Source organism: Mytilus trossulus, unplaced genomic scaffold, assembly GCF_036588685.1.
Source record: "Mytilus trossulus isolate FHL-02 unplaced genomic scaffold, PNRI_Mtr1.1.1.hap1 h1tg000158l__unscaffolded, whole genome shotgun sequence".
Taxonomy (NCBI): domain Eukaryota; kingdom Metazoa; phylum Mollusca; class Bivalvia; order Mytilida; family Mytilidae; genus Mytilus; species Mytilus trossulus.
This window is the reverse complement of record NW_026963304.1, coordinates 1,683,279-1,827,457: the sequence shown is the minus strand read 5'-3', so window position 1 is coordinate 1,827,457 and position 144,179 is coordinate 1,683,279. Positions and strand designations below refer to the sequence as shown.

Sequence of the window (144,179 nt, the reverse complement as noted above, 5' to 3'; positions counted from 1 at the left end):
GTTTGAATGGTTTTACACTAGTAATTTTGGGGCCCTTTATAGCTTGTTGTTCGGTGTGAGCCAAGGCTCCGTGTTGAAGGCCGTACTTTAACCTATAATGGTTTAATTTTTAAATTGTTATTCTGATGGAGAGTTGTCTCATTGGCACTCACACCACATCTTCCTATATCTAGTAGTATTGAAGACAACAATAAGCAACAGTGGATGACAAATAACAACAATTAACAATATTGAAGATACATGTAATAATAATCAAAAGAATTCACGATGACACTTATTAACAATATTCACCATAATAATACTTAAATATTTTTTACGATAACACTAATTAACAGTACTTACGATAACATAAATAACATCATTGATAATAACACTAATTAACACTTATAACGATAACAATAACTAACCGTTTTGACGGTAACACCATGGAACAGTATTGACGATAACACTCATTAACAGTGATCATGATAACCATAATTAACAGTTCTGACGATAACATTCATTAACAGTGATCACGATAACAATAATTCACAGTATTGACGATAACCATTATTTACAGTTCTGACGATAACATTTATTGATAGTGATCACGATAATAATAATTCACAGTATTGACGTTTACACTCACCAACAGTGATAACGATAACACTTATTAACAGTTCTGACGATAACACTCATAAAGATACAATAATTCACAGTATTGGCGACTACACTCATTGACAGTGATCATGATAACCATAATTCACAGTATTTCCGATAACTATAATTAACAGTATTGACGATAACACTCATCAACAGTGATAATGATAACACTTATTATCAGTATTGACGATAACACAAATATCAGTATTGACGATAACACAAATAACAGTATTGACGATTACACTCATCAACAGTGATAAAGATAACAATAATTCACAGTTTTGAGGATAACCATAATCAACAGTATTGAGGTAGCAATTGCAATTTTTATTTTAATTTAAATAACAAACCAAATAATGAAGTTAAATCGTTCTAACCCGCACTAAAAGATAAAACAACTACATAAGTTAACATTTTAACCATAATAATAATATTCAGAATCAACATAGCACCAACAAAATATCAATTAATAAGAAAAAAGAAATCACGTTTAAGAACATGATCATCGTGAAAAAAGAGGATGGTTTGCGTTTTTGTCTGTTAACTATCTTTAATGTTGCCAATCGTTCGATATGCATGGCGTCCCAAACTTTTGTTTGCATGTCTACATTATCTTTACATTTTTACTGAGGTTTTTCTATAGACATAGGTTTTCGGCATCTTTACATGTAATGTGTACTTGACTATGACTTCTTAGTTAAGCAAAACAAGCAGAATATTATACTATCAAAACTACTGATTGGTGAGTGTTACATGTATTTGCTTTAAGTACAGTGGTAGATAGTTCATTTATGTTTATGACGATGAATACTGCAGAATGGTATTGATCAATAGTTAACTAATGAACTAAATATATGATTTCGTATCTTGGGTCACTAAACTATTATGATCGTGTTGATTGCATGGTCTACGTTGCTTCTACATGTATGGTTATTGATTGGGGTAATTTAATGCTGTATTCTTTAATTTTTATGCCGTTTTCTCTGTATTCTTTATATATTTCGCCAATTATTTCTCATTCTTTACAAATTGGGTTTCCATTATTCCTTATTTTCTTGTGTTTTTTCTCCATTCCATATTGCTTTGACCTATTTTCTGTAGTAAAATCACATTATTCTCTTTTCTTTTAAACCTGACCGGATTTTTCTCTAGTGTTGCTATTTCTGATAGTGGTCGAAAAGCCTACCCATGGGATTGGGGTTGAAAGACAGTAGTCACCCAACTTCCGGCCGGTTTATATTAGGAACGTCTTTACAGTGCCTTTGACGTACGTTCTACATATTGGACACTTCCTCATGGCTGGTGCACAGTCGGAACAACATACTAGATGTCCACAGGGGAGAAAAGCTATGGAGGCCTCCAACTCTAGACAAATCTTACATAGGCGTTGATCTCGTAGCTGTCGGTTCTCTTCAACTAATAATTCTGCGTCTGTAATACAAGGTTAATCGGAAGTGAAATAGTTTAAAATTCTTGAAACCCTCTCTGCTTACAGAAAAAAAATCTCATACATGACGGTTACCACATAAGATGTGTTGGCTTAAATCTACTACAGATACATGTATGTTTAAGTTCTGACTATATTTTTCCTACATTTAACATTTTATTATAGGATGCATTGCTAGATCCGAAATAGCTGTGACGATGCTCTTTGCTAACGTATCATTGAGGATGTTACCATTGTTTTAGAGTTTGGTTGCATTGAAATGTGATGACTTAAATGAACATGCGTACGGTGACCTATAGTTGTCATTTTTGGTCTTTTGTGGATAGTTGTCTCCTTGGCAATCATACCACATCTTCTTTTTTATATGATAAAAACGGAAAAGGGGTTTCAATTTTGAAACCATTCAAATTACATTTGTAGATTATACGTAAGGATGCTCGCCCTCTTGTTTTTGAATTTTTGTCAGATATTCGGAATACTCTAGTTTTACCCATATAGTACCCATTAAAATTTTGCCCACTTAGATAGTTTTAAATTTAAAGTAGTATTTGAAATTCTAATAAAATCTTATTAATTTTTCAGAAGTTTTGATAGAAAAATGCTTCCAAAAATATTTGTACGAAAAGTCTAGAGAGAGCCATTTCCCGCTGTAATTTGTGTACTATCAATTCATAAAAGTCTTTTAAAAAGCTTGTTATTTTGAAACAAAGTATACATCGTTAAATGAAGGTTAACATGCACTCGATAACTAAGTTAAAGTTATGTTAAGATATTTGTTTATGTAGTTTGGGTGTAACCTGTTGGTTATCCTAAACACTGTTTCCTTGCGTCTTAAAATTTCAAACTGTTGGTTGAAACTTGTGTTCATCATACGGACATCGTATTGACATGTTTATACTATACAAACATTTTACCACACGTTCATAATATAAGAACAAATTTTAAGTTTTTTTTATAAAACAAACGTGTTTTGGGGTTATTGGGGTTTGTTCTTTTTTTTTTTTTTGGGGGGGGGGGGGGGGGGGGTGGGGGTGTGACAATCAAAAGACTGTTCTTATTTTACATTTTTTTTAAAGGTAACTCACCATCTAGATTTGATTCATTTAAACTATTGACAAGAAGTTCGTGTGCTCCATTTTCATGTGTATTTGTATTTGATGGCACTGCATTTGTAGATGTCCCGGATGTTGATCCGGTAGAACCATTTGTTTGATTTTCATCCTTCTCCAATAAAACAGTCATGATATCAAGAGCTGTGAATGTTCCTCCTACAAATAGAAAGTATTACATATTATACATCTATTTAAGAAGATGTGGTATGAGTGCCAATGATACAGCTCTCCATCAAAGTCATAATTTGTAAAAGAGAGACCATTATATATATATAGGTCAAAGTACGGTTTTCAACATGAAGCCTTGGCTCACACCGAACAGCAAGATATAAAGGACCCAAACTATTATTAGTGTAAAACCATTCAAACGGGAAAAACAACAGTCTTATTAATAATGAAAAAAACGAGAAAAGAGAAACACTTAAGAACCACATTAACAAACCAGATTATAAAAATTAAATAATTATTGTCTTTTTTTTTAATACATTGGTGGTTGAGTTGCGCGCTTGCATTGGGTATGGGAAATCATGGGTTTAATCACCAGTCGCGTCATACCAAAGACTTTTACCTTGAGGATTTTTTTTTTGCTTTATCAATTTCTGCACGATGCCATTCCATATGAAATATTTGATTTTTTGGGGGCATTTTTTTGTCTTTCATGTTCTTTTATCTCAATTATTTTAATATTTTACATTAAATTTAAAGATTCGTATTTAAAAAATCCTTTTTTATTTTAAATTACTTGTCTTCGTGTCCCACTATCACCTCAACTTTATTCGCTTGCCATTAGTTTTTTTTTCAATTATGTTAGTCTTGTACTTCGTCATCTTGATTTATCATGTGTCCCAAATCATATAATAGTAAGTTAATTGATATACCAATAAAGTTTTAATTGGATTTATAAGCTTGCCTAATGATACTGGTTAGAAATAAATACCTGGTTTATCCCGTAACAATTGCTGGATAACTCGAAGCACCTGTTCTCGTGTGTATCCCATCTCTAAGACACTCCTGGTTGCTGCTGTATCAATATAGCTGGTACTGTTACTTTGTTGTGGATTGCTGTGTGAAAGTAAATTGGAACCGTTTTGAGTTGTATCTTTCGATTGTATTGATGTTATTTGGTCATGTTTGTCCTTTAATTAAATAATACGAAAAATAGAAAATGAAACATATGTCGCTAAAATATTTAGACTAAAATCTTATGGTTATACTTATTAAAAAAGGACGAAAGAAACCAGTGGAACAGTCACACTCATAAATCGAAAACAAACTGACAACGCCTGGCTAAAAATGAAAAAGACAACATATCTTTATAACATATCTTGACTGTTTGACTCATTTACTTACCATTTGCTCATGTTTATCTTGAACGGCTTTGATAAATGCATCTCCCTTGTTCTGACGTAGATATGTGCACTTCGGAAACCATCTAGCATGTTCCACCCATGGATCATCACCAGCTTCCCAATTTCGGAGTCCACCACCACAAAAGAAACACCGTGTGTAGTCATGGTAACCAGCAAACAGGAAACCAGCTATCGCCATCTGTCTTGGTGTCTGATCTAAGTACGATGGCCATCCCTGAAAAGAGCTGATTCTAACTTGTAAAGCAGCGTAATTCTGATAACGAGGCTTCTCAAGATCTATCCCCAATGAGGAAATGTCGTTATTAGTTAATTGTCTCGAACTTGAAGATTCAGAACATCCACACGCTCCATTTTGATTAGCTTTCATCGATTCTGAGCATGCGCCATTGGTATTAATATCATGTTCCAAATTAGTGCTTTCTCTAGAAGAATTAGCCGTTGGTTGAAAATCATTGCTTGTTAATTGATTACGGATATTATTACTAGTTTCACCATTTAAAAGACTGGATGGCTCTGAAGTTGTTGAACTAGAAAGTTTGTTTTGGTCGTTGGAGGCAGCACCATATTGCAAGCCTTGTTTATTTGGTGTCAAAGAAGATTCAGAATGTACTGATGATCTGTTATTACTAGAATCCATGTGCTGGTGTTCAGCTAGACCTGCACCATCAAACAATCTAGAACTGTGAAGATGAGTACACGATGGAGAAATTCTACAATGAATTTCTTCTGGATTATCACCCCGTGTCCAGTTCTGATGAGTAATGCCACATGCATAACATCGCACTGTATCAGTACTTCCGGTATAATAGAAACCAGCCTTTGACAATGCACTAACAAAAACGTTCACATGACGAGGAAAATTACTGTACGAAGACAAACGTAGAAGGTGGTTTGACATAGATTCGTCCATAGACATGGTACTACCCGAAGATAAACTATCAAAATAAGTATTCAAACTAACTGGTAAAGCCTGGAAACATTGATTTGGAACAAAACGTAACATGAACAAGTATTGAAGCCAGTCAAATGTATCTTTTGATTTTAGGTTTCCGGTTTCCGGTTTTAATTTCGTAATTGACATTTGCTTTTGTAAGTTAATTTGAAGTTGTTCCTTAGTTTTTGATTGTATATCAAGATCCATTTCGATGTCGTTAAGACCTTTCTTTATTTCTGTGACAGTTTTTAAACTATTCCGTTCAAATGTATCAAAACCACGTGCTTTATCTGATTCACTTCTTGTACTATCGATCGTTTGAGCCTTTGTATGCTTCATCTTAAGTTTGATTCGTAGTACTGAAAAATGTATTTCAGACAGGTCAACGCTAAGTTTTCTATTTTTGTTGTTATTTACTTCTGTTTTGCTGGACGGATAACTGTTTAATCTCCGTCGTTTATGTTTCGAATGCGACATTTTATCAGTCGGAAAGAAGCTTTGATGCATTGCCTGTCTTTCTGGTTCTCGTATTGCAGTTTCGTTATCTTGTATTAACATCTTTAGCTTAATTGACTGAAATAAAATGCAAAGTCATAATTACTATCATGGTTAAGGTAATTGATAAATTGATGACGTGATGTCAAAACCTTTAAAAATCTATTGGGTCCCGGTTAAAAACAAAACATCGATTCGCTGTTGTAATTACAGTGAATCATTTGAGACCAAAATTCTAGATTTGCAACCATGCAGGCAATCGAAGTTTTTAATTAATTTTATTAATGTAAAATTAGAGTGCCAATTATTTCAATTTTGTAATCATTTTTTAAAAGACTGATTCATCATTTGAAAGTTTATAGTAATATAGTAATATAGTTCATATAGTAAATACCTGAACAAGGAATTCCCATGTATAACTTCATTCATAAAATGACGACAAAATGGGATTGGCCATTATATATATATATACTGTATTACAGGTGGGTGCTTTGACGTCATACATATCAATTATAATACTTGAAATGCAACGTCATGCCATTCAAACTATTTATGACGCATAAATACCATAAATATTATGAATGTTACTGAGTGCTAAACAAAACTTCGACACAAATAAGGACACATTCTTAGACACGGAAGTGTGATATTTATTTGTTTAACGTTATCACGGGAATTTCAATGGATTACATTAAAAACAGAGGTAATCTTATCGTTTATTATTATTATTTATTAAATCACCATCGCTATATTTTAATTGTTATAACTCTATGGTCATTTCAATCGAAGACAAAAACGACGAAAGGTATCCATAAACAATCACTTAATGTAATTTAAATGTGTAACTGTTATATTTTTGGAGTTTTGGCTTCAGACGACATTTGCAAGGACCACCATATTTATATAATTTTTATGTAAGAAATTGACCTTAACATTAGAATTAAACCGGAAAATGAGTTGACATGTATCATTCCTCGAAAGATCTTTCAAGATTGTTGAAAGCAAACAGATCTTACAGCAGAACAAAGCGTTTAGTCTATATCTTAATATTACATCGTAAATTAAAGGTAAGTATGATTATAAGTCCACTTTAAAGGGATAAATTAAGGGCTCGTCCTTCTATTCCTTTGTCTAGTTAATTAAAATTATCTAGTGAATGAACCTCTAGTCAATCTATTTAATATATATATATATATCTTTATTCTGTCAAACCTTTGCAATAACAATGGTATACAGACATTACATGACATCAATACTTCAAGAAGTGGAGGAACTGCCTCCCTGACTCACTGCAACAACGTATGATCTATTAACTTATCAGAAAATTATATACTTTCATGCATGTTATTCAATCAATCTTGTATGGGAAAGGATTTGTATAGGCACTGCCTTTTGTCCAATCCCTTTGTTTAAATGTACATTTGATATTTGAACAATTAAATATTTTGAATTAAAAAAAAACATGACATCAATGATACAGACAGAAATACATGAATACACAGAGAAAAATATGTACACTATTTACAATTATACTGATAGTATTAAGCCAGAAGGGCACACATGGGAATTTATAAATCTAATGAAAGTACACAGCTTTTTCAATTTAGATTTTATATTTAAATTCATAATTTTCTTAAACATTATTATATTTGGACGATTTACATATTTTTTATCAATACATTCGTTTCTTTTTACTGACATCTCTGTGCACATCATAATATAATGATACTCATCTCCAAGATCTTTAGAGTTACATAATTTACAATTTCGTCTATCTCTTTGAATATTTGTCCATGGACATTTAATGGACCTTTGATAGGACAATTGAACTTGATAAAAGTTAGAAGATGTTGTTTGATTGCTGATGAGACAACTCTTCACCAAATAATAACGTCTTTTGATATTTAGTTAAAAGAAAAATGCAGACATGTTCAGCTGACTATATATTGTAAACTAATATATATTTATCATTTACTTTGTTGATTTATTTATCTGCAAACAAAAATATTTTTAAATAATATATACCTTAATAAATATTAATCAAGTGTAATTCCACTCACGGTCTAACATAAGTGAATTTTGCCAAAACCAATAAATACATTTATTTGTCCAGCTTAAATAAGTTTTAACAAAACTTTACATGGGAAAAAGCCTTGTTTTTTTTTTATGGTACCGCATAATTCACTAAGTACAAGAAATGTAGTTTTTCATGGAATTCAAAATCCATTCAATCAAATAGCATTAAAATTAAACGGAAACGTGTGACCATTGTGATATTTATTACTCTTGAATACATGGAAGTAATGTTTTATGTATATATAGATTAATTGATTGTTTTACTATGGTTAAATCAACGTCAGATCTGTGTTTTGATATGGTTGGTTAAGGTTTAGAAGTACCTCCGTGAAGGAATAACCTAACATATGAACACCAAGGCTGTATAAATACCTGGTCTAAATTACCATACGTACATGTGTACGTGAGTAAATACGGTGTATATGATCAAAATGAACCAAAAAGGATACCAATAAAAGTATTTCTGAGTGAGTTGAAACCATAGTTTCGTTATAACTTCTTTATTTATAACAATTTTCGTCTTAAAATTTGTAACAATTTTATATATAAAGACGATTTTTTTAGAGTAATTATTGTCTTTGAAAGTCGAACGAAGACTGTGTAACATATATTTGCTTGGCTGTTTCGAAACGGGGAACACTGAAGTATAGTTCTACATTTTCCAACACCTATGTCTCTCGAACTAATAAAATGTCAATGAAATTAGGTGAATTCAACATTCTGTCTTTACCTATACCCAATTCAAAACTTAAAAGTGCTCCGTCGAAAGTCGTCCGAATATCTGGCATTAGCGGTTAATTTTATAAGACAAACAATGGATACTTTTAAATTAGATATAAATCAAGCTTGGTAGATTAGTATCGAGGAGAGAAAATTAATGACGATTTTGACGAATTTTCTCTTTTTTGTTATATAAGTATAAAATATAGATTGCAACTGTGTTCATAGGTCTAAGGAGTTAACAAGAATAGACAGAAATGAGCAGAAAATAAAGAATAGAGAAAAAAGTAATGGGGGGTAGTTGACATAGAGAATTGTTTCTTTAATAGATTGTTGAATTATGGAATTATCGAGAGAAGTTGTTTCAGAAGTGAGGTGAAAATAAATAAATATAAGACATTGAGGTGAACAAAAATGTTGTCTTGTTTCTATATAGTATCAAATAGTTTGTGTTTAATTAAGAGAAATCGGTGCCTTTGGTGGATTAATTAAGGAATAAACACAACGCCATTTTGTCTTGAGTATGGTATTGAGGAAACAATGGTAGTCCGTCGGAAGGGGACGATAAATGGCTGACACGTGTTAAGAGAGAGCCATATCTCTTGCACGTTAAAAAGACCCTTTTAGATTTCGAAAAAAAGCCGGATAATGCCGCTACAAGGCAGCACTCGCATCCGAAAAGTGGAAAGGGATTAATATTAGTTGCAAAACTTGTTTCCCAATCCAGTATAAATGCATATGTTTAAAATAACGTAAATTTGCAATCTTTGTCTGTTTAATTGCTTACCTTTGAACGTGCTTTACATAAGTTTGGCAATTGTGCGTTTGAAGTTTCTTTTTTAAACTCGCGCCGAAAATCCACTTGAACAAGAAATAAATTTAGGTTGAACGACCGAAGGTCAATTCTTTCTTTCGGTTTCAACAAACATGTTCGATAATCTTAATTTTCAGAAAATCGTTGTTTGTTTATGTTATAGTTAGGTTTCACTCGTCATAAGTTAACTAGGACAGTTTGTTAATTGAGCATATACATCTGTTGCTTTAAGAGCACAAACTTTCGCTTTAATCGCTATGAATATAATGAATGAAGCTATCTTAAATTACTGTTATTTGTTTATTGCAGTATTCAAGTTACCTTCACACTAAAAACATGAAAAAGTTATGTGTATGAAAATCAACATACTTAGAATAGATGCATGATTTTTTTATTAGTTGTTAATTGCTTTGAACCAGCAGTCAGATAACTGCGAATACTCTCAGATCTGTTCCTAGTGTTCTTTTTTTGTCGGGATGTACAAGTACCCGGCCACATTCACTTGTATTTTTTGTCCATCTGATGAGTTAAGACTTTTTCAACTGATTTTTATAGTTCGTTCTTATGTTGTACTGTTATACCACTGTCCCAGGTTAGGGGGATCCCGCTAACATGTTGAACCCCGCCACATTATTTATGCATGTGCCTGTCCCAAGTCAGGAGCCTGTAATTCACTGATTGTCGTTTGTTTATGTGTTACATATTTGTTTTTCGTTCATTTTTTTTATATAAATAAGGCCGTAAGTTTTCTCGTTTGAATTGTTTTACATTGTCTTTTCGGGACCTTTTATAGCTGACTATGAGGTATGGGCTTTGCTCATTGTTGAAGGCCGTACGGTGACCTATAGTTGTTAATGTCTGTGTTATTTTGGTCTCTTGTGGACAGTTTCATTGGCAATCATACCACATCTTCTTTTTTTATATATATAATAACCGAGATATCTTTTTTCTCAGGAATATTATTTACAGTTGTTTTCAAACCGTTCTGTTGTTTGAAAGAATCGATCGTTTGATTTAGTAGAGTTGAATTTATCTTCGGGTAAGGTATTTTTAGTAATAAAATCTACTTTTTTTTCACATGTGATATTTTCAAAAAAAAACATTGAAGAAAAATCATGATTTCATACGTGCAAACACGTACTCTTCTATTTATATTCATCATTAATTAGTACAAACGATTTCATTTTCAAAAAACGTCTGCAAACGTCTAATATAAGAATATATTTTCATTTTCGTTTCTTAGTATTTTAAATTTTGTTTACTTTCCTTTTAGCAGATTATTCCAGATTTTCGGAAAATTCTTCAATGAAAATAAGACATCATGAATTTCTAGACTAGTTCCCTGTCCTCTGTCTGTTTGATACCAGTATGTTGTCAGGGAGTGTACCAGCCAAATAATTTCGTACCTATTCATATATATACTCATAGTCACTTCTCTGGATTTTCCCTCATTGGGAACGTTCAAACTCAAACATTTTAACCCGGGAAGAAAAGTTAGAAGCTATATGACCAGCAGTAACTATATAATTTTTATTCACACTGTTGAGGTCAACTGTACAATGTGTTATAAATCATGTCATTGCCGAAGCACTTGGTACACTCGGAGACTATCCATATACTAGCAGTGATAATCAATCCACACAACAAATATAGTTGATATTTTGCTTACAGCTATATAACGTATACAAGAAACAGATTCAACCATGAAAACTTAAATTTACCAAAGAACCATGAAAATGACGTCAAATTCAAATGATACATGTATGCCAGACAGCCATGTACATCTTACAATAATTCCTTGCACCAAATATTATTAAACAATTATGCGCAAAGTATCTAAGAAACAAACTTCACTAGGAAAACTTAACATTGACTAATGAACAACGAAAAGGAGTTCAAGGTCAGATGATACATGTAAGACAGACATGTACATCTAACAATCATCCCGTGCATTTCATATAATTGACCTATTGCGTTTAATATACGAGAAACAAACCAAAACACAAAACCTTAATAGTTATCAAAGGTACCAGGAATTAATAAATAAATACGCCAGACGCGCGTTTCGTCTACATAAGACCCACCAGTGACGCTCAGATCAAAATAGTTGTAAAGCCAAACAAGTACACAGTCGAAGTGCATTGAGGACCCAAAATTTCATAAAGCTGGTAATACCCTCGGGGTGGAAACGTTCAACAGCAGTGGCATCGACCCAGTGATGTAAATAGTTATTAAAGGTACCAGGATTATAATTTAATACGCCAGACGTGCGTTCCGTCTACATAAGACTCATCAGTGACGCTCAGATCAAATTAGTTATAAGACCAAACAAGTACAAAGTTGAAGAGCACGGAGGACCCAAAATTCCAAAAAGATTTACAAAACACGGGTAAGGTTTAAATTTTTCTTGAAATCGACCAATGAACCATGAAAATGAGGTCACGGTCATATGATACATACCAGACGGACATATTCACCTTACATTCATTATATACACCCAAAAAAGGTGATCTAATAGTATCCGACAAACCGACTTAAACATAAAACTTAACACCGACCACGAATTATGAAAATAAGGTCAGGGTCAGATGAAAAAAAGAGGGACGAAAGATACCAGAGGGACAGTCAAACTCATAAATCGACAATAAACTGACAACGCAATGGCTAAAAATGACAAAAACAGACAAACAATAGTACGCATGACACAACATAGACAACTTAAGAATAAGCTACACGAACCCCACCAAAAACTAGGGGTGATCTCAGGTGCTCCGGAAGGGTAAGCAGATCCTGCTCCACATATGACACCCGTCGTGTTGCTTATGTGATATCAAATCCGGTAAATAGTCTAATTCGGTAGGTCACAGTCATGAAAGGGACGGGGATAGTAGTTATGACGTAAGGAACATATCCGATATAATTTGTGAAACGGTTATTTCATAACGGTCACCAACTCGTGATGGCGTCCGTAAAATTTACGAAGGGGTGATTTCAACTTCACCATTTGGAACTCTTAGTTTAATAGCTTCCTTGTGAGCAGCAACCCTCTATCAAGAAAATCATGATAGATAATGCAAACACGGGAATATCGTATTAATTGGGAGATATATAAACCTACCAGCAGTCTGACATACACACCTTAGAATTATTCTATACTCCAAAGACAGTTTGCATACTGCTTATAGTATCTGATAATAAAAGTAACTAATCGCCTAGCTTAAACCTTGATCACTGTCAGATCCATAAAATGAGATTGATGTAAGTTGAACCTTGGCTGACGTACATATGTCACATATATATGCCCCCTTTCAAGAATTCCATAGATCAAATATGTGTATCCCATTTCTAGTAATAAGTTGAAATTAACTTGATAAAAAATATACAGTTACTGAACAATAGAAAGCCGGCCAGAAGGAATCTTGGTAAAATAAGGGATAACTACACAAGGTATGAATCATTTAGAGCTTCATCTTTCTGAAATACAACGCTTTACACCGCGGCTGTATGGTATCCTTACGTGTAACGATAACTCTGAGACATATTGCAAGACAACATTCCGCCGTTCATTTTACAGTGGCAGTTCAAATTCATGGGAAAATGACTTAGAATGAATAAAAACATTTAGTGTAGTTTTACGTCTATGTACAAATATACAAAAGATGATGTGGTATTATTGCCAATGAGACAACTCTCCACAAGAAATCAAATGACACAGAATTTAACAACTATAGGTCACCGTACGGCCTTCAACAATGAGCAAAGCCCATATACCTTGCTTCAATCTTAAGAATACAATGGATAAATTCTTGTGGTAAGCATACTCTCTCCACCAAGAGAGATATGGAAACATATATATTAGAAGCCTTATAAAAACACATGGGTATGCCATTATAGACAAAACGTGATAATTTAAAGTTTTATACCTTGGACATGTACACGAATTTTGTAGTTTAAATGTTGGTTATCACTGCGCATGTGAAATAAACGTGTAGGCGTCTCGAATTTAGTTTTTTTGCATTACACAATGTCAATTTTGTTTTAAATTTAACTGCATCATTTTACTTTTTAAATAACTTACTTTGAATTTATTCCTGCAAGAAGATATTTTATTTAAAACAAATTAAAAACTGAAAAATGTTTATATACACCTGCATAAACAAGATTGACGCAAGTTTATATACGTAAATGCTAATCTGTTTATACATCGAGGAAAATTTCAATCAAATAATCTCCTTCAAAAGTTCATGGTCATATTTAACATAACTTCCGTAAACACATGATAACTAGTTTGTGTTATAGTTTTACGTTCATATCCCTTCTGCTAGTGAATTAAACCGATATATAGTGTCTACGCCAACTATATAGCAACACAATGACACTCCATGCACAAACAATGAGACGAGTCGAGAAAGTTATAGGAACATCCATCGGCATTACGCATTCGACATTCTACCTTTTCATCTCGATCGGTGAAACTAGAAAGACACAGATGTATTAAAATAACGCAATCAGTGGATTGAGTTTGCAGAAATGAAAAGAATTGGCGAAAAATAAGAGTAGACAAGAACAAAAAATATAGAACATACTGAGGTACTAAAATATAAAGAATAAAGAATAATGGGCGACCAAGTGAAGTATAGAGAAAAAAATGGCATTAGAATTTAGGAACAGAAAATTGAAGATCCGGACCCTCATTTGGACCCTTCACAAGCATTGAAATACTCAGTTACAACGAGACTTCAAAATTTCGAAATAAACGGATAAAAAAGCTTAAAAAATCTTAACTTAATAATATGCTTACCATGCAATCCCTTATTTCAAAATATACGGCATAAAAATAAAGGGACATGATATGTATGTCAATACGATAGCTATCAACTAGAGACCAAATGACGTGGTTGTAAGCAACCATATTTAACCAATACGGCCTTCATCAGTTAGCAAAATCATGGTTCGATTCCCGTCTGGGATGAAAATTTCAGGAACTGAATTTTCGGCTCTCCCTTGACACCATTTGCGAGTATGGTCTCGAGGAAACGATGATAGTCCGTCGAAAGGGGACGATAACTGGCTGACCCGTGTTAAGAGAGAGCCATATCTCTTGCACGTTAAAGACACCCTTGTAGATTTCGAAAAAGAGCAGGCTAATGCTGCTACAAGGCAGCACTCGCAATGGCAAAGTGGAAAGGGATTAATATAAGTTGCAAAACTTGTTTCCCAATCCACTATAAATAAATATGTTTAAACTAGCAAAATCTATTCCATACTGTTACCAGTAGTAGTATACCGCTGTTTGAAAGTCATAAATCGATTGAGAGAAAACAAATCCGGGTTACAAACTAAAACTGAGACTAAACTGAGGTAAACACATCAACTATAAGAGGAAGCAACGAAACAATAGAAATAATGAAGTGCAACAAAAAACAAAACGATAATGCAACACACACTGAAACGAACTATAAGATAACAACAGCCATTTTCCTCACTTGGTATAGGACATATTAAGAAAAAATGAGCTGAACCTTGTTTCGGGGCTAGACAAAGAGGAACCACTGACTTACTATTAATAGCCTTATAGAGTACTAAAACACACCAGCGATGTATCGCGTTCATGACTAAATTGGTATTTGCGCCAGACGCACGTTTCGTCTACAAAAGACTCAAGGTTTTATGCGTGCAAGTTAAAACAATCTCACTTGTATAATCACAGTGTTCAAATAATCTCTCTCACATATACAGAAAACTTTCTATAATTACTTAGTCGAGACTTTTGACGATTTATAGATTGCATAATTAAAGACAATTGTTGATGTATAAGTCTGCGTGGTGTCCTCTATAAGACCTCTAGGTGTGTTTTTTTTAGTAGTTTGTGTTGTAGGAGTGCTATTTCATTGGCGTGTTTCCTCATATCTACGTATAATACTATATGAATGAATAAATACGGAATAAGATACCCTCTAACATATCAAGCACACACTTCCGTAAACAAACACAACTGTCGTCAGCTGATATTAAACAAGATGGTCTCAACACGCATATCTAATTTGTTTTAACTGAACTAGGTAAACTAGGCATACGACTGTAAGTTGTTTCTACTAACAAGGTGATCTCAACACGCATTTCTTATTTGTTTCAATTGAACTAGGTGACCTCAGCAGACATGTATACGATTGTGGTTAGTTTCTAATGATCCAGACTATCTAATCCTTCAATGTCCATGTGCTTCTATTGACCAAAGGATCTGGATTTTGTAATTTTTCTCGATGTTAGACATGTTAAATATATTTTGAAATTTCCAATTTAAAAAAAAAATGGAAATTTAACAATTACTTCATGTTTATAATCAGTCCTCTTCGAAAACATTTTTATGTACACAATTTCAAAGATTTAACACTTCCATGAAAACAATTTGATATACTTCAGATGAATGAAAAAAAAAGTTTTTAATAGCTACACATTTCTCCTGATTGAAATAATCAAAAACGAAAAAAAAACAAAAAAAAAACAACAATTGCACACACACACACACACACACACACACACACAATGAATGCATAAAAGTAAGAAGGTATAATAAAAAATAGAAGAATTGATAATAGAATATAAAAAAGAAGATGTGGTATGATTGCCAATGAGACAACTGTCCACAAGAGACCAAAATGACACAAACATTAACAACTATAGGTCACCGTACTGCCTACAACAATGAGCAAAGCCGATACCGCATAGTCAGCTATAAAAGGCCCCGATATGACATGTTCAACAATTCAAACGAGAAAACTAACGGCCTTATTTATATACCAAAAATGAACGAAAAAACAAATATGTAACACATAAACAAACGACAACCACTGAATTACAGGCTACTGACTTGGGACAGGCACATACATAAATAATGTGGCGGGGTTCAACATGTTAGCGGGATCGCAACCCTCCGCTAACCTGGGATAGTGGTATAACAGTACAACATAAGAACGAACTATAACAATCAATTGAAAAAGTCTTAACTCATCAGATGGACAAGTGGACGTGGCCGGGTACTTGTACATCCCGACAACAAAAAGACACTAGGAACAGATCTGAGAGTACTTGCAGTTATCTGACAGCTAGTTCAAACTTACTAACAACTTATAAGAAATATCTTACATCTAAGACTAAACTATCAATCCGTACACATCCAACATACAATGGATTTAGTAAAGAGATTGTAGAAGCCAACATTTGCATCCCGATCACAAAATTAACCTGCCAAAAGATTTGTAAAATGTTCCTCCTTTTCATATTCATATTTATCTCGATATACCTTCTATATCATAAACCCAAGCTATATTCATTTTATCGTTTAAATATTCCTGTTTGAAAATTTTGAACAGTTCGATCCGTTTGAAGTTACAAGCAGAGCAGTTATTGTACATCTCCTGTACATTCATTAAGAATATCTCAGAGTAAGTGTCCTACCTCAACATTTATACTTTATCTCTTGGAAAAAGTAAAGTGAAATGATTGTTGAGTAAATTTATACCGGTGTAAATTACAAAATAAATAGTGATATTTCCCAATGTAAATGTTTTGAGGTCAAGTTTGACGTAAATTAAAGATACGTACAACTTTGCAAATCATCATATTTCGTTTTAAAATTTAAATTAATGGCATCTAAATCTTAGCCTCTGACGTAATTAATATAAAACATACTATATGTCTTACATTACTATGGACATTTAAATGAATGTTCTAGTATGTGTTCACACAAAAGTATCAACAAAAATAGCGAATACATATAGGTTAATGCAAAAAGGTGGAAAATCCTTTACACCTTATTAATGTTAACGCTCTCGACAATATCAACCCAATTAAACAATTAAAAACCCCAAATGACAAACATTTTAAAAGAAAATCGTTGGTTGGACACGGATGTATAGTTACGTGAAGCCATACTTCCCACTTGTGCGACAGTTGTATCAAAAAAAGTACCAAGTTCTGGAGGCAAAAATCCACTGGAAACATTTTGAAATTCAACAAATCAAATGCAAAATTTGTAATTAATTCATTTGACTCAAGCCAAGGATGTATTTTTCTCTCTGTTTTTCTTTTTGTATTTTAACCAATTGAACACATATTAAGAATGTATGAGTGAATGTTTTAACTTAGTTATATTTAACAAGCCTTTCGGGTCCTCAATGTGCTTCTTCTTTGCATTTTATTTGATTTTCTTTTACTTTTTTATTTTAGCGTATCGGATGTGTCTTTTGTAGACGAAGCGCACGTTTGACGTACACAATTTTAATCTTGCTATCTATGATGAGTTTACTTACAACCACTTTACCGATGCATTTGCTGGTTGAGGTGTCCTCTACACAAGTATTTCAAACCCATTTATCAGCACTTTTCTGTGTACGATGTCAATATAATGGAATTTGATGCGAATGTCATACAAGTAAGAGGTTTAGCTAGCTATCAAGATTCATTTTACATAAGAAAATGCCTGTACCAAGTCAGAAATATGACAGTTGTTATCTATTTGTTTGATGTGTTTGAGTTTTTTTATTTGGCCATTTGATTAGGCACTTTCCGATTTGAATTTTCCTTGGAGTTCAATATTTTTGTGATTTTACCTTTTATACATTAATTGTTGACAATATTACAATTTGTCGCAATTCTAAGGATATCTACACCGGTATCAGAATTACCTTGGCTGTATTTGGAATTCCGTCCGATATTCGAGACCCTCGATGTCCCTTAACTTCGTACTCTAATTGATATATTCCATTTATTTGATTCAAGAGTATTTTGTAAACGGAACACGCTTCTGACGTACATTTTTTACGCGTGGTATCTATGGTGAGTTTATTTGATAATGATGACACCGCTGTACGTTCGAAATTCATAAATCGACAGAGAAAAAACAAATCCGGGCTACAAACTAAAATTGAGGGAAACGCATCTGTTTCTGGTTTTGTGGCATGCCAAACATACCAGTTTAATGGCAATGTTAATTATAACATTAAAATGACAACATTACATGACAGGACTACAATACAAATAAATGGGAGAAAATATAGGACAAGATACAAACGAATAATAGCCAACAAAAGGCACTGAGGACCAAAAAGTTGTGACTAATACGACCGGGGTTATATTGTCCGCCGTGGACAAGAACATCCTCATTATTTAGAATGATTCATACTTTTTCAAACAGTAAAAACGATGAATTAAAAAAAAAATAGATGCGATATGTATCGGCAAAAGAAATATAAGCATCAAGTAATCATAAATAGCGGTTTGTAGTTGAATAGAACTGTACTATCCGTTTTGAAAATAGTACAATATTGTTAGTTTAACTACTTTTTATGGCGTTGTTGTTAGAAATCTTCTTCAAAGCACATCCACCGAAATTGAAGTGTAAGAATGGCAGGATCTCATACCAGCCAGTGTAAGTATTTTGCTTATTCGATTTGATTTGTAGAATACATGAAACAGGTATCACGAGATTTATAATTGCATTTTGGGTTATGCTACATATTTTTACTTACTCATTTTGTTTATATCTGAAACCAAATCTTCAGTTTGCTCTTTTTGTCCACTAATATCGCGTTAAAACAGTCCTGTCTTATTAATTCAATATCAATCATTGGCAAAACGTATTTTAAATAAATTTCAGAACAAAATACATTAATTTTGATTTTTAAAAAATATTAAGGGCTATTAATCCTAATTAAAGGTTAAAAAAGCGAAAATACACTTTTCCTTCGGTAGTTAAATCAATTTCATTCAAATATCAATCTCATTACACTCTATATACTGTCTAGTAATTATAGTTTTCTTTAGGTGTTTTATGAATGAAGTTATTTTTAGGTGTTTTATGAATGAGTTATTCACCTTTTATCTCATGATTGATCTGACGTACAAGGATGTATTATCTGTCAATGCTCGAAATAAATATTTGAGTTAAATTATATATACGATTTCAGTCCTATATTTCTGTCAACAAACGAAATGGTATGAATATCTATTACTTTATAATACCGGTAGCGATGACAAGTTATATATTTAAAGTATATACAGCCTTTCTTAGGTAATTTATAATTGAAAGTTCTGTTCTTAGTAGAAACCTTATGTACAGGAATTTGAGTAAACAATAGCTGCAAGCACATCAAAAACAAACAAATGAGTAACAAATGTTAAAAGTTTTATAACGAAAACGTTTGAAATAAAAGTCTTTGGCTTTTCGGTGTAAATCTAAGCTTTATTTGCACGAAATCGACATGTTCTATTAAATGCAATGGTATTGCTGTGAAAGACGTTTAAGTTTGGTAAATGTACAAACAGTTAGATCATAAAAATACTGAACAGTGAATTAAATCCAAATGGCAAAATTTAAACTTAAATCTAATCAAACGGGAAAAAATGGCACATTGCTCTAATTCAGAGTATTTGATATTTTGATGTTATTGCATTTGTTTGTAATACACAGACTTATAGAAGAGGACATCCATTTTAAAATTCGAATATTGTTTATTAAGGCAACAGTAGTATGCAGCTGTTCAATAGTCAGAAATCGATTAAGGTAAAGCAAATACGAGTAACAATACCAAACCGAGGAAACCACATCAACTAAAAAAAAACAGAACAACAGAAACAATGAATTGCAACAAAACCAAACGCCAACACACATGATACGTACTATTTGATAGAAAATGCCGTAGTCCTGACTTGGTACAGTCCCTTTAAAAAGTGTATTAATCAAACGTTCTTAAAGAACGGAACAACTAAATCAATAACTGTATTATTCCTGACTTGATACAGACATTTCCAAACAAAATAGTGTGATCTCGTCAGATATTATGTTGTTCCTCTTGATTCAAAGGTTGCATTCTTTCCAGTTGCAATTTTAAGCTTTATTTAATAGTTTCTGTTGTTTAAAACGATAAAGAGATCATAGTGATCTTAATTTTGTGTGGTATCTATTTTGTTTAGAAAAGACCATGTATTATGAATGTTATTTTAACTGATCGGGCGGAGCTTAATTACGTTTTAATTTGCATAAGGACAGTCTATTTAAAGATGTGTGTGATACGGATGATTGCCGTTATAATTATAACTGATTTCTAATCACCCATCAGTGTCTTCAAAGGAATTTACAAAACAATGACTGGACACTTCATTGATGAGTTTATTCTAAAACACCTATCTATGAATGGACTGGTTTATTATGAGCAAACCGGTAAACTCCGCCCAGTCAAGTGAAATAAATTGAGTAATAACTGATAAAAAATCATTAATATTATGACAACTATATTGGTTCGCCTTTCGGATTTAATAACGCCTCCTTTTACACTGGTAATCGTCTAGCATTTATAAAATTTTGTTTGTTATCCATAAGTTTGTGCTTTTTATTTTGCCATTTGATTAAATAATTCCCGTTTTGAATTTTCCTCGGTGTCTGGTATTTTTGTGTTTTTACATTTTAAAAGATACACTTAACTAGCGTTAATACGTTTTTTGATTGAGTTAAGTCTGCTAATTGATATTTTATCGTATGTTTTTATATGTTGTGATGTTATGCTATTGTTTCAGAAAAAGGGAGAAGGTTTGGGCCCATTAAAACGTTTAATCCCGCTGCAAATGTTTGCACCTGTCCTAAGTCAGGAATCTGATGTACAGTAGTTGTCGTTTGTTTATGTAATATATACGTGTTTCTCGTTTCTCGTTTTGTTTATATAGATTAGACCGTTGGTTTTCCCGTTTGAATGGTTTTACACTAGTAATTTTGGGGCCCTTTATAGCTTGTTGTTCGGTGTGAGCCAAGGCTCCGTGTTGAAGGCCGTACTTTAACCTATAATGGTTTAATTTTTAAATTGTTATTTGGATGGAGAGTTGTCTCATTGGCACTCACACCACATCTTCCTATATCTATTAGAAATACACTATTGGAACAATCCAACAACATTCAAACAATATAAGATACTTTAAGCGTATAAAGATGTAATTGCTTACAATTTTTCTACATGATGAGAAATAAAATTAAGAATGGAAACGGGGAATAAGTCAAAAAGACAACAACTCAACTACATAGCAGAAAACAGTCCAAGACCATAAAATTTTATTCAGCCTACATCCAGGTTCTTATTATAACTTATTATAAATGTAAACACTAAAGCGTCATACTATGGTTTTAAGAGACATCTAATATTAGCCCTATTGGTTTTATTGAATAGGATTGAAATGTGTTACCAAATTCTTGTGGTATTTTCTTTTTACTCTTTAGAGTACAAGGTGGGTCACATGACATTAGATTTCAATCATTTCATGGAATTAACAATTTTCGTTTACCACATCCACCTTCCAAAAAATCTATCTACATAATTTTAATGGTGTCATCTAGCAATTGAAATTTGATTATAAATTTAACAAATAATCGTTGTGGCCAATTACCCGTTTTGTCTCGGGTTATTTTTTTACTTTAAAATAAAATTACACGCACACAACCAAAATAGTAAGAGGACATTCTCATGACACAGTTTAGTTTATTTTTTAAGATGACCTGTATGTATATATATCTTGACAAATCCTTATATAGTTATAGTTATAAATATGTTCCTGGTTGAAAAGTGGGACATGTTTACCTGTTGATAATGGGTATCGTGGACACAACAGTAGGTCAACATAAAATGTCTTACCTCAACAGCAGTACATTGTGTACGGAAAGCACACTCAAGTATAATACAAATAAAATAAAGTCTACTGTAACATATATATTACCGTAACGCATTTTGTAATTTGGTTCAATATTTCATAATGATTTTTTAAGGTAAAAAAGTTGCCTTATGAAATAGAACAAACCATGATGTGACCTATTCTGTCTTTTTTAGTTTCCCATTGCAAATTTTAAAGGGTCTAGATGTTAGTAGACCTCATTTCTTTAGTCTTTAATATTTTAGTCTATTTCTCTCTTCTTTATTTTGGGCCTATTTTTGTCTCTTTTCCTTATATTATATCACCCCCTTTTTTTTCTACATTTTTTGTCCTTCTCTATTCTGCAATTGAGATTGGTAACACTTTACGTCAATGTAACATTTTACCATCAAGATCTATGCACTTTAAATCCAATTAACACAAGAAAGGTTAGACAGTCATTTGTTTTGAATTAAATTGTTTATTTATATAATGCATGAAAAAATAGCCTATTTCCGTTGAAAACTCGGGAAAAAATAAATTCAACATTGAGTTACGAAAATCTTTTCTTGTTCATGTAAGTGATTGGAAAATAAGTTTATTTTTATAAAGTCAAAAAGTTTCAGTTATCCCGGGGAAAAACGATGGCCCACTACAAAATACGTGTCGACAATACCTCATGTCTTTTTACTTTTTGAGTGAAGTATAATGGGGTGGAATTATTGAAAACTTTACATTATTGTTGGTAATGGTGAAAGTGAGATAAATTGGATTATCATATACTTAGACTAAATAACATATGATTTTTACCGTCTGATAATAGCATTAAATTAAAGTATTTTCCATATTTTTTCGAATTAATGCTTAGCGGGCTGATATGAAAAGTTTATCACATGCTTCGATTGTTATCACATGCCTTTCCGTAACGTTATCACATGGCATTCCGGTGATACTCGGCAAATTCCGGAAAATACACCTCAATGCTATGTTTTCAGTGAAAAACATTACAACATAGTGTACAAAGCAATTATTTGAATACTGGAAAGTATATTGTGTAAAATAATAAAATTAAATTCAAAAAAAAATTCAAAAAAATAATTATTAAATAAATTCTTTTTTTAAGTTTTTCTGAAACATAATTTAGAAAGTTACATTAAATAAGTTGACTTTTCCAAACAATGTTCATTACGTGTATTGTTGAATTTTTTTTTGTCGATATGTCCATATTAAAATGTGTTTTTTCTCTCCGTTGAGGCATATGACAGAAATATTTCATATTGAATGTATCAAATTTTTGGACCGACGTCCGTGAACTTTTTACTCTTTCAACTTCTTTTCTGGAACCACGTAAAATGATCAATATATGAATCTGTTATTTTCCTCTACTGTTGAAGCATATGATAAAAAGATCATAACATGTCATTTTTCATATTGCATGTATTATCGGTCCTCGGTCAATATCAGCCCTCGAGCCATGCGGCTCTTGGGCTGATATTGAACCTAGGGCTGATAATACATGCGATATGAACAATGCCATGTAATAATCTGATAATATTAAAAACTTTCCAACTTGTCATTCTAGTATAAGATTGAACAACTTATTTGTTATCACATAAGCAACACGACGGGTGCCACATGTGGAGCAGGATCTGCTTACCCTTCCGGAGCACCTGAGATCACACCTAGTTTTTGGTGGGGTTCGTGTTGTTTATTCTTTAGTTATCTATGTTGTGTCATGTGTACTATTGTTTGTCTGTTTGTCTTTTTCATTTTTAGCCATGGCGTTGTCAGTTTATTTTAGATTTATGAGTTTGTTTATCCCTTGGGATACATTCGTCCCTCTTTTACTTGATACTTTTGAGAAAGAAAAAGTCCTAAGTACACCAACAAAAGCTTCCTTTTCTTTAATGTTTTAATGACTAGAACAAATCATTATGGTATCTTTAACATTCACTTTAGACGGGTATTTTTGAAATAGAAATACAAAATTGAAATCTCTAAATCCTCCGTAGCAAAAAAAGATTAAGAATAAAATAACTGAGACCACCAATAAACGCTTACATTCATACTATCTTTACACCAATCTGACAGCAACCCGGCGTTACTAGGAGACAAAGTTATCTGATATAGCCTTGTAAATGCTTTAGTATAAACGATAATTTTTTGTTGTAATATCAACGTCAAGATTTGTTTACTTATCTAAGAACAAAATTTGCATTATTTAACTTATAAGTTCAAAGTCTTTGACCCGAGTCTGAACTTGTTTGTCATATTGGAGTCCTCATTAATAAGTATTAGAACTGGAGGGGGGGTGAGGGGGGTCTACACTCCTCTGGAAGACATGTTCGTGATATCCAGTCCTGAAGCAAATATCACAATGAATTTGTGTATTTATTTAAGTGTTCATTTTATGTTGTTTTTACACGTACGCATTTCAATTGTTATTGCTTTACCCTATGGGTGTAATTTACCAATAGAACTATGAGAATGTTAGCATGCGTCTTTATCGGGTACGTTAAGTGACGTGTTTTTGTTGGTTTTATCACCGTTTTTGTGGTAATATCTTTTGAAATTTTAATTTTATTTTATTCGGCAATCATACTTAATCTCTATTCTACTTATTCATTCACCTTGTTATACTATTCCCTTTTGAATTATATTGTATTTAGAGTAAGTTTTTGATGTGTTTTGTCAGTTGATTTTGCCATGATTAGGGACTTTCCGATTTGTCTTTCCTCTGAGTTCAGTTTTTTTTTTATTTTACTTTTTTTTTTCGATATGTTTAATATCGTATTTATATTTGTAAATAAACAACAAACACTTATACAATTTGTCCACTTGACTTACGATCATTTACGTAAATCATTATCAGATTTACATGTAACATACACTGTATAAAACAATAACATCCGTATATTATTGAATTAAATAGCTCACATTTACATAGCCTTAACCTAAATCGATTTCCGTAAACAAACCATTTTCATATGATTAAACGAACAAGTATACAGTATAGTGTATTCAGATTGCAATTAAGAAATGAGTGATGCAAGCTGTACTTTATTGTAGTTTTAACATGGGTAGGCATATTATATTCGTGATATTTTAACCCTGACTGTTGCTCGAGCAAAAATAACCACAAATATTTAATGCCTACCCATGTTAAAACTACAGTAAAGTATAGCATATTAAATTTGTGTTATTTTAACCCTTACTATCGCTCGGGCAAAAATAATCACGAATATAATGCCTACCCATTTTAAAACTACAATAAAGTATAGCTTGCATCAGTTATTTCGATTCTGATTAGGAAAATTAAGGTTATTTCAATGTAGTCCAGTCAAACTAAGATTTAACCTCAAACTAATTGCAACAGAAAATGTGTTAGTTTTAATCTATAGCATTATGCCCTTTATATACACAGAAAAAAGTCCCATAAAATCTAACTTGAGGAAAACTCAAAATCAGCACTTTTAATTTCCTATGGAAATTAACATTGGAAGGGGAGATAACTCTTACAAAAATGAGTTTTTTTTGGTCAGTTTTTGGTTGTTTTTCTTGAAATGTATGTACAGTATGATTCTTTGATGGGGTTATAAGTTTGTATTTGAATGAAATATATAATCTTCTGCTCATGAAATGTACAAAACCAAAATGGTATGGGTAGTTTTATTTTTTTCATGCATTTTTCATTAAAGAATTTGCAAATTTGAAGCTTTGTAACCATTTTGAAAAAATAATGTGAAAATTTGGTAATGTTTATATCTGTATATTCTATCATTTCAGAAACTTGCTTATCTAAAGAAACTTTAAACCACAAAAAGAAGAATACATGCTTAATTATTTTTATTAAATTTGAGATTCTTTACCTTGACATGTTGAAAAATTCAATAAATGGTCAACTAATGAATTACGAAATCTAGATTATAGCTTGATAAAATATATGAAAACACCTTAAGAGTTGTTTATTATACTGTAAAGACCGCTAAAAAATCCAGAATCAATACATTCTGATGAATAGAAGCGGTAAAGTTATAATTTTGTATCAATTTTTATTGATATTTCTACCTTTTTTGCAAGAGTTATCTCCCTTTTCAATACAAATCTCCATAGGAATTTTAAATGGTGATTTTTTTAGTCTTCCTCAAGTTAGATTTTATGGGACTTTTTTCTGTGTATATTTGGGGTATAATGCTAAAGATTAAAACTTTAAAATCTTCTGTTGCAATTACTTTTAGGTTAGGGTCAAATTTATGCTAGATTGACTGGACTAACTTAAGAGCGTGTGTGAAGGATCTTCCATGAACCTCCCTGTTTTATTTGTAAACAAGCAAACGACTGGCAGTGTGATTTTTCAGAGGAAGGAGTTTTGAACAGCTACTATGAACGGATGTCGTATCTAGGGCAAATGTGTCATTTTAAAATTGCAACATATTACAGTCATGATAAATGAATTAGTAACAACATCCGCAGTATTTAAGAGTTTAGAAATGTTTTAAGTTAATGGAATATATTAAATTCATGCAAATTTGATAAAAATCATTATTATGCAGTTGTCAATATACGCATGTGCAAACAAATTTTATTGGATTTAGAGCATGGGTTTATTCACAAAGCGAAAGAAGCACGTCATATTAGAATAAACAATTAATTTCTCCATATGCATGGACTACAGGACAAAACACATTCACATATATATTCAGAATCCTATAGACTTATAAAGATATTGTGGTTAAGCATCCGCCATTACCTCTTTTTATCTCGATCAATGGAACAGAAGATGCAATTAGGTCGTCTGATGGATAGCTGTCTCATTGGCAAATCTTCCACATCTCCTTATTTTACATGTTTTATTTACAATTAGAATAAAAAAAAGCAGTGAGGATTTCAATTTACATAATAAAAGAGCCTTGACATATACAATCATGCGAATTATACAAATCTTCATTATAAATATAACGAGATATAGTATGATTGCCAAGGTCTGAGTTATGACAATATATATATAACGCAAAACAAATATGGTAGACAGCTACACACCAACTACATGATCTTGTATTTGGACACATAAAGAATACTAAACTTCACTCAATAAACTTTTCTTACATCACCATTATCAAGAGTAATAGAAGATCCGATCATCCTGTCCAATACTACACGTCAGGTAAATGTGAACAGATAATAAACGGTGCATTCTATATGAATAAAGACAGATAAAATTATTTCTCTAGTTCTTTGACAATTTAACCTTTCTTCGCCCATTGTAAATTTAAAATCAACGTGTGGTTGCCGATAATCTCAAAACATGATTAGATGAGTTTAAGGGGCATAGCCTTTATTAGCTTACTAGGTGAGTCGAAATGTGCTAAAAATATTGAACGCAGCCCTGGTGTTAGAGAAATATACAACTTCGTTGATTGTAGAAGGCACTCTCAGGGGATTTTCGTTTATGAAATAAGAAAAAAAAATTCTAAACATTAAAGAAACATATTCTGTAGACCAAAATAGAACTGCTGTCAGTTTTGCTATTTCGCTAATGATCAAGTCTTTTATAAATATATTCAAATTGCGTTAAATTTTACATACCCACTTCAATAGTTTAAGATCCAGTTGAGGAATTTTTACAGGATGGGAAATAATATTCACATCAACTTTTAAAAGTTTCAAGGAACTAATATTCAAGTTTAGAATTTCAGGTGTGCCATCCGCGAGTAATTCCATGAAAAGACCTTTGATTGATTTTGGGAAGAATACAGTGTGATATCATTTTTACATATTGTTTCCAATTAACTCTTTCATAGCCTTAAGGAGATAGATAAGAAATAAAAATGTTACTGTCGTTTGGAGAAATATCGTATTGCAGGAGAGATGGAATCTGTTTCAGACAATATGTACAGCAACTTCAGTCACTGTGTATCTTTCTATGTCAATGATCTGGAAAAAGTGGCTTCTTTTTATGTCGCCATTATGGATGACGTCACAACAGGAATTCCAAGAAAAGCAAGGACATTTGACGTCATAAAATAATGGTGAACAATATAGAACGTTCTTTCTTTGTCAATGTGTTCTTTCGTTCGTCACACTTTTCTTTTCCTATCATTCCGCTCGGCATGACATTGATGAAATTTTACGGTCAAAAGAAGTCCTTAAAGGAGCAGATCAATTTCTCCGAAATTATAGCATACTTTAATATTTTTTTTAGAAAGTCAGTACTAAGACACTGCCAATACAAAATTTGTAAAGTGAGGAGAATTCCACGAAAAGTTCCAGTATTATATATAAACACTTAATGATTACATCTGATTTAATGTTGGGTTTTTTTTAAATACCAAGCATTTTATAAGTTAAATCTTTTAGTAAGAAATATCTTCTCTAAGTTACTTGAACATTATTTGTAAAATCAGTAGATAAGATATATCTATTAAAAAGTACTAGTGTATTACATTTGTTAGATCTTTAGGTAAAACATATCTTTTCAAAACTACCAGTATCTTACCTGTAAAATTGTTTGCTAAGATATGTATTTTTTTTTTAGAAATCTAGTATCTTTACTGTACAATCCTTAGCTAAGATATATCTTTTTGTATTCAGAAGTTTTGTTGTTGTATCCTCGTTTGATTTAATCTGTTCTCCTTTCTTCATACACAGAAAAATGTTACTCACATGAATATCATGTCAATTTAAACTCATGTGAATCTCACGTGAAATTAACCTCAAACGAGCTTATATGTGAAACTCAAGTAAATCAGTTCCTGGGAGTTTCACGTGAATCTCATGTGAAACTCATATGAAGTTATGTGAAAATCACAGGATTTTTTTCACGTGAATTTTAAAAATAAAAGTTATGCAAATGACATCTAAATTTTCAAATTTAATTAAAATCATGAAAGTACCAATTAATTTGTTTGTACAGAATAAACATGAACTATGTGAAATTCACAAGATTATAACACAATGTTGACAAAACGGAGTTGGGACTTCAGCTTTGTAAATTAATCCGATCCAATACTGATGCACTGCATATATAGACGTCATTAAAAAAAGAAATATGAATAATGCATTTGGAGGTCATTGCACCCTCTTAGAGTTTAAGTACCCACTTCCGCAAACATACATAATACTGACATCATTTTACATTTGCACATTCATTACGTATAATGATCAAAAGATGTTACAGGTAACGAAACGTTCCCCTTTTTTAATCATTCAAAACATTTTTAAAACATGACTTCTATGGAATATGGTACATGTCTCGGAACGTATACTTTTTATACGATTTCAAAACAAAATTGTGCACCCGGGGATGGGGTCCTTCTATGGCTAGCTGATGCCCTGTTACAACAGAGCGTAAGGGGAGACAAAGTTTTTTTTCAAAGTAAACATAAGCTTTAGACAATTTATTTCTTTGTCGATTTTTTCTCACGTGTTAATAATAAAATCCTACAGGCTTTACATAGTTAAAGTAGTCCTCGCGGTCGTTTACGAAAAATGTGTGAAAAATTAAGTTTTATCTTCAAGAGCCATCAATGGAACTGGTCCAGAACATAGGAAGTACTTAAAAATAGGGTCAAACTCAGTTTTATTAAGGATTATGTACCTTTATTTTATGTCAACGCTAAACATCTGAATATTTTATAAAAATTCCACAGCTTGTACTCTTATATTTGAAAACTCTGTACTTAATATATACCTTTTTATTGAAAGTTTGTCTAGGACTTTTTGTAAACAATAATCGCTAGTATCACATGGACAAACAAGTGAGTATAAGTAATGTTTGAAAGAGTTACAACGAAAACGTCTGTAAAACAATGTCTGTGGATTTTCTGTGTAAATCGTATCTTAATTTGCCCAAAATCCCCGTTTTCTATTTTATGCAATATTATTGATCTGAATGACGTTTCCCTTTGGTATATGTACGTAATGGCATGTCTCTTTACTTCAGATTTTTTGCTGTTTGATATCATTACCCTTTTTGTAATAAACATGCATTCAGAAGGGAACATCAAACTTAAAATTCGATTATAGTAAAAGAGAGACGAAAGATACCAGAGGGGCAGTCAAACTCATATATCGAAAATAAACTGACAACGCCATGGCTAAAAATGAAAAGGACAAACAGACAAACAATAGTTCACATGACACAACATAGAAAACTAAAGAATAAACAACAAGAACCCCACCAAAAACTAGGGGTGATCTCAGGTGCTCCGGAAGGGTAAGCAGATCCTGCTCCACATGTGGCACCCGTCGTGTTGTTTATGAGATAATAAATCCGGTAAATAGTCTAATTCGATAAACAATGATGTTAAATGACACTTGGAAAAGTTGTGTCTGAAACAAAACATTTGATATCCCGCCAAAAAGTTAAAGGTAATTAGTGAAATTTGCACAAGAAATCAAATTTCTCTCATTTTTACTTTAGTACTAACACCCTGTTTGACATACACGTTCTATCACGAAAATTGTATAGAAGGAGTGAGCCGCACAACCATGTACCCCACATGCCTAATTCGATAAAAAAAAACCGACTAGTTTAACAGCTTGTTATGGAAAAATTAGAGAAAATCAAAATCTTGATCATTTGCACACCTTAAGTAAAGTTATTGTATAACCCCTTATATAATGTCGAAGATGTAGCTTGAACACTGTAGCAGTATTTGTCTAATAAACCATGTACTCGATGTCAGACTGATAGGGGTAAACAAATGGTTCCTTGACATTTCATCGCGGATGTGGAGCGTTTAAAAATCAAAGGACCATTTTGTTAACAATTTTAAGGATCGTTTTATCAGCAATAAGTCAATTATTATTGATGTTGGCGTTCTAACGCAACTTTTTAGCGCGACTTTTGGTCTTTTTCGTGGTGGCCATTTTTTATGGGTGGAGGAAGCCGGAGTGTCCGAAGAAAAACATCGACTATCGATAGGGAGACAACCCAAGTCAATTAAGATTGGAGTTCGAACTCAGAACCTGAGTATTGACTGGCTAGTGGTTACAGTAGTTACTATTTAGAGCAATTGGCTACCGAGGCACTTCTCTGACAAATTAATGTAACGGTGATATATTGGGATGTTCATCTTGATTAAAATGTTGCATTCTTTCCAGTTGAAAAATTAGGTTTGATTTGACAATTTCTTTTTTTTTACACGATTGAGAGGTCAAAATGATTTTTATTGTGTTGGGTATCTAGTTTTGTTTATGTAAGACCATATATCTTGCAAATAAATAATGATCATTACAACTATTGGTTCGCCTTTCGGGTTTAATTACTCCTCCAATTACACTGTTGATCGATCATCTTACATCAATAAAACTCGATTTGAAAGATACACCAAGCTTGACGTTAGTGATACACTATTGATACAGCAATCTAACAACATCAAAACAATATGGCATCTTAAGCGTATGAAGGTTTATTTGTTTAAATTGTTATTTACATGATGAGAAATAAAATTGAGAACGGAAACGAGAATGAATCAAAGAGCCAAAAACTCGACCAAAATGCAGAAAACACGTCAAGGACAACAATGGGTCCTCAAAGAAGCAAGACAATTCAACACCCGGAGGTTCCTATACACTTTAACATTAACATCAAACCTGGACTTAAGAAATATTTGAATATTAGCCCTATTGCTTTTGATGAATTGGATAAAAAATGTGTTACCAATCTTTTGGGGATTTTTTAATTCCCGTTCGGGACGAAGATGGGCCACAACCACAACACATTAGATGTCAATCATTTCTTGAAACTCATAATTTTCGATTCTTTTAAAAAATAAAACTACACCTTCCAAAAATATTTCGTACCAAATTCCAATTTTGCATCTGGCTTCTATACTGTATTGATTATAAAGTAAATGAAAAAAGTCGTTTTGACTCATGTCTCATTTTTTTTTTTTTTTTTTTTGCGTTAAACAAATCACAAATACACAAACACATCGATTAGAGGACAATCACTTGACAAAGTTGAGAATCTTTTTAAATGATATGAATGTTTATTTACATTATTATTCCTTTGACATACCAATGTCATTTACGCATCCTTATATAGTTATAGTTATAATTATGTTCCTGGTTGAAAAATTTGAACTTTTGAACAGTTTAATGGGTATTGTAACTTTTCCTGTAAAAAAAAACCAGCTCGTTCACAGTAGGCCAACACAATTATCCGACCTCAACAGCCGTACATCGACTTTTTGTATGTCAAAATTACACATTCAATTACAAATGAAATAAAGTTTACTTTGATTTAAAGCGTACAGCATTTTGTAATACGGGGAAATATTTCATTAGGTTTTTTAAGGAAAAATAGTTGCATTATGAAATAGTGCAACCATTTCGTGACCTTCTCTAGATTTTTAATTTGAGAGGGTCTAGATTTTAGTAGACTTCATTTCGTTATTCTTAAATATTTTAATCCATTGATTTTGCCATTTGATTATGGACTTTTCAATTGAATTTTCCTCTGATTTTAGTATTTTTGTGACTTTACGTTTTACTTAAAAGCAAAAGGTCATCTTCACGAACACAGTATTATTTAAAACATTTTAAACAATCAAGGGTGATAACTATTGAACGTTTAAGGGAAAATTTAAAAAAAAAAAAAACATCACCTGTATGGGGTAAATGGTTCTCCGTTACAACACCAACTCTTTTCCACGATACATCATAGATGAATATTTAGTTTTATGAACATTAATTTAAAAAAACAATTTCATGAATGAACTGACGTCAATGACGACATGCGAGTATTATTAAACATTTAAATACAATATATTCAACATTATTATGTACTAAATCCTGCTTATATATCGTTTTTCTCTATAAAAATATACATATATAATTAATAGTTATATAATATCACGATGAATAGGTATATCCAAAATTTCAATCCTGGTATATATGATAAGTGTATATACAAAGAGCTAAATTAAACGTTCAAGTGTATTTACACTGTATGTTACATGAGAGAGTCACGACCCCGTTATATTTGGTCCACAAATATTACACCTAAATCTTTTGATTATTGAGCAAGATATTCTTATTTTACTTCATAGATGTTTGATGGTACAAAAACAGGAGATTCTGATCTGAACAAAAGGGCAAATGTGCCCTCCTATTAAATATTATATACTCATAATCATTCAAAAGAAACTCGCAACTAATTTTCTACAGTGATTCTAAGTCTTTGCTTTCATTTGATACCAACATGTTTTCATCTATCGACGAAGAAACACCTATGCGTATTAACTATTTTGTTTGAACTAATTTCTGGTATGTTCTTTACGACCGGGCCTGAATTAGTGGTCATTTCTTCTTATGTAAATTTTTACCGTTTCCTATAAAAAAAAAAATTAAAAAAACTACTTATGTACCTTAACATAGGTAAACAAAAAGTTCGAAAGACTAGTTTAATCCCCGTAAAAAGGTCATGTAAGTCGGAGTTCATTTCGCTTTTTTATTTTTGACGCTGCTTCATGGCAAAGATCCAAGATCATTATGTTATTATATTAACACTCGTTCTATCATTTAGAACACTCAAACATACTACAGCCTTTGTTACGTCACAATCATGAACAAATTTCATTCTTAAGATATTATGAATAGGTATTATTTATGAATGAGTTTACTCAAGTCATTGTAATTATATAACAACGTGACATATATCATACTCCACCCTCGCAACCACAATAATAAGGATAAATATTTCAAATAAGTTTTCAATGTTCTGACCTTATTAACATGAAAACATACAAGGTCAATCATCTATACTGAACGACTTTAGAAACGCAACACTAGATGATTTTTGTGTTATTTTTGAATGAATGTGTCAACGTCAAAAGCGATGACTGCCTGTTACTAACGCCAAAATGATTGTCAGAAATGTCAACAAATTCTGTCGGATATTTTTTGGGTTCTGTTTTACACCTTCTAGTTTTGCATTTGTTCAATCCATTAATTAGTTTTGACAATTATGCGGTTGGAACTTGAGGGCTTTACAGGTTTTCCTTCAGTCAATTCTTTGGCAATGCAGTTCATGGGAAACATTTATGGCATGAATCTGTACTCAATGGCACTCGGCAATTTGGTTAGCAGTTGACATTGCGGCCGTAAACATGATTGGCAAATGAAGTTGCATAATCAAATTCTGTTGATGTTTTATTGTCACTACACGTTGATCTGTTCATTGATGGCCAGCAACAAATCTTGTCTACCTGTATCGTTGTCGGAAGAACAGTAGAACGAGTTTCTGAAGTCATACGGTATGGTTGCAACACATTTATGTTTTCATGTTTGCAGTATTCTTAAGGGCTAATTCACTTCTTTTTTTTTTTTTATTTCTCAGACTTGCAAAAATGGAGATGCAACATTTAAAAAAAAAGTAAGTAAGGCAAAGGATTGAAAGAACTGTTTCACAAAGCAAAAAAACTGAAACAATCTTTCATGGGACCAAAATTTCGCGTTAAGAAATTCGTGCGACTTCAAAAATTCGGTACGTTCAATAACCACAGGTAAGTCAGATTTTGATTTTTTGTAAGGAGAAAGAAGCATGATAAGCATGAAAAGTAGTTGTAAGAGAATCAAGATTTGGTAAAAAAAAAAAAAAAAAAAAATGAGTGTTGCGTTTCTAAAGTCGTTCAGTATATATATTTTAAATTTGAATATAGAAAACAACACGATTATTAATGTCATTAAGAAGAACTGTAGTAAATTTGTTTTAAATGAAATGTCTTGGCTATTTGTATGTCACAGTCCATTAAACCCATTTGATTTCTTGTTAGAAACCAAAATATGTGTTTAATTTTCGCTTTTGTTATCATGTAAAAATTTTAAAAGTACTTAGAAAATAGTCCGTTGAAAAAATGTTTTATTTCTTAGTATTGTGTTGAACTCAGTTCATTATATTTGCACTCACTACCCTTTATTTGTGCTCGAAAACATAAGTGCGTATACTATTATCGACTTTTTGGAGGTTATTTATGAATGAATTAGTACGAAACCTATCTGAGAAAGCAACTGACGTACAAGGATGTATTATCTTTCAGAATTCGAGACTGATATTTAAATTTAATTATTCACGATTAAAGTCCTCCTTTTCTGTACACAAAAGAAATGATGTGACCATCAAATTACTTAATAATACCGGTAACAATGACACGTTATATATACAAAGAACTGAAATCAACAGTTTTATTTTCGTGATTATCATTCAAGCCTTGTTATATTTGGTCCAGCAATAATAATAAACAACTTAAGATCGTGCAAACTGTCATTATGTGACTTTTAAAGCGTTTGTTACTTGATTAACTTACATTAAGAAACGCGTTCCTTGCTAACTGCCAAAGTAAGAAAATATACTTCCAACTGTCCATGATTACTGAAGCTGGGTTGATGTCTCATTGATTTGTACCAATGATCTCGATTTGGTCATACCATATACTTGGATAGATGGTATTAAAAAGTGAAAAGAAGATACAAAGGGTTCAATAAAAAAAAGTCAAAGAAAAACAGACAATACCATTACCAAATGAAAAGTGTAAAAAGATACAAATGGTCGAAAAAACAAGAAACTGAAAACTAAAGATTGAACACTTTAGTAGGCTATATCATCTCCACTAGTGCACTCGTCGCGTGATGTACTCATGATATGTTAACAAATCGCTGATAAGTCAAACTAGGTAATAAGTTACACCTTTAATTATACATCACTGTTTTTACTCGTGGTTGAAGGTCTTACGGTGACCTATAGTTGGTCTATTGTGAAGATTTGTCTCATTGGATATCTTACCACATCTTCTTTTTTTTCTTCTTTGAAATATAAACATATTTGTACTTATTGTTAAAGATCCATTAATTTAGATATTTAATTCATCGATTTAGAATCATACAACCTGGGTAATATTTTCAAAAGCGTACATTGACACTTTTAAAAGAGGGACTAAAGATACCAGAGGGACAGCCAAACTCATAAATCGAAAATAAAACAACGCTATGGCTAAAAATAAAAAAGACATAACACAACATAGAAAACTAAAGAATAAACAACACGAACCCCACCAAAAACTAGGGGTGATCTCAGGTGCTCCGTAAGGGTAAGTAGATCCTGATCCAAATTTGGCACCTGTAGTGTTGTTTATGTGATAACAAATCCAGTAACCGGTCTAATTGGGTAGGTCACATTCATGAAATGGAAGGGGGTTGTAGTTAAAACGTAAGGAACATATCCGATATCATCTCGTGATTGCGTCCGTAAAATTTACGAAGTGATGATTTCAACTTCACCATTTCAAACTCTTGGTTTTAAAGCTTTCTTGTGAGTAGCAACCCTCTATCAAGAAAATCGTGTTAGGAAATGCAAGCACGAGAATATCGTATCAATTTCGAGATAAATACACTGTATGCAGGTGCTTCTGGAATGTTGCTACTCAGAAATGGAAAGTTCACAATTGGAAAGCTGAAATCATCTCTTTTGTCGTAAAGTTATATTTTCAACCGACCTTCATTGTCAATTTCTAGATGTAAGTCCAGATATGAGGCCGACTTAACTGTTTTTGTAGTATCCTTTATCTCTAATTCAATGGGATAAATTCGTTCAACATAGTCACCAAATTTTAAATTATTTAGTGAAAGAACATCATCTATATAGCGGAAAGTAGAGTTAAAGAATATTGCTTACTTCTTATCTTTCTTCCTAAGGAGTTTCTGTATGAATTCAGCCTCGTAATAATAAAGAAACAAGTCGGCAAGAAGAGGGGCACAATTGGTTTCCATTGGAATGCCGACAGTCTGTTGAAAAATACGTCCTCCGAAGTGTAAGTTCGCAATCATGATTCTAAATTCCAAAATTCAACAAATCGCGCTAAGATATTTCCCTTTCGGTTTGCGATACAATTAGTATGATGTCTTATTCTTTATGGGGATAGACATTCAATATGTACCTTTATATATAACATGAATAATATCAAAATGCTTTCTCAACTGCAACTTGTAACCCAAAACCTCTATGATTATATTGAAACACCATGTTGATTCTGGTTCTGTGAAAGTACTAGGGAAATTGGTCTGACTTCACAATTTTGAAAACATTAAGTACTTCTGATCGGAATGCACTTTATGAAGGATGATTTTCAAATCATAAACGACATAAGGTAAATTGATACAGAATTCGTGATCATCTGAGGTTTCTTCAAATAAAAGATATCATTCTATTTTGCAATATTTAATGGTTAATTATTTTACTATATCACGAAAATATGATAAATTGTGAGTACTCTATATCTATGACGGAAGTATATTTAATATCAGACGTTATGTACCTAGGAATACGTGGACGATATACGTACTGAATAACGACTGAATGCCGGACGCAGAAAGTCTTTTGGTTCGTTTTTTTTTTTTTTTTTAAATAATAAAATTGAGAAAGGAAACACTGTTATCCATAATCACCACGAGAGTGTTATAATAAACACGATATTAATATTAAAACACATGGAAGACCCGGTTCAAGCCAAAGGTCATTGTTTTGTTAAATTTGATCGAAATAAAAGTAATCACTCAAGCCATGGCGTTGTCAGTTTATTTTCGATTTATGAGTTTGACTGTCCGTCTGGTATCTTTCGTCCCTCTTTTACGATATTGTAAATATCAATTTATTTATAATTTTGTCTACAAACATTATCAATAGACAAACAATACCAGAAAGTGAAGCTCTCTTTATACTTGATCCTATGTAATCTAATCAAATGTTTATATCTTTTGTTTTGTGCTGAGGAACTATTATTTTATTGTTATAGATGGTTAGGAGACAAAAAAAATCAGGATATCAGTAAATGTATAGTTTAATGATGCTGAGTAACTTCTGTTCATACTGAAAACCAGTTAAGTAAAAATTGGTTGAGCAAATAGCTAGTTTTTATCACTGTTTCTGAATTATTTTTTTACCCTCTTTTTTTGAAGTTTAAAAGTCGATCGTTAGCACATGACTTCAGCTGTCGAAAGAATAAACCCGGACGAATTAGACATGTGTGATCACTTATGTTCACATTGTCATGTGCGTTATCTAGTAATTTTACTATGCTAATATTATATAAATAATGTTAACAACTATTCTAATCTAGATCTTCTAACGAAACCTGCTAAATCAATTACGTCAGGTCTACTGCAAAATCATGAAAAATTATTAAAACCGAAATTATAAAAAGCAACCCAAACACAGGATGCAATTGTCATAGGTCTTTCATATTATAAATTTTAGTTCATGGTCATGTTTCTTTCTTTAAAATATGATTTTTTCGTCTTCCATGTGTTTGTTTGTGTTTATTTTTCATGTTTACATCTATTTCAAAATATTTCCTTGTATCAAACAAAATACCATGGCAAGAATAAAACATTGATAGAAAACTGTTTCCATGAATGATATAACTAAGGCAACAGTAGTATACCGATGTTCAAAACTCATAAATCGATAGAAAAAAACAAATCCGGCCGGCCACAAACCAAAACCGATGGGCACGCATTAAATACAAGAGGAGAACGACGACACAACATCAAAATGTAACACACTCAGAAACAAACTAAGCATTAGACAAAATCCGATGAGAATAACAAATATAACATATAAAGAGTGTATGACAATCGTCCAGTTTTACAGAAGCAGAAGTTTGCGCTTTTAGTTTAAATGGACATATAAACATTATATAATAAAGTCGAGACAACTGTAACATACTAACAATCAAAGATAATTTAACTGAGAATACTCTCATGTGAAAGTTTTAGTTACTTCTGTCCTTTTTAGTATATGTCATAAAAAAAATGTGCTTGATTTTACGCTGTTGTTGTTAATCTTGTTCTGGTCTTTAATAATTTAATTATTCTGACTATTTTCAAGAATATTCCTGGTTATTCCTGGTTTCATTTTGAATGCCATATTTCACTCAACTCAGTATTGGAGTTTTGCTCCTCAGACCAAGTTGACCAAGAATTGGCTGCTCTGCTAAACTTTTCAGACAAAAATTTACTTCAGCATTAATTTGGCTTTTCTATTAGCTCAATTCGCATCTGATGAACTTATTTGTATAGATTTATATTTTCAAACATGCGAGGGTTTTGAAGACCTTTTGTTTTTCAGCAGTCTACCCATGTACTGCTGAAAAACAAAATATCTTCAACCTATCCAGGAAAACTTCATTTTCTTATTGCAGTCAAAATTTTCCGCTTTCATTATCCTTCTAAGTATAGTGTCCGGCTAGGATCGTGGATTTTTCGAGTAGTTTAATCCGGCTTTTAGAGTGTGAGCACTTTTTTACGAGTGAATATGATCAATAATGTAAACAAACAGACTTCCTTTCTTGTAAAACGTCAAAAGAATATGCTAAAACCTTATATACAAGATCATAGAAGGTAAATTAGTATTTTGATAATATGATATCATCATCAACCATAATTGATTCTGTTCTAAAAACGTTGATTATAGCCTTACAATGCTTTATTCTTAAATGTAGATGTAAGCCATTTTTATACACATATCAATGCAAATGTCAACAGAAATGTGTATATGGAATCTATGTTTACTTGAATATACAGAAAATTTACGAACATTCTTGTTTCTGCATCGAACGGACCTTTTTGGAGTGTAAATTTATTTTCATATGTCATGTTTTATAGATAGTAGTCTGTTAAAATGTAATATGTCAGTGACTTTACATAAAACTAGTTTGACAATATTGTACTGTCAAGTATCGTACATTTCATAAAAAGTCATCCTTTATTTGCATTCAGAAATCGTCATGTTAGTGTACCAATATGAATTTCATACACATGACACAGTTTATATCGAGTTAATGTAAATAATCCTTATGTGAGCTCAGATATGCTAGACTGGGGTGTTCGTACACATAGTTTGAAAAGCGAGTGGACTAGGATGGGGATGTTGTTTACACCCGGGTAATAGACCAATCAGATTGCAAAATTCTTACTATATAAGAATAACGTGTTATCGTTCCAGAAATGAAAATCAAGATCAATGTTCAATTACTCCAACTGTGAATAGTAGAGGAGTCTGGTCAAGCGTATGCTATGCTTGGTCACACAGTAATAAAACAGTCTAGCTAAAGGATTGACAAGGTATATATATTTCTGAGGTTAACTCATATTATATTCACATTTTTTTTTTTATTATCATATTAAAAGGAACGTATTGAAGCTTATATATCATGTAATTCGTTGTTTATTAAATACATTGAACAATTTTATCCTCGGCTCAGTGGACAGTACTTCTGTTTTGACATGTTTCATGACAAACCTTTCAAAAATTATTTGCTTCCAAGAAGAACAAGGAAAGAGAAATACGATCACTTAAGTCCTCTTACCACCCAACTTTGTTGTACGTCCGTTTGGCCGTGTGGGGTATTCAGGAACGCAACCAAGTCCGGTCATAATGAAGCGTGTTGAGACTATGTGACAGGACCAAACTTTTTGGATTTATCGTTAATTTGTTATCGACCTGAACATGCACAACACATTTCCCCTGGAAGTTACGCGTCCTGCAATTATAATATCCGTTTATAAATTAAAGAATTCAAGGTGTCGACTTCATCAGCCAAAGCTGACATTATATGATTTTGCTATTCTTTTAATGTACTTTTGGTGATATTCATATAATTGTAAAGTGTTGTTTTCCTTTTTAATTAGATATATTATACAATTCAAATGTTATTGTAATTTATTAATTTGTATACGATTTTGAGGGGGGGCTCTTTTAGTTCAATATTTTGGTTTATATTGAATTTCTCTTATTGTTTACTCCTTTTCCTTTGTTTTCTATGACTGTATAAATAAAGGTAGGATGCACTGACATTTAAAAAAAATGTTACTGTACTGGGTTATTGGGACACATTGATTTTATATATATTGTAATACTGGCTATAGAAAAATGTTTTCAGGACAGAAAGATTGAAATTTATCAACATTGCAAAATAGTGTTTTTTTGTGAATTATTGGGAATATATGATATTGTCCTTCACGATATTACAGTTATGAAGTAGAAAAAAGTAAAATCACAAAAATTCTGAACTCCGAGGTAAAAGTCAGTTTGCAAGATCAGGTTTAAAACATTTTATATTCACATTTTATTAAAAACAGGGACAATGCAAAACACTGCATTTTAGATTAAATGCAACGGAATTGTGCGTATTTTGGGCTCAAATCATGTAAAGTAGTCAAAATAAGATGGACAGTCATGAATAAAACTATTATAATCATTGATAATTGCGGGGCAAAACAATCTACACTCGAAAAAAAGTTAACTGTTTCATCTTAAAAAAAAATCTCAGCCGAACACTTTTTCCACCGTAGGTATTGCCTAATCAAATGGCAAAATCATTTCCTTATTTGGATAACCAAACTGAATCATGTGATACAACAAACTCTTATAATATATCCTTACAAGATCAAAGAGAAGAATCAACCGTCGCTGAAAAAAAATTAAATGTGCAGATTTTTTTTTTCTTGAGTATAGCGGTCAGTATAACAATAAGTGTGAAATTTTACTGAATTATGAAGAAACTTGATTACATTGACATCCCACATAGCGGCAAAAGGGAAATAACTTTTAATCTCAATGTGTAAACATCGTAACTCATGAACATTGTGTTGACTTCATGATCAACTGAAATTGAGGATATTACTATTGATTGAATGTTACATATATTTTCTTGTCATGCAAGATATGTTTTAACAGTTCCTTTTATGTATTTGCGACATATTGGACAATTTCTCATAGCAGGTGCGCAGTCTTTACAACACACTATATGTCCACATGGTAGAAAGGCGATAGAGACGTCTAAATCTAGACACACTTTACATAATCTTTGTTCTTTTAATTGTTGGTTTTCTTCTAATATTTTTTCTGCTTCTGAAAAAAAAATCACAGTCGAGACATTTGCTCATGAATTTTATGGTAATAAAGAGAATATAATTATGTTTTCAACTTCTGTGTTCAAATTTGTCTTAAACAGTTCAAATTACGTTGAACCAGATGCGCATTTCGACAATCAGTGTCTGTTCAGTGATTCTCTAGGCCAAACGATTAAAAAGTCAAAACTTTTTTTTATTGATTTTCAAATCCTTTAAGAAGACTGTAAACATTCTGTAAAAAATTTCAAATGCAAAAAGTAAAATGACTCCGAGGGAAATTCAAACCATAATCAAATGGCAAAATCAAAAGCTCAAACATCTCAAACGAATGGATAAGAACTGTCATATCCCCAACTTGGCACATGCAAGACAGTCTTGATTGTATGGCCTACTTTAGTTCAACTTGAAGTGCCATACACAATTATATTAGAAACATCCATTGCACTACGAATAATTTATATTGTTATGTTTTGCCTACTTCAGAGGTGTATAAAATGTATGCAAGTACATTATTTATTACTAATTATTTGTCAATAAGGTACAAAGTTTGAAACTGATTTATTTTTATTTCCCTTAATCTTGTCATTAAAAAATAACTCACCATCTCGTAAGTTTGGGGTACTTGGCGATAAAGTACTAGGCGTTGCTACACTCTCAGTGGCTTGTGTAGATGGAGATGTATTGAATCTGATCGCATCCTCGCCATCAAGTAAAATTTGCACGATATTATGAGCGGTTAATTCTGAAAATAAAATACAAAAACGTGATAGCAATTTCATGAATGATTGATGATGTCAATTTTACCTCGTAGCTTTGCATTACGTTATGTTGTTTCTATAGATTACTGGGGATTCATTATTATTCATTGGATACTAATTTTCGTGGATTTCGTGGTTACAATGGAACCACGAAATCAAATGTTCAACGAATATCATCTTTTCAATAGGCTTTGTATACAGAGATTGACAAAACCACGAAATCCAATACCCTTCAATATGCAAGTTTTCAGCAATCCACGAAAATTGATACCCACGAAAATAAATGAATCCACAGTATACAAACTTTACAGATAGACTTTTTCATCTTTACGTGTCATTGAAAACTTATTTTGGCTAATGTTTACAAAAAATAGTTGTGTTTTTTAAGGGAAATTGCTTAAAATTCAACCTTTTACGAAATCATAATTTTGTTTCAAACAAACTTGGTCGCAAACTTAACAGGTAAGATAAAAGTAATTTCACCTCAAAATTCAACTTCCAAGGTGTTTCTCTATATACGGAAAAATCATGAATAATCACTTCTTGTATCCTTCTTTTTATTTTTAAATCCGGCTTTTTTGACGATTTTTTTTTGTTCTTTATAGCAATTGTATCAATCACGGTTACGCTTTCGGTTTTATCACTGAAAAGGCCGAAAGTTTCAAGGTAGACAATGTTCATCTGTAAACGAACAGAGGTTGAAAAATATGTACAATTCTCCAATATGCTCATAAATGGTTGATTCGACTTAAGAATTGGCATTGTTTGCAAATCTTTGGGGGCATGTATAATCTAATTGTAATAGCTGTAATCATGTTACGGCAATATGGCCACTATGCAAATTACGTAAAAGTTTGCTATAATATTGTATTGGATTGAGATAAACCAAAATTACCCAAAGAGAATAACAGTCCTTCGTCAGGAAAACAAACTGTCTATCATCGTAAATTAAATTAGGAGTCGAACGCACCTGCCAACAGTATGGTTATAACTCAAAACCTCCTGCTATGGTGGTGAATTTAAGTGAAATAGTTAGACTTAGGCCCCAATATCAAATATAATACAGATCGAGCAATATTAAATCAAATAAGATATACCTGTATACATGTATTGCATTAATTTGAACATTTATCTGAAACAATAAAGGGGCAATAAACACCATAATGTAAAAAAAGACGGATAACACCAATCCCAAAGAAAAAGACGAACAGATAAACCACCAATATAATAATACAAAAAGGATGATTTAGCAACACGCATCGCACAATAACCGGGGCTAATTTATATGAATTTTTCGAAAAACTAAGGATTTTCTTGTCCCAGGCATAGATTACCTTAGCTGTATTTGGCACAACTTTTTAGAATTTTGGATCCTCAATGCTCTTCAACTTTGTACTTGTTTGGCTTTATAAATATTTTGAGTGAGCGTCACTGGTGAGTCTTATGTAGACGAAACGCGCGTCTCGCGTACTAATTTATAATCCTGGTTCTTTTGATAACTATTATATGCTAGTTTCGCATCCGGTTGATATGTTGACAAGGAATACTTTGGAATAGGATATCAAATACACAACAAAAATGAAATGCTTAGAGAGATCGTTTTCTAAAACAAAACATCGGAAGATACCTAGAACTTGTTGATAAATATTCCTTATAAACTTCACAAAAAATACACGATGGTCTTTAAGTATTGATTTTAGGTACTGGCGTTTTTCAACATCTTAAAAAACGTGTTATTTGTCTTTGTAAATTATTACTCTTACTGTTTAGTCTATTTTTGGTAATATCTATTTGACGTGACTCGGTAGTTATACATCCCGTCATGATGTAATTTTTTATGATAAATTTTTGTATTCTTGTCTTTCGATTTTTTCGGTGTTTTTTTCTTTGTTGACATTTTTGTTTGTTTTTATAGTGATAATATTATAACTCAATGTTGACTGCTGTACCCCTATTTTAGACATTTTCACCTATTATGTCTGTTTGTTTTGCTGTCAATATAATTGAATTTTACGCGACTGTCATACAATTGAGAGGTTCAGCTAGATAAAACTAGCTTGTTGTTCGGTGTGAGCCAAGGCTCGGTGTTGAAGGCCGTACATATTGATTTATAATGGTTTACTTTTATAAACTGTTATTGAATGGAGAGTTGTCTCATTGGCACTCACACCACATCGTCCTTTATCTATAGAACCAGGTTTGATTAACCATTTTCTACATAAGAAAATGCCGGTACCAAGTCAGGAATATGACAGTCGTTATCCATTCGTTTGATATGTATGAGCTTTTGTTTTTGCCATCTGATTATGAACTTTCCTTTTAGGATTTTCCTCGGAGTTCGGGATTTTACTTTTACTATGCCTGTGCTTTATGTTTTGATAATATATAAAACATCGGAATAGATTTAAATGAGGGTACTTAGTAAATGATGACCAAACAGCCGTAATGGATCTTAATCAGCTGTATTGGCACCATGCTACGCGTCGAGCCTAACAGCTAACTTCGATCTAATCCGACTGTTCTTTGAAATTATACAGGATCAATACGAAAACATCCATTTAAAAAAACTATAAAATTAATGATTAAATAGGAACCAAAATCAATCAATTCCATGCTAGAAACGTTAGTTACCTTGTCCCGAGTCCTTGATTATCTGTAATGGTTTTACAACTTGTTCTTTAGTATATCCCATCTCACAAACACTTTTCACAGCGACACTATCTAGTAATGGATGTGTATCAATGTCTGCCGAAGTCTGTGTACTTCTACTACCGCTAACTTCAGCTAACAATGACTGTAAATAAAGGCAACAGTAGTATACCGCTGTTCAAAACTCATAAATCCATGGACAAAAAACAAAATCGGGGTAACAAACTAAAACCGAGGGAAACGCATTAAATATAAGAGGAGAACAACGACACAACATCGAAACGCAACACACACAGAAACGGACCAAGCATCAGACAAAATACCACGAGAATAACAAATATAACATCAAAACCAAATACATGAATTTGGGATAGACAAGTACCGTGCCACGTCTTATCTCAATAGCTCAAAAATAAGAGAAAACACAAACGACTCAACGTTAAAATGCAACACACACAGAAACGAACAATAATATAACAATGGCCATCTTCCTGACTTGGTACAGGACATTTTAAAAGGGGAATAAAAATGGTGGGTTGAACCTGGTTTTGTGGCATGCCAAACCTTGCACTTTAATGGCAAAGTTATATATAACATTGAAATGACAACATAATATTACAGGACTACAATACAAATAAATAGGAGAACATATTAGACAAAGAAACACATGATTAATAGATAACAAAAAACATCAGGTTTAAAATTCAATACGCCAAAAACGCGCCTCGTCCACACAAGACTCACCAGTGACGCCCAGATATAAAAGATCGAAAGTGAAAAGTTGTACAGCACTTAAGATAAAAAGTTGAAAAAGGTTGTGCCAAATACGGCGTTGTTTATATGCTTGGGATAAGAACATCCTTATTATTTAGAACAATTCATGTAAGTTGTTCTGCTGAGTAGTATTTTTCTTCAATGAAACATTTTCAGATCAAATAAATGAAAATATGAATAAATAAATTATGAGACATTCGTATGATGCCCTGTCTTTGAAAAATGTCTGGGTATTTCATAAAAACAAAGCAAACAAAAGCCAAAAAATACTAAAACAACATTTCTGCAGTAGCGTTCACCCCATATATTTGTTTTGTTCATACTAAATGCATCCACACCATACTTATCGTGTACATCCATCTTATTAAGTTTAGCCAACACATTTGATAATTTCTCATTATATTATTACGTGGATCAGAAACTGCTTAACCGTTCGGAACACCTGACTTTTTTTTTTTTTGGTTGGGTTTAAATTGTCTTTCAGTCTTTAGTTTTCAATGCGACGTGTTCTTTCTTATGTTTAGCCATGATAATGTCTGTTTTCATTGGATTTAATATTTTTGAATTCCGATCCTCTCTTAGTATCTGGAGGTTCAGATAGCTATCGAACCAGGTTTAACCCGCTATTTTTCGTCGGAAAATGTCTGGACCGAGTCCGGAATATGACAATTGTTTACCACTCCGTTTACTGATCATGCTGATAACGCCTGAATTTGTTAGATTTCGTGGAATTATTTTTCAGATTTTACCTTAACGTTCCGTATTTTTTATACTATTTTTCCCAAATTCCCTTCTTTTGTAATTCACCTTGTTTTATGCCATTAAAGTCCATAAATATACTTAGTTGACTATGCGGTATGGGCTTTGTTCATTGTTGAAGGCCGTACGGTGACTTATAGTTTTTAATTTTTGTGTCATTTTGGTCTCTTGTAGACGGTTGTCTCATTGGCAATCATACCACATCTTTTTTTTTTATATTGGGAATAATTACCAATTGTTGTTTCCGTCTCTGAATGTCATTAACAAATACATCGCCTTTGTTTTGTTTCAAAAAAGAACATTGTGGAAACCAACGCGCATGCTCTACCCAAGGATCGTCACCAAGCTCCCAGTTTCGTAGTCCACCTCCACAGAAGAAACACCTCGTATAGTCATGATAACCTGCAAAAAAGAATCCGGATACAGCCATCTCGCGTGGTGTTTGGTCAAGATACGATGGCCATCCTTGATAGGAGCTAATTCGAACGTGGAGAGCAGCATAATCTGGATACTTCGGCTTGTCAATGTTAATACCAAGCGATGCATAATCGTGTTGACAGTCGTTCGTCCTTGAATTATTTTTAATATCGTCACCAGTTTCTCCTGTTATGTCACTGTTTGGGATATTTCTAGCCGCATTTTCGGTTGAAGCATGAGAAATTGGAACACTTATTGCATTCACTGTCGTTATCTTGTGACCAGTGTACGCATCTCTTGGTGAAGATGCTGTACCTTGACTTTGTTGAAGATTTTTGTCATGAACACCGACGTTCATAGATGTAGAGGCATCTTTTGGAGATGTTCTTACTAAGTAACTATCGCCTTCAAGCGGAGGTATTTCACAGCCAAAACTGTTCACAAGTATACAAGATGGTGATATACTTTTGTGAATTGCTGAAGGATCATCTCCCGATTTCCATTGGTCGTAAGTTGTACCACATGAATAACATTTTGTTGCACAGCCCTCTCCAGTAAAGAAAAAACCAGCTCTTGCTAAACGTGTCATGCTGATATCTATATCACGTGGGAATGTACTTAATGATGAAATTCTCATCATTTCATTAGACATAGATCTTGATAAAGGATAAAGATAATGTGTATGATATTGAGGTACACGGAGTCTCAATAAATCGCCTAACTCTTTTCTTGGTATTCCTTCTGCATTAACCATTTTCATATAATTTTCTTTTCCATGTAGATATTTTCTCTCTGGATCATGCATTCGGATAAAACTTTCATCGTCGGTATTCACATTTCCTTTCTTTTCAAGTATTTCATAAGTCGCTTTTAATTTATTTTGATGTTTCACAATATTCGTGGCGCTATCCAAATTGTCTGGTATGTTCAAATGGATTTGCATCAATAATAATTTGCATTCTAATATACCCTCTGAGAGGCATTGTTTTTCTGACGATTCTAAACTTAACGAGTCATCTCGCTTAAGTCTTTCCTTAAATGCAATCTCTTTAATTAATGACATGAATTGTGTCTGCTTCTTTCCTTTGATCGACTCGTGGAGTGAAAACGTTTCCATCGAAAGAGTTTCGTTGAATTCTCGTGCTGATGCAAAAGTTTTTGCCTTCATATTGAAGATATCCTACAAAATTTATCTAATTTATTAAATCATTATATTATGTTGCTGATTTGTTTTAGAACAATATCTATCCGGGGGTATGACCTGTCCGATGAAATTGACATGGTGATACATGTTGAAGTAGATCTACATATTTTAATGTTCCTCCTTTTTTTGGTTTTCAACAAGGAGATCAGACCTTCTTTAAATGATTTTTTTATTATTAGAAAAGTAAAGATAGACCCTGTCGTATAAATCTAATGCAAAAAAAAAAGAAACACATACACACACAAAGAAATGCCCAAACCACAAGAAATTGCTGATAATGAGTGTGTATCTTTCTCAAAGAAAACTTAAATATTGAAAACGACAGGAACTTTTACAAATATAATGTTAAAATATCGTAAATACATTTTTTTAAACATATACAAGTAATAAATAAAAACTGAGTGAACTGCATAAACTCTAAAGTGTATTTGTCAAACATGTTCTACAAGATGTTTTAAATGATATTCCCCATCAATTCAAAAATTTCTGACAACATTAATTTATTTTAAGGAATATATTTACATCAATTAGAAATTGTCTTAGATAGGTAGTAAATCAATAAATCTGTAATAAAAGAAAGAAGTAGGTATACATCCTCTTATACTTTATGCACCCTCTGGTCCAGAGTATGAATTTGTTTTAAAACCTTTTGATATATTGGAAAAAAGTGTCTACATGGTAATCACACAAAAAAGGATCTTTTACCAAAACCGTTCTGTTCTATTTGAAACACAATTCATAGCTTTACTATCCACAGATTTTGGGTTTTGGTGACGATGTCCTTCTTATACAATTCGTTTGAGTAAATACTCCAAATGTGCCGGAATATTTTAAAATTGCCGTTTCGAGCCACCTTTTCGCATTTTTATTTGGTCTTATGTACAGAAATGCACCAAAAAGATGTTAATACCTTTCATTATACATTTGAATCTGTGAATCAGTTAATTTTAGAAAAGATTGACGGACTATTACAAATTGCCACTGGTTTTAAATAATTAAGATGAAATTGGTCCTACCACTTACTTTTTTGCAATTATTTATAAATTTATTCCTCATAAAACTAGAAATGATTATTGAATGTAATTGTACCTTAATATAATCGATGTCCTCGGCAGAATAACTAAAAATAATATTCGGAATTGTTTAAATAAAGACCTGTATGACATTAATGATAATCGTGATCTAATAATCACCTGCCAAATAGATAATGACATAACGATGTACCCTTTTATTATTTCTTATTAGCAATGGTTAGTTTCCACTACACATCATCGTTCTATTATTAGCAAAGGTCAAAAGGGAAACGAAGTCAAATATGGAAATATTTTGAAAGATCATAATAAAGATAAAGAATTACAAAAAGTTTACTCTTCGAATTTACAAAAAAGTAATACAATTTGAAACACTTATTACTAACAAGATTGCCTTCTATATAACGCCAGTCTTTATTTTTTTAATTTGAAGTTTCTTTCATTCATAACTTTAACTTAAAATATACGTTGTTACACATCCTGGTGACCAAATATAGATATAATAAAACAATAGGGTATGTTCTGGCCTAGAGGAAAGACCTTAACAATACATCATAAATAAACATAAGCAAAGATCAATGGAAATTACCTTCAAAAGTATCTTCAACTTATCAGTTTGACTTTGTAAGGGTTATACGTTTTATTTATGATAAAGAATAAAAGAAAGAAATGATTTGCCTCGTCATGAGAATGTTCATATCTATATATATATCGATGTGTAATAGACGAACTGTTATAGAATGGCTAAATATAAATAAATCTCGGCATTTGTCCAAGTCCATGAGTGTATTTCATATTTTCTTACATCAAAGTTAATTTCGTGATTAATTGTTTATTCACACTATTGATAAAAGTCAAATAATAACAATACAAACTCAAAGTAAAATTCAAAACGGAAAGTTCCTTATCAAATGGCAAAATCAAAAGCTCAAACACATCAAACGAATGGAAAACTGGCATATTTCTGACTTGGTAAATGAAGAGACCTGTTTCTATAGCTGGCTAAACCACTCATTTGTATGACAGTCGCATAAAAATCCCTTATATTGACAACAATGTGTGAACAAAACAGACATAATACGTAAAAATATCCAAAATTGGGGTATAGCAGTCAACATCGTGTATAATCTTAATCACTATAAAAAAAAACAAAGAAAAACAAAATGGCATATAGACAAAGATAATACGAAAAAATGAAATAAAATTACCAGAGAACAATAGAAGATGGACGCAAGATACCAGAGGGACAGTCAAACTCATAATAACACATTGGCGGGATGTATAAGTATCAAGCCACGCCAAAGGATATTACAAAACATTGACGAAACAGAAAAGGTTAATAATTTCCAAAGACATATAAAAGAAATACAATACCACATATTCTTCTTTTAATTTGGAGAACAAATGCTTTTATAAAAAAAATCATAAAATATAACAATACAAACAAAAAAATAAAATAAAGATTACCTTGTACTTCAACATTGTAGTATCTTTCCTGTATGAAATTGTTAGTATTATGTTTAAGGAAACAGTTAGTACTGGAAAATCATCTGAAAATTTTGACCTGTTAAGACAATACCTATAAAATGTAAAATACAGATGACGAAATGGTCATAAATAAATTGGATACGACAAAAGAGATCATTTCAGCTTCCTATTTGTGATCTTTCTATTTCTATGTAGCAACATTCCAGCAGCGCCTGCAAACAGAGTATATATCTATATATATATGTCTCCCAATTGAAACGATATTCCCGGGCTTTTATTTCCTATCCTGATTTCCTTGATAAATGGTTGCTGCTCACAAGGAAGCTATTAAAGCAAGAGTTACAAATGGTGAAGTTGAAATCATCCCATTGTAAATTTTACGGATGCCATCACGAATTGGCTGACCGTTATGGAATGACCGTTTCACAGATGATATCGAATATGTTCCTGATGTCGTGTTTACAATACCCTTCCCTTTACACGAATGTGACTTACCGAAACAGACTATTTACCGGGTCTGTTATAACATAAGAAACACGATGGGAACACGACGGATGTCACATGTGAAGGAGGATCTGCTTACCCTTATGTGGCACCTGAGATCACCCCCAGTTGTTGGTGGGGTTCGTGTTGCTAAGTTTTCTATGTTTTGTCATGATTACTTTTATTTGTGTGTTTGTCTGTTTGGTTTTTTTTTTTAATTTTTTACCATGGCGTTGTCAGTTTATTTTCGATCTATGAGTTGTACTGTCAGGGTATCTTTCGTCTCTCTTTTAGGAACTTCTTGTTTTTCTAAAGATCTCAATTTTGTTAAAATGACTGATAAAAAAAAATAGCAGATTAAATAGCTTTCAATTGTTATAACTATTTTAGAAACAGTTGTTATCCATTCGTTTGATGTGTTTGGACTTTTGATTTTGCCTTTTGATTTTTGATTTTCCCTTTTGAATTTTCCTCGGAGTTCATTATTTTTGTGTTTTTACTTCTTTCTATTTTAGAATTATCCACTTACGATCCATTTGTTTTCATTTAAGAATTGAATGCTTCTTTTTGTAAATTTATTGGGGTGTAAAAGCGTTGACCGAAGTACATTTTGTATGAAGCGCGGAAGCGCTTCATTCTAAAAATGTACGCACGGTCAACGCTTTTACAACCCTATAAAGTTACAAAAAGAAGCATTCAAAACTTATAATTACATTTTTTAGCTATGATCATGAAAACGCGAATTTTATATATTTTATTATTTAATTCACCTGTGCACTTTATTGTTGGAACACGTGCTATCATGAATGAAAAGTTGTATTGAGCATTGCAACTGCTTACGGAATAACACGTGATGTGCAGTTAGCCAATCAGAATAAAATATTATAATGAAACATACATCTAATGTAATTATTAGAAGACTTTAAGATTATGCCTTGCTGTTTCTAGACACATGTTGTTCCTTTATAAGATATATTTAGTAGGTTGTGATTCATCCGGAAAGGTCATGAAATGCCATCTCATTAAAGAAACTTGATAATAGTGGGATCTAAACTTAATTTGTTTAAAATTTTATAAACGTCCAACACTGTTTGCAAGCGATTTATGATATCAAAATTCTCTTGTTTCATAGAATACATTGTGCAAAGACTGATGCTACCCTTTCCATACAATTTCTATTTAAACTCGTAAATTCAGGCGAACATAGTTTACCCGTTTCCAAATCTCGTAAAACTGTAACGAGATTAGTATCAAGATTGACATTGTAAAAAGTATTTATAGAAATTAAAAATAAAAATATCCGAAATCATCTCTTGTAATTTTTGCTTCGAATCACGGTGCGGAGAAATAAGTTTCATACGTATCACTTAAAGATTCTGATTAGTTGTTTTATAATGCGAATGAGATACAGCTACAGCTATTGGTTTAAGGGGGTAGGCCTTGGTAACACCAAAATGTTCCTCTCGTTTAATTTTTCTTATATTTACATCATTGAAAAGGTAGGGGTCCATGCATCATCTGCCAAAGTCTTTAGGAAATTCACCCTTTCATTTTATGTTTAGGGTATATTGAATATGACCAGTTCTGGGGTACCCTTAAAAAACGGTCAAAAGCACTAGCAGGTAAAAATCATTAAGTGTGTTTGCACATGTTGCCATTAGAAATACCCCTGACTGTGAAATTGCATAGAAGAAACATATTTTAAAGTAAATCTGAAACATAGTAGTAAAACAAATAGCCTGAATGTAAAAAAAAACCCACAGTTTTTGATAATTGGTACGGCGAAAAGTCTGGCTAGCTCAGATAACACATTTTTTTTCAAATTTAGCCAGAAAAAAAATTTGTCGTTTAATTTCTGCAAAAAAATTGTTCAAACATTTTTCAGTTATTAATCTTTAAAATCACAAAATTTTATCCAATTTCACCGTTTGAAATTTTCAAAATTTTCCAATAAGTTGGCTGACAAGGCACACGAAAAAATTTGGGACAAAATCTGTTTTTCCCTTACAAAACCTCATACAGACTGTCTTTACATTCTTTTTATGTGAAATAGTGTAAGGAGTACTGTCCCAATAATAATTGTAATGAATTTTATAAGGAAAAACAGTAATGTTCAGTATGGGACTAGTATCCTTGGGACGATTTGACATAATTTTTTAATCACACCAAATATTGGTTTCTCTACCCAGACTACAAAATGTCCCTATCATCAATAGCAGACGCTATTAGAATTAATTGTTTTAACAGTCTGTCACTATCTAAGTACTATCTTTGTGTTAATGTAGATTATCTATCAGCATAAGCTTGTACTAAGATTGATGTTCAGATCATATCTTTTAGAAAAGTGCCTTTCATATTGAAAAAAAAACCAACACAAACAATAAGTACAAATTGTGTATGATGAATGACTTAGCACTAAAACCATATTACTCATTATTTAATCGAATTTCCCAAAACTTCCCATTTGTGTTTTGTTAAGCATATCATGTTTGAATGGTAATTTTCTACCTTATCATCCACATCCACATCATTAAAAAAAGATGTTTTTTTAGTTTAATGTTTTGGTGATTTCAAACATGTACACTCAGTTTTGGATTATAGCTCTTCATCTTTTATATAAGCTTTGGATTTCAAATATTTTGGCCACGAGCATCACTGAGGACATGTATTGTCGAAATGCGCATGCATCTGGTGCAAAAAAATTGGTCCCGTTAATTTTATTACTGGATCTGTCTGCATCATTCTCACAGCCAAATTATTTTCAGTTTATTGTCTTAATTGTGTATGCCATGACCATTTAATGTAAATGTGTTTGTGCTAATAAATATTGTCTAAATATTGTAAACAACATACATGCTTGATCACTGTTAATTTAATGCTATGTTAAAACGCACTAATGACTTTCAATACATGTGTAAGAGTTGTCTCCCATATCCCAGGTCTACACAGGCAAATTTAACTCACATCAATTTCACGTGAATTTAAATTCATGTGAATCACACGTGAATTTAAATTCATGTGAATCTCACGTGAATTTAAATTCATGTGAATCTCACGTAAAATTCACATGAATTTCACCTCAAACGAGCTTACACAGCAACTTTTGCACAGGTACTATTTCTGTACTAAAAAATGCAGTACTGGAAATTTACTTTTAACATTTAGTACTATTTCTTTACTTAAAACTATTGTAATATTGAGGTACTAAATATTTTGGTACAGAAATAATACAATATTCCATGTTTGAAAATCATAAATTTAAGAGATTTGAAATAGAAAAACTTTCAAAATGCTGAAAATGTAACTGTAGTAACCAAAACTCTGTAGTACCTAAATTTCAAGTACAAATAAAGTACTGTAAAATACAAGTACCTAAATATTACAATAATTTAGAGTAACAAAATAGTACTGAATATTAAAAGTAGATTTCCAGTACTACTAATTTTTAGTACAGAAATAGTACCTATGCAAAAGTAGCTGTGTATACGTGAAACTCACGTGAAATCAGTTTTTGTGAGTTTCATGTGAATCTAATGTGAAACTCATGTGAATTTCATATGAAAATTACATAAAAAAATTTCAGGTGAAATTCACATGAATTTTTAAAATAAGAGTATTTCAAACAACATCTTAATTTTCAAATTTAATTAAAATCATGAAAAATATTAAAAAAAATTGTTGTAAATTTCACGTGAAATTCATGTGAAAAATTTCACATTAGATTTATGTGAATCTCAATTCACGTGAACTTCACATTGAAATTTTCACGTGAGTTTCATGTATAAGCTCGATTGATGTGAATCTCACGTGAAATTTTGCATGTGAATTTCATGTGAGATTTATGTGAAATTCATGTGAGCAAATTTTGCCTGTGTACCCCCTTCAATGAGATAAAGAATTTCAGACTTTTCTCGTCTCAAAACAAGAGGTCAAATCCCGGAAAATTAACTGTGTGTATGTCAGCTCTGATCAACTGTCATTCAGTTGTGTAAGTTTTATTATGCATATATTGCTCACTGAAATTAAATATTGAAATATCAATTATTAATACGTGTTTATGTGCTTTGTTAATCTGCAATATAATTACACGAATTGTTTTGATAATACTGTGCAATGTTTACAAAAATGCATTATGCAAATGCATGTATTGTAATACTCCTGCGGCCAATCTAGGCACACCTCATTAGTTGTGTCTATTTGTAAACGTTTTAATTTTCATCAAGTAAAGTGAGAAAAAAAATTAACGCATGGGTGTATAACGCACACTCTTAACGTAAATCCATTTTATATGAATCAATATCTAAACATAACACATTTCCAATACCAAATCAAAAAACACTTGCACACATATTACTTAAATAAGGATAGAGCGAGGCAGTTCGTAGCTTTTTAGGAAGCTCAAACCTGGTAGCATTTATCTATGCACGTTTACACAATAAAGGAATATTTGTGCAAAATGACTTTAAAAGTGTTCGTATTCATATTCACCAAAGATAGACATATTGACTTACGTTACATTGTTACTAACAAATAAATGCTATTCACATTTTATATAAATGAATTTTCCACAAATTTGTCTGAATTTTTCAATGATAGAACTAGAAGCATTTTTTTATATATACATGTACTATGGATTCATTTATGTTCGTGGGTTCCAATTTTCGTGGATGAAGGAAAACTTGTTTGTTCGTGGACATTTAATTTCGTGGTTTTGCTAGTGGTTCACCTATACCCACAAAATCAACGAAAATTGGTATCCAACGAATAATAATGAATCCACAGTATTTGAAGACGATAGAAAATGAAAACAACACGTTTCTACATTTACCTCTATCAGGAACGCTCCAGGCCGGATATTTGTAACCCAGTGATGTGTAAGGGCTAAAAGACCAAAAGAGTCCGCAACAAAAAGCAATCCATCTAAAGGTCAACTCTGCCTGAGGGAGTTGAAACCTTAGTTTAGTTTAATTTCAAAATTGATAAACGGCCAATTTTATAAAGGTTAGTAATGAATTATGTCAGTACCAAAGTACATTTGAGCTGATGGTACTCTCGGGGTTGATAAAGTCAAGAAGTTGGTTTGTCATCTTTTATGGACCTTTTTTATTTACTTATATTTCGGTGTTTTAATTTTTACTTTTGCAGACAATTTTCTTTTTGGTTTTATTAGGATTTTAAGGTTGTTTTTTGTAAAATATTTAAGAAGCATGGGGTGACCTTTTTATGTTAATCAATATAAATGGGAGAGAAGTGACATTATCTTGTTGACCACAAGCGGATTTGGGAGGCAAATGTGATGGTATGAATAAAGGCAACAGTAGTATACCACTGTTCAAAACTCATAAATCCATGGACAAAAAACAAAATCGGGGTAACAAACTAAAACTGAGGGAAACGCATTAAATATAAGAGGAGAACAACGACACAACATTAAAATGTAACACACACAGAAACGGACTAAGCATTAGACAAAATCATATGAGAATAACAAATATAACATCAAAACCAAACACATGAATTTGGGATAGATAAGTACCGTGACACGTCTTATAGTAATGTGAATTCACACTCAAAAATAAGAGAAAACAAACGACACAACGGAAACACAACGTTAAAATGTAACACATACAGAAACGAACTATAATATAACAATGGCCATATTCCTGACTTGGTACAGGACATTTTTAAAGGAAAAGAAGGGGGGTTGAACCTGGTTTTGTGGCATGCCAAACCTCCCTCTTTTATGGCCATGTGAAATATAACATTAAAATCACAACACAACATTACAGGACTACAATATAAATAAATAGGAGGACACACTATGAATCTTTGTTAGGTTTTGTCAGCTATTTTCATTAAATACATTTTGAGATATAAAAAAGAAGATGAGGTATGATTGCAAATGAGACCAAATGACACAGAAATAAACAACTATAGGTCAACGTACGGCTTCGACAATGAACAAAGCCCATACCGCATAGTCAGCTTTAAAAGGCCCTGAAATAACAAATGTAAAACAACTCAATATAGTATTTCTTTTCCACGTGATTACTTTAAAACATTGATAAAAAGTAATCATTACAGAAACATTGGGAATTTAAAGATTGAAATCGAGATTTATACCCTGCTGCTCTGTATTTGGTTTTTTTTTATTGTGTTTTGTATACTGTTGTTGTTTTAGGGCATTTTTCCATTTCTTAATGGCATTGTCATTTTGTTTTCGACTTGTGAGTTTGATTACAGCTTTGTTATTATTTTGGGGGCCTCTCTTTTTTTCATGTTATTTTATCAAAGGTATCAGGATTATAATTTAATACGCCAGACGCGCGTTTCGTCTACATCTGACTTATCAGTGGCGCTCAGATCAAAATATTTATAAAGCCAAACAAATACAAAGTTGAAAAGCATTGAGAACCCAAAATTCCAAAACGTTGTGCCAAATACGGCTAAGGTATCTATGCCTGTGATAAGAACATCCTTAGTTTTTCGGAAAATTCAAAGTTTTGTAACAGGAAGTTTATAAAAAAAAAAGACCATATAATTGATATCTATGTCAACACTAAAGAACTGACTGCTGGGCTAGAGATACTCTCGGGGACGAAACGTCCACCAGCGGTGGCATCGACCCAGTGGTGTAAATAGTTGTCAAAGGTACCAGGATTATAATTAAATACGCCAGACGCGCGTTTCGTCTACATATGACTCATCAGTGACGCTCAGATTAAAACAGTCTGTTTGTTTTGTTCACACATTGTTGTCAATATAAAGGAATTATTCATGCGACTTTCATATAAGTGTGATGTTTAGCTAGCTTTAGCATGTTTAAAACCAAGTTTGATCCACCATTTTCTACTTCAGAAAAGGCATTTCCTTGTGTAGAAAATGGTGGATTAGACTTGCTTATTTAGCTAGCTTAAGGATGTTTTCTGCTCAGTATGAAAATAAATAACTTTTCATAAAACTAGTATGTATTGATAGGGAATAAATTGAGGAATCAAAAAAGCAAAACAATATAGGGGTCAATGTGCTTGTTTTGGAGATATAAGCAATTGGAAGTTTTGCGGGAAAATTATCTCTCTTGATTTTTCATAGCTTTATCATTGACCAGTTAAAGTTCTCAAATACTATCAAAAAATAAATAAGATTTTATAAGACTTTTACATAGCACAATTATACAATAGAGGGATGTATAAGTACCGCGACATGTCATGAGTATAATAAAAAATAAATAAACTAAACAGTAAATGTTTTAAAAAAAATCATAATTTCAGTACTTTCAACAAAGAAAAGTGATGTGTGTGATGGATAAACGGATTTTCGTTGATCTCATTCTTTGCTTTTTATAAACAATAATTTTATCGATTTTGAATGGTGATAACAAGTTCCAGAAAAATTAATGTGAAGTAGTCAATCATTGTGAGATCTCATAAATTTAATATGATGAAATTTTCTATTGTTTTATGAAGTGCTTTTTAAATATAAACTTGAAACAAAAGGAAGCTTTCCCTGTTGTGTTTATCTTGAAAGATACAGTAGGTGGGTGTTGAGTGGATTGTGAAGTGCTATTTTTCACAATATGATAAATTAAGTCAACAGTGGTTGATAGCAGCTAAATTCTGATAATTCAGGTACTATATATATATAACATGACGATAACAATTAAATTTATCTGTTGTTGTTCATACATTTTATCATTCTTGTAAATAGTAGATATCATAGGTAATGAATATGTGTGATTTAGAAATGCAGTAGTTCATTTTTTATAAATGTCTTATTGTATGTATCTATACACATGGAAAAAGTATTGCAACACCAAATTGAAATTGGAATTAAAACAACACTCTTTATTTTGTTGTGATATAATTTGTTAAAATCGAACTAGTTAAACATTATTTAAATATCACCTGAGTTTAATCAATAACTATCGACTCGATAAGTTCTTATCTGAACATGCAGCTACTGTACCCGTAAACAGCAAAACAGATGTTTTTATCTTCATTGTTTTCAACACTTTAAATAACCAAGTTTATAAAGTTATGTGATTGACACCTTTAAATTGGTCCTCCACAACTCTTAACTGCAGCAAGATTGCAGATTATCAGCATGAGAGAAGCAGGAATGTCGCTGTGACAACTGCACGTATTGTTGGTCATCACCATTCCACTATAAGTCGTTTTGAGAATAAAAATCAGGCAATAAACGATGTTGAAGACCTTCTATACCATCTGCTGGGGAAAATCAAGCATGATGAAGGTTGATCAGTAGGAAACCAATTGCATACAATACAATCCTGAAAAGAGAGTGGTGGGCATACATGAGCCTTTTAACAAGAACTGTTCGAGATCGACTCATCCCTACTGTTTATCGTGCGATAAGACCATTCCGGGGACCTTTGCAATCCGTATCCAATGTAGTGCAGAGCTCGCCAAAATTTGAAATTAGCATCGTGGAAGAAATACATTTTTCCAATGGAATTCGGTTTATCTTTCTTTGCCCGATCGGACACTATTGGCCGTAAAGTGCGCGAAAGGACACCCAAGTACACCCAAGTTCAAACGCGTGATAAAATAAACAATGCCCATACCTGCCAACTGTCACTATTTGCGGGGGATTTCCCTCATGGACGCTCCCAAATTGAAATTTTTAAAGAGCAATTATTATGTCCCTACTTTTAATAAAACAATTAAATTTACAATAGAAGTCTGAAGAAGCCAAAAAAAGAACATTACATTGTATTTGAAGGCCCCTTGAAGGTTTTTTAGGAGTATGGCAGCCATCTTGCATGCAAAACCCCCATGGGCATTTTGAAAACTTGGCAGGTATGAATGCCCTTCATCAGAAATGATTGCTGCTACCTAAGCAACAAATTAGTCGATTTATGGCAGGAATCAGAAGACGTTAAGAGGTGGTTATCCGTTTGAATGGAGGCTGCGCACAAAGTACTAATTCTTTGGCTTATAATGATCAACAATTATTTTTTTGTACAAAAAACACTTCATTTTGTTGTTAAAATTGTGGTTAGATAAATCTTTTTTTTTCAAACATAATTGTTCGTTTAAATGCCAATGTTATCATAAACTATGTTTCAATATTATTTTACAAATATTTTATCATATTCCATCCCAAATAAGAGGCTGATTTTTCAAGTTTCAACAAATCAAGGTGTTGCAATACTTTTTTCCATGTGTATATATGTGACGTAAAATTGAGAATGGAAATGGGGAATGTGTCAAAGAGACAACAACCCGACCAAATAAAAAACAACAGCAGAAGGTCACCAGCAGGTTCAATGTAGCGAGAAATTCCCGCACCCGGAGGCGTGTTATTGTATGTGTGTATATATATATGTTATTGTGTGTTCAAAATGTGTACATCTGTTTAACGCTCAATTTGATTTCATACAATCATCACTTGAAGAATGGTAAGGTAAAAATAAGGTAAAAAAAGGATTTATCAACCACCAAAATTTGTGTTTAAAGGGGTTTATTTGTAATGATATCATGCATATATTGAAGATGATTTCTGAATAGTATTATACATATAGGCTAAAGGATTGTAATTAAAGGGAATTATTTGTAATAGGAGATAATGATAATTGAGCAGAATTCTTTATCCATCAGCCTATAAGTAACGATTTCTTCAAATGAGTAAAATTGTTATCTCAAATGTCTGTTTTTGGTTGTAAAATTTTTTAAATGATTTGCCCTTAAATTATCTAAAAACATATCTATTAAAATGATAAGGATTCATTATCAAAATTATGTTATATACAAACCGGGAACAGAACCTAAATACACGTTGCGCATATATAAGTGAGACCACTAAAAAGTCATAAAAAGAATTCATGACCGCAAATACGACCTATGAAATGCGCACAAGGTATATTAGTGAAGAGAGTAGACTTTTGATATTACTGCAAAGTTTGTTATTGAAGATTTTTGAGTATATCTTTAATTTCTTAAGATTTCGGTAAGGAAATGTTTATAAGTAATTGCCACAGCAACCCAAAGACAAATATTAACAATTACCATCATAAAATAGGTTTATTAATATAGAATGTCAAAATAATATAAAACTCACCGCTTAAATGCTTATGTTTAATCCTTATTGCATCAAGAATATAGTTATTCAGTTGTTTGGTATAGGAAGAAAATTCATTGCCTTTTGATTATTGTGTAGCTATAAACACATGCAGAGTGCGGAAATTTTCATAGGCGTTGGCAAATATGCAAAACGCCATCACTTTTATCTTAATTTATTATTGCACGTTGTTTCATTGTACTTTTTTTCTATTTTTGGAGGATGATTCACCATTGTTATGTAATACCTTGTAATAGGAAAGACAGGAAATAGTATATGTTGTTTCAATAACTATGCTTAAACAAAGAAAAAAGTGTGTCCCAACTAAAACTATTTTTTTACACTGTATTAGAGGTGTTTTTCATGTTTCACTTACTATACGTATGATTGTGCAATGTCAAAATAAAAGTATCGACAGGCAGTAGGATAGATATAAGAAGATGTGGTATAAGTTCCAATGAGAAAACTCTGAGAAAACTCTCCATCTAAGACACAATTTGTAAAAGTAAACCATTATGGCATTAGGTCAAAGTACGGCCTTCAACACTGGGCCTTGGCTTAGATTTAAACTTATAATTAATAAATTATGTATCTTGTTATATATAGATAACACCACCTTCAGACCTATTAACTATACCATAGCGGTCAGTAATGATTGATGAAAGAAGCTGGAGTTTTCGCAACAAAAACCACTGACTTTCGGCAGAAAATTTGACAATCGTAGTAAATTTAGATTAAAATCGAACGCACCTTTCACGTCCGGAATTTTAACTCGCAACTTTACTGTTGATAACAAAATCCACACGAGAACAAGGAAGATATTCATATTCAATTCAGGCAAAACAAACAAAACAAGTAGTTTCAAATTAATTACATCAATTGTTAAATTATAAATAACAAGAATAGCTGATTAACATTAAATTACAAAGCGTTCGTTTGATTTTACCCTTACGAGGAACAAGTAAATTTTGCAAATTTTCAAATTCAATTTATTTTTAACCGCTATATCTCTTTTTAACGTTGTAAATTGTTTATTTCTAAAATTGAAGTATAAGTCTCGGAGTCCAAGGAACAAGGAACTTCTGGAAATTTGCACAAATTCTATTTAATCTAAACTATATCCGTTATGCAAGATTCGAGTAAATCTGTACGATACAAATGAAAATACAAAGAGATATTTATAAATTTTTCACATACAGATACAAACCATATAAAAATTCTCTAAATGTAAATAGAAAATTCAATATTTAACGTACTTTATTGTGAGCGTTCTAGATACTAGTACTTGAGATTTAGAATAAAAAGAAAAGTCAGAATTAAGATAAAATGTTATAGAAAATTCATACCGTAAAGGTAACAAGGTTATGAGTGACAATGTATGTGATTATGAAATGCAGTAGTTCGTATTTGATTATGTATTAGTGTGTGTCAAAATATTTACCCTTGTTTAATTCTCATTTTGTTTGCATACAAATCACTCCCCATATAAACAAAAGGTAGCAGTAGCATACCGCTATCAATGGTCATAAATCTATATGCTAAGTCAGTAAAGATCAATAAATTCTAATCAGAATATCACCATTACTATCACGTAATATCTGATCAAAACTTTTTGGTTTTGTGGTTTTGTGTTTTTCACACACAAAACAAATATGTTTATATTATATGTGTCATACGACCTCTTAAATAAAGGAAAAGTCAAAAGTTAACCTTAGCCGTATTTGACACAACATTTTGGAATTTTGGATCCTCAATTCTCTTCAACTTTGTATTTCATGAATATTTTTACATGAGCGTCACTTATGAGTCTTGTGTAGACGAAAAGCGAGTTTGGCGTACTAAAATATAATCCTGATACCTTTGATAAAAGAGGGACGAAAGATACCAGAGGGACAGTCAAACTCATAAATCGAAAATAAACTGAAAACGCCATGGCTAAAAATGAAAAGGACAAACAGACAAACAATAGTACACATGACACAACATAGAAAACTAAAGAATAAATAACATGAACCCCATTGATAACTAGTATAACGGTTTGTGCGTAAATTGTTTTGTTTTAATATCAGACCGTTTGTTTTATAGTTTGAATTAATGCACATTTTTCTTGTTTGACCTATTATAGCCGACTATAGTAGGTACTGGGTTTTTTTCATTGTTGATGACCTGCAATTAATTATATTCACTTATGTATAGTTGCACTGGTTATCAAAATACAACTCTTTATTCTCAGTATGCAATTAAAGATATTCATTTGTAATGGGATAATACAGATAATACCGATAATGCAATCATGATTAGATTAATAATATTACCTAAAGAATGGTTATTAAAAGATTCATTCGTATGGTATTATACATATCGACTAAAGAATGATCATTGAAGATATTTTTTGTAAATGTTATATATAAATGTTAAAGTATGGTTATTGAAGATATTTATTTTATGCATTAATGGTATTCGAATCATTTCAAACTACCACACCAGGAGTGGAAAAAAAATAATGAAATTATCCAAAAGTTCTACGATCGCCAATATCGTTTGGCAAATCATAAAAAACAACAATAGTCGTACAGAGTTTTAAGTTATTCTAACAGTTATAATTGCAAGTTTTGAATTTTCTCTAATTATTGTGTAACCTTAATTATTTTGCAATATGCAATTATTGTTTACCTTTATAATATATAGACTGAAATGTAGGCTTCAGTCGGAGAGTCAATCTTTCAAACTTATTACCACCTTCTTCGTAAAATTTTAAAAAAGAATTAAAATTAAAAAAAAAATGGTGTTGTTATTCCTTAACTTTCAATTTATGTTCGATTGGCATGTAACCAGTGGTTTATCACTAACTGTCGTTTCGGCAACGTCTCCAGCTTCCGCAACAGAACTTATTTTATTCTTTTCATTTATTCCAGTTACGACAGGATTGAATGGTTGAGCAACACAACGGGTGTCATGTGTGGATTAGGATATGTTTACACATTCGGAGTTCCTGAGATCACACCGGTTCTTGGTGGGGTTTTGCTGCTCAGTTGGAAATTTTATTTATTATTCTTCATGTCAAAATGCAAGATTTTGATTGGCTAATACGAGGGTGTCAATTTACTCTATTACCCTTCATGGAAACGCTTGCTCAAGTGTGCGCTTTTTTAATACGACTCTATGATAAGTCTATCCTATGACAACTACTCTATCACCCTTCACAGAGACGCTTGATCAACATGATCAAGTGTGCGCTTTATTAAATACGACTCTATCCTATGGCAAATACTCTATTACCCTTCACGGAGACGTTTGATCAAGCGTGCGCTTTATTTAAATACGACTCTATCCTATGGCAAATACTCTATTACCCTTCACTGAGACGTTTGATCAAGTGTGCGCTTTATTAAATACGGATGGTTATGTACAAGATGTCATAGTTTATTACTTTGAATTTTAAATTTAGTTGACAGTGATAACAGAACATTCAGTATAATAGATTAAATAACACATAGCTGAGAGGGTGATAGAGCAGATTGGGACCCCTCGAAAAGGCATTGTCAACCTTGGCTTCGCCGCGGTTGACAATGTTTTCTCGGGGTACCAATCTGCTCTATCACCCTCTCAGCTATGTGCACTTTATTTGTTGTGTTTTGTGTACTGCTGTTGATTTTTTCAGGGTTTTTTTTAGCATGGCGTTGTCAGTTTATTATCGACTTTTGAGTTTAAATGTCTCTTTAGTCTCTTTCGGCTCAAGAACTCAATAAAGCAAAAAATAAACAGTGTTAAAATAAATTTTATTAAGAAGTATGATATACAAATTTTAGTAATTCATAACGCAAATGTTTGGTGAAGAGGATTTGTGGCAATGAATTTTTACTTTGATTTTTGAGATATTACATTGCCGATGATAATTGTTTCGGATATTTTGAAAAATATTGTTATCTGTAATCACCGGTAATCGTTTTACTGAAGTTTTAGTTTTGAGAATATCTAATGTGTCAACGATGATTAATTTTAAAGAAAGCCGGACATTTAAAAAAAAAAACATCCTAGAGTAGAAGATTTATCTCTACCCATATATACTTGCTACGGGGGGGGGGGGGGGGAATAATAATCAAATTGACAATTCAATACAAAAAAAGAACAAAATTAGCAATTTACTATGGTGGCCGGTGAAGGCCATTTCGCGTTTTAGCGTTTCCGCTTTTCATATTCTATAGGGCGAAGTCGAAAACGCGAAAAGGCGAAGTCAAAAACGCGAAATCGCGAAGTCGAAAAGTCGAAAGCGCGAAATCCATTCGCGTTTTCGACTTCGCCTTTTCGCGTTTTTGACTTCGCCTTATCACGATTTCGCGTTTTCGACTTCGCGTTTTCGTGTTTTTGACTTCGCGATTTCGCGTTTTCGCCCTATATAATATGAATTGCGAAAACGCGAAATGGCCTTAACCGGTCACCATAATCTACATATCAGTTTGACATGTTTGATTCAATAAATAAATTTTGCGTTTCTTTGAAAATTCAAAAATATATTCGATTTCTTAAACAGGTGCATAATCCTTTATTCAAAATGAAAAGAAAAAGATGATTTCAAGAATTCATTTTAAATTGTTTTGTCATGTAGGTTTAATATAAATGGGTTTTTTTTATGAGATAAGTTGATCTCCAATATCACACCCATTATTTCCATAGGGCTTTACACAGAGGCTTTTTTTTTTTTGCTGTTTTGTCGGGTTGTTGTCTCTTTGACACATTTCCCATTTCCATTCTCAATTCTAATTCTATTATATTATTGCATACTTGTAAATATAGATTTTCTATGATTATTATAAGGACGTTCTTATCAACTTATCAACTTAGAAATAACACACAGCATTTAAAGTAACTTTGTTTAGTTTATGATTTTCACCAATTAAGGGTAAAAGGATAAAAAATAAACAGCAAAAAAGACCAATAATTAAGTCAATATTTACCAAGAGGTCCATTGACGGATTTTTTAGTAGATTCCTTATTGGATTTCGTGTTTTTTAATGACGACCTTCATCCATGTTTAGTGTGTTTGCCGTTTATCTTGAGAATGATGATAGATATATGGACCCCGCTATGCTTGCCTAGTAATTTTTTATTTATTTTTTTAATTTAAGCGTTTTTGATCAAATGATATTTTGATTCTCAACTTGAAATTTATCCCCATTCCAGACCCTTGTATTTATGGCTTACGATTCACTTCTGCTGAAATAATTACGGTGATATTTCCGAGTGTCTTCTCGTAATTTTTTAAATAACTTTATAAATGTATATGTATACATACATTTTTTAATGAATTATACATAAAGACTTGAGATCAAAATCTAAAAAAAACAAAAGGCTCTTTTGTGCCTTAAATCATGGTTTATATTGAATTTATGCAAAACATTTTGTGTTTACAAAACTTTGAATTTTTCGAAAAAACTAAGGATTTTCTTACCCCAGGAGTAGATTACCTTAGCCGTATTTGGCACAACTTTTTGGAATTTTGGGTCCTCAATGCTCTTCAACTTTGTATTTGTTTTGATTTTTAACTATTTTGATCTGAGCGTCACTGATGAGTCTTATGTAGACGAAACGCGCGTCTGGCGTATAAAATTATAATCCTGGTACATTTGATAACTATTTACACCACTGGGTCGATGCCACTGCTGGTGGACGATTCGTCCCCGATGGTATCACCAGCCTAGTAGTCAGCACTTCGGTGTTGACATGAATATCAATTATATGGTCATTTTTGATAAATTTTCTGTTTACAAAACTTTGAATTTTTCGAAAAACTAAGGATTTTCTTACCCCAGGAGTAGATTACCTTAGCCGTATTTGGCACAACTTTTTGGAATTTTTGGTCCTCAATGCTCTTCAACTTTGTATTTGTTTTGATTTTTAACTATTTTGATCTGAGCGTCACTGATGAGTCTTATGTAGACGAAACGCGCGTCTGGCGTATAAAATTATAATCTTGGTACATTTGATAACTATTTACACTACTGGGTCGATGCCACTGCTGGTGGACGATTCGTCCCCGAGGGTATCACCAGCCCAGTAGTCAGCACTTCGGTGTTGACATGAATATCAATTATATGGTCATTTTTGATAAATTTTCTGTTTACAAAACTTTGAATTTTTCGAAAAACTAAGGATTTTCTTACCCCAGGAGTAGATTACCTTAGCCGTATTTGGCACAATATTTTGGATTTTTTGGTCCTCAATGCTCTTCAACTTTGTATTTGTTTTGATTTTTAACTATTTTGATCTGAGCGTCACTGATGAGTCTTATATAGACGAAACGCGTGTCTGGCGTATAAAATTATAATCCTGGTACATTTGATAACTATTTACACCACTGGGTCGATGCCACTGCTGGTGGACGATTCGTCCCCGAGGGTATCACCAGCCCAGTAGTCAGCACTTCGGTGTTGACATGAATATCATTTATATGGTCATTTTTGATAAATTTTCTGTTTACAAAACTTTGAATTTTTCGAAAAACTAAGGATTTTCTTACCCCAGGAGTAGATTACCTTAGCCGTATTTGGCACAACTTTTTGGAATTTTTGGTCCTCAATGCTCTTCAACTTTGTATTTGTTTTGATTTTTAACTATTTTGATCTGAGCGTCACTGATGAGTCTTATGTAGACGAAACGCGCGTCTGGCGTATAAAATTATAATCCTGTTACATTTGATAACTATTTCAATACACTAACATCCTAGAATACTCCAAGCTCGAACTATATATAACAAATACTGATAAATCATTTTGAATTCGTTGTGTTGCTACATCTCTTTGCTACCAGACCACTTTGGACCGAAATTGTTGTACACGTTTTAAAAGCCCTAAACAACATCGTTTTTGTGTGTAAATCACTTTACAGACTATGTGGAACGCATCTATCCCATCGAATTGGAGATAAAGGATACTACAGATACAGTTAAGTCGGCTTCATATCTTGACTTACATCTAGAAATTGACAATGAGGGTAGATTGAAAACAAAACTTTACGACAAAAGAGGTGATTTCAGCTTTCCTATTGTGAACTTTCCATTTCTAAGTAGCAACATTCCAGCAGCACCTGCATACGGGGTATATATCTCCCAATTGATACGATATTCCCGTGCTTGCATTTCCTATCATAATTTTCTTGATAGAGGGTTACTGCTCACAAGGAAGCTATATTAAACCAAGAGTTCCAAATGGTGAAGTTGAAATCATCCCTTCGTAAATTTTACGAACGCCATCACGAGTTGGTTGACCCGTTATGGAATAACCGTTTCACAAATGATATCGGATATGTTCCTTACGTCGCCGTAACTACAATCCCCTTCCCTTTCATGAATGTGACCTACCGAATTAGACTACACCACGGGTGCCACATGTGGAGCAGGATCTGCTTACCCTTCAGGAGCACCTGAGCTCACCCCTAGTTTTTGGTGGGGTTCGTATTGTTTATTCTTTAGTTTTCTATGTTGTGTCATGTGTACTATTGTTTTTCTGTTTGTCTTTTTTTTCATTTTTAGCCATGGCGTTGTCGGTTTGTTTTAGATTTATGAGTTTGGCTGTCCCTTTGGTATCTTTCGTCCCTCTTCTTTTACAATAAACAGCTGCGCCATGAGTGCATGATACGCCCGTCGTCTTGTGCAATAATCATAAATAGTTTCTGAGAAAGTTTTAAGCAATAACCATATATTGTTTTTGAGATACGGATGGACATATGAAAAAAAAAAACTAAATATCAGTTAAATTTTTTTTGGAATCAAAACCAAAAAGTATACAGATCTTTAGATTAATATAACAAAGAAGCGTGTAAAGTTTTAAGCAATAATCATAAATAGTTTTTGTCGAGCCTGCAAATTTTGTTGCATAAAGCTCGACAAAGGGATAGTGATCCGGCGGCTACGGCGGCGGCGGCGGTGTTAGCTAACTTTTTAAAAGCTTTATATTTTAGAAGGTGGAAGACCTGGATGCTTCATACTTTGTATATAGATGTCATGTTACGAAGTTTCGGTATTGTTATCTGTTTTACTTTCCAAAAATAAAGAATTTATTATTATTATACTGGGTATGGTTCCAGGACGAGATACTTCTTTTAGTCTACTTTTCTCCGACCGGATGTTGATATTTCAACGTTGTGAGACCGAAAATGTCTGTACAGTCGTTTGTTAGCAAAAGAAAGAAGCATTTCATTGGTTTATCAGCACCGTTGGGATATGTTCCTGGTTTAGGAAGAGGGTAGGTCAATGATGTATACCAAGCTGGCCTAAGACATTCATGAATTTGTCCCAATTTGTATTTTCTTTGATGAGGTTCTTGTAAAATTATGACCAACACTGCATGGGAACTGGTCCGAGATTACTCTGACGTGCGACGGTTGTTTTGCCAGACAAGCTGGGGCCGTGGGACGTCAGAGCTCGTCCCATATCAAAAAGTGGATATTTGCCCACCCAAAATAGATGCGCTGCCTCCTCGCTTCTGGAGCTGACTGGGGGCCTAAGAATTTTATAAATCCGTCATTTTTTCTTGTATATTTGATTTTGTGGTTTTGCAAATTTCTGCATATAAAGCCTACATAAATTTTGTGATTTGTGGAACATTTGAATTCGTGGTTCACCTGTACCTACAAAAATTGGTATCCAACAATAATAATGAATCCACAGTATACATGGTATGGTATTCACATGGTATATAAAAAACGAGAAACACATATAAATTACATGAACAAACGACAACTACTGTACATCAGATTCCTGACTTAGGACAGGTGCAAACATTTGCAGCCGGATTAAATGTTTTTATGGTACCAAACCTTCTCCCTTTTTCAGAAACAATAGCATAACATCACAACATAGAAAACACACGATGAAATACATAAATAATGACACCTTATGATGGCTTATTTTCATGATACATGTAATTGGAAATATTGGCCTGTTGAGTCTAGAATCTGTGCCAAATGACATTATGTACAGTACAGTTTTCGCGAAAGCCATCCCATACTCCATACACCGAGTTTTTTCCTGGTGTAACACCAGGAAACTCCGACATCACTCCCTAAATTCTCGGAGAAATTTGGGAGTATTCCCTTCGACTTTCGCGTAAATCTGTTACCTTTTGTTTATTGTATTAGCGACATCTCTCCCAGTCTGGAGTGACACGGTGTCACACCAGGTAATTAATTGCCCTAATCATTCTGATCCATGCCGGCAAGCGACAGTCAAGGTATGCGAGATTTCTTATGTAATTAAACAATTGCATTTCCTGTCTATTGATTATCAGTTTATATCTGATTGCTTGAAACAATTGTAAGATTAGATAAAAATTAAAACTTTGTTGTTAATTCTTTTAATTGCACTGACTCTGTACATTTAAATCAAGTTTTAAAAACAAACTATATTTGATTTTGACTTCTGTTCTTTATCAGTTAATAAATATTTAATTTACTAAAAGAGATATAATTGTGTAACAATAAACAGAGACTAACGCTGAATAAATTAGGGCAGTGTTAAGAAAAATTACAGGTCTCAAAATTGTTTATGCAAGTAAAAAAGAAAGTATTATTCACTATCTGTTATGATAATAAGTCTACGCAATTTCCATTTTACGATTACAAAATAAAAGTTTTTAAAAGCAAAAGGTTGTTGTTAATGCTTACAATTGCATTAAAGTTAAAAAAAAAAATCTATACTTGATTATGATCTCGATTTATTTTATCGGTAATTTATATAACTTAAGTTACGAAAAGAGACATACTTGCGTGAAAATAAACGGAAATTAACGCTGAAGGTATAAAATGCGAGAAAGAAAGAAAATAACGTTTTAAAACTTGTATATGCAATATGCAAGAAAAAAAGAAAATACTATTCACCATTCCTTATGCTTAATAAGTCTACACCATTTTCTCTTCACGGTTTGTTTGCATTACTTTAGTATAAATAATACATTTCGGCTACAACAGGATTACTTCTATAGCTGCATCAACTCGTCGTTGCATAATATTCATTTACGCACAATGAATGTAAACTTTTGTGTTGTATTTAGAAGAATGATCTTTAAATATTTTTAAAGCAATTAATTGCCGTGGGAAGACGATACGCATCTCAGTGATCAACAGTGCGTAGTTGAACTTTAACTTGACTTCGCTCACAATATTGAATGCTAAAAGTAGTGACATCAATTTTGTCCACGAGATTTTTATTTGGCGGGAAATAGTATCATGTAACAGTAAACTCAGGTGACCTTTCTGGATAACCGTGGGAAAGTTCATTCAAGGTTTAAACTTGCTTTGTAACAAATTGACATAAATGTGTGTGCGTTAAGATTGAGGCTCTAGAAGGTCCTTTTACAATTGATTAACCGGATTCTAAATTATATTCCTTTTCTGAATAAACCAACATCAGTCTTTTATTTTTACGTTTCTCAGTCAACAGAGGACATAAAACTGACATTTTTCATACGTCCATAGTCAACACTATATATTAATGGAAGATGAAAACAGGATGCATGTCGTTCAGTTCCTGATGGGCGTTGGTAGAGATCCTCTGTGAAAATTTGTTGATATCGTAAAAATCCGATCCACATTTTTTTTTACATATTTCTTTCTTGAAATACGATATAATTTCAATTTTATATTCTATTTTATAAATTGTTGAAATACTTCTTTTTATATTTCGCAGAGGATTTTAACAAGCAGTAAAATACAGACGGATTGCGCTATTACAATTTTATTTTAAATAATTAAAGATCAATAACAGTTCATTACGGATAAAAAAACACATGATTTTTTTCTCCATATAAATAAATAAGGTTGTGATTATTGTGTTGTGTCTAGGCGGCGAATGCATCTCAGTATTTATGAATATAGGGCTGCCACATTGCATACATACAAAACTATTTGTCACTTTACAGTTTCTTTTTTAAATTAAAATATTTCAAGTCGGTAATCTACCGAGGTAGTGAAACATAATATTTTACATTTCAAAATAAATTGAAAGTATTAAACAGAGTTCACTTGTTGATCTGATAAATTAACTCTTGGGTTTAATTTAGATTGAACATATAACCGTAAAAACATCATTCTGTTTTAAGCCAGTTGATATTAATTATATAATATTGAAGCGAATAATGCTCATACATATAACCGTAAAAACATCATTTTGATTCAAGCCAGTTGATATTAATTATATAATATTGAACTATTAATGAACCGAATATTGCTCACTGAGTAGGTCATAAAAGGTTCTGATTGTGGTAAAATCATCTTTATTGAAAAAAACAAAAATCATGACCGGATCGGACTATAATAAAAATACAAAATAAGTGTTTTATTCGTATTTTTATGCGTTGTACGTTGCCTGTCATAAGACAATGACATGGGCATATACATACAAAAATAATTATCTTATTTTAAATAAAAATTGTCACACTTTTATCAGGTGCAATCAAGATCGATTAAATGTACAAAGGTAATAAATTTGGCTAATCCGTTGATGTTGTCACGCTTCATTAATTTTCAGTTCATACGATGGGCAATGAACCAATTAACAGCTACGCGGTGTTGGGAGAGAATTTTTGGAGGAAATTGGGAGTATAATCCGTGATTCGCGGTGTCAATCCGCTACACACGGAAATCAGTGATTAGAGTTCGCGATTACATACTCTCTGGGCGTACTGTAACAAACCCTAGTATGAGAAACTGCATTTTTTCTATTTCAGAGCCACTGGTTTCACAACAAGATCTGATATTGGTCCAGCTAGAGATGCAGATGATATATCGTAAGTGTTTACATTTCTCTCACTCCTTCCTACTCAAATAAATCATAGTCTATTAGATGATTTGATTAGTATGGCGCAAAACAAGGAAGAGGGGGTCTCATGTGGAGCAGGATCTAAAGGTTAATGCAGGAAATATACTTTGCAAATGAAAGAAAATGTACATGCACTGTAGACAGTGTTTTAAAGAAGATATATAGGGTTTGGAATTTGAATGGATAAGAGTTAAATATAGAAATATTTGTTCATTAATGAGTTATACACTACATACATACAAGGGGTACAATCAAAATCATGTGATGGATATACACACACCGGAAGTTACAGTCGAACTCGCCGCTTGAAAGGTTAGTAGTTGCATTTTCTTGTTTATATCAATTAAATTTTGATTAATAAGTTGGCACACAGAATGTCGGATAGTATGTAGTTTTAAAATACACAATTGTTTTCGCTAGAAAGCATGCAGTTATTGCAAACACTTCAACACAGTTATCTGGTGAAATTTTGAAACTGTGTCGAAGTGTTAGCATTAACTGCACGCTTTCCAGCAAGGATAATTGTATACTTTAAAACTAGATAGTATCCAACATTCGGTGCACTACCTTATTCATTAAATTTTATTGATATAAACAAGTAAATACAACTACTTTCCTTTCAAGTGGTCTGCTAGACTGTTACTTCCGGTGTGTTTATATCCATCACGTGATTTTGATTGTACCCCTTGTATATATCTCATTCAAAGATTTTTGAGAATGAAAATACTTGTACGCCTCCACTATGTGGCAGTAAATGTGTGTGGCAAACTATGTCAGTTCAATGAATTGGGAAATGGATACATAAATGTAAGGACAGTCCTAGAATACAAGTGATTATGCTCTATTTGTATCTATGTTTATTGTAATTTTGTTTCCATAGTGATGACAGACATGCTCACAATAAGAAGCAGAAAACGGATGAGGAGGAAGAGGAAGATTTAAACGATGCTAACTACGATGAGGTAAGAAAAACAAAAGTCATTTCAGAATGTCTATTGTTATTTCACTTAAACGATGCTAACTATGATGAGGTAAGAAAACAAATGTCATTTCAGAATGTCTATTGCCATTTCACTTAAACGATGCTAACTATGATGAGGTAAAAAAACAAATGTCATTTCAGAATGTCTATTGCCATTTCACTTAAACGATGCTAACTATGATGAGGTAAAAAAACAAATGTCATTTCAGAATGTCTAGTGCCATTTCACTTAAACGATGCTAACTACGATGAAGTAAAAAAACAAATGTCATTTCAGAATGTCTATTGCCATTTCACTTAAATGATGCTAACTACGATGAGGTAAAAAAAACAAATGTCATTTCAGAATGTCTATTGCCATTTCACTTAAAGATTCAAAGTTTGTAACTATCAAACATGGATCATGTATACATTATCAGTTTTGTTCATTGTTGAAGACAACAGTAAGTGTCTAAGTGTTAGAAATCATGTTGCATCTCCTAATTTTTATATCATATATTTATGAGAAAAAAAAATCAGTTTCTTTATTTGCTATTTGCTTAAATATATAAAAATGAAACAAATATAAGAGTGCCTTATCAAGGCTGTCCAAGAAATACATATTAATATTTTTGCTAATGTTGTCTTGACTATGTCTACACATGGTCTCTCAGGTTATTTCCACACACAGGGCTTAAAATAAGTGTGTGTCTGAGGTCTGGGACTTTTCTTTTCTAGAAGAGGACTGTTCAATTTAAAATTACAAAATTGAAGGACAAGTTGTGAAACAATTTTATATGAATTAGCAGTAAAATGCCTTGTATTTTTCAGTTTTCTGGTTATGGAGGAAGTTTATGTGGTAAAGATCCATATGATGAAGATGACAAAGAGGCTGATCAGATTTATGATTCTATCGACAAAAGAATGGATGAAAAAAGGAAAGAAAGGAGAGAACTCAAACTAAGAGAAGATTTAGAAAAATATCGTCAAGAACGTCCCAAAATCCAGCAACAGTTTTCTGATTTAAAGGTAACAGTCAAACCTGTATAGAAATTAGAAAAGTCTTCATATCTTAACCCCAGAAACATATGTAATGTTTACCTGTAATTAGATCTATGTGTATTTATTGTGTTTAAATGTAATTAAATATATGTGTATTATTTATTGTAGAGAAACTTAGCCGAAGTATCAGAAGACCAATGGTTAAATATCCCAGAGGTGGGTGATGCTAGAAACAGGAAACAAAGACTGGCTCGCAAAGATCAGTATGTAATATATAGTCTGCTTTTGTCAAATGTGTTTGTATGGGGCTTCAGTGGCCAAGTGATTTGATTAGTCAAATTACTGTATAACTATAAGAATAAGACGATGTGGTAGGATTGTCAATGATACAACTCTCCACCGGACACAAAATGACATAGATGGTGATGATTGTAGGCAGGGATGGGCACGATTACTGACAAATGTAATCGATTAATAATCGATTACATGAGGGATTTTTGTGCAATCGATTAATAATCGATTACACTAATTTTTCTATGTAATCGATTACAATCTGTAGGTCACTGTACAACCTTCCACAAGGAGCATAACCTATACCAGGAATGATAAACAATTCAAACAAACAAAAATAACTGCCTGATTTATGTACTATGCAATGAATAAAAAACAAATATGATATACAACAACAAATGACAACCACTGAACTACAGTCTCCTGACTTACATACAGAATGTGTTGGGGTTAAACATGTAAGGGGGATCCAGACCCTCCCCTAACCTGTGACAGTGGTGTTACCGTGTAAAAGCATTAACTACTAAAACTAGCTGAGAAGGGCTTAACTCTTCAGATAGAACCAAAGCAGAAAAGCTTATAACAAGAACACAGACCAGACATGGCAGGGTATTTATACATCTCCACACCACACAGTACAGATCTGAGAGTACCCACAGTCGCTGACAGCTAGTTCAAAGCCAATATATGTTAAGAATTCATATATTGTACCCCATCTTTTCTCTGACAAAGTTAAAAATAACAAACAGGAAATGGAGATTGGCATGCAAAAAACTCAATAAATATGTTAGTAATAGGAGTATGTGTGAACTCTGCTGATTCATTATACAGTTATTTATTACTTATGATTTAAATACAAGGCACTAAAAGAAAATAAATCAATAATTTCGAAATTTATAAACTTTTTGTGTACCAATGAAATAAGTACAACATTGCAATTATATTGAAATTCTCCCATATTTATTTTTCCAGATTTACTCCACTTCCAGACAGTGTATTGGCAGGGGCTGTTGCTAGAACAGGAAATGCTACATCAATATCAGATCGGGACCAGGTAACATCTAAAATTGTTAAAACTTGTCAGAGAGACTAAAAAATATCTGAAAACATTTTTTTTTTAAACTGGCGGCCAATCTGTCCGTACATAGGCTAATATTTCAGTCACTTTTTTATCCAGTTGGTATCTCAAATACAGTTTATTGGTCGGCACCGTTACTAGTATATGTGGTCATATAAAGAGATGAAGATCCCTATCAATTTTGAGGTTACCATGTCAAATTTCAAGGTCAAAGTTATTAGAAAAAAACATTAACTTGTTCAGGAAAGGGTTTTCTGGATCCTTAATGAAAATGGGCGCACATTCAATGAAAAGAAGATTGATGTCTCATTGAAATATACCCCACTCATATAGCATGAACCCTTTAAAACTTTCTTTCAATTTCTTTTGAACAGAAATATGGCGGAATTAACACACCGTTTGGAGCAATTACCCCTCTGGGTACCTCAACACCAGGAGATATTGATATGAAGAAGATTGGTGAAGCCAGAAATACATTGATGGATATCAAACTTACACAGGTAATAAACTTACACAGGCAATAACAGTTGATAGATATTCAGCATAATACGAAAATTTATTGACATGTTAAATTCTGCATTATGACAATTGCACACTGTGTAAGGAATTAATCATTATTTTGTAATATTAAATACCAATGTATTCAAATTCAATTATTAGGACAATATCAACCAAATATTTTTAGATATTTAATCTAAAACTGTGAAAAAATGACGAATACTAGGACAATAAAGCAACTAAAAAAAAATTAAGATCAATGGTATAAGGGAGATAATTCCAATTGAGGTAATAGAAAGTTGTACTGAAATTTATTAGGACAATATCAGCCAATCAAATTGCAAGAAATAACTCTAAATCAGGATAATATTTAGATATTCAACTTACACAGGCAATATCAGTAGATGGATTCTTGAACTTGTGCAGGTAATATTTGGATTCACTTTGATACAAAATAGATTAATTTTGTAAATCATTCTTACATGATAAAAATGACCTGTTGGATATACAGTTTTGTTATACTAACACCATAGTTCTTTTACTTATAGTATAGTTAGACTACAAAATGAATTTTATTTCTAGGTATCCGACTCTGTGAGTGGTCAGACAGTTGTTGACCCCAAAGGTTACCTCACAGATCTACAGTCTATGTTACCCTCACATGGAGGTGATATTAAGTAAGTTGTTACACTCACATGGAGGTGATATTAAGTAAGTTGTTACACTCACATGGAGGTGATATCAAGTAAGTTGTTACACTCACATGGAGGTGATATTAAGTAAGTGATCTATATGTTACCCTCACATGGAGGTGGTATTAAGTAAGTTGTTACACTCACATGGAGGTGATATTAAGTAAGTGATCTATCTATATGTTACCCTCACATGGAGGTGATATTAAGTAAGTTTTTACCCTCACATGGAGGTGATATTAAGTAAGTTGTTACCCTCACATGGAGGTGATATTAAGTAAGTTGTTACCCTCACATGGAGGTGATATTAAGTAAGTGATCTATGTTATATGTATAAATTAGATGTGGTATGAGTGCCAATGAGAAAACTCTTGTATCTTCTAAAAGTCGAGACTACATCATGATATTGCATCCTTGTCCATCTGTCTGTTTGTCTAGGAAAAATTCTATCACATGTTGAATTAAGGTGGTACCCAACACTTGCACTAAAATTAATTTGGCTCGTTTAATTTTCATAAAATTTTGTCAAAGTACTTACTTTGACCATTTAACAAAAATATAAAAAAATCCAAAATTTTGAACCAACCGTTTTGTCAGAAAAATTACACTGGTTATATTGCAGTTTGACAAACACCGATTTTGATCATTGAGAAGCTTAATATTCCTTTTACAACAGAACGTAATTAAAACATTTAGCTGACTTTACAGAGTTATCTCCCTGTAGTGTTATATTAGGTACCACCTTAACCTAACTTTTTTGAAACACTTTTCTATAAAAGCATTGAACAGTATGACTTTATATGTAGTCAGCAGCTTTGCAATGATAAATTTATCCAATCTGTCAGATACTTAAATTACTAGTTGGTTAAAACTTTCTACTTGTACTTGCTAGAAAACTGAAGTAAAGCTTGACAAGCCTCATTTTCTTCCTGTGATAGAAAGCTAGTACAAATGAATTTTATAATTTCCTGCAATTAACGAATATTTTATATTTATCTTTAAGTGATGTGAAGAAAGCCAGATTACTGCTGAAGTCTGTGAGAGAAACCAACCCTAAACATCCTCCAGCGTGGATAGCCTCGGCTAGGTTAGAGGAGGTCACAGGGAAGTTACAGACAGCTAGGAACCTGATCATGAAAGGCTGTGAGGAATGTCCTAAGAGTGAAGATGTGTGGCTAGAGGCTGCTAGATTAATGGTAGGCAATATTTAAACATTCCCATGCTAAGGGACGACATCAAAAGTTCAATGTAGGATAAAAAAAATTGATTCATATAGTTTTTTCACTGACACCCTTACTCCCCTCTTAACTTAATTTGGGAAAAAATGATTGACCAATAAGGATATATATAAAATCAATGTCAAGTGAACAAATTTTGTAGCAATTTTGACCCCCACACCCAAACTATTTGAATTAAGCTTTTTATCCTTAATTGATTTTTTGATGTCGTCCCTAATAACATGAATAAGCTAATAAGCTGAAAAAAGTGGATTTATACAAAAATAAAGGGGATGTGATATGATTGATTGTGGATGAGACAACTATCAACAAGAGCAATATAGTAGATATAAACATATATAGGTCTCTGTATATAACAATGATCATAATTCATACTGTTATAGTAAGCTAAATAATATTTAGGTGGAGGAGTCACCCAGCCTTTTTTTTGTCCAGAGGTCCTGGCCTTCTTGTACATATGAATTGAATTAAAATTCATGAAACAGAAAGCGTATTTTACAAATCTTAACTTGAAATAAGAATGTAGAATACAATATACATATCAAATATGACAGACATGAATCATTGACAACTGAATTACAAGCTCCTGACTTGGAACAGTAAAATACAGAAGGGGGGGGGGGGGAGGGGGGGAGGTTTAAGCATGCTTGTGAGCACTTATTTCGCCTCTCTCTCACCTTGGACAGAAGAATATGTGAACAAAATGTAAAAAGTAGTTGCAAATGGCTTAACTCAATGAATTGAAATGAAATGAAGTACAAATAATCTAAATAACTTAAAAACAATAGGGAAAATGTACTAATGAATAAGTACTAAAACAGTTACTAAAAGAACATGGGAAATAAATGTGCCAAGAATCTTTTAAGAAAAAGTAGATGTTAGAGAAATAAAAAAAAAAAATACTGTTAATATGGATGAATCATTAAATTTTAATAGCCAGCTGACCAGGCCAAAGCAGTTATAGCACAAGCGGCCAGACAACTACCCTCCTCTGTCAGAATATGGATCAAAGCTGCCGATTTAGAAACAGAACTGAAGGCAAAGAAAAGAGTATTTAGAAAAGGTAGGACAACATCATAGTGAAAATTCTTAGTCTGTAGAAAAGGGCATCGACCTTGGTGCCAATTTTGTTTTTATGTCCCATTTATGGGCATTATATTTTCTGGTTTGTGCGTCTGTTCGTCTGTCCCGCTTCAGGTTAAAGTTTTTGGTCCAGGTTAATTTTCACAGTCCACTGAACATAGAAAATGATAGTGCCAATGGGGTATTTGTGTACTTGGGACACATTATATTTAACTAATGAAGTAATTAATGTCTTCAAAAGTTGGTCTAATACTATCTATGAATTTGTGTATACAGTGAATTCAATATTATTTGTTGGATATCAATTTTCGTGGATTTGGTCGGTAATGGGGAACCACAAATTTAATGTTTAATAAATTCATATATATGCAGACTGTGGCAAGAGCATGAATTCATATATCTATGGAGATCCTAGTTTTCCTTAATCCATGAAAAAAGTACCTACAAAAATAATGATTTCACAGATGGTCCAGAAAAGTGAAAATTATAATTTTTGCATCAATGACAAAGTAATTTGTATATATGGAAGTTTTTAGCAACCTTGACTGGCTATACAGACAAAGTCATTTAATAATCTGTTCCAATCTTTATAGTTAACTTGGCAGGGTTTTAGCTAGGATTTTGAGGGCTTTAGTCACTTTTGCGCGTGATAAAAATCAGCCTTAATTTTTTTATAAAGCAAGGGATCTAGGATGTTTATCAAACTAGCTATACATATATGTATATATGTAGGACTAGTCTAGGATCTTTGAAGACTTTAGGATTGCTAATGTAGGCAGTTATTGACAATATATATATATTGAATGAATTGACTGATGTGATGCTAAGATATGAAGATAAGAACAGGGATCTGGTAATATGGTCAAAACATCACTTCAGTTTTTTTCAGGGCACACCCCTTATCAAAAGTTGGGTGCCTCTATTTTTTAACCACTGCACAAATGAACTTGTAACGACTTTTTCCCTTCACAATCATGTATATCCTTGAAAATACGTTTTAATATCTATTTGGAATCAATTTCTTTAATATTGGATAGAAGGATCTGCATCCGTACTTAATGTGACGATTCTAATGACTGTAGACTGTAGATCATGTTTACTTTCGATTTTTAAACGAAATGAAATGAAAACGGGAAGTGACAATTGAATTATAATTTCAGAATAAAACCGGATTCATTTACGATCTTTTACCCATGCGCAATACATAGAACAGGAAGCACCTGTTTGAAAGTGAAAATATTTACGTTTTGAATAAAGTTCATTCTTTTTAATCGAAGTTGTCGAAAGTTTTTGATGAATATTTATATAAAGTATGACGAAAATACGTTGAAATAACGAAACTACGACAAGCAAACTGCAAATTATGATCGTAAGGGAAATATTGAAATTTAAATAAAGTTGAAATGTCCGGGAAGTTTATCAATTTTGTTCAAATGACGAAAATACGACTGAACTGTGAGAAATGATTAAAATGAAATGCTGACTGACTGATTTAACCTAAATAGATTATTATGATGGTCATTTGTGAGGTTTTATAATGATAATTGAGGGATTAGCGACCCATCTGATTGGCGATAGGCGGATTACTTGTCATCACAACTTTTAACACCTTTGGTAAACGTTAATTACCTGAGGGTCATAAACTTGTCAGAAACATAAAGACAGGTAGAATTCAAGTAATTTGATGTGTAAATATTTTTACACTTTCCAAATTTAAGTGACGAAATTGATATGAAATATTTTCGTCATTTCGAAAACCTTTTCGTAAAATACGAAAGTGACGAGCGCTAGCTAAATCACTGACTTGGTCAGGTAGTGGAAAGAGGTATAATGAATTACAAAATGAAGATTTTATGATTTGTGAAATTTGACATATATTTTTAGCTTTGGAACACATTCCAAACTCTGTCAGACTGTGGAAACAAGCTGTGGAACTAGAAAATGAGGAGGATGCTAGAATCATGTTGAGTCGGGCTGTAGAATGTTGTCCAACTAGTGTAGAGGTAAGGCATTGATTCCCCTCACCTACTGTAGTGGGGGTAGGGTAGGACTAGAGAATGAGGAGGATGCTAGAATCATGTTGAGTCGGGCTGTAGAATGTTGTCCAACAAGTGTAGAGGTAAGGCATTGATTCCCCTCACCTACTGTAGTGGGGGTAGGGTAGGACTAGAGAATGAGGAGGATGCTAGAATCATGTTGAGTCGGGCTGTAGAATGTTGTCCAACAAGTGTAGAGGTAAGGCATTGATTCCCCTCACCTACTGTAGTGGGGGTAGGGTAGGACTAGAGAATGAGGAGGATGCTAGAATCATGTTGAGTCGGGCTGTAGAATGTTGTCCAACAAGTGTAGAGCTAAGGCATTGATTCCGTTACCTACTGTAGTGGGGGTAGGGTAGGACTAGAGAATGAGGAGGATGCTAGATTCATGTTGAGTCGGGCTGTAGAATGTTGTCCAACAAGTGTAGAGGTAAGGCATTCATTCCCCTCACCTACTGTAGCGGAGGTAGGGAAGGGGGCATTATGTTTTATGTTTAGTTCTTCCAATCAAATTAAAGTATTGTTTTTGGTGATTTACCTTGAATTTGAGGTCACATAAACCTGATGATCTTTTTGAGAAAATTGAAATAAATTTTTTACACTTTTTATACGACCCCAAAAAAAATTTGGGATCGTATAATGGTATGATGTCGTCGTCTGCGTTGTCGTCATCCGAAGACACATTGGTTTCCAGATAATAACTTTAGTTTGAGTGAATAGATCTTCATGAATTTTTTTCAGAAGGTTCAATACCACAAAAGGAAGGTTGGGATTGATTTTGGGGATGATGGTCCCCACCGATTAGGAATTAGGGGCCCAAAACAAGCATTTTTCTAGTTTCCGGATAATAACTTGTGTAGAAGTATTTCAATTGCTCTGAAATCATACCGCAATGTTTAAAACCACAAGTAGAAGGTTTGGATTAATTTTAGTAATTAAGGGCCAAAAAGGGGTCAAAACAAGCTTTTTTCTAGTTTCAAAACAATAACTTATGTGTAATGGTATGGATCTCTCTGAAATTGTACCACAATGTACCATATAACAAAGGGACGGCTGGGATTAAGTTTTGGGTTTATTGCCCAAAATATGTAGGAATAAGGGGCCAAAAAGGGCCAAAAAGAAGCATGTTTCTAGTTTCCAGACAATCATGACAATAACTTGTGTTTCAGATGGATCTCTCTGAAATTGTAGTACAAGGTTCAATACTGCAATGGAAAGCATGGGATTGAGTTTAAGGGTTATTGCTCCAAGGGGGTTTCAAAAAGTTGGGGGGGGGGGGGGGTACCATTCTTGAAGGGCTTCCTTTTTTTCAAAATTTTTCAAATTTCGAATTTTGAAAAGTTTCAAGAAGAAATTTTTGATTGCATAGTATTGTGCAATAGATTTGTTAGATCTTTGACCACATTAATTTTGTGTCAAAAACCTATATTTTGTCAAAAATTAGATCACAATCCAAATTCAGACAGAATCAAGCTTGAATATTGTGACCAAATTTGCCCCAACTGTTCAGGGTTCAACCACTGGGGTTGTATAAAGCTGCGCCCTGCGGAGCACCTGGTTTATTTAAAGTGTTTAATGTGAACTTTTAAAATATATTCCAAATTAGGGATCTGACTGACATTTTGCAGTTCGATAAACATGGAAATGTATATATCTATGGGTGTGTTGTCCTATTGATACATATTCTTGTTTAACTTTGAAATTTTGGTTAACCTTGCCTGATCTCTAGTCTGACATGTGATACTCTTACCTATTTATAGTTGTGGTTAGCCTTAGCCAGACTTGAGACCTATGATAATGCCAGGAAGGTCCTTAACAAAGCCAGAGAGAATATCCCCACCGATCGTCAGATCTGGATTACAGCTGCTAAACTGGAGGAAGCCAATGGAAATAACCACATGGTAGACAAAATCGTTGACAGAGGTAAGATTGTAAAATTAGATTAGGTAGAGTCCATTACAATGATAGGGAAGGGTAGGAAGGAGGATTGTTAAAGGCAGAATCCAATATTAGAAGTGTAGGATAAAATATTTTATTTTTGGACATGGGTCATTGCATATTTATGTTTGTATATCCATTGATGTAATATGCAAATTTACTAGAAAAAGGTAATGATTGGTGTATGGGGATTTAAAAAGTTTAGTTTAAACATATTTCATTTGCTTAGATATGCAAAAGTGATGAGACACTAGTTAATCAAACTTATATAGTCTTCTCCCAACTTTTAAAGTCTTTCCTGACCTCCATGTTCACGTCAATGTTATAACACTTTTGGAAGATGTTTTTTTTTTAGTAACATGCTCTTCAATCTCAATATATTCCTAGTTAGGATCAATTATTATTTGTGGGATATTCTATTTTGTGAATTTCAATGTTTGAACCATTTTTATGCCCCACCTACGATAGTAGAGGGGCATTATGTTTTCTGGTCTGTGCGTCCGTCTGTTTGTTCGTCATTCTGTCCTGCTTCAGGTTAAAGTTTTGGTCAAGGTAGTTTTTGATGAAGTTGAAGGCCAATCAACTTGAAACTTAGTACACATGTTCCCTATGGTATGATCTTTCTAATTTTAATGCCAAATTAGATTTTTTACTCAATTTCACTGTCCATTGAACATGGAAAATGTGCCAGTTGGGCATCCGTGTACTTTGGACACATTCTTGTTTTAACTATGACCAAACCACTTAATCAAATATCCATGAAAAATACAATTTTTACTAAAAAAAAACAAAAAAAATGAATCCACGACAGTTGTAAAATTTATTTTATCTGGACTCCATGATATATTGTGAATATTTGCAGCTTTGAACTCCTTGAGAGCTAATATGGTAGAGGTGAACAGAGACTTGTGGATCAAAGACGCTGAAGACTGTGAGAAGAGTGGAAGTATAGTTACCTGTCAGGCTATCATGTAAGTTTAATATCTGGTTAAGAGGTAATTTCTTCGTTATTGGGGATACATTAATATTTGTTGGATACCAATTTTCGTGGATACAGGAGAACCATGAATTTAAATGTTCAACAAATTCAAAATTTTCTAAGAGATTGTATGCAGAGTTTGCAAAACAATCAATTTGAATATGTAGGAATATGAAAAATTTTCCTTAAAACACGATAATTGTTACCCATGAAAATAAATTAATTCACAAAAATTACCTGCCAGTTTCCAATGTTAGTCCCATGTCTTTACCTATAAAGTTCCCATGTAAGTAGTCAGTTACCAGTCAGACTGTCATGTTAGTTCTCAGTTACCTTATAAGTGTCTCAGTTACCTGTCAAGTTACCAGGTAAGTTTGTCAGTTACCTGACAGATTACCAGGTAAGTTTTCAATTACATATAATATAAAAAAAGAAGATGTGGTATGATTATAATATAAAAAAAGAAGATGTGGTATGATTATAATATAAAAAAAGAAGATGTGGTATGATTGCCATTGAGACAACTCTCCACAAGGCTATCATGTAAGTATTCATTTACCTCTGACACTTTTTTGTTAGTTGTCAGTTACTTGTTAGATTTTTACACAAGTTGTCAAATACCTGTTGACCTATTATCTTTTGAGTTGTTGATTTTCATGTCGGGTTATTTTGCAAGTTTTCACATTCCTGTCAAATTGATATGTAAGTTTTAAGTAACCTGCTAGCTTTGTATATATAAGTACTGTCTTTATAGAAGGTAGACATCCAGAATCGTCAAGTAATTGGTTTTGTTTGTATATGAAAATAAGAAGCTGTGGTATGATTGCCAATGAAACAACTCTCCACCAGAGACCAAAGGACATAACAATTTACAACTATAGGTCACCTTCAACAATGAACTTGTTTATTTGAAAATATATGTATTTATTTATTTACAGACGAGCTGTGATAAGTGTTGGTATAGAAGAAGAAGATAGAAAACATACCTGGTTAGAGGACGCTGAATCTGTAAGTCTGATCTAAAAATAGAAATCTTCTGAAAAGGAGATAGAAAACATACCTGGTTAGAGGACGCTGAATCTGTAAGTCTGATCTAAAAATAGAAATCTTCTGAAAGGAAGATAGAAAACATACCTGGTTAGAGGATGCTGAATCTGTAAGTCTGATCTAAATATAGAAATCTTCTGAAAGGAAGATAGAAAACATACCTGGTTAGAGGACGCTGAATCTGTAAGTCTGATCTAAAAATAGAAATCTGCTGAAAGGAAAAAAAGTCTACAGCCTCCAATTTTTCAGTGAAGTGTTGCAGAGGTCTTAATGTTAACACTTTTTTCTTTCTGTTAAGGAAGCTCACTTGTCATGTTTTGGAATTTTGGTCAGATTTTTGGAATCCTCTGAATGCCTTAACAAATTTTGCCCGGTGACCATCATTTTTATGGCCCCACAACGAAGTTGTCGCTGCCATATAGTTTTACCCTTGTCCAATATACTGAAATTCCGTAATTCGTCATTCCTCAACAAACCATTATACGGAGTTAACCATGATGAGTTACAGGTCAAGTTTTTTTCCGCTCCACTAATTTTTGCTAAAACAACAGGCTTTGAGAACTTGTTGAAAATCACAGTTATACGGACTTTTTTCTAAACGCCTTCAGATATTGGGCTGATTTTTGGTGTGTAAGTTAACCATGATGAGTTACAGATCAAGTTTAAGTTTCATTCTGCTCCACTAATTTTTGACGTAATTACAGGCTTTGGACTTTGAGAAATTTTTGAAAATCACAGTTATACAGACTTTTTTTCTAAACACCTTCAGATTTTGAGCTGATTTTTGATATGTGAGACTACCATCATGTTTTTGTCCACATGTGTTTATAGTGAAATTGCAGATTTTTCAACTTTTTAGGATGGGCCATTCATGTCGCTTTGACACATCTAGTTCTTTTTATAATTCTTTTACATGTATAATGATAAGCTATTTGTTAAAGTCTTATAAAATTTTAATTATTTTTTAATAGTTTTTGAGGACTTGCCCTTGATAAAGCTATTAAAAGTCAAGAGAGAACATTTTTCCACCAAAATTTCAATGGCTAAAATCTCGAAAACAAGTACGGTGACCTATATATTTTTTTGCTCATTTGATTCCTTTATTAATCACCTATCAATTTTGAAAATTTAATTATTTTGAAACTGAGATGCCAACTCCCTTAACAGTGTGCCACGCAATCAGCAGTGGAGTGTGCCACAGTTAAGTGGCTATGTTAAGAAGTCTTTTCTTTCTGTGGACAGTGTGTCACACATTCAGCTGTGGTGTAGTGTGACACAGTTATTTATACCTATGTTAACCCCACTTTTCTTCCTGTTAACAGTGTGCCACACATTCAGCAGTGGAATGTGCCAGAGCTATCTATGCCTTTGCCTTGGCAGAGTTTCCCAGTAAGAAGAGTATCTGGTTGAGAGCAGCCTACTTTGAAAAGAGTCATGGATCCAGGTAAGATTTTATATTAGACGTTTTACATACTGTTAATTCAGAATATGTGACAGGGTTATAATCCCAATAATTTAAACTTTATACATCTTTAAAAAAATTACATGAATTTATTAACAGGCTTTTTCTTAATATCATAAAGATAAAAAATGCATTTTAGTTTGCAATAATAAATGCATGCAATAATTTCTAAATTTACATTATCATTAAGTGATAAAAGTTTTATGAATGAACTAAGGCCATAAAGAAAATTGTGGTTTATGAATAAAAGACATAGATTATTACTGTTGATTCATTATTATCCTTTGAAAATATATTGAACCACAAGATTATATGTCCATCGAAAGACAATTTTCTTTAGGCTTGTATGCACACTTAGAAATAAACACCAAATTAAATATCAATAATCATTTAAGTTTTACCTTATCCATGATTAATTGGTACCCATGAACATAAATGAATCCACAATAAATGATATACACTTCTGCTGTACATTTTTGCAATCTTAACATAAAATAAGGAGGTATATATGATAATCGGTGACTCATATTTTACAGGGAGTCTTTAGAAGCATTGTTACAAAGAGCAGTTGCTCACTGTCCTAAGGCTGAGGTCTTATGGTTGATGGGAGCTAAATCTAAATGGATGGCGGTAAGTTACATCTAACATTTTGGTGAAGAAATAATTCCTTCATGTCATGCTCTATGCTCTGACATTTTAACATGGATTTATAGGCATTATATTTGTCAGTATTTTACACTGAGCGTTAAGCTAGATACTTGAAGACCATTCAAACTGATGGGTGAGACATACCTTCTTCTTTCTGTAAAATCCTCCTGTTGTTAGGAGCACATCAATTGCTTGATTATTCACAAGGGGCTATTCTTACATGATCGAAAACCAACAACAATTCGGCATATAAAACAACAACAAAATAACAAGAAAAAGTCAACAAAGCCACACATAGATAGTAAAGACTGTGCAACCAAACCCCACCATATACGCTCATACCTCTCCAGGAATTGTGATGTAGTGTAAAAGTAACAAATTCTTCATATTTTTTTTCCATTTTTTACAGGGAGATGTTCCTGCTGCCAGAAGTATTTTAGCTTTGGCTTTCCAGGCCAATCCTAACAGTGAGGAAATCTGGTTAGCTGCTGTTAAGTTAGAGTCAGAGAATAATGAGTATGAGAGAGCTAGGAGACTTTTACAGAAAGCCAGAGCTAGTGCCCCAACAGCTAGGGTAGGTTGAAGAGCTCCTTTGAAATTAAGTAGTCAACCATATAAATTGGTAGGCTCTAAACATAATGTATTCAAGGTTTGAAATTATCAGGCTCCCCATAAACTTTGTGTGGGCTACTCAAATTTCTGCTTTTTTTTTTATAGAGAACTATATATATTGGCTACCAAAATTTAAGCTGTGGGCTACCATGCCAAAATTTTAACTTAAATCCCTGGTATTAGATGTAAATACCAAGCTTTAAGGATGTATTCTTCTGACATTTCAGTCTCGTTGAAATCTCGTTCTGGAATTATGTCTAAAACATGAGATACAAGTTTAAAATATGAATGAATTTAAAAAATGTAATAATCAAACTCAACTCTGTAAAAAAAATTGGGTATTTCCATTGAGTAGTTTTTGAGTAATACATTTTTCAAATTTTATTACCAATCGAGTCAGTCTTTTTAGCCAAAATATCGAGAAAATAGGTGAGGGATACAAAAAATGATTTTACCAGAAACATGTACATCCCACATCCCTTTTTTCTTTTCAAATTTCTTAGATATGTATGTTTTCAATCATTTATAACAAAGAAGTTGAAAAAATATGCAATTTGTACTTAAAACGGAGAAAAATCACAAATTTACCAAATTGACAACATGGTAAATTTGACACAAAAAAGCATCAAAATATGATAAAACTTTCTTATATTTTAAAACACCTACCTATAGTTTTTGAAATTAAAATTTATTCAGATTGGTCCCCTTCATCTTTATTGAAAGTATGACAAAAAGTTTAATTGTGGAAATGTGATTTTTTTCATGATTAGAGCCCAAAAATAGGTAAAAACTGATGAAAAATGGGAAAATCATGAAAATTGGGTACTTTCAAAGGGCTGTAGCAAAAAAAGAAGTGCACCACCGTATGATTTTTTCTTCACCAATTATTTTTTTACAGTCATATGAACACAAAAAACAGGTTTAGAAAAAAAGTTTAATTCTAGAAATTTTTGGCCCCTCAGAGGTGTACATCCTTAATGGGAGATAACTCTAAAAATACTGTTGACATGAAAAACAAATTAATTCATGCTAATTTTTATACAGGTCATGATGAAGTCTGTGAAATTAGAATGGTGTTTAGGAGAAATACAGAACTCTAAAACATTACTGGTAGAAGCTGTTAGACATTATTCAGACTTTCCAAAGGTAAATATCTTTCACTCATCATTTTTTATGCCCCACCTACGACATTATATTTTCCATCCATCCATCCGTTTGTCTTTGTAATAATTTTTTAACAGTAAATCAATCATGTATTTGATGGGAAATTTTGTTTTTAATATGATGTTAAAAAAAGGGAGCAAGTGACAACCTCATTAGAAGCAGACTATACTATTGCCAAAAAGACAATGCAAACAACATTCAAACCTGTAAGTCATAATAAATTGACAAATAGATAAAAAGATAAAAGACAAAAACACTAAGAACAGTACACAAAACACAACATAGAAAACTAAAGACTAAGCAACAAACCCCACCAAAAATTGGAGGTGATCTCAGCTGGTGCTCCACATGTGACACCCGTTGTGTTGCTCCTGTAAGTACAAACCTGGTAATAAGTCTTTCTATGTCATACTCAGGGAAAAGGGGTGGGATTGTAGTTACCTGTCTTTAATGATCAATACCCCCATCAATTTCACAATTTAAAGAATATGAAAATGTGATAGCTTGAGTGAGGCATGGTGTTCTATAAATAGCTTGAGTGAGGCATGGTGTTCTATAGATAGCTTGTGTGGGGAATAGTGTTCTATAAATAGCTTGAGTGGGGCATGGTGTTCTATAAATAGCTTGAGTGGGGCATGGTGTTCTATAAATAGCTTGAGTGGGGCATGGTGTTCTATAAATAGCTTGGGTGGGGCATGGTGTTCTATAAATAGCTTGAGTTGGGCATGGTGTTCTATAAATAATATTTGTGCTTTCTAATGTTTTAAAGACTGAATAGTTAATAAAGTCTTATTTTTCAGTTATGGATGATGAAAGGACAGATAGAAGAACAACAAGGAGAAAAAGAAGCTGCTAGAGATGCTTATAATCAGGGGGTGAGTTACTTAAGGGAGAGAAAGAGGCTGCAAGAGATGCCTATAATCAGGGGGTGAGTAACTTTGTACTGGTCAAATAAATCTGTTACATGTCCAACTTTCATTTTTATCAATGAGAATATATCATTTATGAAATGATTATTACTTGTTCAGTGGAAATTGCATGCATTTTCAGGACTAGTTTGTGACATTTTACAAAGAGTTTGAAGCTTTACAATTTCACCTTTTGTTTGAATCATTGACCATATACAATGTTATGCCCCATGTTTATGTGCCATTTATGGGTATTATGTTTTCTGGTCTGTTTGTCCGTTCGTCTGTCTTGTTGTCCTGCTCCAGGTTAAAGTTTTTGGTTGAGGTAGTTTTTGATGAAGTTGAAGTCCAATCAACTTGAAAATTATTACATAAAATTATTTCCCTATGATATGATCTTTCTAATTTTGATGCCAAATTAGAGATTTTACCCCATTTTCACTGTCCACTGAACATAGAAAGTGATAGTGCAGATGGGACATCTTTGTACTAGGGACACATTCTTGTAAATATCTGAATCTGTGACCTTTCACCTTTAACTGTATCTATGACATTTTCACATGTTTCACCTTTTATTTGAATTTGTGACCTTTTATCTGAATCTTTGACAATAAATGTTTGACATATTGACCTCTTGTTTGAATCTTTGACATTTTTACCTTTTTGTCTAAATAAGTGACATTTTCTACCATTTTGTTTAATTTAGTTACAATTTCAGTCTAGCTTTGTTTGAATCTAACATTTTCTCCTTTTTTCTGAATCTGTTTTTGATTTCCTGTTATTGTCACATTTGAACTGGCATTTTCACCTCTGATCTGAGATTGCCTAGTATTTTACTTTTGATCTGAGTAGACTAACATTTCCTTTTGATCTGGGGTTGCCGTACTGTCTCACCTCTGATCTATCTGATATTCTCACCCTTGACCAAGGATTGACTTATATTTTCACCAGCTTTGATCTTAGTTTTAATGACAGGTTGACCTTTGATCTCTGACCTTTGATAATTAATTCCAAGCCAAAAATTAACAATGAACACTGCCTGCATTAGGCAGGCCATTCATTACGAGGCAGTAGTTTTACTCTCTTATGTTACTGGTGAGTGAATTCAGGACGATGTTCATTGAATATATTGACAAGAACCAGTCACCATGATAGATAATGAAAACTCTGCATTACATTATGACTCCTACTGTTAATATCTCGACTCTAACTCTTTATGTGTCTGTATGTTCTATTTTAAACACAATTTACAACTAATATATATAATGAATATTGAAAACCTAATTAACATGACAAGTTTTTAGAAATACTCTATTAAAATGACATTTTATAACCAGTAGCCAAAAGTGAAAGCTTTCACATTGATTAAAATTAGATAATTATAATTAATCGTATAATCTCACTATATTTCCCCATCACATTATTTTTAACACCTTCAGTAGAGTGGGGCGCCCATTTTCGCCGGGAACACAATTTTGAGGTGTAAAAAATTCAAAGGATGGCTGAAATGGAAGACATTATACCGGTAAATGATATTATACAACAAATATGATTATTTTTACCTACTGAAAAGGACCGAAAAAGGGACAACAATTTTCGGCCAATTTCCTGGAAAAAAAACACAAATTCAAAGAAGTATTTTTAAGTAGTTCTTTGACTGAACATGCTGAATGGCCTAAATTTCAGTTCTTAACACCTTTGAAATGTCTGCTATTCATCTATAATGAAATTGATTTGATCAATGACAATGTTGTTTAAAGTTGTGGTTATTTGGTTTTAAATAGATGTGTAAAAACGGCGAATATGTGTCCCCCATTGACAAAAAATCAATTTCGAACACCCTTTAATCTATAATTTTCAGATGATAATATTCAAACAAACATGTTTTCAAGCTTAAGAATATTTTGCATTTGAAGTTATCTTTATAAAGAAATATCAGTATACTTCAAAAACATTTAGACTTGAACATAAACTGTACAAAACATCAAAAGATGTGGCGAAAATGAGCACCCCACTCTACGTATCAAGGATAAAAGTCTGTCAAACTGATATTTAGTAATTTCATAAATAAATGAATATGTCACAAATCCTTAAATATCGAATATCACTAATAAAAATAACAAGGCATATCTTGTCTTCACATCTACGGGTATCAAATTTCTGTATTTGTAAAAAATAAGAAATTAGAAGATGTGGTATGATTGCCAATAAGACATCTCTCCACCAGAGACCAAATAACATGGAAGTTAACAACTATATATAGATCACTGTACCAACTTTAACAATCAGCAAAGCCCATACTGCATAGAAAGCTATAAAAGTTCCCAAACTGACAAATGTAAAACAATTCAAACAAGAAAACTAATGGCCACCATGATTTTCTAAAGAGAATGATTAAATAAAAAAAAGAAAACCAAATCCACCTGATGTTAAATTTTTCATATTATATTGTTGAGTTTGGCTAAACTGACAAGTCTGTCTACAGTTTTATCTCGCCTTGACGGAGTCGAAAAGCGAGACATAGGTATGCTGTTTCCTGTGTCAGTGACAGCGAATTAGTTTGTGATTAGGTCTAGTTCATGGTGAACCACTAGTGGTAGGTCAATGATATTTGGTATGCAGTTGTATTAGCATTGGCACATCTCATTACTATGGAGATTATTTGGCCCAGCCCTCTCAGTCAAGGTCTATTGACTTTAAAACTTTTCATAGTTTACATGTATTAGTTTGTGATTAGGTCAATGTATGGGGAACCACTAGTAGTAGGTCAATGATATTTGGTATGCAGTTGTATAAGCATTGGCACATCTCATTTCCATGGAGATTATTTGGTCAATGTCTATAGACTTTGAAAATTTTGCTAAGTTAACATGTATTAGTTGCAAGGGGAACCATTAGTTGTAGGCCAATGTAAATTTGTGTTCAGTTGTATAAGCTTTGGCATATCTCATTTCCATGGTGAATATTTGGCCCTGTCCCCTTAGTCATGGTCTATTGACTTTGAAACTTTTGCTTAGTTTACATGTATTAGTTTATGATTAGATCAGTTTAAGATAAACTGCTAATGTTAAGTCAATGATACTTGGTATGCAAATGTATTGGCATTTAAAAGCATTGTTTCCATGGAGGTTATATAGCCCCCACCCCTGATCATGGTTCATTGACTTTGAAACTTTTACATAATTTACAAGGTAATGTTTGTGTTTAGGTTTGTTTAAAGGGAACGACTTATAATGAGTCATTGGTATTTGGTATGCAGTTGTATTAGCATTGGCACATCTCGTTCAATGGAGATTGTTTAGCTTTTTACCTCCAGTCATGGTTCATCGACTTTGAATATTTACATGTTAAAGTACTGCTATAATAATTTTAATTTCAACATTTGCATTATCAAAATTACAAAAAGGCGAGACATATCTCTGTGATAACAGTTTATTTAAAAAATTTGATTTAAATCAATAGTTTTAAAAAGATTCTACATATAATTATCTACAGATGTCAAGAAATTTCAATGTTGTGTATTTTGGCGTCTGCTTTGCCTTTGAAAGTGTCACACCCAACCCATATTAACCCTTTGTTGTCAATATCTAATGAGTAAGGAAAGATAACTCCTTGTTCTTTCATGTTTTTACATGTTATTAGAGTTCCCTCCCCTGATAGAACATGGATTCCATGGCTGACACAGTCTGCTACTATCACCAGACCTTTTGGTGTTGTCACGACATCTCTAGGGTCAAAAGGTCGTTTGGCAGAATTCATTGAAGGGTGACCTTGATAAATCCACCCAAGTGTACCGTCTTGTCCCAGATTGATTATTCTCCCAGAATCGTCTGCTATTACATCAATAACCACAATATCTTTGTTTGTATTGGTGGTTATTCTGTACGGAAATGTTAACATTTCGTCTCCAAAGGATTGTTTCTGTTTTCCGTCCATTCCATAGACCATGATTTTTCTGAAGCTATCGTCTCCCAAGTTATACATATGTCCACGATCAGTAACACCTAATAGAATTCTGTTGTCTTTCGTGACGTGAATCGCACGTGGCAAAAGTCCAGTTGAAACTGAGAATACCGATTTTATTTTCCCAGACTTCATCAGCATTTTGACCTCACATGTATCGCGCATTGACAAGAAGATATCATTGTTAGATGAGTTAGACATATCAAAAATGTCTGCAGAAATTTCGTGTAAAGTTTTGATATTGTTATCTTCAAAGGTAATCTGTCGTAATATTTTAGTGTTGAAATTTGAAATCCAGATGGAAGTCTCACCAAGGATACGTAACCGGTATATAAAACTCAAGTCAGAATCATAACTATTGACAACGGTCAAGGTTTCATTAGGATTTTTATATTCCGTAACTACTCCAAATAATTGGGCCATGTTTTCTGTACTCAAATCCCCTTTTTTGAATTCCATTTTGTCCTTTTTAGCCTGATCACAAAGGCTCTTGGCATATTTTTTTACCATATCAATAGTTTCTCTTTCTGATTGGTCGATTCTGATATTTATGTCTGACTGTGGTGCTTGTCCTTTCTTTGATGCTTGGCCGTTCTTTGCCATATTGCCTGATTAATGATCTCTGCAATGGAAGGCTAAGATTAGATTTACAAATGTCACAGTTTTTCACTTTATGCTTTGTCTAGTTTTATGTTTTCACATGTTATGAAAAAGCTCATCTAATGATCTTGTGCTAGTACTGTGAAGAACTTATTAGATTAGTAGTTCCAAATTCCTGTCCTTCTAGAGAACTAATTCTTCTTTGGTATGTGGATGAAAACTATTTCACACAGTTAATTTACTCTAATCCTATCAAGTTAAAAATATCAATCATTTACTGCACAGGTAAAAGGAAAGTAATGTTTAAATATATCTTTGTTTATAGCAACAATATAAACAGTTCTAAAAATAGAATGCTAACTATTTAAATTTATTTGTTGAAATATTGATTTTTCCCAAGATGGATCTTCCTGGCTTTTAAATTTTTTAAATTATTTTTAAATGTTCTTTTATATCAAAATAAATAATAAATTAGAAGAAGGGGGACAGAAAGGGAGGGCCATACTCAGACACTATCTTTTTAGAAAATAAATTGATGGAAATTGTGAAAGGGGGGGAAGTTGGGAATTAGGAAAAAGAAACTGTTATGAGATTTCAAACATTTGTTTGATACATAAAGGCAACTTGATAATGCAAGAAGCATTTTTAAAGGAGAGTGCCACTGTTAAAGCAACATGAATTATAAAAAGGGGGGGAATGGTTAAAGTTCTTCAAATGGTTGTGTACAAAATCGTTGACCAGTAGACTATTGTTGTTCATTGTTTTCCTTGCTATCAAGTTTTTTTTTCTTGGTGGAAGTCTGCTCCCACAGTTGATCTATTTGATATTTTTAATTATTTCTGGTATCTTCTTATGTATAATAGATTAGGAAGATATTCAGATAAACATACTGATATATGAAATTGAAATGCAGTGTACTAGTGTGTGTATAATAACGATTAAATAACAATAAAAAAAAAATGCATGTGTTACTTTCTGCCTGGAATTTTGCTATAGATATTTTAATATGAAATTGTAAATTATTATATGAATTTATACAAACTAAGTATGACCAAATTACCAAATAGTACTGTGTTTTATTAGCAGTATTCTCCTTATGGCCTTTAACTGGTGTACTCTGGTGCTAAATTTCTATCTACATTGTGCTTAATCTTGGATTATTTCATAATATCATGTATAGGGGCCATGGTGCTCTCTTTTTTCTTTTTCTTTTTTTTTTTATTGAAAACCAGTGCTTTGTTAATTTCCATGTTGCTATCTAAAACACAGATTAGGTCCTCTAAACTTTAAAAATAAAAAATGAAATATTATATCAAATTTGTAAATTTGTAACACAACACTGACACTATCAAAAAGTAAATACAGTATCATACAATTTTAGTTTTATATTTTCAGCTAAAAAAATGTCCCAAGGCAATACCATTGTGGCTGTTATTATCCAGACTAGAGGAAAAGAATGGACAGTTAATTAAAGCTAGATCTATCTTAGAGAAAGCTAGGCTCAAAAATCCTCAGGTCCCAGATCTATGGTAAGAAACAAATCCTCAGGTCCCAGATCTATGGTAAGAAACAAATCCTCAGGTCCCGGATCTATGGTAAGAAACAAGATGGCATTGTATCAGGCATGTACAGCTCAACCTGTGTTATCTGACACACTGGGGGACTACAAAAAAATGTGGATTAAGCATATGGTGTTGAAATACTTATGTTTGTTCAGCAAAGATAGGCCTATTTTGGAACCATGAAAAATGTCAGTTATAGCAGGATGTTGGAATATTATATCGTCCTCAACCACAATGAGTGAAAAATGTACATAGGATATTGAGTTAATTATTATTAAATATATATCTTTTAACAACATTTTTTTTTAAGGGAGGGGGGTTTGTCGTTTAGTTGTATCTGTTACACTAGTCTGTCAACCATGTCAACACTGAGGTTACTAGTTTGGATCCTCCATGTGGCAGGTGTAACCAGCTCCAATCTTAATTGACTAGGATTGCATTAGTTTTCCTACTAATAGTCAGTGGTTCTTTACAGCGTCCTCCAATAATAACAACTAACCACCATGAAATCACATAATACATGTAGTATTGAAAGTGGTGTAAACAATCAATCAATCAATATTTACCTTCTGCTTTCCGATAGTTTGAATTGTGAGATGTAGACTATATACTTGCACGTCATCATCTGGTTTCTTCTTAATTTTAATTTAAGGGGTTCCAAACACCCTGACTAAAATTAATATGGCTTGTTTAATTTTCACAGCATATTTACTTTAATTTGATCCTTTGACAAAAATATAAAAAATGTAATCACACTTTATCGGAAAAATTTCATAAGATATATATAGAATAACCATACATTGTCTCCAAATATCAATGTTATTTGTACAAGGCTTAGAAACAGGTAGCACGCGAGGCTGTGCCGAGCATTTCTACCTGTTTCCAGCCGAGTACAAATAACAGATTGATATTTCGAGACAATGTATAGTTATTCTCTATATACTGCAACTCTTAAAACTGTTCTAAATGAAGTATTTTGGGTAAAAAACATCATTTCTTAATTTGAAGCGGACGACAATAAAATTACCCGAACCTGTATGTTTTATTGACGTCATAAAAAAAACTCTATGGAAACACATTGTCAACGTCATAAACAAGGTGATATACGGTCAGTGACTGTATATCACATATGAATATACGGTCAATGCAATTTGACTGCTCAAATAGCACAGCTGCAGTATATATATATATAAATATATAACAGTTTGACAAAGACTTATTTTGAGATTGAGAAGCTTTATATTTCCTTAACAACAGAATGTGATTAAAACTTTTTTTATAGATTTTTACAGAGTCATCTCCCTGTAGTGTTCTGCATACCATAAATATTTTTTGACCAGAGAATGGTCTATTTATAGCTTTTCTGTGTTACAATGTGGAACCTGTTTTTTTGTAGGTTGGAGGCAGTCAGGGTCGAGAACAGAGCTGGCTTAAAGAATATTGCTCAAAATTTGATGGCACGAGGTAGGCTAAAAATAAATTCACATTAAAAGTAAAATCACAAAAATAATGAACTAGGAGGAAAATTCAAACGGAAAGTCTCATCAAATGGCAAAATCAAATGACAAAACACATCAAACGAATGGACAACAACTGCTATATTCCTGACTTGGAACAGGCATTTTCAAATGTAGAAAATGGTGGATTAAACCTGGTTTTATAGCACTAAACCTCTCACTTGTATGAAAGTCTCATCAAATTTCCGTTATATTTACATTGTTTTCAACAAAGTACATATTTTCTAAAGAAGAATATATATGCAGACTTTCACAATACCACAATATCAAATATTCACTTACAAAATTTCCCTCAAAATTTGTATCCAAGAAAACTAAATAAATCCACACTAATTCAGTGTATCAATTCTATACCAAACTCTCCAATCTGTTTTTGCAGTAGCACCATTTAATTATACCGGACACAACCAAGTTTTATGTAACGGAGGGTTTAATGTTTTTTACCCGTCTGTCAGTCCTCTTTCTTGTCATCGCAACTCCTCTCAAACCACACAGCAGAATTTCATGAAACTTTTTTTAGATAAAAAGGACATAATATGTAGATGTGCATATCAACTGGAAATTATGATTCATTTTTTTTTCTAGGAGTTGCGTCCCTTTGAACTTATTTGCTATAATGTAATACTGCAACAGTTTGTCATTGCAACTCCTCTGAAACTACACAACAGAATTTCTTGAAACTTTGTAGATAATAAGGACATACTATGTAGATGTGCATATCGACAGGAAATTATGATTCAATTTTTTTTCGTATACTATTTTCTTTTCTTACACTTATTTCATTTCTCCAATGACAATGTGAGGACATAGGGTATGTGAATGCGCTCACTAAGGTTCTTTAATTGATAATAATTTGTACTTTTTTCAGCCCTTCAAGAATGTTCAAATTCTGGTATATTGTGGGCAGAATCTATAGCTATTGAACCAAGACCACAGAGAAAAACCAAATCAGTCGATGCTTTGAGAAAGTGTGAACATGACCCACATGTATTGTTAGCAGCATCAAAGTAAGTGTGAACACGACCTACATGTATTGTTAGCAGCATCAAAGTAAGTGTGAACACGACCCACATGTATTGTTAGCAGCATCAAAGTAAGTGTGAACACGACCCACATGTATTGTTAGCAGCATCAAAGTAAGTGTGAACACGACCCACATGTATTGTTAGCAGCATCAAAGTAAGTGTGAACACGACCCACATGTATTGTTAGCAGCATCAAAGTAAGTGTGAACACGACCCACATGTATTGTTAGCAGCATCAAAGTAAGTGTGAACACGACCCACATGTATTGTTAGCAGCATCAAAGTAAGTGTGAACACGACCCACATGTATTGTTAGCAGCATCAAAGTAAGTGTGAACACGACCCACATGTATTGTTAGCAGCATCAAAGTAAGTGTGAACACGACCCACATGTATTGTTAGCAGCATCAAAGTAAGTGTGAACACGACCTACATGTATTGTTAGCAGCATCAAAGTAAGTGTGAACACGACCCACATGTATTGTTAGCAGCATCAAAGTAAGTGTGAACACAACCCACATGTATTGTTAGCAGCATCAAAGTAAGTGTGAACATGACTCACGTGTATTGTTAGCAGCATCAAAGTAAGTGTGAACACAACCCACATGTATTGTTAGCAGCATCAAAGTAAGTGTGAACACGACCCACATGTATTGTTAGCAGCATCAAAGTAAGTGTGAACACGACCCACATATATTGTTAGCAGCATCAAAGTAAGTGTGAACACGACCCACATGTATTGTTAGCAGCATCAAAGTAAGTGTGAACACGACCTACATGTATTGTTAGCAGCATCAAAGTAAGTGTGAACACAACCCACATGTATTGTTAGCAGCATCAAAGTAAGTGTGAACACGACCCACATGTATTGTTAGCAGCATCAAAGTAAGTGTGAACACGACCCACATGTATTGTTAGCAGCATCAAAGTAAGTGTGAACACGATCCACATGTATTGTTAGCAGCATCAAAGTAAGTGTGAACACGACCCACATGTATTGTTAGCAGCATCAAAGTAAGTGTGAACACAACCCACATGTATTGTTAGCAGCATCAAAGTAAGTGTGAACACGATCCACATGTATTGTTAGCAGCATCAAAGTAAGTGTGAACACGATCCACATGTATTGTTAGCAGCATCAAAGTAAGTGTGAACATGACCCACATGTATTGTTAGCAGCATCAAAGTAAGTGTGAACATGACCCACATGTATTGTTAGCAGCATCAAAGTAAGTGTGAACACGACCCACATATATTGTTAGCAGCATCAAAGTAAGTGTGAACACAACCCACATGTATTGTTAGCAGCATCAAAGTAAGTGTGAACACGACCCACATATATTGTTAGCAGCATCAAAGTAAGTGTGAACACAACCCACATGTATTGTTAGCAGCATCACAGTAAGTGTGAACACGACCCACATGTATTGTTAGCAGCATCAAAGTAAGTGTGAACACGACCCACGTGTATTGTTAGCAGCATCAAAGTAAGTGTGAACACAACCCACATGTATTGTTAGCAGCATCAAAGTAAGTGTGAACATGACCCACATGTATTGTTAGCAGTATCAAAGTAAGTGTGAACATGACCCACATGTATTGTTAGCAGTATCAAAGTAAGTGTGAACACAACCCACATGTATTGTTAGCAGTATCAAAGTAAGTGTGAACATGACCCACATGTATTGTTAGCAGCATCAAAGTAAGTGTGAACACAACCCACATGTATTGTTAGCAGTATCAAAGTAAGTGTGAACATGACCTACATGTATTGTTAGCAACATCAAAGTAAGTGTGAACATGACCCAAATGTATTGTTAGGGAACATATATTTATTCTAGTGAGCTTCCTCCAGGCATGCTTGGGGGATGCTCCGAGCATTTTAGAGAAGCTTATATCGTTAATACACCATAACACTCCCATTAATGTCAATCAAATAGAAAAGTTATTGTTAAGAGCTTGCATGAGCTTTTTGTGAGCCTTTTGTACGCCTGTAATAATAAAAGTTTTACTATGTTGCCCTAGAAAATTGGTTAATTGACACAAAAATAGATACATCAAAACTTGAGGTTAAACAGTTTAGGGACATTTCATCAACATGAGAACGAAAAGCTCTAATATAACTAAAACATATTTATATAAATATAAAAAAGAAGATGTGGTATGATTGCCAATGAGACAACTATCCACAAAAGACCAAAATGACACAAACATTAACAATTATAGGTCACTGTACGGCCTTCAACAATGAGCAAAGCCCATATCGCATATAGTCAGCTATAAAAGACCCCGATAAGACAATGTAAAACTATTCAAGCGAGAAAACTAACGGCCTTATTTATGTAAAAGAGTGAAAGCCAATCAAAATAACACAAAAGTGGTTTTAAATAAAATCGATTACATTAAAACAGAAACAAGTCACCTTAACAGTTATCATTACATGAAATAAATATTAAAGTTTTTGTCAAATCTATAAAAGATATTGTTGAAATACTATAAAGGAAAAAAAAAATAGATTCATAAGCTTAAATTTTTTGAAGAATGATAACGAATCAAAACATGGACACATATACCTTCTTCAGAAAATTCATAGGTCAAGAAAGAATGCATTCTTATTGCCTATGATGTAAAAGTTATCAATGCATTTTCATCAGTTGACAAACAAGAATATGCTTTAAAAATTTACCAATTACTTCTAAGTTGTATTAATCTTAATATCTGAATACTTTTTGGTGATGATTCAAAATTTCATTTATGAATTATTGAGTATTTTGTTAAAAAGGAGGAGTTTTTTTTTACATGTCGCGCCGTATCTCAAAAACGATTTATAATTATTGCTTAAAACTTTACACGCTTCTTTGTTATATTAATCTAAAGATCTATATACTTCTTGGTCTTGATTCAAAAAATTTTTTTGAGTGATTGAGTACATTTTATATTGTAAAAAAGGGGAGTTTTTTTGTACATGTCATGCTGTATTTAAAAAAAAATTATGATTATTGCTTAAAACTTCACACACTTCTTTGTTATATTAATCTGAAGATCTGTATACTTTTTAGTCTTGATTCAAAATTTCATTTTACTGACATTTAGTTTTTTTGTAAATAACCAGGGGTGGGGACGGAAGGTTTCACATGTCTTGCCATATCTCAAAAAACAATATATGGTTATTGCTTAAAACTTTCTCAGAAACTATTTATGATTGTTGCATAAAATTTCCACACAAGACGTCAGGCGTATCATGCGCTCATGACACAGCTGTTTATTTTATATTTAATTTCACATCAAGTATGTTACTATTATTGAATCTTTCACCTTTGTACACTTTGGTAAATGACGAAAAGGTCATACTAAATCTAGACACCTCAAATCTGATTTTAAGCAGAGGGTCAATGTTGTTCGTTGTGTTAAAGAAATATTCAACCTGTTTGAATGTGCCTGTGAAGAACATAAAGCTGTCGTCTTTGTATTGACAGTGCAATTTGATGTTTTCTGTCCATTGGAACTTATTATCTAAGACATTTTTAGTGTAAACAATATTTTATTCAGAAACAGATAAATAAATGCGAACATAAATACAATACAATGGATTGGAAAACAAGTGACAAGTCACTTATACAAATTCCTCTCCTTTTAAATGGCAAAATAAATTACAATGGACAGAAAATGTACAATTATATAATATTATATCATGGAAAAAGAAATCAAATGTAATGGAAATTAAAATATAATGCAGATAGTATTTTTAATATTGAGTGACATGTTGTTGGGCCAACAAGAATAATTATGTGAATCTCTTAGTTTTCAATATATAGTCTTGGACAATAAGAAAGTTGTTTTTATGTCAATATCGGTAATGTTGGGATCCCCATATAGTAACCTATTTATGTTAAGTGTACCAACTAGGTTAACAAAAAGGGCTTCACGAGTTCGATGATAATTGGGACGGTTTAGAAGGAAGTGTTCTGAGGTTTCTATCTGTTTACATTTACAAAATGGGTCTGATTCCAAGTGATCCCTAAGACTACTGCTCTCGGTACGGATTCGGGCATGATATATCTGGCCTAGTCTACTGCCTGCATAATAATAATTTGGTATAGAATGATTTATCTTTAGAAATGCTTTAAGTGGCGCGATAGAACCAGCATTTTTTATATCTGGGGGGAGGCTATTCCATAGTCGAACTGTTGATGGAAGGAAACTATTCATATGATAAGTAGTTCGACAGGGTACTGATGGAAAATTATTTGCAGAACGAGTTCTATACTGATGAATGTTTCTAAACTGATTGGGAAGAATATCATTTTAATAGATAAAATGGGGTCTTTCCATTCACCATATTATGAAAAAGTAAAAGTTTATGCTTATCTCTTCACTGTTGAAGAGTCTCCCATCCGCATTCAGCCAAAAGTAAGCGTAGACTGGTGAGTTTTTAATAGACCAGACAGATGTAAATCTTCATGTCGGAGAAAATATAACACCAATAGGCGCTCCTATAATTTGTTTGTATAAATGTCCATTTAATTCAAGTTTTTTGTTTCTTAACTTTACAAATGCCGTATATTCTGTTTGTTTGAAATTTTTAAAGCATATTCTTGTTTGTCAACTGATGAAAATGCTTTGATAACTTTTACATCATAGGCAATATGAATGCATTCTTTCTTGACCTTGTGCAACTCTATTTTATAAATGAAGTCTTCCTTATCTTGAATGTAAAGTGATGCCTCTTCAATAATGGTTTTAAAATTAGATCCAGTAATCTTTCAATGCGTATCGTGGTGGAGTTACACTTATGGATGATTGGTCAGTAGGAAATGTTTATGTTGCTAAATATTTGACCAGTTTGAAATACCTCATCAATTATTTCTAGATTGATTTTATGAATTTTTAGAAGAAGGTACATGTGTCCATGTTTTGATTTGTTATTTCACTTAAAAAAATTACAAGTTTATGAATCTATTTCTTTTTTCCTATATAGTTTTTCAACAATACATTTTATAGACTTGACAACAACGTTAATAGTTATTTTCATGTAATGATAACTGTTTTGGTGACTTGTTTCTGTTTTGATGTAATCGATTTGATATAACAACATTTTGGTTATTTTGATTGGCTTTATTTAAATATGTTTTAGTTATATTAGAGCTTTTCGTTCTCATGTTGATGAAATGTCCCTAAACTGTTTAACCTCAAGTTTTGATGTATCTTTTTTTGTGTCAATTAACCAATTTTCATGGGCAACATAGTAAAACTTTATTATTACAGGCTTACAAAAGGATTACAAAAAGCTCATGCAAGCTCTTAACTATAACTTTTATATTTGACATTAATGAGAGTGTAATGGTGTATTAACGATATTAGCTTCTCTAAAATGCTCGGAGCATCCTCCAAGCATGCCTGGAGGAAGCTCACTAGAATAAATATATGTTCCCTTAGCAGCATCAAAGTAAGTGTGAACATGACCCAAATGTATTGTTAGCAGCATCAAAGTAAGTGTGAACATGACCCTCATGTATTGTTAGCAGTATCAAAGTAAGTGTGAACATGACCCACATGTATTGTTAACAGCATCAAAGTAAGTGTGAAGATGACCCACATGTATTGTTAGCAGCATCAAAGTAAGTGTGAAGATGACCCACATGTATTGTTAGCAGCATCAAAGTAAGTGTGAAGATGACCCACATGTATTGTTAGCAGTATCAAAGTAAGTGTGAACACGACCCACATGTATTGTTAGCAGTATCAAAGTAAGTGTGAAGATGACCCACATGTATTGTTAGCAGCATCAAAGTAAGTGTGAACACGACCCACATGTATTGTTAGCAGCATCAAAGTAAGTGTGAACATGACCCACATGTATTGTTAGCAGCATCAAAGTAAGTGTGAACATGACCCACATGTATTGTTAGCAGCATCAAAGTAAGTGTGAACACGACCCACATGTATTGTTAGCAGCATCAAAGTAAGTGTGAACAAGACCCACATGTATTGTTGGCAGCATCAAAGTAAGTGTGAACACGACCCACATGTATTGTTAGCAGCATCAAAGTAAGTGTGAACATGACCCACATGTATTGTTAGCAGCATCAAAGTAAGTGTGAACACGACCCACATGTATTGTTAGCAGCATCAAAGTAAGTGTGAACACGACCCACATGTATTGTTAGCAGCATCAAAGTAAGTGTGAACAAGACCCACATGTATTGTTGGCAGCATCAAAGTAAGTGTGAACATGACCCACATGTATTGTTAGCAGCATCAAAGTAAGTGTGAACATGACCCACATGTATTGTTAGCAGCATCAAAGTAAGTGTGAACACGACCCACATGTATTGTTAGCAGCATCAAAGTAAGTGTGAACATGACCCACATGTATTGTTAGCAGCATCAAAGTAAGTGTGAACATGACCCACATGTATTGTTAGCAGCATCAAAGTAAGTGTGAACATGACCCACATGTATTGTTAGCAGCATCAAAGTAAGTTTCTTTGTTCTGTTTTATGAACTCTTGCCTGATAAACTTATATAGATCTACTGTAAATTCAGAAATTATTGCGTGCATTTATTATTTAAGAATTGAATGCTTCTTTTTGTAAATTTATTGGGGTGTAAAAGCGTTGACCGAAGTACATTTTGTATGAAGTGCGGAAGCGCTTCATTCTAAAAATGTATGCACGGTCAACGCTTTTACAACCCTATAAAGTCCGTCCGTCAGTCCTATTTCTTGTCATCGCAACTCCTCTCAAACCACACAACAGAATTTCACGAAACCTTTTCAGATAATAAGGTCATACTATGTAGTTGTGCATATCGACGGGAAATTGAGATTCATTTTTTTTCTAGGAGTTACGCCCCTTTGAACTTATTTACTTTAATATACTACTGCAACAGTTTGTCATCGCAACTCCTCTCAAACCACACAACAGAATTTCACGAAACCTCTTCAGATAATAAGGACATACTATATAGTTGTGCATATAGACTGGAAATTGCGTTTCAAATTTTTTTCTAGGAGTTACGCCCCTTTGAACTTATTTGCTTCAATGTACTTCTGCAACAGTTTGTCATCGCAACTCCTCTCAAACCACACAACAGAATTTAACGAAACCTTTTCAGATAATAAGGACATACTATGTAGTTGTGCATATCGACGGGAAATTGCGATTCAATTTTTTTTCTAAGAGTTGCGCCTCTTTGAACTTATTTACTTTAATGTACTACTGCAACAGTTTGTCATCGCAACTCCTCTCAAACCACACAACCGAATTTCACGAAACCTTTTCAGATAATAAGGACATACAATGTAGTTGTGCATATCGACAGGAAATTGCGATTCAAATTTTTTCTAGGAGTTATGCCCCTTTGAACTTTTTGCTTCAATGTACTACTGCAACAGTTTGTCATCGCAACTCCTTTCAAACCACACAACAGAATTTCAAGAAACCTTTCCAGATAATAAGGACATACTATGTAGTTGTGCATATCGACGGGAAATTGCGATTCAATTTTTTTCTTAGGAGTTACGCCCCTTTGAACTTATTTGCTTCAATGTACTTCTGCAACAGTTTGTCATCTCAACTCCTCTGAAACCACACAACAGAATTTCATGAATTTTTTTAAATAAAAAGGACATACTATTTAGATGTGCATATTGGCAGGAAATTAATTTTTCTTGTACAATTTTTTTTTCTTACACTTATTCAATTTCTCCAATGACAATGTGGGGACGTGGGGTATGTGAGCGTGCTCACTAAGGTTCTTTAATTGTCTCATGCAATTGCTTACGGAATAACATGTGATGTGCAATTAGCCAATCAGAATAACGTATTATAATGAAACATACATCTAATGTAATTATTGCGATTTTGTCATTTTACACTGGAATGCGATTTTAATTTTTACGATTTTGAATAAAATCATGCTTAATTCAGTTAAAATATTACAAAATGCGAGTTTTAATTATTGCGTTTACAACTCAATCGCATTATTCGCAATAATAAAAACCTCGCAATAATTTCTGAATTTACAGTATTTATTTTGAGAAACTAACCCTGGTCTAGTTAAAAACGATATGATGTTAATTTAATTTATTTTACATGTATTTGTTCAACGCTGAGAGAGATGAGTATAACTAGAAAATGGTTCCTCAGGTCATAGGTCCATAATAGTCCCTTGAATAACAAAAAAATATTTAACAGATAAAATATCTGGACTGAGGTCCAAAGGAAAGTCCCTAGATTAACTATAATTTATTTTGCAGATTTATATTTTGGACGGAGGTCAATGGGAAAGTCCTTGTAATAACTATAATTTATTTTAGAGATTTATATTCTAGGCTCAGTTCCATATGATAGTCCCTGGAATAACTATAATTTATTTTACAGATTTCTATTATGGGCGGAGAGGAAGACAAGTAAGGCTAAAGAATTGTTCTATAAAACTGAGGTCCATAGGAAAGTCCCTGGAATAACTATAATTTATTTTACAGATTTATATTCGAGGCTGAGGTCTATAGGAAGTCCCAGGAATGACTATAATTTATTTTACAGATTTATATTCTGGGCAGGGAGGAAGACAAGTAAGGCCAGAGAATGGTTCACGAGGACTGAGGTCAATAGGAAAGTCCCTGTTACCATTATATTTTATTTTATAGATTTATATTCTTGGCTGAAAGGAAGACAAGTAAGGCTAGAGAATAGTTCACCAGGACTGAGGTCCATAGGAAAGTCCCTGGACTAACTATAATTTATTTTACAGATTTATATTCTGGGCTGAGGTCCATAGGAAAGTCCCTGGACTAACTATAATTTATTTTACAGATTTATATTCTGGGCTGAGATCCATAGGAAAGTCCCTGGACTAACTATAATTTATTTTACAGATTTATATTCTGGGCTGAGGTCCATAGGAAAGTCCCTGGACTAACTATAATTTATTTTACAGATTTATATTCTGGGCTGAGGTCCATAGGAAAGTCCCTGGACTAACTATAATTTATTTTACAGATTAATATTCTGGGCTGAGGTCCATAGGAAAGTCCCTGGACTAACTATAATTTATTTTACAGATTTATATTCTGGTCCGAGAGGAAGATCAGTAAAGCTAGAGAGTGGTTTACCAGGACTGTGAAGATAGAGCCAGACTTGGGAGATGCCTGGGCCTTTTTCTACAAGTTTGAACTGATGCATGGGGATGAGGTAAAACATTAAGTTAATCATTTCCAAACTTATTAAAATAAAGGTGCTGTGTCTACTCTTCATTACAAGAATCTAACATCACTCTGTTTTGCTTTCTGATTTGGTAATCATTACATCAGCCAATGAAATGTCTGCCTTTAAATGTTTGAAAGTGTGTATTAATAAGACAAAACCAGAGGATCCTGAAAGGTCTATAAGACAGAAAGAAGGTCAGAAAGCTTTTAGTCATTTGAACCCTTGCATCTGATATAAAATAGAAAGCTTTTCTTACAATGATCTGACAAAAGGCCGTTTTATTTTCTGTTTTTGTAATTATTACATCAGTCAATGAAATGTCTGCCTTTAAATTTATGAAGGTGTGCTTAATTCAATAAAACCGGAGGATCCTGAAAGGTCTTTAAAAAAGTAGAACAGAGGATTTTCAACTTCATATAAAGCTTTGACACAGGATCTTTATTTTAATCTGATGTTAATTATCTACAGTTTAATCTTCATCAAGGTTGTAGAGCTTGTCTGGTTAAAAGCTAAGTTTCTTACCTATATAAAAATAAACAAATGTGGTATGATTGCCAATGAGTGAACTATGCACCAGGGTTCAAAAGACATGTATATTACAGGCAATTATAAGTCACTGTACAGCATAGTATTTTTTTCTCCTCTCTTTTTATCTCACCTCATCAAAGTCACAGAGGTAAGACTTGGTCATTCTGTTCCTGGCATAGGAACCAAAGTGTCAACACATTCTTTAAATTTAAATTTGTGATTAGGCCAGTTTAAGGGGAACCACTAAATCATTTGCACATTTCATTGGTATGGAGTTATTTTGCCCTGTCTGCTGATGAGTCGTGATCTATTGACTTTGAAACTTTGCATAGTTCACATGTTGGAAGTTTTTTTTATAAGATCAGTTTTAAAAAAGATGGTATGCAAGCAGCATATTAGCATATTAAGATTTTCTCACTTACATTCATATCATATGGCCCAGCCCTCTCAGTCATGGTTCATTAACTTTTGCAGGTTGAGACTATAGGTCAATTTAATGGGAAATATTTGCAATTTATCAATTATGTTTTGTATTTCTTTTTCAGGAGACACAAAATGAAGTACGTAAAAAGTGTATAAACGCTGACCCACACCATGGTGAATTCTGGTGTCGTGTATCAAAAGACATTCAAAACTGGAGGTTAAAAACCGAACAGATTTTACCTCTGGTATCAGAACTGGCACCATTACCTACATGATGTTATAGATTTGTTTATGTTTATAATTTTTATATGAATATTCATTGTTTTGTGTGATTAAAGAGGTCATTAACAAGAGAATGTCAGATGAACTTGTAATAATCACCATTTAGCCATTGAATGAAGAAACATGTCAGAAATTTTATGCTGCTACCACATTGATATGTGCTGGGTGTTAGATTCAGTACCAGCGAAGTTTGGATTATGGATATCTGTACAAATGTACCCTTAAAAACATAATTTCAAAATTTGTGGAAAGTATTTTTCTGAGGCTGAGAATTTCAATACCATTTAACTTCGTACAAATGATACTTTTGAAAATAGAAAGAAAATATATGTTTACATCAAATTCACATTCTTCATACTTTCTTGGACCAGTTTATCAATAATTTCTAATCATGATTTAGTTTGTTTGATTTCATTTCTACATTTTCACGTCAATATCATTTTACTGTTCTCTTTATTAGCTTTAAAATGTATGACGAAATATAATATTCAATCTCATGCTTTTGTCCATTGTACAACACATCTAAGACTCATGTAAGAATGTGATTTATCATAGTAGTGCTGAAAGATAGAAATAAATATGGAAATTGGAAGTAATTTATTAATTTCTTGTATATATATTACGTACTCAGGTACTATATTTAACCTTTTATAAAAATTTTGATTCGAGCATCGCTGATGAGTCTTTTGTAGAAGAAACGCGTGTCTGACTTAAATATCAAATTTTATTCCTGGTGTCTATGATGAGTTTATTTACCTTTTTTGATTAAAGGTTTTAAAAGAACTATAAAGCACACATTGATTTCATGTTGGAAATATGTAATATGAATCTTTAACTACAAGTATCACATTAAGGTAACTTAATCACTTTTATATGAAAATGAGGTCACGGTCGGATGAAACATGCCATACAGACATATACACCTTGTAATCATTTCATACACCAAAAAACAGTGGTCATATCGCTTATATTACCTGAGAAACAGAATAAATCAAATAATCTCAACATTGACCGATTAACAATGATGATGAGGTAAAATTCATATGAACCCAGCCAGCCAGACCTGTACACCTAATGAACCTTGAAAATGAGGTCATGGTTATATGACACCTACCAGTTTGACACATACACCCTACAATCATTGCATACACCAAACATAGTCATTTAGTAGACCTATTGCTTATAGTATCTGAGATGTGGACTTGACCAGAAAAACTTTACCCTATTCACTGATCTATATAATGAAAATGAGGTCGAGAAAACAGTCTTAAAGCTAGACATGAGGACCTTAACTTGCAATGTACACACATACCAAATGTAGTTTTCACGTTACTTAAAAAAATTTAACATAACAAAAAATCTATTGTCTGCCATCTACTGAAATATACCGCTGTATACAAATAGTCGTCACCACTATCCGATTTCAATCCTTATTTGTTGATTTCTGCAAATTTTGTTGCTTAATTCTTCTGAATTTATGTAAAATATTTTATCATTCAACTTTAGCATCAAAAGTCATCAGAACATGAATGTTTATCTTGAAACAGTATATATGGTAAACTGCAATAAAAGAAGATATGATGGGCTTTAGCTTTTGGTCAGGTTGTTGTCTCTTTGACATATTACCCATTTTCATTCTCCATTTTATCATTCAGGCATGATTCTTCTATATAGTTTAGGGCCACTTAGCAGCCCTCAATTCCTCCAGCGGCCCCCAAAAAAAAATTCAGAAAAAAAAAAAAATCAATTTGTCCGGAAATGTTACCATCATCGATTAAGGCAATTACAATTTTCCCTATTTGTCATCCGAATAAGAATGATGTAAACGGAAGATTGCTCAGATAAGGTATGTTATCATAATTGTTATTATGTGGTTATCTGAGACGTTTCTCAATACCTTTGTTCTCGTAAAAGCAGACCTTTAAATGAAATATGCTTTTACTAGATCAAATACTCCCATAGCATTTTCTTCAATTTCAATTTGATCTCGTAAAAGCATATTTCGATAATAGATGCTTTTTGACAAAATGGGTCATGTAAAAGCAGACCTTGACAGGCAGTAAAACTTATGAATTTTGATAATTGGGCGCCAATCTCATAAAAGCAGATCTCCCACAGAACTGGTTCTTTAATATGTTTATAAAAAATACAAATCAATCTTTCTGCCTGGCTCTCTAATCAAAAGTCTGACTGTCTGAGCATTTTAAAAATACTTGTTGATAGATCATTCATGATGAAATAGGATATCCACACATTATAGGAAAGGTGAAACTTGATACAATTTCTGTTTTTACAGAAAAATAATATTATTTCATCATAGATTTTATGCGGAAAAAAAATCCCAATTGGATTAAAATTTCCAATTTTGATGGTCAAGGGACCCATTTGAAAACAACTGGAATCATTACTGTCATTATTTGTAGACATGTTGTTAATAAAAATAGTAAACAAGGAATTTTAGTTTGGAATGTTTAATTGCAATAACAAATAATCTCATGTCTTACTGGTGTTTACATACAAAACATATTGACCCTGTACCTTTTATAACACTGATACTGATTTTTCATGGAGTTTGTGGGTACAGATGAATTACTGATTCAAATGTTCAACAAATTACAAATTTTCCATGGTTGGTATGTAAGAAAAATATATCGACATTTCACATAATTTTGACTTTTTTCTCTGAGGTCACTTATATATACATGTACATTTCATCTCGCTTTCAAACTTTGTCTACTTTTTGTGGTTCAGTGTCACAGACACAGTTTTTATGGTTCACAGTTTAACACAGACAGTTTTCTGTTCCATAAAGAACTCCATAGAATCTGTAGTGCCCTCTCTTCCTATCCCAGAATCCTTCATTCCACCAAATGGCATATTCAGATCTCTTACCAGCCAGCAATTAGCCCACACTGTTCCAACCTGAACATAAAGTAAATCAAATAACAACAGTAATTCAGTGCTGTCTTTTTAAAATGTCATGGTATGTATATGTGTCAATGTCATGGTATGTATATGTGTCAATGTCATGGTATGTATATGTGTCAATGTCATGGGATATTTATGTGTCAATGGCATGGTATGTATATCTGTCAATGTCATGGTATGTATATGTGTCAATGTCATGGTATGTATATGTGTCAATTTTATGGTATGTATATGTGTTAATGTCATGGTATGTATATATGTCAACGTCATGGTATGTATATGTGTCAATGTCATGGTATCTATATGTGTCAATGTCATGGTATGTATGTGTCAATGTCATGGTATGTATATGTGTCAATGTAATGGTATGTATATATGTCAACGTCATGGTATCTATATGTGTCAACATCATGGTATGTATATATGTCAATGTCATGGTATGTATACATGTCAATATCATGGTGTGTATATGTGTCAATGTCATGGTATCTATATGTGTCAATTTCATGGCATGTATATGTGTTAATGTCATGGTATGTATCTATGTCCATGTCATGGTATGTATATGTGTCAATGTCATGGTATCTTTATATGTCAATGTCATGGTATGTATATGTGTCAATGTCATGGTATGTATATGTGTCAATGTCATGGTATGTATATGTGTCAATGTCATGGTATGTATATGTGTCAATGTCATGGTATGTATATGTGTCAATGTCATGGTATCTATATGTGTCAATGTCATGGTATGTATATGTGTCAATGTCATGGTATCTATATGTGTCAATGTCATGGTATGTATATGTGTCAATGTCATGGTATCTATATGTGTCAATGTCATGGTATGTATATGTGTCAATGTCATGGTTTATATATATGTGCCATGTAGTCTTGTTGTCTGATATTTTTGTATACAGTTTTCAGTTTAACTTGATAAATATTCCTTAACCATGTTGTCCTAATAATGAAGATAAAGCGAGAAAGGTTTCTGAATAATTTTGGCGGGAAAAGGCTGGCAGGATTAAAAGGAGAATATCCAAAGCAACAAATACCAAGATTGGAATCTGAGGCATATTCACTGACAGTAGTGAAAAACAGGCAAATTTGTTTGAAGTGAGGAAAAAAGGTTAGAATATGTCAAAATTACACTGGCTTAAGAACCAAAACAAAATCCAGCATTCTTATGAAAGGTGTAATTATACCTGTAATGCCCTAGACACTCTGTGTAATACAGAAGCATTTGTCGTCCACACAGTGGCACACAGACCATACTGGACATCATTAGCTCTCTCTATCACTTCCTCCTCGGTATCAAATGGCATCACACAGGTAACAGGTCCAAATATTTCTTCCTTAATCAGACGAGAGTTGTCTGATACATCTGTTACTATCGTAGGTCGCATGAAATATCCCTAAAAGAAAACAAAGATCAAAACTAGGTCAAGTGTTATGGTTTCCAAATGTGGTTCAAGAATTTGGTCCCAAAACTAGGCAGACTTTGATTTAGGGAAAAAGTCTATGTATGAACTATATATATGTAGTTTCATAAGGGGGTCCTAGAACCTTGCACCCCCCTAAATAAGACTCTGGTTTCCATATTGTAATAAGTTGTTTTAAGTAACATCATTTATTTTCAAAGTGTCCGTTAAACTTTCATGTTTATCAAATGAGTTGAAGACTCTTTTTATCAAAGCAACACTAGGCATGGCTGTTATAATAAAACTTTTGAGTACGAATTACCCAAAAAATGGTACCCAACAAATCATGCAAATCACAATTATGCAAAGCATACAAAAAGCTAAAAAATATGTTCTGAGTTTGGACGTTCTGTTATGTCTTCAGAATTTAGGCTTTATCTTGATAATTGTCCCAATCATGTATATAATGTGACATCGTTAGCTAAGTAGGACATGGATACTGACACATGAACAATTTACCCCAAAGAACATTAATTCAGGTCAATGCTTAATAAAGATTTTAAATCAAATCTAACAAATACATGTATATATCTTTGATTTAAGATTTTTTTTTTTAATTTAAGAATTTTGATTAGAAATTATACTACTGTTTATTCAGAAATTATTGCGTACTTTTGTTATTGCAATTTTGTCATTTTAGACTTTATACATGCTTTTTTAATTTTTATGATTTTGAGAAAAATCCTGTTTAATTCATATAAAATATTTCAAAATGTGAGTTTAAATTATTTCGTTTACAACTCTGTCACATTTTTCCCGAAAATAAACCTCGCAATAATTTCTGAATTTACAATAAAATCATAAAATCTAATTTTCTTCACAGGGAATATCACATTCTTGAATAGCCTACCTGTTTATTTTTATCCTGTAAATTCATATCCTCTTTTCCACATAATATTGTAGCGCCCTCTTTTTCAGCCACTTCAACATAACCTTTAACCTTCGCTAAATGTTCTTTACTTATCAATGCCCCAAGAATAGACTTGTCATCTTTAGGGTCTCCTACGACTAGCTTCCTGTATAATCATAAAAATAGATTAGACTCTAAGGATAATTTCTGCAAAATGTTTCTTAAATAATGGATGAACATTTAAATATTTGAAAAATGAAATGTAAAATTTCTATAATACCACATGCATACCTACAACATGTGCAAAATCTTCTTCAGGGAACTAGGATGAAAATGTAGGACGAGATGATTACTCAAAACTTGGCTTATGGAACACCTGAGTATTCAAACATCCTGATTTAACCGACACATTTTCATTGTTCCAAAACATGTCTATCTTTGAAGATAAACCTGAGTTTTCTGACAGCCTTCTTAATCCTATTTTTTTCTGGTCCCCAAGTGTGTCGGACTAGACAAGTTACACTGTACTTTACAGTTTCATTAATTTTGCTAAAAAATTACTAAGTTCCCAAGTCTGAAAAATGAGAAAAAATCCTCAAACAATTCCATAATAACAGGTGCACAACTTCAACATATGATTGGGTGAACAATTGTGAATATCTCTATCTACTTTCGTATGTAATTGTATTGAAATATGTATAATCATCTCTATACCTTTGTAATTTGGTTTGTGAGAATAAAGATATATGATATAATGATATGTTGCACATCAAGCCTTAATGCATGCCATACCTGAACAAGAGCAATTCAAGGATTTAGTTATAATTAGATTGCATGAGTAAAAGTAGACTAATTGATTGGTTGTTGCTTTACTTATTTCATGCATATTCAGAAGAGAGTTAAAATAGATGTGATGTTTTTGAATACCCTGTCAGAGACATATAAATACATGTTTAGTATACATGTCTCTGACCCTGTTAATTCTAAAACCATAATAAATGTAAAGATTGATGCCTATTGCATTAGGCAGAAATCTTTTCATTTATTATGGTTTAGAATTAACAGGGTCATAATACATATAAATGCTAAAGTATCGGTATTGGACTTTGATAGTAAACAATTTTAAAAAAAGATAACAAATATATAAATAAAATTAAGAAAGGAAATGGTGAATATGTCAAAGCGACAACCAACCGACCATAGAGCAGACAACAGCCGAAGGCAACCAATGGGTCTTCAATGTAGCGAGAATTCCCGCACCCGTAGGTGTCCTTCAGCTGGCCCTTAAAAATATGCATAATAGTACAGTGATAATAGACGTCATACTAAACTCCGAATTATACACAAGAAACTAAAATTTAAAATCATACAAGACTAACAAAGGCCAGAGTTCACCTTGTTATTTTTTTTCGTTCTAGTAATTTTCTGGTTTTTTTCTTATGATTTTAAGCTCTCTGCATAACACAGGTATGTAATGTATGTCTTTTGTCCAGTCATACAACCAGACTTCGGTATTTACCTGTTCAACCATATTTTTCACAGACGTCAAACAAAGAGTTCATGTTGAGCTATATATAGATGCTTAGAAGTACTTTATAACTTACAGATATATTTTAAAGTATATTGGGGTACAGGTGTGGATGCAGCCATTTTTAAAAAGTCGTGTTCCAACACATGCAAGTCATCTTAAACAGGAATGTGTCCCCAGTATACAAATGCCCCATCCGCACTATCATTTACTTTGTTTAGTGGACCGTAAAAAGGGGGGGGGGAATCTTTAATTTGGCATTGAAATTAGAAAGATCATATCATAGGGAACATGTGTACTAACTGTCAAGTTGATTGGACTTCAACTTCATCAAACACTACCTCAACCAAAAAATTTAACCTGAAGCGGGACGAAAGGACGGACGAACGGACAAACGAACGCACAGACCAGAATACATAAGGCCCATAAATGGGGCATAAAAAGGGGATTCCAACCATATGTCTCCATACAAATGCATTAGTTGTCAAACAAAAAAGAAAAAAGGAGAGTTTCCAACCCAAGACCTCCCCCCCTTTTTTTGAACCACAGGGGTGTTTTGTTTCTCACCATACAGTCACCTTCATTCACCTCTATTGTACCTGGTTTCTTCAGAGAATCGCTCCAGGAATCTGGGATACAGTTCTCTCTGTACATAAATTCTACTGGTACACAAACAGATTTCTCCCTGGTTTATAAAACTTGATCTATTAAAATAGAAAACATATATTAACATCATAGCCACAAAAATTACTAGTCAGGTGAAAATTTAGATGTTATTTGAATTACTGTATTTTAAAATTCATGTGAATTTCATGTGAAAAAAAAATCATGTGATTGATTTCATGTGAGTTTCAAGTACAACCTGAATAAGCTTGTTTGAGGTGAAATTTAAATTCATGTGAAATTGATGTGAGTGAAATCTGCTTGAGTATGACAGAGATTCATGTTTTATCACTTAATTATGCTCTTCTACGTACTAGACTGTTGGTTTTCCCATTTGAATGGTTTTACACTAATAGTTTTGGGACCCTTTACAGCTTGTTGTTAGGTGTGAGCCAAGGCTCCGTTAAAGGCCGTACATTGACCTATAATGGTTTACTTTAATAAATTGTTATTTGGATTTAGAGTTGTCTCATTGGCACTCACACCACATCTTCCTATATCTATTTATCAAACTATCTATTAAGTGGGTCTCATTGGGGTCTAAGCCAGACGCAGGATTGACGATTTTTTGTAAGTGTGACACGTGAAAGTCGAATTATTGTGCCGTGAAAACGGGAAATGGAGTCTAGCCGGACCCAGGAAATTACAAAAAAATGAGAATTGCTTAAAAAAATAGTGTAAGCGGGATATGGGAATCTGTCAAAACTGTAAGGGGGATCCGGGCTCAGAACCCCCCAATGAGACCCCATATTAACTTTATGTTATTAACCAATGGATCTTCATTTTGACATCAACCATACACATTTTGATTGGTCACTTACCTGACTGTTGTAGGAATACATTTATCTAAATCTGCATCGTTGAATATCACTGCTGGATTCTTGCCTCCTAACTGTAATACACACATTAATATTTCTACACTTTTAAAAATATTATACACATACATAAAACAGGTAAAAAATATTTAACAGACAGAACTTGATTCTTGAGAACAATCCAGGAAAAATTATATCGGAGGATTGGAAGGCTCTTCAGATAAATAATACATGGAAAATTAGATCTGGGCAAATCCAAACTTAACTTTAAATTCAAATCAATGGGCGACTGGTCTGAAAAAATCTCCATGCCTCCTCCAAAGCATTTAACTGGAAAATTCTTACTTATCTATTTATTATAATCAATTAATTTGAACTTTACAAATAGGACTTGTACATTATAATTCTACACACAAAAACACATGTGTAACCCAATAAAATATTTAACGAATGGTGAACCTAATCGTCTCATGTGTTAGTCCCACCAGTACAGAAACCGCGGAATGACAGCTCACCTTTAATGATATTTTTTTCAGATTGGTGCTGCCGACACTCTCAAACGTTTGGATGTAGCAGTTCTAATAGTGGACAACAACTTACCTCTAATGATAGTTTTTTACAGAATGGTGCTGCTGAACTCTCAAACGTTTGGCTGTAGCAGTTCTAATAGTGGACAACAACTTACCTCTAATGATAGTTTTTTACAGAATGGTGCTGCCGACGCTCTCAGACCTTTGACTGTAGCTGTTCTAATAGTGGACAACAACTCACCTCTAATGATAGTTTTTTACAGAATGGTGCTGCCGACGCTCTCAGACATTTGACTGTAGCAGTTCTAATAGTGGACAACAACTTAACTCTAATGATAGTTTTTTACAGAATGGTGCTGCCGACGCTCTCAGACATTTGACTGTAGCAGTTCTAATAGTGGACAACAACTTACCTCTAATGATATTTTTTTACAGAATGGTGCTGCCGACGCTCTCAGACATTTGACTGTAGCAGTTCTAATAGTGGACAACAACTTACCTCTAATGATAGTTTTTTACAGAATGGTGCTGCCGACACTCTCAAACGTTTGGCTGTAGCAGTTCCACCGGTGAATGATACTAAAGGAATGTCGGGGTGCTTTACTATGGCTTCTCCTGCCTTTGGTCCAACACCAAAAACTAAATTTACTACACCAGGTGGAAGTCCTAAATAAATATCAATTTTACCATAGTTATCTAACATCTGATTAATAAAATTGAGAATGGAAATGGGGAATGTATCAAAGAGACAACAACTCGACCATAGAAAAAAAAACCAGCAGAAGGTCACCAACAGGTCTTCAATGTAGCATGAACATGATGAAATTCCCTCACCCTGAGGCGTCCTTCAGCTGGCCCCTAAACAATTATATACTAGTTTAGTGATAATGAACACCATACTAATTTCTAAAATGTACACAAGAAACTAAAATTAAAATAATACAAGACTAACAAAGGCCAGAGGCTCCTGACTTGGGACAGGCTCAAATATGTGGCTGGGTTATACATGTTTATGAGATCTCAACCCTCCCTCTAAAAAAAAATGCTCTATACCTTTAGCCAATGTAGAAAAGTAAACACATAACAATATACACATTTAAAATTCAGTTCAAGAGAAGACCGAGTCTGATGTCAGAAGATGTAACCATAGAAAATAAACAAAATGACAATAATACATAAATAACAACAGACTACTAGCAGTTAACTGACATGCAAGCTCCAAACTTCAATTAAACTGATTGAAAGATTATGATTTCATTATATGAATATGAGACACAATCCTTCCCATAGGGGTTTAGTATTATACCATCATAACATATATGAGAAGAACATAACCTGTGTCATGCCAACAACTGGTTTTTAAAAAAATGTGTCTAGTTCAGATACCCTATACCCTATACGTGAATCAATATTAACGCCAAAATATGCAATCTTTAATGACCTGACAACAGTATCGTAACTATATCCCTTCTTAATAAGTCTATTTAAAGGTTTTGTTAGTTTCTGAGGTGAATACTGACATTTTTGTGCTCTATAAAGAATATTTCCATAAAAAATTGGACGTGAAATACCTGAAGTATAAGAAGACTGCATGTTGAGCTATATTTACAAATGATGTCCTTAATAAAACATGGTATATAGACCCGGCCTTATTCCTTCAATCTTTCATATAATCATCATTGTTTTAATTAAATCTCATAAAGTTTAATAAATTGTACAGATCTTTTATCAAAATAACTTTTTTATGAATTCGTTTTTTATTCCAGAATTGCTGATGTTTCTGTATTTCCAAGGTTAATGTTAAGGGCATACGATACAGTTACAGGGGAGGTAATGACGTTGCTAACGTAAAATGTTATTTTCGCGACGTCAAACTGTGACATATCGGGAAAAGATGCATTTTTCGACTGATTTTTATCATTCAAACTGATTTAATATGAAAACGAGTTTATGGACCCCTAATTTTCAAAACAGCAATTTGTTTCATTTTGCAGGGAGATTATGTCACCCAAATTTTATAAAACTGTAAATAGAGGATTTTTTTTAATTTTGATAAACATGAAGCCAAAAATGACTTATTTTCCTTAATTCATGAACATTTGATAAATATGAGTTATTTCTGAATAAAAAAATGCATAATTTTTTAGGATACTTATAAAATACAGAAATTACCGATTATTTAACAAAAAACAATTTGTGTTTATCTTTTATAACAAAAAAGTTATGTCTTCTTTCGAAAAAGAAATAAGGGCCACAAATCTGAATTTTGAGCAAATATACAAAATTTCGACCTCATTATACTCAAAAAGTAGCACATGAAGCTATATTTTTTATTGCTTATTTGATTTAATCAGATAAAAAATAGCCTATATGCAAATTTTCACGAACTTGTAAATACAGGATCAAAACTGTATTGTATGCCCTTAAGTTAACCAGGAATTAAATTTTCAAAGAAAAACATTTAAAAAAAAAAAAAAAAAAGAATTACCACATTCATTTCATCATTTGTATATTTACCACATTCATTGAAAATTTGTATAAATATCACATTAATTGAAAATTTGGATATTTACCACATTCATTGAAAATTTGTATATTTAATTACCACATTCATTGAAAATTTGTATATTTATCACATTCATTGAAAATTTGTATATTTACCACATTCATTGAAGATTTTAGCTAGCATCCATGCTGTGACAGAAGTCATTTCACTTGGCTTGGCTACAACTGTGTTTCCTGCTGCAATGGCTGGTGCAAGTTTAAAGGTCAGTAGATACAATGGTAGATTCCAAGGACTGATCAGGCCTGCCACACCCACTGGATGTTTGATGGTGTAATTAAAGGCATCAACTCCGTCCATAACTGATGACCTGTAGTTATATATATACATGTATTAGATCTCATAAAACATGTTTACCCTCCCCCTCCCCCATCCCAACCCACTGGATGTTTGATGGTGTAATTAAAGGCATCAACTCCGTCCATAACTGATGACCTGTAGTAATATATATCATGTATTAGATCTCATAAAACATGTTTACCCTCCCCCTCCCCCACTCCAACCCACTGGATGTTTGATTGTGTAATTATAAGCATCAAACTCTGTCCACAACTGATGACCTGTAGTAATATATATATATTAGATCTCACAAAACGTGTTAAACCCCATCACATGTATGGGTTTTTTTTATTTTAGTTAATTTATATGTTTTGAAGTTAAGCATGTTTAGTGTGATGTCCAATTTTAGTGAACTAGTTCACATCTTTGTGGGTCTGTCTAAAGCCCGCCTTTGGATGCGGGATCCTATTGCTGTGTTGAAGAGCCATTTGTGGCCGCAGGCTGTTTTCTGCTCTTTGAGCGTTGTGTTGTCTCGGTGACACATTCCCCATATCCATTCTCAATTTTATATAACAGGAAATCTTATTGGACTGAAGATAAAACCTTTCATAGTTTGAGTAATAAAAATTATACAAAATCAACCATTGATGTTTCTTGTTAAAAGAAAAACCTTACATTTTTTTCACAGATAAACAGTTGTCTTTTTTGCCTTTTTTACTTTCAAAAATTCTAGTTTACCACATGCCACCTATTCCACTGGTATGTGCCTGTCCTTAGTCAGAAGCTTTGAATTTTAATTGTTTGTTGATGTTTCATGTGTAAATCGTATTTGTTTTGCATTAACAGTATTAGGTTTTGTATATAAATCACAAGTCAATGGGAAACTACTCTTTAAACAAAATATTTGTTTGTCCAATTCATCTCTAAAACAGAGATTTCTTTTCAACCAAACCAAATTACATTGAAATATAGTCCTTTTAATGCTGTTTTCATCTTGACAGTTGTCAGATTGCCTCCATTTTTTATCTCAAATATATGTGATACCCTAATAGACAACTGCTATCCTAAAGGAGGAACAGTACTCTAAACAATATAGGAGTTTCGAGTTAAAAAAGGCAGGATGAGCAACTTGGCAAAACCAAAATGCAGGATGACTGCTTGTGTAAAACAAGTCAGGATAAAGGTATAAAAAAGGCAGGAAAGAGACTTTAATAACTAAATAGTAATGCAGAACATTTTGTTTTAACTTAGACCCCCCCCTTTCCCCATAAAATTAAAAGGTTGCTTCCTTACTTGTTTGTATCATGTAATATACTGGTTGCAAATGTCCTGATATTGTGAACAGCCCTAGGTATGTCAACAGCTTTAGCCAACCAGATTGGCTTTCCTTGATCATGTGATTCTTGTTCAGCAAAAGACTGTAGTTGTGATTCTAAACGGTCTGCTATTTTTAACATGATGCGTGAACGTTCCTGTACTGGTGTAGAGGACCATCTGTAATATTAATTAATAAAATGAATAGTAAAAGAAGATATTTCAATGCAATATAGTTTATAATTTTATTCTCTATAAATAGAGTGTTCAATGAATTGACATTAAAATCTGAATTCTTTTAAACTTTTGATTATAAACATGAAAAAAAAATGATATATATGTTCAGTTTTAAAACACAGGATATTTCAATTTTGATGCATCTTTGCCCTCACCAGCTCCACAATATATAAATGATTGTTGTTTGACGTCTATAGTTCAAGTGGCCCATATTCCATATTATCTTGTCAATGTCAATTTGTGTAGATTTTCAAATAGGGATAAGGTGTATAAAAGTATCAAACCCTTAAAAATTAAGTAACACTAAGGCAGCAACCATTTGATTTACAGGGTGGGGGGGGGGGGGGGGCCTATGGATTTTTTTTGAAAAAAAAGTTTGTTTTCAGTTTTTAGAGAGAAAAAAATTGTTTTAGACCCTAGCTAGCTGAGAAAAAAAATTGTTTGTTTCACCCTCAGCTGCCACTATATGTAATCATGATTGAAAGAAAATCTTGTTTTCGACTTGTCAACAAAAAAACAGATTGTTTTTAGCCACAGCGAAAGAGAAAAATTTGTCCAGAAAAAAATCCATAGCCCCCCACCAGAAAATCAAATTATGGTGCTGTCTAACAGTGTATTAAATTCCTCCTGATCAAGAGTTGATTGAGTTAGCATATATATGTGAAGCACTTTGTTTCATCCTAAGCAATAGAGTTTGCCTGCCCTCTGGTCATGTTACATTGCGAAAACACCAGCTGATAACTTAAATATAAAAAGAAGTTTCAAAGCATTTTACATGTAATTTCTAAAATAAAACTTTTTGACTTTGACCTACTTTTGGAAAGCCTTCTTGGCTGCATCTACGGCTTTATTTATGTCTGTTTCGTCACTATCAGGAATCTTTGCCCAAACTGAACCTGTTGAAGGGTCAAAACTGTCAATATGTGACTTTGTAGGAACAAATTCACCATTAATAAAATTTTCAATCACCAACATATCACTCATTGTGGTCGTTCTGTTCATAAATGGTAAAGTCGAAAGAGGTTCCGAAGTCGTCCTTGACCTTATTGACAATTTTCTTCATCAAAGTTTTGATTGGACAATACTGGAGGTTGGGTTTTCAGACTGGTATCGTAACGCGCTTGATGTAACAAAGAAACCAGAAGTATATTTAACCTATAATATAAAGAGCAACTAAAAGGGAGAAACAATATTAAAAGCTTATTGCCATGTAATGTGTCATAAAAAAGAAAACTAGCTAACTGAAAAACAGGCAAATAAGTCATAATTTAGTTAAAAGTCTTAGATTCATAAATTAATTTACTTTATTAATTCTTAAAAACAAGGCCATGTATATTACCCCAAATGTAGATTTTTTAAAAATAACTAATCACGTGACAACTTCTAGTGGAAAATCCCCGGCGGCATTACGGAAAAGTCGGTTTTCCAGTCAGTACCAGTTGAAGAGACAAGGTTGACATAGTTGTTATTTATGTGTTAGGTCGTCTGTCGTTATCAAGAAAACGAAACAAGAAAGAATATTGTAATAATTCAAGTGGTATGGAAGTTTTGTCCACAATAGAACGCAAAACTCCCAATAAATATCCAATAGGAGTTGGTTTGAGACCATTTGTGAAGCCGGAATGTTTACATGCACGTCCAGGTGATCTGATAGAGATTGACCGTACAATTTTCGCCGAATGGGGGTTGTATTTTGGAAAAGGAGAAGTTGTCTTATTGGGTGGTGACTTAATGATAGGAAGAACTACCTCCACAAAAGTTGTTAAAAGAAAACTAACAGACATGGGTAACGTTCTTGTGCGCGTGAACAATAAGAAAGTACCTGCAAAAAATCGTTCGCTTATTTCATTAAAGGCAAAAACGATCATTCAAAATGTGAACAAACTAATCGGAAAGACAGTTGAATATAACATTTTAAGTAAAAACTCAGAACATTATGTGACAGAATGGAAATATGGACATGGCTGGAGTGATCAGGTAAACAAAAATGAATTTGCTCTCACCTAATAGATGAGGGAATAGAATTTCGGGACCTCGGGATTCCGTGTTTTTTAAGCCCGGGATGTCGTGTTTTTAAGCCCGGGATCAGGACCCCTCCTACCCTCCCTCATAGATAGAGTATTCAATAATATAAGGTGGGAAGCGCGACGCAGGATTGCTGATTTTTTGTAAGCATGCCACATGAAAGTCAAATTATTGTGTCGTGAAAATGGGAAATGAGATCTTGCGGTACCCAGGAAATGACCAAAAAATTATAATTGCTTACGTAAATAGTGTAAGCAGGATACAGGATTATTACAAAATAGTAAGCTGAATCTGGGATCGAACCCCCCTTCCCCTTTAAGCATGTACATTACAATATGTATGCAAATTTGTGCTTTTTAGATCAGAAATTTGTGATTTTACGTAAAAGTTTTATGTAAAATAACACATTTCTGTTCCCTTAAATTTGCCATTCATATCAGATCTAAAAAAATGAGAATGGAAATGGGTAGTTTGTCTAAGAATGAAAGAGACACAACCAGATCAAAGACAGAGAGCAGATAACAGCCGAACACCACATATGGGTCTTCAACACACAAGGAAAATCCTGCACCTGTAGGTGGTTCTCAACTGAGTATCTTTAACTGTCACCCCCAAAAAAGAAGCATGTCAGCCACTTTTAGGAGCCAAAAATCATCACACGAAAAAATGGTGCGAAAAAATTCTACCCTAAAAAATGGTGCCGCGCACAAAAAAAACCATGGCCATTAATTTTCAAAAGTTGGCAGGTATGACTGACCCCTAAGTCGGAGATTACTCTTGATGTCCATTGACAAGCTGGGGTGGTGATACATAAATAGACCCTCAAATCTGCACATAAAGATATTTTAGGCATGGCAAATGAGTTTTTATCAGTTTGGAATCAATTACTACTGATACTGCACTGTTTGGGAAAAAAGTTGTCTTTTTAGGAATAATTTTGAGCCATTTTTTTTCAAATTGGGATTTTTCTCCAGGGGAGAAAGCCTTTATTCTCTAGTAATTTAAGGCAAACAATATCACTGATACTGTAAATTCAGAAATTATTGCGTGTTTGTCACTTTCGACTGAAATGCGATTTGAATTTAGGGATTTTCAGATAATTGCAGTTTTAATTCATATTAAAAACTTCATAAATGCGACAATAATTTCTGAATTTACAGAATTTCTAGAGCTTGCAATTTGATATCTGTATGCAGATTTTTCTGGAATCTGAAAGATCAAACTGGTATTGTTGTCTATTCTCTATTTCATCCAAAAATCCAATATTATTAAATGCCAACTAGTATTTCTTATTATATTTACAGTAGGTCAAAACTGGTTAAATCTGGATTAAATAACAAATATTATATTATATGTTAATTTTGATATATAATTTTTATGTTTGTTACTAATAGTCATGTTTGTCTTGGGAACATACATATTTAGAGTTTCACATGTATAACAAAAAACAATGAAAAAATGTTTTCTGTATTGATATCTGTATAAGTGGGAGTTACACTGATTATTTTTTATTCCCATCATTTAAGAGATCTATATCATGTACAGTATTATATTTCCTCCAATCATCACTTTGTTTTGTTTGTTAGTTTCATTTTAAAGACGCTGTGAGTAACAGGAAAATAAATTTATATATGTCCAAGTATGCAAGTTGGGTCTACATTAATATATTTTTTGTTTCTCCAATCCATTATCCTGCCGTAAGGTGTGGGAAGCTAGGTAGGGAAATAATTTTATTTTTTTCCAAATATTAAACTGTAACAATATCTGTAGATGACTGGCAAGCCTAAAAATGAGAAATGAAAAAAATAATATTTGACTTAGTTTCATGACAATAAAATTTTATTCATTCACTGCTTTTGTAGAGACGTTCTGGATTGGGGAAACAAACAATATTTATTAGGCCTTGTTAATTTATTATCCTGCTATAAATTACAATTTTACAGCAGGTGTTTCTATTAATAGATGACTAGATGCGTATTAGAATAAATTTAGAATGAAGGTAGCCTTGCCCCTAACAATCTATCATGTTTATTTTAACATTGTGTCTGGCATCCTGTTAGAATCTGTTTTTGCTAAGGGATAAAACAGTATTAAAAGGACTTGGTACAGACACAGAATTAAATATGCATAGCTGCACACAGATCTCTAGGTGATACATTATAAACTGTCAGAGACATGTTTGATACATGTATATAACTCAAGATTGTCAAAGTTCTGCTTCTTCAGTCATGTATCAGTGACATTGTGGACTCCTCCCTTTTCTCCTGGGTTGGGAAACCCCCTTTTAGAAATGGCTGGACAGTGATATTGTTTGCATTAAATTAGTGGAGAATAAAGGCTTTTTCCCCTGGAGAAAAATCCCAATTTGAAAAAAAAATGGCTTAAAATTATTCCCAAAAAGACAACTTTTTTCCCAAACAGAGCAGTCTTAGTAGTAATTGTGCATAAATACAAACTGAAAAACACTCATTTAAACATTTTCCATGGCTGAAATGACTATATGTGAAGATTTGAGGGTCTATTTATGAATAATCACTGACAAAAAGGGGTCTTATTTCAAAGCAAGGGTAGATTCTTGGAAATTGAAGTTTCAGTAAAAATTTTGGTTTATTTAAAATTTCCCAGTTTGATGAAAATGACGCATATTTTCCCAATAAAAAAGGGTAGAGGTAGTTTTGAAAAAAGCCAACAATGTCACTGCTGGATCAGCACCTGAAATTGTAATGACCTTGGTCACAGGGTTTGATTGTCAAGATTGTCTTTTAAGGTGGTACCTAACACTACAGGGAGATAACTCTGTAAAGTCAGTTTTAATTACGTTGTGTTGTAAAGGGAATATTAAGCTTCAGTGATCAAAATTAGTGTTTGTCAAACTGCTATATAACCAGTGTAATTTTTCTGATAAATGGTTGGTTCAAAATTTTTGAAATTTTTATATTTTTGTTAAACATGTTAAAGGGTCAAAGTAGATACTTTGTCAAAATTTTATGAAAATTAAACGAGCCAAATTAATTTTAGTGAAAGTGTTGGGTACCACCTAAAAAAAAAAAAAAACAAGAATTGCTATAATTTTAAAATATAAATTAGAACCCTTGGTTAATATCTGTGTCAGAAGTAAAATAATTTCACGAAGTACGCACTAAAAAACCTTTTTTTCCACAGAATACTTCAGTATATATACAACATGTAGTACATGTATTTTAGCAACATTGTTAACACTTTTTCATCATTAACAGGGTTTGATAGTCGCACTTACTTTTATACCAAAGTCAATAGTGGTCCACATGACAAGTTAGTTTTTAAATTTGGTAGTCTTCATGAGGGCAGCAGAGCTGTCAAAACCCAAGGGGAATTACTGAAATTATTTTAATTTGGAAATTAATCATGTTAATTTCTCCTGAACAATAATTATATGTCATTTCTTTTTTTTCAGTCAAGAACAGCACTTCAATCCATGACAATATTTTCTACGCCACCTTCACCTAAAGATGCTGGTATTGCTCATGAACAACTATCAGAAAGTATAAAGAGTATCCTGCAAACACAGAACTCTATTGAAGATCTACAGTCTTCTGGTGCAGGAACTTGAAGTCCATTCTATTTTTACTCTATTGGGAGTTTACTGCCGACACAGAAGTTATGTGCAGAGAATGAGATGTCCGTTCCTCTGGTGAAGATACCTAAAGATAGTTTATCAACACTGTTTGAACTCTATAAATAAGGAGCTACCTACATTTTGTACATCAATGACATTATTATTTTAACACTAAAGTCATGTGAATCATGGTGAATAAGTCCTCTGGAAAAAATACATAAACAAGTCCATTTATCAACTCTGTAGAAAAGCAGTTTACCATGTACATCATTATTTTACATGTTTAACACAAAAGTATGGTGAAGTTTTTTGTCCTCTAGTAAAAAGACATGTACCTATATAGCTAGGGTCCATTTTTCAGCCGACTTGAAATTTTATAGACCTTAAAATCTGATAGTAAAGATACTTAAGAAAGAGTCAATTTTCAGCAGGTATGGACAGTCGAATTGATTTTTTTTTAAGATAATATTACAATTTACAATTGCATTGTTTATGTGTGATCTGTTTTTTGATGACTCTGGTCTAGTTGTATTGATGTAAGATGAACCTATAAAAACATAGGATTATATTTAACTCACTGGACTTGGTATATAATTGAAGATCTTTATTTCTTTATTATTGAAATCTTACGTCTGGTAATCAGATGGTTATAATCAATGTTAAAAACAGATCATGTGTCAAAGCTTTACTAACAACACTACATGTACTTTCACTTTCTGTTTGGTTTCCCGTATAAGCTTTATAACAACACTACATGTACTTTCACTTTCTGTTTGGTTTCCTGTATAAGCTTTACTAACAACACTACATGTACTTTCACTTTCTGTTTGGTTTCCTGTATAAGCTTCACTAACAACACTACATGTACTTTCACTTTCTGTTTGGTTTCCTGTATAAGCTTTACTAACAACACTACATGTACTTTCACTTTCTGTTTGGTTTCCTGTATAAGCTTTATAACAACACTACATGTACTTTCACTTTCTGTTTGGTTTCCTGTATAAGCTTTATAACAACACTACATGTACTTTCACTTTCTGTTTGGTTTCCTGTATAAGCTTTATAACAACACTACATGTACTTTCACTTTCTGTTTGGTTTCCTGTATAAGCTTTATAACAACACTACATGTACTTTCACTTTCTGTTTGGTTTCCTGTATAAGCTTCACTAACAACACTACATGTACTTTCACTTTCTGTTTGGTTTCCTGTATAAGCTTTATAACAACACTACATGTACTTTCACTTTCTGTTTGGTTTCCTGTATAAGCTTTATAACAACACTACATGTACTTTCACTTTCTGTTTGGTTTCCCGTATAAGCTTTATAACAACACTACATGTACTTTCACTTTCTGTTTGGTTTCCCGGATCCTTAGGTTCCTTAGGTGTTGTCGTAACAGTTCATAATGTACACACCATAAAAAATTTCATTGGTTGATGTAATTATGATCAGAGCAGAAAATAGAATGTACTAGTGTTGTCAGATCTTTGTTAGTTAAACCAGGATATGTATTCTAATCAAATAGGGTCATAATACATATAGATATTGGATCAACTTGCATCCACATGTCTCGCCTTGAATTTTCATGAATGAAATTGAGTGTTCCTAAATTCATATCTAAAAAATGAAGATTTATTATGGTAATTGAATTTATATGATATTATATTTATGTACTGACTTTAAATTTATACCATGATAAGTTACTTTATTTACTTATACCTCAACGTATGGCACTCAGGGGAAATAATTTTTTTGTGTCACTACTTTGTAACTTCAGGATTTTCTTTTCTTAGGTGAATGTTTTATGCATATATCATGTATATATGGATGTCTCAACAATTTCTCAACAATGGCAAAAATCATGTAGATTTGACAGCAAATTAAAATTGTTAATTTTTAAAAGAGGAATACCGGTACTTAGTTTGCTCAAGATGTACCGTGTAAATTCACAATGAAGTCAAGCCCCTGCTCAACTTTAAGATATGCATGACTATTATTTATTAAGTACAATGTATATCAAATTCAAGAAACCTGAGTGCAATTCAAATAAATTTGCCTTTTCGGTATCTGTGGATTGCATGTGGTAATATATAATCACGGTAATCATATTGTTTATAAACTATACAACAAAATGAAAGAAATATATTGTAGTAACACCATGCTAGCTATAGGTATCCACAAAAATAGATTTTGGATTTTTTATTCTGAATTATACCTGTGTTTAATGTGTTTAAAATTTTCATCAAGATACAACTTTCACAAAAAATATTTAAAAAATTTGGTCAGCCAAAATGTCATTATTACTGAAACGTAGATAATATTCAGGTGATAAATTGTGTTGTTCTTGTTAATGTAAACATGAATGTCTAACTTCTAATGATATTGATAAGTCAAGATAATTAATTTTGTTTTCAAAACATAACCTAATTTATTTTATTATGTAGTACAAAAATGTTAATCAAATGACCTTGACTCTTTGTATTTGTATTAGATAACCGACATATTACACATGTATTTGTAATCAAATGTCAGTGAGAAATAATTATTATCATGTTTATTTTCTTTAATTCACCTTAATTTAGGACTGTATGATTGTATTTGTCAGGAAAATAATTTTCCGTCCATTTTTAATGATAAAATTTTACTGTTTACCAAAAGTGTAATCAAAGACAGTTAATTTAGTAAATAGTTTTTGCTATGTATGCTATATATGCTAGTTTATTTTTGAAATTCCCAATGGCACTACATGTAAAAGCCCTTAAAAATGAAAAAAAGTGCTCATAATACTTCAAACATGTAACTTTAAAAAGGCGTTATTTAGGCGTCCCAGAATATTACATGCAATGGTTCTAGATTTAAAGTGTTTCAAATTTAAATTGAAGAATGCACATTTATGCAGCATGAAGTGAAACAGAAATATTCTTAAAAAAGCTAGGGTTGTCATTATCACCCAAAATAGGCAAATATTTTTTTAGTGAAAGTTAATAAAAATCAAAAACTACATTTAGGCCTAAACTACATTTAGGCCTAAACTACATTTAGGCTTATCAGAGTTATAGAGACAAAGGATCAACTACAATAAGAAAATTTATTGTTCTAATTAACGACCTTTGATGGGCAGAACAAATGTTTTACATTGAAATGAAATATTTAATGTTCTTACAGCACGATTTACCGTGTAGAGCTACAAAAATGTACATTAATTCCTTCATCTTACATAAAGCATGTATAATTTTTCCAGACAGGACCCATTAACCATAAAATCATTACAATATTAATTGACATTTTCTTAGCTTATTGAAGTTTTGTTTGAATCTGAAAGACAGGCATGACATATTTTTGGTTAATGCATGTTGAGTACATTTAATAAAAAATATTTGGCTGCATGACCTTGTGCAAGAATTCAACAGTGCAGTCTGGTCATAACCATGAGACATAGTGAGATAGACCTAGTCAAACATTTTGCTAATGCTTCCAAACTCAACTTTATATACTTAAAGTTACATGGTATAATGTTCAATCAGACATATTTACCTAACGTAAACTTTATGCTGACCAATCGTTAACAAATGCTCCTAACCATTGAATAATCAAAGTTGGAGCATACTTTAAGTATGAAAAAGTAGCGTAGCAAGTTTATATTGACCAATACAGGGGCAGAACCAGTCATTTTTAAATGGGGTTCCAATCATATGTTCCCATTCAAATGTATTGATCGCCAAGATAAAGAGGGTGTTCCAACCCCCTGAACACACACCCTCCCCCTTTTCCCTGGATCTGCCACTGCAATTTGTTACTAGTACTCTCCACCATTTAATAATCAAAGACAGAGCATAAAGTTAAGAAATTGTAGCTTAGTTCATGTACGTACATTAGTCAGTAAAAATTATGTCCTCACCATTAATTAATCAAAGTCTTAACAAAAAAAATTAAGAAGTAGTAGCTTAGAATATGAACATTACATGCATTTAAATAGTTGTGAAGTTCAGAAATTGTAGCTTGAGACTTCACTTGTACATCAGTTGTGAAGTTAAGAAATTGTAGCTTGAGACTTCACTTGTGAAAGATTGGTCCTCCACATAGATTAATCAAAGACAGCGCATTTAGTTAAGAAATAGTAGCTAATGGTACATGTACATTTTATGCAAATTTGTGTCACATCATTTATCATGTGTAAAAATTGTCGTGTTGGTTCAATTTTTGTAAGTCTATTCATCATATGTCTAGTCCTTCAGAAGAATTTCCTGGTGATAAAGAAAAGTTGTATTTAAATAAATATATGTTGTGTGTTCCTAGCAAAAGTTGTGTTAAAATATAAAACGTTTTTTACCATTATAGAGTGGCATGGTTGAAATGGTATTTTTGATTAATTTTTTTTTTAACTTTAATCCATTTATTTGTTGTTTTTTTTTAATTTTTTGACAACTGTTATGATTTTTGATGTATTTCAATAGTGTTGAATTGTACATAGAGTGAAACTTGTGGATATATATTATGTTCCAGTAAGAATGAGGAATACAAGAGTTATTCCCCTTTTACTGTCATTTATTAAATGTAATAACAAAGTAGAACTAGAAATACAGCTAATTTCCTAATGCATGTAAGGCAAAAATTTGGTTGGCTTGCTTGCTTTGTTTGTATAATTGTCTATACAAGCTTTGTAAATATGATTGAAATCTTTAAACAATATATATAGGCATAGTTTAACCTGAATATATAATATTTGAATTTAATTGGGTATTATCCTAATGAGTGTACAATATAAAAACAAAGCAAGCAAGCTAACTTAAGTCTTGCTCTGCATGCTTTAGGAAATAAGCTGTAAAGAAATGACATGCTATTGGGTATATGATATACTTCAGCAACATTTCACATGAGATATTGTATAATTTCTTCAATAACATTTGAATAGTAAATAATTGAAGCTTTGGCGGATGGCATATAAGTTCCCATTTTTTTTTATTTTTAATATTTTGCTTTATTTGCCTTTTTTCCACCCGTTAATACATACACTTGTCTTATCCCAAAGACTGTTAATTCATTCTATTTTGTTCATGTTTATACAGACATAATGTGCTGTCCAATAATGTAGTAATTGCTTAAGGCATTTTTTAATAATTTTTCAAAAAAAAAAAAGATAGACTTTTCATCCAACATAAACATAAATCATGTATCATCAATATACACACATCATTGACATCTTTATAAAATCCACACACATGATGAGATATTGACAAGTGCTACTGTATCCCTGCTGTATACCAGATTATGATGTGTACTGTATCCCTGCTGGATACCAGATTATGATGTGTAATCAGTGTTTCAATTGTTGTTATTGTTATTGACAAGAAATAATAAAAATGTTTGAATTAAAGTTGTTATGTTTGTTTGTGTTGAACAGCAAACTCGGCAATATAATGGTCGAAAGTTCTTGATAGCAAAACTTGAGTACTTTGAGATAAGTTCTGTAAGGCACAAACAATTTTATGTATATTTTTTTTAGGGTGGGGGGGGAGGGGCTGCAGTATCAATACAAATGAAAAAGGTTATTTTATCTCAGATATTTGAATAAACTCTTGTCAGATCTTATTTATGGATCATCAGGTGTTTAAAACATTTGTTTAGACTTATCAAACTCAATAAAGTGGCCGTATAAAAAAAGAAGATATGGTATGATTGCCAATGAGACAACTCTTCACAAAAGACCTAATGACACAGAAATTAAAAACTAAAGGCCTAATTAACATACAAAAAAATGAATGAAAGACAAATATGTAACACAGCCAAAAACGACATCCACAAAATTACAGGCTCCCTTCTCAGACAGGCACATACATAAATTGACAGGGGCCAAATTATATATTTAAAATATGCTATTAAATATATAAGGGAGTTGGCTATGGACAAAATAAATGTTTATAGATATCATATTCCCATGTCTTTACAAATGTTGAAAAAAAGACTTATTTAGTTCGGTTGTTAAAAAAATCCTAGGCTACCCCCTCCCCCTCGAAAGTAAATCAAGCCTTATCACCAATTTCAGTACTGGCAACCCTGGTAATTTTTCTCAGTGGATCACATCTGGTCAAGAGCAGGTTTAACTCTGTCAATTAGGATCAGAGTGGAGCATATCTGGCCAATAGAAGGTTAAAACCCTGTCAATTAAGATCTGAGTCACTGAGTGGATCACATCTGGTCAAGAACAGGTTACATTCTTGTCAATTAAGATCTGAGTGAAGCATATCTGGCCAAGAGCAGGTTATATCCTTGTCAATTAAGATTTGAGTGAAGCATATCTGGCCAAGAGCAGGTTACATTCTTGTCATTTAAGATCTGAGTGAAGCATATCTAGACAAGAGCAGGTTAAATCCTTGTCAATGAAGAATTGAGTGGAGCATATCTGGTCAAGAGCAGGTTAAATCCCTGTCAATTAAGATCTGTGTGGAGCATATCTGGCCAAGAGCAGGTTAAATCCTTGTCAATTAAGATCTGTGTGGAGCATATCTGGTCAAGAGCAGACTAAAACCCTGTCAATTAAGATTTGAGTGAAGCATATCTGGACAAGAGCAGGTTATAACCCTGTCAATTAAGATCTGAGTGGAGCAGATCTGGTCAAGAGCAGACTAAAACCCTGTCAATTAAGATTTGAGTGGAGCATATCTGGTCAAGAGCAGACTAAAACCCTGTCAATTAAGATTTGAGTGGAGCATATCTGGTCAAGAGCAGACTAAAACCCTGTCAATTAAGATTTGAGTGGAGCATATCTGGTCAAGAGCAGACTAAAACCCTGTCAATTAAGAATTGAGTGGATCACATCTGGTCATGCAAGAGCAGGTTAAAACCCTGTCAATTAATATTTGAGTGGATCATATCTGGTCAAGAGCAGGCTAAAACCCTGTCAATTAAGATCTGAGTGGAGCACATCTGGACAAGAGCAGGTTAAATCCTTGTCAATTAAGATTTGAGTGGCGCACATCTGGTCAAGAGCAGGCTAAAACCCTGTCAATTAAGATTTGATTGGAGCATATCTGGACAAGAGCAGGTTTAACTTGTCAATTAAGATTTGATTTGAGCATATCTAGACAAGAGCAGGTTTAATCCTTGTCAATTAAGATTTGAGTGGAGCATATCTGGTCACGACGGAGCAGGTTAAATCCTTGTCAATAAAGATCTGAGTGGAGCAAATCTGGTCAAGAGTAGGTTAAATCCTTGTCAATTAAGATTAGTTTTGAGCATTACCAGAGCTGACAGGCTTTTTATCACTTGCACATTAAAGTAAATTGATGGTATATTACCGTCAAATTGGATTGTACAATCATAGTACAAAATCGGTCTAGTTATTTAAATATTTCGAATAATACAATAAGGGAGCTACCATTTGAATTTTATGTGCGGGGGGGTTGGGGCTAGGATGAAATTTGAAAAAAATAGGCAGGACAGGAGTTTTGAGTAAAAAAAAATGGCAGGATGAGCATCTTGGCAAAAAAAAGGCAGGATGACAATTTGGGTAAAAAAAGTCAGGATAAACTAGTAAAAAAAAGGCAGGACGGAATAGAGTAAAAACTAAAGGCAGGACAGAGATTACAACTAAAAAAAAAGCAGGACACAATTTTTCATCACCTTCATGTATTTCGATTGATATACATTACATTATTAGGGATTTTAAGCATCTCTGATGATGGTTGATCCAGAAAGGCGCGTCGGACGCATGCAATTTTCAACTTTTTTTTATCGATTGCATGACAATCATACACTACAGTAACAAGATCGCAATTACCAGCTGATTACTTCTTTACATTTTACAGGCATATTTTTACCGCATGGTACTCAGAACAGAATCATGTCCGCGGCTTATTATTGGATTATATATAGAATTGGAATTATTTCTATTCGAAAGCCTATCCAATTATGTTTAAAACAATAAGAAAAATCAAATTTACACTTTACAAAGACTTAAGTATAGAAAATATCTTCCATTTTTATACGTTGGCGCCATTAAAAAATGTTTTTAAATTAACTGGCCTTTCTGTTGACTATACTATAGTGTATAATTAACTGGCCTTTCTGTTGACTATACTATAGTTTATAATTAACTGGCCTTTCTGTTGACAATTCTATAGTGTACAATTAACTGGCCTTTCTGTTGACTATACTAAAGTGTATAATTAACTGGCCTTTCTGTTGACAATTCTATAGTGTAAAATTAACTGGCCTTTCTGTTGACAATTCTATAGTGTATAATTAACTGGCCTTTCTGTTGACAATTCTATAGTGTATAATTAACTTGCCTTTCTGTTGTTATAATTAACTGGCCTTTCTGTTGACAATTCTATAGTGTATATCTAACTGGCCTTTCTGTTGACAATTCTATAGTGTATATTTAACTGGCCTTTCTGTTGACTATACTATAATGTATAATTACTGGCCTTTCTGTTGACAATTCTATAGTGTATATTTAACTGGCCTTTCTTTTGACTATACTATAGTGTATAGTTAACTGGCCTTTCTGTTGACAATTCTATAGTGTATAATTTAACTGGCCTTTCTGTTGACAATTCTATAGTGTATAATTAACTGGCCTTTCTGTTGACAATTCTATAGTGTATAATTAACTGGCCTTTCTGTTGACAATTCTATAGTGTATAATTAACTGGCCTTTCTGTTGACAATTCTATAGTGTATAATTAACTGGCCTTTCTGTTGACAATTCTATAGTGTATAATTAACTGGCCTTTCTGTTGACAATTCTATAGTGTATAATTAACTGGCCTTTCTGTTGACAATTCTATAGTGTATAATTAACTGGCCTTTCTGTTGACAATTCTATAGTGTATAATTAACTGGCCTTTCTGTTGACAATACTATAGTGTATAATTAACTGGCCTTTCTGTTGACAATTCTATAGTGTATAATTAACTGGCCATTCTGTTGACAATTCTATAGTGTATAATTAACTGGCCTTTCTGTTGACAATTCTATAGTGTATAATTAACTGGCCTTTCTGTTGACAATTCTATAGTGAGTGTATAATTAACTGGCCTTTCTGTTGACAATTCTATAGTGTATAATTAACTGGCCTTTCTGTTGACAATTCTATAGTGTATAATTAACTGGCCTTTCTGTTGACAATTCTATAGTGTATAATTAACTGGCCTTTCTGTTGACTATACTATAGTGTATAATTAACTGGCCTTTCTGTTGACAATTCTATAGTGTATAATTAACTGGCCATTCTGTTGACAATTCTATAGTGTATAATTAACTGGCCTTTCTGTTGACAATTCTATAGTGTATAATTAACTGGCCTTTCTGTTGACAATTCTATAGTGTATAATTAACTGGCCTTTCTGTTGACAATTCTATAGTGTATAATTAACTGGCCTTTCTGTTGACAATTCTATAGTGTATAATTAACTGGCCATTCTGTTGACAATTCTATAGTGTATAATTAACTGGCCTTTCTGTTGACAATTCTATAGTGTATAATTAACTGGCCTTTCTGTTGACAATTATATAGTGTATAATTAACTGGCCTTTCTGTTGACAATTCTATAGTGTATAATTAACTGGCCTTTCTGTTGACAATTCTATAGTGTATAATTAACTGGCCTTTCTGTTGACAATTCTATAGTGTATAATTAACTGGCCTTTCTGTTGACAATTCTATAGTGTATAATTAACTGGCCTTTCTGTTGACAATTCTATAGTGTATAATTAACTGGCCTTTCTGTTGACAATTCTATAGTGTATAATTAACTGGCCTTTCTGTTGACAATTCTATAGTGTATAATTAACTGGCCTTTCTGTTGACAATTCTATAGTGTATAATTAACTGGCCTTTCTGTTGACAATTCTATAGTGTATAATTAACTGGCCTTTCTGTTGACAATTCTATAGTGTATAATTAACTGGCCTTTCTGTTGACAATTCTATAGTGTATAATTAACTGGCCTTTCTGTTGACAATTCTATAGTGTATAATTAACTGGCCTTTCTGTTGACAATTCTATAGTGTATAATTAACTGGCCTTTCTGTTGACAATTCTATAGTGTATAATTAACTGGCCTTTCTGTTGACAATACTATAGTGTATAATTAACTGGCCATTCTGTTGACAATTCTATAGTGTATAATTAACTGGCCATTCTGTTGACAATTCTATAGTGTATAATTAACTGGCCTTTCTGTTGACAATTCTATAGTGTATAATTAACTGGCCTTTCTGTTGACAATTCTATAGTGTATAATTAACTGGCCTTTCTGTTGACAATTCTATAGTGTATAATTAACTGGCCATTCTGTTGACAATTCTATAGTGTATAATGAACTGGCCTTTCTGTTGACAATTCTATAGTGTATAATGAACTGGCCTTTCTGTTGACAATTCTATAGTGTATAATTAACTGGCCATTCTGTTGACAATTCTATAGTGTATAATGAACTGGCCTTTCTGTTGACAATTCTATAGTGTATAATTAACTGGCCTTTCTGTTGACAATTCTATAGTGTATAATTAACTGGCCTTTCTGTTGACAATTCTATAGTGTATAATTAACTGGCCTTTCTGTTGACAATTCTATAGTGTATAATTAACTGGCCTTTCTGTTGACAATTCTATAGTGTATAATTAACTGGCCTTTCTGTTGACAATTCTATAGTGTATAATTAACTGGCCTTTCTGTTGACAATTCTATAGTGTATAATTAACTGGCCTTTCTGTTGACAATTCTATAGTGTATAATTAACTGGCCATTCTGTTGACTATACTATAGTGTATAAATAACTTGCCTTTCTGTTGATAATTCTATAGTGTATAATTAACTGGCCTTTCTGTTGACAATTCTATAGTGTATAAATAACTTGCCTTTCTGTTGACAATTCTATAGTGTATAAATAACTTGCCTTTCTGTTGACTATACTATAGTGTATAATTAACTGGCCTTTCTGTTGACTATACTATAGTGTATAAATAACTGGCCTTTCTGTTGACTATACTATAGTGTATAATTAACTGGCCTTTCTGTTGACAATTCTATAGTGTATAATTAACTGGCCTTTCTGTTGACTATACTATAGTGTATAAATAACTGGCCTTTCTGTTGACTATACTATAGTGTATAATTAACTGGCCTTTCTGTTGACAATTCTATAGTGTATAATTAACTGGCCTTTCTGTTGACTATACTATAGTGTATAATTAACTGGCCTTTCTGTTGACTATACTATAGTGTATATATAAATAACTTGCATTTCTGTTGACAATTCTATAGTGTATAATTAACTGGCCTTTCTGTTGACTATTCTATAGTGTATAATTAACTGGCCTTTCTGTTGACAATTCTATAGTGTATAATTAACTGGCCTTTCTGTTGACAATTCTATAGTGTATAATTAACTGGCCTTTCTGTTGACAATTCTATAGTGTATAATTAACTGGCCTTTCTGTTGACAATTCTATAGTGTATAATTAACTGGCCTTTCTGTTGACAATTCTATAGTGTATAATTAACTGGCCTTTCTGTTGACAATTCTATAGTGTATAATTAACTGGCCTTTCTGTTGACAATTCTATAGTGTATAATTAACTGGCCTTTCTGTTGACTATACTATAGTGTATAATTAACTGGCCTTTCTGTTGACTATACTATAGTGTATAATTAACTGGCCTTTCTGTTGACTATACTATAGTGTATAATTAACTGGCCTTTCTGTTGACTATACTATAGTGTATAAATAACTTGCCTTTCTGTTGACTATTCTATAGTGTATAATTAACTGGCCTTTCTGTTGACTATTCTATAGTGTATAATTAACTGGCCTTTCTGTTGACAATTCTATAGTGTATAATTAACTGGCCTTTCTGTTGACAATTCTATAGTGTATAATTAACTGGCCTTTCTGTTGACAATTCTATAGTGTATAATTAACTTGCCTTTCTGTTGACAATTCTATAGTGTATAATTAACTTGCCTTTCTGTTGACAATTCTATAGTGTATAATTAACTGGCCTTTCTGTTGACAATTCTATAGTGTATAATTAACTGGCCTTTCTGTTGACAATTCTATAGTGTATAAATAACTTGCCTTTCTGTTGACAATTCTATAGTGTATCATTAACTGGCCTTTCTGTTGACTATACTATAGTGTATAAATAACTTGTCTTTCTGTTGACTATTCTATAGTGTATAATTAACTGGCCTTTCTGTTGACAATTCTATAGTGTATAATTAACTGGCCTTTCTGTTGACAATTCTATAGTGTATAATTAACTGGCCTTTCTGTTGACAATTCTATAGTGTATAATTAACTGGCCTTTCTGTTGACAATTCTATAGTGTATAATTAACTGGCCTTTCTGTTGACAATTCTATAGTGTATAATTAACTGGCCATTCTGTTGACAATTCTATAGTGTATAATGAACTGGCCTTTCTGTTGACAATTCTATAGTGTATAATTAACTGGCCATTCTGTTGACAATTCTATAGTGTATAATGAACTGGCCTTTCTGTTGACAATTCTATAGTGTATAATTAACTGGCCTTTCTGTTGACAATTCTATAGTGTATAATTAACTGGCCATTCTGTTGACAATTCTATAGTGTATAATGAACTGGCCTTTCTGTTGACAATTCTATAGTGTATAATTAACTGGCCTTTCTGTTGACAATTCTATAGTGTATAATTAACTGGCCTTTCTGTTGACAATTATATAGTGTATAATTAACTGGCCTTTCTGTTGACAATTCTATAGTGTATAATTAACTGGCCTTTCTGTTGACAATTCTATAGTGTATAATTAACTGGCCTTTCTGTTGACAATTCTATAGTGTATAATTAACTGGCCTTTCTGTTGACAATTCTATAGTGTATAATTAACTGGCCTTTCTGTTGACAATTCTATAGTGTATAATTAACTGGCCATTCTGTTGACTATACTATAGTGTATAAATAACTTGCCTTTCTGTTGATAATTCTATAGTGTATAATTAACTGGCCTTTCTGTTGACAATTCTATAGTGTATAAATAACTTGCCTTTCTGTTGACTATACTATAGTGTATAAATAACTTGCCTTTCTGTTGACTATACTATAGTGTATAATTAACTGGCCTTTCTGTTGACTATACTATAGTGTATAAATAACTGGCCTTTCTGTTGACTATACTATAGTGTATAATTAACTGGCCTTTCTGTTGACAATTCTATAGTGTATAATTAACTGGCCTTTCTGTTGACTATACTATAGTGTATAAATAACTGGCCTTTCTGTTGACTATACTATAGTGTATAATTAACTGGCCTTTCTGTTGACAATTCTATAGTGTATAATTAACTGGCCTTTCTGTTGACTATACTATAGTGTATAATTAACTGGCCTTTCTGTTGACTATACTATAGTGTATATATAAATAACTTGCATTTCTGTTGACAATTCTATAGTGTATAATTAACTGGCCTTTCTGTTGACTATTCTATAGTGTATAATTAACTGGCCTTTCTGTTGACAATTCTATAGTGTATAATTAACTGGCCTTTCTGTTGACAATTCTATAGTGTATAATTAACTGGCCTTTCTGTTGACAATTCTATAGTGTATAATTAACTGGCCTTTCTGTTGACAATTCTATAGTGTATAATTAACTGGCCTTTCTGTTGACAATTCTATAGTGTATAATTAACTGGCCTTTCTGTTGACAATTCTATAGTGTATAATTAACTGGCCTTTCTGTTGACAATTCTATAGTGTATAATTAACTGGCCTTTCTGTTGACTATACTATAGTGTATAATTAACTGGCCTTTCTGTTGACTATACTATAGTGTATAATTAACTGGCCTTTCTGTTGACTATACTATAGTGTATAATTAACTGGCCTTTCTGTTGACTATACTATAGTGTATAAATAACTTGCCTTTCTGTTGACTATTCTATAGTGTATAATTAACTGGCCTTTCTGTTGACTATTCTATAGTGTATAATTAACTGGCCTTTCTGTTGACAATTCTATAGTGTATAATTAACTGGCCTTTCTGTTGACAATTCTATAGTGTATAAATAACTTGCCTTTCTGTTGACAATTCTATAGTGTATAATTAACTGGCCTTTCTGTTGACTATACTATAGTGTATAAATAACTTGTCTTTCTGTTGACTATTCTATAGTGTATAATTAACTGGCCTTTCTGTTGACAATTCTATAGTGTATAATTAACTGGCCTTTCTGTTGACAATTCTATAGTGTATAATTAACTGGCCTTTCTGTTGACAATTCTATAGTGTATAATTAACTGGCCTTTCTGTTGACTATACTATAGTGTATAATTAACCGGCCTTTCTGTTGACAATTCTATAGTGTATAATTAACTGGCCTTTCTGTTGACTATACTATAGTGTATAATTAACTGGCCTTTCTGTTGACTATACTATAGTGTATAAATAACTTGCCTTTCTGTTGACAATTCTATAGTGTATAATTAACTGGCCTTTCTGTTGACTATTCTATAGTGTATAATTAACTGGCCTTTCTGTTGACAATTCTATAGTGTATAATTAACTGGCCTTTCTGTTGACAATTCTATAGTGTATAATTAACTGGCCTTTCTGTTGACTATACTATAATGTATAATTAACTGGCCTTTCTGTTGACAATTCTATAGTGTATAATTAACTGGCCTTTCTGTTGACAATTCTATAGTGTATAATTAACTGGCCTTTCTGTTGACAATTCTATAGTGTATAATTAACTGGCCTTTCTGTTGACAATTCTATAGTGTATAATTAACTGGCCTTTCTGTTGACTATACTATAATGTATAATTAACTGGCCTTTCTGTTGACAATTCTATAGTGTATAATTAACTGGCCTTTCTGTTGACAATTCTATAGTGTATAATTAACTGGCCTTTCTGTTGACAATTCTATAGTGTATAATTAACTGGCCTTTCTGTTGACAATTCTATAGTGTATAA

The 144,179-nt window shown here is 32.7% G+C and overlaps 5 protein-coding genes across 12 annotated transcripts; 2 read left to right on the top strand and 3 right to left on the bottom strand.

Moving 5' to 3' along the window:
• Positions 1-221: 221 nt before the first annotated feature.
• Positions 222-22,315, bottom strand: LOC134700504 (baculoviral IAP repeat-containing protein 7-A-like). Of its 4 annotated transcripts, none has more exons than XM_063561893.1 (5): positions 22,288-22,315; positions 4,552-6,078; positions 4,139-4,337; positions 3,175-3,357; positions 222-2,073 (listed from the first exon to the last, which is right to left on the bottom strand). In XM_063561893.1, exons 2-5 carry the CDS (start codon positions 6,061-6,063, stop codon positions 1,877-1,879), a joined length of 2,091 nt encoding a protein of 696 aa, XP_063417963.1. In that variant the 5' UTR covers positions 6,064-6,078; positions 22,288-22,315; the 3' UTR covers positions 222-1,876. The 4 variants fall into 4 exon arrangements, with proteins under 4 accessions (XP_063417963.1, XP_063417962.1, XP_063417964.1 ...); XM_063561892.1 differs by lacking the exon at positions 22,288-22,315 and adding an exon at positions 13,689-13,721; XM_063561894.1 differs by lacking the exon at positions 22,288-22,315 and adding an exon at positions 9,584-9,717.
• Positions 22,316-41,973: 19,658 nt separating this feature from the next.
• On the bottom strand, positions 41,974-61,984 carry LOC134700505 (baculoviral IAP repeat-containing protein 2-like). Of its 3 annotated transcripts, none has more exons than XM_063561896.1 (5): positions 61,840-61,984; positions 47,369-48,733; positions 45,586-45,748; positions 42,798-42,938; positions 41,974-42,194 (listed from the first exon to the last, which is right to left on the bottom strand). In XM_063561896.1, the coding sequence occupies exons 2-5, from the start codon at positions 48,719-48,721 to the stop codon at positions 41,998-42,000; spliced, it is 1,854 nt and encodes a 617-aa protein (XP_063417966.1). In that variant the 5' UTR covers positions 48,722-48,733; positions 61,840-61,984; the 3' UTR covers positions 41,974-41,997. The 3 variants fall into 3 exon arrangements, with proteins under 3 accessions (XP_063417966.1, XP_063417965.1, XP_063417967.1); XM_063561895.1 differs by lacking the exon at positions 61,840-61,984 and adding an exon at positions 51,256-51,303; XM_063561897.1 differs by lacking the exon at positions 61,840-61,984 and adding an exon at positions 50,378-50,417.
• A 7,972-nt stretch (positions 61,985-69,956) lies between these two features.
• Positions 69,957-110,992, top strand: LOC134700466 (pre-mRNA-processing factor 6-like). 2 transcript variants are annotated; one of them, XM_063561860.1, is made up of 25 exons: positions 69,957-70,079; positions 73,560-73,619; positions 74,532-74,613; positions 75,444-75,641; positions 75,783-75,877; positions 76,878-76,959; positions 77,358-77,483; positions 78,064-78,158; positions 79,177-79,369; positions 80,348-80,474; positions 82,379-82,497; positions 84,291-84,453; positions 85,331-85,439; positions 86,386-86,455; positions 87,817-87,938; positions 88,493-88,586; positions 89,014-89,178; positions 90,261-90,362; positions 91,181-91,255; positions 97,247-97,366; positions 97,433-97,446; positions 98,810-98,877; positions 99,799-99,937; positions 109,023-109,152; positions 110,241-110,992. In XM_063561860.1, the coding sequence occupies exons 1-25, from the start codon at positions 69,991-69,993 to the stop codon at positions 110,391-110,393; spliced, it is 2,790 nt and encodes a 929-aa protein (XP_063417930.1). In that variant the 5' UTR covers positions 69,957-69,990; the 3' UTR covers positions 110,394-110,992. The 2 variants fall into 2 exon arrangements, with proteins under 2 accessions (XP_063417930.1, XP_063417929.1); XM_063561859.1 differs by lacking the exon at positions 97,433-97,446 and having other exon boundaries at positions 97,247-97,380.
• A 1,863-nt stretch (positions 110,993-112,855) lies between these two features.
• On the bottom strand, positions 112,856-124,595 carry LOC134700514 (2-aminomuconic semialdehyde dehydrogenase-like). Of its 2 annotated transcripts, XM_063561900.1 has the most exons (10): positions 124,403-124,595; positions 123,331-123,531; positions 121,857-122,068; positions 119,742-119,861; positions 119,351-119,397; positions 118,672-118,742; positions 117,787-117,891; positions 115,660-115,825; positions 114,534-114,743; positions 112,856-113,322 (listed from the first exon to the last, which is right to left on the bottom strand). In XM_063561900.1, the coding sequence occupies exons 1-10, from the start codon at positions 124,588-124,590 to the stop codon at positions 113,176-113,178; spliced, it is 1,467 nt and encodes a 488-aa protein (XP_063417970.1). In that variant the 5' UTR covers positions 124,591-124,595; the 3' UTR covers positions 112,856-113,175. The 2 variants fall into 2 exon arrangements, with proteins under 2 accessions (XP_063417970.1, XP_063417969.1); XM_063561899.1 differs by lacking the exon at positions 119,351-119,397 and having other exon boundaries at positions 119,695-119,861.
• Positions 124,596-124,992: 397 nt separating this feature from the next.
• Positions 124,993-133,268, top strand: LOC134700515 (phospholipase A and acyltransferase 3-like). The gene is made up of 2 exons (XM_063561901.1): positions 124,993-125,565; positions 129,047-133,268. The coding sequence occupies exons 1-2, from the start codon at positions 125,128-125,130 to the stop codon at positions 129,200-129,202; spliced, it is 594 nt and encodes a 197-aa protein (XP_063417971.1). The 5' UTR covers positions 124,993-125,127; the 3' UTR covers positions 129,203-133,268.
• Positions 133,269-144,179: the final 10,911 nt, after the last annotated feature.

Coding starts and splice junctions, on each gene's coding strand:
- LOC134700504 (XM_063561893.1), bottom strand. CDS start 6,063: ATGTTAATACAAGATAACGAAACTGCAATACGAGAACCAGAAAGACAG. Junction 4,338..4,551: donor AAGATAAACATGAGCAAATG/GTAAGTAAATGA, acceptor ATTTAATTAAAG/GACAAACATGACCAAATAAC. Junction 3,358..4,138: donor ATTGTTACGGGATAAACCAG/GTATTTATTTCT, acceptor TTCTATTTGTAG/GAGGAACATTCACAGCTCTT.
- LOC134700515 (XM_063561901.1), top strand. CDS start 125,128: ATGGAAGTTTTGTCCACAATAGAACGCAAAACTCCCAATAAATATCCA. Junction 125,566..129,046: donor GACATGGCTGGAGTGATCAG/GTAAACAAAAAT, acceptor CTTTTTTTTCAG/TCAAGAACAGCACTTCAATC.
- LOC134700514 (XM_063561899.1), bottom strand. CDS start 124,590: ATGAACAGAACGACCACAATGAGTGATATGTTGGTGATTGAAAATTTT. Junction 118,743..119,694: donor GTAAAAAACTATCATTAGAG/GTAAGTTGTTGT, acceptor TGTGTATTACAG/TTAGGAGGCAAGAATCCAGC. Junction 113,323..114,533: donor GAGTGTCTAGGGCATTACAG/GTATAATTACAC, acceptor CTTTATGTTCAG/GTTGGAACAGTGTGGGCTAA.
- LOC134700505 (XM_063561895.1), bottom strand. Junction 42,939..45,585: donor AATCAAGGACTCGGGACAAG/GTAACTAACGTT, acceptor TTTTATTTTCAG/AATTAACCGCTCATAATATC. Junction 42,195..42,797: donor TACCCCAAACTTACGAGATG/GTGAGTTATTTT, acceptor TTTTTTTTTCAG/AAGCAGAAAAAATATTAGAA.
- LOC134700466 (XM_063561860.1), top strand. CDS start 69,991: ATGTCTGTACAGTCGTTTGTTAGCAAAAGAAAGAAGCATTTCATTGGT. Junction 70,080..73,559: donor GTTCCTGGTTTAGGAAGAGG/GTAGGTCAATGA, acceptor TTTCTATTTCAG/AGCCACTGGTTTCACAACAA. Junction 88,587..89,013: donor CTAAATCTAAATGGATGGCG/GTAAGTTACATC, acceptor CATTTTTTACAG/GGAGATGTTCCTGCTGCCAG.